A 144,179-nucleotide genomic window follows, 5' to 3' on the forward strand; every position below is an offset into this window, starting at 1 on the left:
GCTAGGCAGAGGGATCCACTCCTTGTCATCGAGTGGCTGTTCCTCCCACACCAGCCAGCAAAAACGATCTCGACTCCCGTAGAATTGATGGCAAAAATAATCATTAAGGCTAGGCAACGCCTCCGGACTCTCGCGGGCTGTGATCCGGCGTGCATTTACATGCCTTTAAATTTGGAACAATTGGAGTCACTATTGCAAACAAATGAAAATTTACAAATTGCAATTGACAGCTATCCCGGCCAGATTTCTATTCATTACCCAAAACACAAATTGTTCAAGGATACACTATATTTGGCCCCAAAGTCTTTCAAAAGTAAAATACCTATTAAAGGAGCTCTCACGGTGTTCACCGATGGGTCGGGAAAATCCCACAAGTCGGTGATCACTTGGAAGGACCCGGATAGTCAGAAGTGGGAGTCTGACATCCAGATAGTTGAAGGTTCCCCCCAGATTGCTGAACTTGCAGCAGTCGTGAGAGCGTTCAAAAAATTTCAACAACCACTTAATTTGGTAACAGATTCAGCATATGTAGCTGGGATAGTAGAAAGGGCGGAACATGCCCTACTCAAAGATATCTCAAATAAGAAATTATTCCGCTTGCTCTTGGATTTAATTTGGCTAATCTCCCACCGAGAGCAATTGTATCATATAATGCACGTCAGAGCCCACACAGACCTGCCAGGGCCTGTCGCTGAGGGTAACCGGAGAGCAGACCAACTTGCCATGCCTCTTACTTTGACTGCGCCGGCACTTTCCACAAACTTACCTGACACTTTTGCTCAAGCGAGGCTCAGCCACGCGTTTTTCCATCAGAACGCGCCGGCCCTCGCTCGCCAATTTAAAATATCACATGCACAGGCAAGGTCAATTGTCACCACATGCTCCAGTTGCCAGACATTTGCCCTGCCATCGATGGCAACGGGGGTCAATCCCCGAGGACTCGGGGCTCTGGAACTGTGGCAAACGGATATCACTCATTACAGCCCTTTTGGCAGGCTGAAATATATGCACGTGTCAGTAGACACCTTTTCAGGTGCTGTTTTTGCTTCTCTCCATACGGGAGAGAAGACAAAAGATTCAATCAAACATCTATATATGGCATTCGCGACTCTAGGGGTCCCAAAAGCTATTAAGACAGATAATGGGCCTGGGTTCACTTCTGCCCGTTTTGCACAATTCTTACAACAATGGGGAATTGCCCATACTACCGGCATTCCTCACAATCCCACGGGCCAAGCTATTATCGAGAGGACTCACAAAAATATAAAACAGTTGCTAGAACAGCAACAAGACTCAGCACTCGCAATGACCCCAATAGAGAGGGTCTGTAAAGCACTTTATGTTTTAAACTTCCTAAATTGCTCAGAAAAAGAACCAAATCCACCAGTCCTCCGACATTTCTATAATAATACGAGAGCCCAGCTGAAAGAACGCCCACCGGTACTCGTGAGAGATCCGGAGTCCAAGCAGGTGAGCGGCCCATACCCGCTCATCACTTGGGGGCGAGGGTATGCTTGTATTTCCACAGGACAGGGCCCGAAATGGATTCCAGCGAGATATGTAAAACCATTCCTAGAAAGCTCCAACGATCTGGACCCCACACCAATGCGCACTTCAACAGCACCCACTCCGGTGCCGCCAGACACCGCGGCCGCTTGGAAGAGGAGGAAACGAAAGACGGCGAAACACTACCCAAACATCGTTTGCAGAACACTCATCACCCGGCTTTATGCACCACCTTCAGCTGACGACCTCCCTAACACCCCGTCTCCCCCTATCCCTTTTCCTCTTCCCTCTTACCTCACCCGTCGCTCCTACCCCACTTAAATATCTAATTTTTTACTTAAAAATGAAAAGGGGGAGTTAGGGGAGTTGGGGAAGAATACCATATTTTTCCTGAATATTTTCTCTTTGCACTTTAGTTCGCTAGAGATGGCTGCCCAAAAAACATTCACCAACGACCTACGAGAGTGGACGCCCCAACGCATCTGGCTGGCCGCAAGCCTCACACTTCTGACCATCATGTGGCTGCAGGCGGCGGACAGCTGGATTGTGCCACAGCCGAAGGAGAATGTCTGGGTAACGCTGGCAAAGTCCCTCCAGCAAGAGAACTTTTGCTTGGCCATGGGCAATGTGGACAACCCGTTGTCCACATGCCTGGTGGGGGTCCCTCTGGTAGCCGACGATTGGCCGGTTTCCAACTCTGACCTGCTCCGAACCACGGGCAGGAGACCTAACCCGGTCGACACTTGGGATGCATGGACGAAAATACTACCAAATTCGAAAGAGGAGCCCCAAGAATTGGATCTGTTGGGGTCCTCTCCTGCCACCTATTGTGTAAAGTTTTATTTTAAGAGGCCAAGTCAGAATTGGCATGGGATTGACTTGGCCAAAAACACCTACAGGAAAGACGTTACACCATTGAACAAAAAATATAATTCGGCCAACTGGTGTAACTACACAAGTCCAATTATTTCTGTTTCCTCCATTCGTCCCAAGTCGTTGCCCCGGGGGATGTTTCTTGTCTGTGGGGACAGAGTGTGGTCAGGCATCCCATCTCGGCTCCAGGGAGGACCGTGTAGCCTTGGCAGGCTTACTACCCTCACTCCAAATAAAACCCAAATTATGGATTGGAAGAAAGAGAGACAATTGGCCAGACAAAAAAGATCCTATGACCAATTCGACCAAAATTGCGATGACAAAATTTATAATTGGGGAAAAACAAAGAGGGTTGCCGCTTCCATCTTTCTCCCATGGTATGCGGTTGCTAAAGCCCTCGGTGAGCTTTCTCACCTGGAGTGCTGGATAGCAAAGCATGCCAACGCATCGTCCGCCGCCCTCTCCGATCTTTTGGCGGACGAACAGACCACCAGGCAAGCCACCCTCCAAAATCGGGCGGCGATAGACTTTTTGCTGTTAGCCCATGGCCACAGCTGCGAGGACTTTGAAGGACTGTGCTGCTTCAACCTAACATCGAGAAGCAAATCCATCCAAGCCAGCATCCAGCGTATCCAGACACAAGTCCAACATCTACAAACTGAAACCTCGGCTGTGGACCCTGCCACCAAGTTGCTTTCTCAATGGGGCGTCCCGGGATGGGCAGCCTCTATCCTCAGAGGACTTTTATGGATTTTAGTTATTATTCTTATCATTTTCGTTGCCCTAGCAATTTTTAAGAGGATGTTAATTAAGACCTTAGGGAATGTTTATTTAATTAATAAAGAAGGGGGAGATGTGGTAGGGGACTTGGGGAAAGCCCCCCCGAATATGCCTTGGGAGGAGGCTGTTGTGTAGATCCCCGCCTCCGAGCTGCCCATCAAACCTACCACTCCCCTCTTGTTATGTAACCTTCAGTTATGCCCACCTTTATGTCAATCACTTTTGTACTTGCCCTCAGTTCTGGAATGTTCTTAAGTTCTTTGTCTACGATTGGTTCTTCCCCAGTTACCGCCCCCTTCCCTCAATCCCATTTGTTGTATCCCTATTATCTCATCCCAACTCCTCCTCCTAGCCCTGTTCCTATTGGACCCTTTGTACCATGTCCCTCCTACTTGCTCCCTAATATAAGCTCTACCCCGCCCCCTGTTCGGGGCTCTCGGAGCCAGCTCCCTTTCTGTGAGGCTGTCTACCTGTACCCCTTCGCTCAGTCCCTGACACTTAGCCCTCAGAGATTAAAGCTGCTTCGAAGCCAACCCGCCTTCGGCTGGAGATTTCTTTATTCCACCGTCCCTGCTCCCCGGGATCTCCACCACTGGAGAGCTGCCTGACAGGGGACCCCAGGGACAAGCTCTGCTGGTTACCTCCTACTGAAATAGCCAGCCTCCTCTGGCAGTGAAGGATTTCCAAATGAATGTGACAAGCAAAGTTCAGGCTTGGAAGCAGACCACATAATGCAAACACCACAAAGCTTTGCATTCTGAAAAGGAGATGATGCCTCAGCAGCTAAGCAGGGCACCCTGACTGCTCCAGTGTTAGGACATGGGTTGGACTCAGTGGTCTACCCAGTTTGTAACAGCACAGTGCTTCCCAGCTCCTCTCTCATGAGCGTATGCCAACCACAAATTCATTGGGAGGCTTGCTTGGACTTCTGCAGTTAAATACTGGTTTCATCCTTCTGAAAGCAGCTTGCAGACAGCAGCAAAAATTAACGTGGGAATTGTTGCCCCTGTTTATACCAGCAACTGATTGATGAAGTCCTCTTGCAGAATAATAAGCAATGGAAGTTGCCACACGCCAGGAAACTTGCCATGAGTCACTGGAATCAGGACTGGGAGAGGCTTAAAAGCACACAGGACTGGCACGGCTAAAACCAGTGGCTCAAGATGGCCTCAAAATGACAGTGCACGGTGCAGGTACAGCTGAGGAGCCCATAAGCATGGTTCCAAAATGGGCTTCATACACAAGATTAGGGCAACTGCCTGCACTACTGTATTTTTTAAAAGCAAGCTAATACCAAAGAGGTCAACTTCCAAAAAAGGCTTAATAACTACTGCAAATTATGACGACTAGCATTACATATTGTTACACAATTCAAGAGGATAGTCATTCTTCCAAGCTGTGTCCATTTTAAGCACAGGAAATTAAATGGAAAAATACTACAACAGTCCCAGTTACAGACAACTGTGCAATCTGGTAGATTAAATGACATGTCTAGAACTTAGGTTTTAATTTTATGAACTACCTTATGGACAACTAAACACCAATATACAGAAATATCAACAGCAGACATCTGAGAACCTAATGATGCAAATGGTTAAATCTTTACCTATGCATCAAATGTGAACTATTTTCAGAGAAATGCAAGTCTACAGCTTTGCTCTCTGGATGATAAAACTGCAGCTCTCCCTTACACAAAAATGATGATGAAACTTGGAGTACAGGCACCATACATATTTTATTGACACAGATTTCTTCAGTTTTGAATCTACTAATTCAGCTGACAACAGTGTAGTAATTTGAAAAAAGTTCTTCTCCTTGCTTGATGTCTCTGAGAGTGACAAGAACTACACACCTCAAGTGGCTGTAAAAGAAGAAGCAACACATGTGAAAGTGAACAGTTATATTTTCCTTCGAACTGTTTTCAGTTCTTCATTTCAGGAGGCTAAATCAGTGGCCTCATCCAGCTTAGTTTTGAGTAATATATGCAGGGCAGGGAACATGGGAAAACAACAATGGAATACAGAGAGCAAATATAAGCATAACTAATATAATTTAAAAACTCACAGCCTATGTGGGTATGCAAAAACTGTTTCCACTCAATTGTTCCACACAATCATTCAGAGATGAAAATAATTAGTCAAAACTGCAAGACACACTTACTCAGACAAGAGCAGAAGCTACACCAAAGTTCATGCAGCAGAAGCCACTCCTGTGGACACACCTGTCCACAGGTGCAAGCTGGCTAAAGCATCTCTCCTAAGGCCCACCACTATCCAGGAAGATGGCTCCTAACTGCACCAGAGACCTGCTGCCATCTGCAGAGATGGGCAAATTATCACAGAATCACCAGGTTGGAAAAGACCTTTAAGACCACTGAGTCCAACCCATGTCCTAACACCTCAACTAAACCATGGCACCAAGTGCCACATCCAGTCTTTTTATAAACACATCCAGGGATGGTGACTTCACCACCTTCCTGGGCAGACAATTCCAGTACTTTATCGCTCTTTCAGTGAAAAACTTTTTCCTAATATCCAACCTGTGTTTCCCTTGGTGCAGCTTAAAACTGTGTCTGATTCTGTCAGTGGCTGCCTGGTGAAAACCCCCACCCGACTACAACCACCTTTCAGGGAGTTGTGCAGAGTGATAAGGTCACCTCTGGGTCTCTTTTTCTCCAGGTAAAACACCCCCAGCTCCCTCAGTCAGCTGAGACCAAGGGCTGGCGGCAGTTTCTCACAGAGAGATATAGAAATCAACCCCTCTAAACTTCCTTTTAGTGAACGACCATGCCCTAAAACTGAAGTATGTGTTCTGGGAAGGAGAGCACATGCTTTGCATACTGATGAATCAGGAAGTGGGAAACAGTAGCAACTCAAGCCTCCACTATTCAAAATTTAGTGTGAGGCCATTTTGAAACATATGAAACAACAAGGTAAATAAGTACTGAGAACTGTTTTGTAAGACATAAAAAGATCTAGAAAATACATAATCTGCGTTGTCACCATGGTATACATCAGTATCAAAACAAGCACCTAGAAGCAGATGGTATCTTTTCCTGGTAGCAGCACACTGGGAGAAATGATGACCAGAAGACCATATTTTCTCAGACAGGTTTCAATCAAGAGCAAAATACCCCCTTCCTGAAGCAGTCCTATAGTTTATGTGCTTTCACACTTCAAGTACAGTATCCAGGTTTCCTGGGAATTTAGTTCTACTGCTTATTTTATTAGAACTTTTAAAATTATCTGCAGATTCCAAATGCATCTTTAACCTTCACTCAACCAATTCTAAGTAAAATCAGAAAAGCTGTTTTTCCAATATGCACCACAACTTTCTCCAATGAAATTTCAGAGTACTTAAATAACTCCAGAATTACACTACAAGTTGAGATACCTGTTGTTAAAATGCTTATACATCCTTGAAATGAAGAGGATCATCTGAGAAATACTTCCAAGTATATTCTAATTTCTGAAAAAAGGTGGACTTCCAAATCATAAACAGGATGTTGTAATTTTACTAATTGTACTGTAATTGTAAGCCCTTGTATAGGCACAGTATTTAACTTGTCTCAATACAATTTTAGGTTCCTTCTTGCAAATTCACCTGCTTATTTGTCATAGAAGCAGAAGGCATGGAGAGTAAGAAGCCTAAATCTTAATTATCTCAGAAGGGCTTTGGTCAAGGCTGAAGCATATTTGAGATACATGCTGAAAAACCTCAGTACTGCAATACAAAGTACAACTACACCTTTATGGGATTCAGAAATTGCACTATAGTGCAACACTGCTTGTAAAACTGTCTTCAGAAATATGCCGATTTCATGTGTGAAAATGTGGAAAAAAGAATGAGGCGTCTTGTAATTAAAATTAATGCATTCTGAGAGGTAAGTCTCCCATTGCACACTTTTGTGTAACTCATCTTTATGTGATTTGTTATTTTTCAACCATGTCTGTCTTTTCTTTACACATGCAGTATGCTTTGTATCACACAAATCTATGAGCTCTTTCATTTGCTGCCAACCTCTCTATGTCATGACTGTAGACGATGTTTGGAAGATATTGTTTCAATTCTACTGGAAAATGTCCTGGCACATCAAACTCTTGATAACACACGTTTGCTGTTCTTTCTAGGAATAATAAAAAAAAAAATTATTAGATAGGGCTTAGAGATGTGTAAAAACATCAAATGTACTGCTACAGAAGAACCAGATGCTTCATCAAGCCTGAAAACCATTCCTCTATTGGGAGGTACTGCACTCCTCTGCAGGCCTATTTTGAATTACACAAGAGGTACACACAATCAACTATAGGAGCTTTGCCCAGTTATCAACATGTCAGTGAAGAGGCACATCTTGTTTAGTGCCAGGGGTAGTTTACAGCACTGCTAAAGGTTACAAATACACAGTGTCTGCTTTTACAATTAAAATAAATTGGAAAATATTTTTGCCTGGTGGCAAAACATATCAGAAATATAGGCAGGGAGAAAATCACCACTCACACAGAACACAACCTGGAAGAAACAGTTTCATGGAACAACCCTGTATCTCTGTGCCAATCCTCATTTTGCTCTTCTAGCAACCTTTCTGAATGCTACTTGGAGGCAGAGAATGTTTAGTTTAATGCAGGCTATGAAAGCCACTTAGAAGCTAAATATTGTGTCAATTCAACTTTCTGTACAGTACAATTGTTCCCATAAGTTACTTAAGACCAACAGTGACACAGAATAAGTAGCTCCCTTCTTCATGTCCAACAAGTCAGATTACAACATCAGTTTCCTAGATTTTGTGCATAAACGTCAGGAAGTCTAAAAAAAGGTCTTACAGTTCAAAGTGAGCAGTGATAGAATCTTACTGTACATGTCACTGTGTAGTTTTCTCATGAAGCCTCCTAGAACAATACTGGGGAAGTTGATCTGCAGCTCTACTGTCTTAGTCTGGTGGTACTTTGCCACATATCCTTTCCCACCATCTCACTTTTGGGGTGTATGCCTTTTATTCTACATATTAGGAGGGAAACTGGAGCATCACTGAGAAAAGAAAAAGTATATTTGAAGTATTGCTGCATGGAAGGATTCTAACACTCAATGGTGACAAAAAACACCTATGAAAAGTTTTACTCCCAAAGTGCTTGTTTTAAACAGTACTACTTCCCCCCAAGATCAAATTCCTATTCTCTGTGTCACCTTCAAAATAATTTATATCCATAAAGCCAAACTCATACTTGGAAAATTTACCTGGCAACTTACCATGTGAGCAGTTGTTGACATACTGTCCCACTGCCAGTGGGTTTTGCAGGGTGTCTGTGAGCCAGCTCTCATCGCTCATTTGAAAAGGGCCAAGTTGATCTCTTCTGCTGCAAGACCTGAAATGCCCAACAGTATTAGTGTGGATCATGGATTCTCTGTCTAACAGGTGATCTTACTTCCTCTGGAGGAATGGCCACAGTCACTGCATAAACTTACAGCTGCCCAACCCACCTGGGGTAGAGGGCATGTGCATAGACCAGCAGCTCCCACTACTCTGTGGTGTCCTTCAGACTCTGGTGAAAGAATCTGCACAAAACTAGCACACACTCTTCCACAAATCATCATCTAATGTTCCCATTACAGAAGTGTCAATGCCTTTCACTCATCTCTTAAAATGCAAAGACTCATTAGCTTTCAACCCATTCCAGAAATTAAAATCTGGTATTAGTGGGTATTGCTATTCAAACTAGGTATTATTTTATATCAACCTCATAGTTATTTTCAAATCATATTTAAACACAAATTGCAACAAATTATATTTTGAGGTAAATTAGCCAGTTAGCTGTGCCAGGGGAAGTTCAGACTGGACATTATGAAAATATTCTTTACTGAAAGGGTGGCCAGTCACAGGGCTTCTCTGGGAAGTGGTCACAGCACCAAGTCTGTCACAGTTCAAGGAACCTGTGCGTGATGCTCTTAGTCACACAGTTCAGTTTTAGGTAGTCCTGCACAGAGCAGGGACTTGGACTTAAGGAAGCAAGTAAGTTAGAGTAACAGCTCAGAAACATTTCAATACTTTTACTGTACATCCTGCTCTAGTACAGCTATCTTTTGTACAGGTAAGTCTTCTACATCAAAATGCATCTCACTGTGTGTTACAGATGACTCAAGTACATAATGGATCACATCCAACATCTCTCAATCTTGTGCTGCTTGCATTATGCACAGGTGGCTGACAACCAGGGTAAGAAACAGGGAACTAAGATGTGGTGTACCCCTGTTTTAAATCAGATGAGTGACAATCCTCTATTTCTTCTGCTTACCTGTACACTGATCTTGACAGTCCTTTATCATTCCCATCAATAAGAACACCATCAATGCACCTAAAAATAAAGGGATTGCCAAGGGACTGGAAAAAGATGGGCTCATGCTTTCTGTATACTGTACCTGTTGCAAGACAGATATTATTTCAGAAGAAAGTAAGTTAACTGTCAGAATGGGCTTTCAATCCCCTCCAGACAGAAACTCAAAGGAAAGACAGGGGGCCTGAGAGGAGTCCTGTCTCAATGAGTGACACTGACATCTGTAAACCTACCAGCTTTCAGATACAACTTTTTTGGATGTAAAGAATCCCCTCTCAATTAAATGAGCTGGTATATTCCAAAGAGAGAAGCCTCACAGGAAATCATAGAAGGCCTGAATCAAATATCTTTAGGAGAGGTAGATAAAGCCTTACAGAGTGCTTCAGAGCTGAAAACATCAGGTGATATCTGTTCAGGAAAGCACAGCTTAAGATACTATGCTATTTTATTACTACTGTGTCAGGACTCTGAAAAACACACGCAGATTGAGCAAAGAATCTGAAACAACTACCTCCATTACCCCAGGGATTTAGTTTGGTCCAGGAGATGGAAAATGACAAATCAAGAACAAACTATTTCAGCAGACTGTTTCCCAAATCTGAGGAGAGGACTTAACCTGCCATGACTTCCAAGCACAGAAGTGCATCCAGGAAGTTGACTGCCTTGCCATTTTTCGTGAAATTGTTGCCCTGCATCCCCGACACCCACTATATCTTCAGCACCTCTCTGCAGAAATCCTGCATTGCAATCGCACAAGGAGCCAGGCAAAGGCCACAGGCAGGCTGCAGTCCCTGTACGCAGGTCTCATGCCCAGCCCCATAGGTCATTACCCTGAGAAGGCATTTCAAGAGCCCATCCTCTTGTTTTGCCAGAAGAGTTGTTACAGGAGACTCTGAATGAGCCTACGCTCACATCTAGCATGTATACCTGAAATTTGAAGTGAACTGCAGAAGTGGCAGGCTCTCTCGCTGTCACTCAACAACTAGGCAGTTCATGGGTAATCAGTGCATAAGCCAGAGACCACAGGGGATGATTCTGCTGGCAGATGAAACAGAAACAAACCCAAAGCAACTCAGCAGAGCTGCTGGCTTGGCCATACTGATACAATTACAAACCTTTTTAAGCACTGTATGAAAATACAGTTCCAAGAAATGAGGAAGACAGAAGTGCTCATTTTTCCAAACACACTTCATAGAATAAAGTTCTGCTAAATTAAGGTTTTATTTTCATTCTCCATTTTGTACTTCTGTACTTTGAAGAAACTCATGAAATTGTCTACTGACCTGTGTGGAGATCTCAAACCTCATTTTTCAAATCCTGAACCAAAATGAAAACCCCAAGAAATTAAACTGTTCTGTTCATCTACTTTAAATTTCTCCTGTGCATTTACATTTAAAGAATCTGGAACAAATTTTGCAGCTGCAGGAAAATCAGGCTTTAAGTAATAAATTTTTTTATAAACAAAATTTATCCTTCCCAATATTGTTTTTTGTATTTCAAAAATAACTCTAGACAGTTTATAAATATTCTCATGCAACCTAACTGATGATTTGAATGACAGAAAGAAAACGCATAGAATAAAAATGAGAGATCTTTGGCATTCCATGATCAGATGGTCGGAAGTCCCATGTAACTGAATAAAAAATAAGAACATTCCATTACCAGGATACATAGACACAACTGTCCCTTTCGGAACAAAACCTTTGGTAACAAAGACTCCAGTTCCAGCAGACACCAGTGAACTCCTGTCTTTGCTAACAGCGAACCCAAGCGTGTTAAACAAAACTTCCTCAGGACTAAACACGTGCTGACCCTGATGGTTACAAGAATCTACTTTCAACCGCTTCTGCTCCACGGTAAGTAATTCCAGATACTGACACTTGACTTCTGGAAGTAAGGCCAGAATATTTGCTTGTCTACTGAAGTCATTTATGAACAGAGCTTTAAATGTTTTCAGTAGTGTTTCAAAGACATCTTCATCAGCAATAATTTTGTCTTGAGAGCTTTCAGGAACATATCGAAGGGTCCTGTAAAGAAAAAAAAAAAATTAAATTAGAAACATATACTACCTTTTTTTCTAAATAGAGAAGAGCCATTTTGCAGCACCAGTAACTTTGATATGCTGTTGTTTTAGAAAACCCCAAGCTTTTTTCATGCTTGTTCAAGATAAAGCCACTGTTATTAAAACACTAAAAGACTGTTTAGTAAAAACCATTACCTGTTCTACTAACCATCATCTCTGAGTATTTAACACAAGTTAAGCCCTAATGAGCTCTCAGTGAAAAAGGCACCAAAAATAAAGCAGAATTATAATAACGTTTATTAAAAAAACCAAATAGTTCATTACATTTTAAATTAGGTAAAACAAATATTGCATGGGCAAGGAAGGTTTTAATTTAGGTACTTATTTTAATTTTGTTACTTATGTCATGATAATTTAAATGTAAACACTACTACTATGATTAAAATAGGGCATACACATCTTACCAACAATAAATTATCTATGTATCTATCTATCTATTTATCTGTGTATCTATCCTTTAACATTAAACACCATTTTAAGGTGTCTCACGAAGAATTTCACGACAGCCGAGGGGCGACCAATGCCGAAGCATTTCTGAGTGGCAAACCCGAGTGAGCTCCTGCGGCGGCCCAGAGCATCCCGGCGAGGGGCAGCGGGTCCGGGCGGTGTCCGGGCCGGTCCGTGCGCCTCACCTGCGCTGGCGGCGGAGGTTGAGGGCGAGCCAGGGCACGAAGCGGTAGCGGTAGGAGCGCCAGCGCCGCCGCAGCTCCCGCAGCATGGCGGCCGCCCCGCGAGCATGCGCGCCGCCCCGGCACACCGCGCCCGCGCCAGCTGCAACGGCCAATCCGCGCTCCGGACACACGCCGGCGCCTTTGTGTCCTGAGCTGCCATTGGCTGCGCGCGGCCGGCGGGCCGTGCCGAGGCTGAGGGGCCCGCGCTGCCCAGAGCGGGAGAGCCGCGGGCACCGGGAGCCACGGCGCGCAGCTCCTGCCTGCACACCCACGGGCCAAAATACACACGGTTCTCTCGGAACAATGTTAACACTGCACCTTCTGCGTTGTACTGAACGATCCAAAAAGACAAGATCAGAGGAAAAGGTGGTTTAAAAATTTTGTAGAAGCGAGCGCTAAAGACCACTCCTTACACTGTCAGATCCCCTCAAAAATCATCCAGCGCCTGCTTCTAGCGATGCTAAGGGCTGTTAGTGCTTCAGATGGTTACAGAACGAATTAGGTTGGAAAAGACCTCTCAGATCGAGTCCAACCCATGACCAAACACGTATCACTGTTCAATCTTCGCTTGAACATCTCCAGGAACAGTGACTCCATCACCTTCCTGGGCAGCCCATTCCAAAGTCTAACCATCCTCCCTGCCAAGAAATTCCTCCCGATATCCAACCTGAACCTCCCGCACGGCTGCGTCTGGCCAAATCCTCACACCGTTTCCTGGGAGGAGAGGCCAGCTCGCACCTGGCTCCAATCTCCTTTGAAGCAGGTTACATCCAAACTTTTTTCTCCAGGCTGAGCCCCCCACCCCAGCCGAGCTCCCTCAGCTGCTCCCCGTGAGACTCGTGCTCCAGAGCTGTGATCCACCTCATAGAAAGGGTGGCTCAGTTAGAGACCTGAGTCTTGCTACCCTTCCCTCCACGCTTTTAGCTAGTATGTGGCTGTGGTAACAAGCAGACATGTACTTTGTAGCATCATACGCTACAAATTAAGTAGATTTAAAGGCGCTTCCCACTGACTGATGTACATCAAGCAGCATCAATGTACACGGATTGAAGGGATATACTACAAATCACAAGCATTTTCAAACAGGGGCATAAGCCCTTTTGTTGCCACATTCTGCCATTCAGCCATCACTTACCTCTAAGGTAATTAAAAAACAAAAAAATTACTGAGGAAAACAATTGCTCAGTAATTGGTCTTCAGAAATTAGCAATGGCCCCCAAATCATTCTCTACATACCACCACAGGTGTAAAGATAAGGGTAATGTTATAATTTTTGGCCACTGTTGTCTTTTGGCTGCTCAGATACCCTAGTTTGACAAAATTTTTATCTTTGGATGCTGCTCCTTATCTTCAGTTCTAGTTTAACACTGCCAGTGAACTCTGAAAAGAAGAACACGTATGCATGTACTTTATTCGGAAAGCAGTTTAAAAAATATGGAGCATTTGAGAATTGGTTTTGGAGTAAACAGAGAAATCAGACCTCAAAACACTCTGAGGGGTTAGACTCCTTCCTCTGGACCTGAAATTTTGACAGGGATTTGGGAGTTTCAGACAGGCCCCTCAAAGCAATAGAACTATCAGAATTAACTTACCATTTCAGAGCTTTTACAAATACTTAAAGTTGTGCGTTGATTTATTCCACAATCACTTCAATTCTACCGTTGGCCTGCCTCATCTTTTCCAAGAACAGGAGCTGCATGAAGGGCTGTTGCGAACTGAAGGAATGGAGGGGAAATGCAGGAAAAGGCAGAGCGGCTGCCGCAGTGCTTCCCTGCCATCTCCTGGCCTTCCCCGGTAACTACAGGGAAGAAAGGTCTCACTTCAAGACCTGCAACTCTGGTTTCAGCAGCCGTGTGCTACAACCAGAAAATACCACACATGTTCACTACATCACATGGATACTGTGGCTCTGAAAAGTAAGGTGGTCACAGCGTGATTCGGGCCATTAAGGAAGACTAAGCAACGAGTGAAAAGTTAGGAAGGGAAATAGAGAGCTTTGGGAGGTGGGCTGTCAGGCCACAACAGCCATGCCCACTTTCATGTAATGAAAGGACATATGTGACATTCCAACATGTTCTGGAGGCAGTCCTTAGCCTTGAGTGAGAACTTGCAAAGGTGAAACACTGTCAGACTTCAACCTATGACCAACATGCTGAAATGTGATTTTATTCCCACCAGAGAGGTCACACCAGGCATAGAGCTTACCTGTGGGAGAATTGAATGTGCCCTGTGCACATACGGGATTCCCTAAGTAGGTGTCTGCTGGGCACCAGTGATCTCTGCCATCCTTTGTTCCTATAAAGGAGGCTGCAACATTACAAATAGGACACAGTACTGCAGGATTTGGAACTTCTCTAGTAAATCAGATAAAGATACGTTATAGTAAGTTTATCTCCTACTTAATCCTTGCCATGTATTTTCCTGTCTCACATTTCAGGTAATACATTTCTCTGATTTGAGAAATCAGGTATTAGAATTTATTTGAAGATCTCTGCTGCCAGTTTTTTCTGAATTGATACACTTGTATCTCTATCTGCAAAAAGTCTCATACCCAATAAAAATAACAAAATGCAGTTCTTCAAAATATAAAATTTATAGTCAAGAAAGCCTATAGTTGAATTTTATTTCCCTAAAAAAGATTAATTTATAATTTTTTTTTAAATCTGGAGAAAGACAAGAACTTAAATAAGCCCTAGCTTTGCAATATATGCATAACAAAAGGCTTATGTTTGCTATTAAAATCTCCACCAACAGAATCATTTCACCAGATACAAAAAACAACAGATTTACTTCCAACATACACTTCAATGGTTCCAGAACTTACCTAACCAGCACACTTGAATAGGTAATTGTTACATTTGCAGTAATTTAGACAACTCCTGGCTTAAAGGAATAATCAAGTGAGATTCTTAGATAACAGTGCTCTCGTAAGAGAAGTTTATTTATCCTTAATTAAAGTCTTTGTTTCTGCTCTTTATTAGAAACTAAGTCTTGATATGTCAAGTGTATGAAGTTGTGTATGAACCGTAAAGTGTACCAGAAATATGTTATTTCTATCAGTTAAAGGAATGTGTTTGTCTTACAGTAAGCAAAGGACAAAGTTTGTTCAAAAACTTTTATTTACTATAAAGACAAAAACCACCAAAATACGTACAAATTATACTATATAAAATTGGTTCAATGGGGTAAAAATTTTTAATTAAAATATCTTGATATATTTAAAATAACAAAGGATACAATGAAGCCAAATTTCTTAACCCAGAGATTTCTGTAAAATTTGCTTGCACAGTAAGGTGCTAATAGAAGTTAGCCCTTAAGCCCTGGAAATCTTAGGAATCAGTCACATAGCAAATATAATTTCATTGTGAAAGTGAACTTTGGTAGAAGAAACTCTATAGGACACCTGAGGTAGTAGAAACTGGAATAAACAGCAGTAGACGTTATTTACAACTTAAGTACCAAATAACATTAAGAACACAAAAAATAATTACACAATACAATTTTCAGTCCAGCTTTGATCCAAAGAAAATAAGAATATTACATCACATCTCCATTTTAAAAACACCACAATTACCAGCAAGCCGAGGGAAATGCAAACTCAAACAAATGCATTTGGACACCTAAGAGGCAGTTTGAGTTTGAAATGTGGTATGCATGGTGATCTACATAGTAATACTGATTAGCTGAGGTTCATCAGTTTATACAGTTTACATTTCTGCCAGAAACAGTATTAATCTGAAAACTGATCTTCCAGTACTTGAATTGGCAAGAGTGCATCCTTTAAAGCTTGCACATATGAAAGACTTGGAAACAATCTTATTAGAATGAGAAATTCTAAAGTGGTCAAAAAAAAGTCAAGTACAAAACAGAGCTACCAAACTTCACATTTCTGTATTATCTTTTTAACTCTTCAAAGTCTGCCAATCTTCAAAAAAAAAGGAATGTTAAATTTCCAAAAGAAACACATTCACAACTAATGACATGTTTTTTTTTTTTTTTATTAATATGAGCACTATCATTCATGTAAACTTATCTTTAAGATGTCTTGCTTCCAATTTGTATTATACACTTTAAAGGTACTATAGCTTATTTAGTTTGTCCTGAGTCTTTGAAAAGAACCAATTCTATTTGAGTCCAACAATCCAACTGGCTTCTGAAGAGTTATGACATGAACAGTATTTTTTTCAAAATGGATTAAACACAATCATTATTAGATTAAAAAAGATCCCCATTTTTAAAAAAGCAAAAGAAAAAGCTGCCATTTTCCTTCAGAATTACATGCATCATGATCTAAAAACCTGCCTTTAAAATAATTTTAAAAACCTGTTAAAAAAAAAACAAAACTCCACATCTCCTAAAAACCAACAAGTTTTGCACTACAGGTGAAGCTTTACTTCACATTTTACTTTATCTTGATCTTCAAGTCCAAGTTTGCTCCTTGTTAAAATAAATACCTTTCTTACGGTAATATTTTTAACATTTTCAAATTAAATTACCACTAATGGCTACAGTAAATAGATGATGTACGGCAGAAGGAAAACAGCAGGTAAAACTTGTTATCAGTAGAGAATGTAACCTCAGTTTCTTTACACAAAGAATGAGATTTGCTCATTTGGCACCTGCTCACACTGAAGTACATGCCAAAGTCTCCCATAAAAACTTTAATGGAAGCTGGGTTTGGGGGGCCCTTGACATGAACTTCTCTACACCATTTGCCAGAAGAAACTGCTATATGAAAAAAAGGCTCAACAACTTCTAGCATGGTTCAGACTAAGTTGCTTTATACAGAACAGTCTTGTTTATTAAATAACCTATACTATCAGAGCCTTCAACATATCCTTGTTGAAGGTGGCATTTTATCCCAGATTTCCAGCAAATCTGGTTTTAAAACTCTTGTGTCAGGAAAATATTCCATGACACAGCTTGCATCTTTTTTTCTAACGACTATTTTAAAATATCCCCTTTTCATGAAAGTTAAAAATACAAAGAAAACAAACTTTGATTTCAAAAGAAATTACATGGCCAGCAGCAAATGCACAGTGAACCATGAGTGCCTGCTCTTACTTTATAGGAAGGCAATGCTTTTTTTTAAGTTTTCATCAATATTTGGATTTGTTACTCAGAGAGCATCATATAATCTGTAAAAGGGACAGATACAGAATGTCCTTTTAACCAGTATTGAAAACTTACTAATTGCAGAGCATCTACATGTGAAATTGAACAGTGATTGCAATATTAAAACAGATCTTGAGCCTCTCAGCTTCTAATACTGCTGAAAAAGTGCTCTAAATAAAATAAAAATCACTTACCTGCTAAATAATCATGCAGATTTAAGGAAAAATGTTTTTATGTTAACACAGAGCCAGATGTTTGAAAAGGCACAATTTACAAATCTCTGCATGAATTGTCATATGTTGCATACTGAGCTTAGGTAAAGATCTTGATTTGTCAATCACATACTTAGGTAGGGTCCTCCACTGGCCTTATGTTCTTGATGTATCTATCATTAAGGCCAGCAGAATAATATAATTTGCTGCACGTAACTGCGCTGCAAGACAGTTACTGTATATTCAGTAGTGTTTTCTTCAGTATTTCAGCCTTACAAATAAGTAGCTACCATGTGGTACGGAAGACTGGGTGTTTCAGCAGCTCCCTTGAAGGTGGTCTGTCCTGAGGTTGAAGTTCTAAACATCGAAGAGTCACATCTTTCAAGCCTGGAGACAGATGTGTAGGGATTGATGGAGCAGTAGTTGCACTAGCAATCTGAACAAGGGGAAATAACTTTTTAGAAGTCAGTGATTATGCCCCCCTCTCCTAGCCCAAAAACATTCTACAAACTGATAATTTCAGCTGGTGAGTTAGATTTATGAACTTTTCTCCATTCAGCATGTTTCCTACCACAGTTTGAAGATTACGTTACTACTTTCAGTTTATTGTCCTTATGCCTATTGCTTTTTAGTTTGATTCTCTCCTGATACTTTTCTCTAAAAGTTCTTCTCACAGCAAGAGATGTCACAGCAAGATCTTGCAGTGACATCTCAGAGCAGGCCACAGGAGAAGCTCCTACAGCACACATATGGACATTCTTTAGTCTAGTAGCTGCCTTCACTGTTAAATGGAATAAGTCACCATGGAGAGAGATTAAGCTGTGCGATGTAACACTACAAGAAGTTAAACTGGGTGTGCTTTCTTGCACTGCCTTTTACTGTCTTTCTGCTACTACCCCAAAGGCAAATATTTCTCAGAAAGACAGATCCCTCCAAACCAAATTAATTTTGTCTAGCTGGATTAAAGCAGGATGACTGGGAACACTAGAGTGGCACCACCATATTCACAGCAGTGCAGAACCAAGACAATTACATCTCTTAGCACAAGTGATTTTACTTAGAACATATCTGAGTACTGCTGTGCAATGTCTGTTCTCTGCAACTTCCTTTACCTGCAGCAGTATTTTTTTCATTCATGCCTACAGTTCAACTAGACCTTTAGAATAACTAACTGATTTTAGCCTGAAACATGAATGCCAAGATGAATGATCTAGCAAGCAAAGGAAGGGGCAAAATTCATATATAATATGGCATAACGGAAAATATCTTCCAGAAAATCTGATCATGGAATATTAGGTTTTTATAAAAGGACTTTCCCCACTGTGAAATATGAATACTTACACAGACAGTTTACAGAAGAACAAGCTTCTGTATTTTACAGGATTGTAAGAAAAAGTTCACATCTCAATCTTCTGCCTAATTTAAGATTAACTCTATTTCTATTTTTTTTTTTTTTTAGGACGGTGCCCCAGCACATGGTGGGGAAGGTAGAACTAGATTACCTTTAAGGTCCTTTCCAATGCAAACCATTCTATAATGATTTTGAATAGCATATATTAACATATTTTTTTTTGTATCAGTCTCTTTGTTTTTTTTAGAGAAGCCAAGTATGATTATATTGGTACCAGTATTGCTTCTGTACTACCAGCTCCAACACAAAAAAAAGGTATTGCAACAAGCCCTGCTACATGCACACTTTTCTAAAATTCACATCACTGTATACAAGACTTACTTGTCATCTTTTGTAGTATGTTGGTAATAACAAAATACCTTACCTTAAATATTAGAGCAAGATGATTGGAGTGTTTTTCTGCATTCCAAGGAGGTTTAGCACAAGCCATTTCTATGACAACACAGCCAACACTCCACACATCACAGCTCCTTCCATATTGCTGACCTCTCAGGACCTGAACAGACAAACACCAAAAATCAGATAATATAATTCAAAGTATCTTAGCCCTAAGTAATTTAGAAGTAAACCTCAACACATCAAACAAGTGTATTCTGATTCACATTTCAGGTAAAGAGAGTGACCAGTGATGTAAATGCCACAACATTTATACAGGTTTAGAGACCTAGTAAATAAAATACTTGACCAAGTGGCAAGCAAAGTACCTTGCAATAGCTAGTTTTTGAGCAAATGGTCATTTCGGCATTAGTAACACCACTTGTGATAACTGTATCTTGTAGCATACTACTTTAAACAATGACAACAAGAAAGAAATGTTATCATCACCATGTTGGCATAATTCCTAACCTTTAGGACAAAGGCATTTAAAACACATTTGAAGCATAAACAGCAAATTTCTGTTATTTGGCTACATCAATTAGCTTAAAGAGTCCAAACAAACTTTTTGAAATCACTTTAAAAATTGTTTTCTTACCTCTGGTGCCATAAATGCAATAGTTCCCAACAACTGTCCCTGAAACTCCCCAGCACCAGTTCCTTTTGATGCCAACCTGGCTGCAGCTCCAAAATCAGCAATTCTTAATCTATGACCCGTGCTGTCAATTAGCAAATTGGCACCTGTCAACAGTACAATAAAAATACTACTAGTTGGTTTTCTATTAAAGGCAAAAGGATGAACAGACACTTGACAATTTTCCTCTCTGCACTTCAAAATTATAAAACAGTTTGACATTCCCCACCTCAGTATCAAGGAAATCTAAAAATCAAGGATACAGTCTAATAACCTCACTTTTCTCTTATGCCTGAATGATACTGCTTGAGGTTGTTTGAGAGATTTCAAGAGGCAATCAAATTTTCAAAGTACAACAAACACACAGGATTCTGGAACAATGCTTGGAGATGGTATAATGGAAGAAAATAGTGACCCAAAGGCCCGAAGGCTTTCATTGCCTGCAGCTCCTCATGAAATTTAAAGTGATTTCATTATCAAGAAACCCTGAGTTGCCTTAAAGATAATTGCAAGCAATTTAAAGTTTTACTGTTTCAAAAAGAATTAGTAAAGACATATTTGCCATCCATATGTTCTACTTATATAAATATACCACCAGTTCATGTAAGACTGGTATTTCCCAGTTAAGTTTACATGTTACTCAGGGTACAACTGTATTTATCTTCAATAAAGATGAAGGAAGAAAACTCACCACCACACATTACAAATCTGTCCTCGTTATCTTGGTTTGTTCACAGATTTTACTATCATTTCAGTGTAAACATTAACATTCATTTAAGTAGCAATAGTATTAAAACTGTATGGCAACTTTCTATCTTATTTTAACCAACTCAGAAAGACAATTTTCCTAAACTATTAGCACAGCTAGCAAATACCCACAAGCTTGCTACCAGCATTTTGATTATGTCAGTAGCATTTTGATTAATTTCAGCAATAGAGTTTCGTATAAATGATCAGACAAACCCAGTAGAAATACCAGTCCTGAGACAGCATCTGAGGGAATGAACATGTCTTAGGCCAAAACATATGCTGCTTTCTGAATACTCCTTCTAATAGAATTTATCAGGTTATTCTCACCTTTAACATCTCTATGGATTATCTGATTCTCATGGAGGTAAGAAAGGCCACGTAAAAGTTGTTCTGTGTAATTAATAATAACCGATTCTTTGAAGGCTCCATATTTGCTTAGCAAATGAGCAACTGAACCCCCTAAAAGACAAAACAATACATTCTATCAACACTTACACATTCTGTTACTAGAGTGCAACACTGCATCCTAAAATTGGAACTTGATATTACTATTTGTAATTAATATTTCTCCTTCTCCTACTCCCAAAAATTAAAATAATTTCATAGGCAAAGAGTGATGTAGTTCATCCCTCAATTACTTTCTAAATGGAATTGTACACATTAAAGACAAAAGTCTTCATGCTTCCTAATGATTTTATACTTCCTTAAAAACAATACTTTACCCACACTTAACATTAATGTGTAAACAGCAGAACATTAACTATTTTTAAGGCAATAGGTAAGTACAACCTCTATCAAGTATTTCCTCTTAATATCTTAATTTACGTTTGTTATCATTCAATACATAGAACTTCGCAGACAAGCAAGGAAAAGTAGTATCTTCCTCAATTTTCAAACTGCTAACAGAGTTTCAATATTTAGGATATCCAATTTTTCTCTTGAAGTATTGTAATATAGCTGGGCTTGAATGAGGAAAACACATTTCCTGACATTTAACTGTCTAAATAATAATATTTCAGAAAAAAATACATTTAAAAAGTTTGGCCCTCTAAATGTTAAGAAAATATTTTTTGCACTACTTCTTGTAATGACACATACTTGGGGCTTTGCATGTTAGCACTCTGACCACAATTTAGGGTGCAATGCTTTCATTTACAGCAAATAAGGATGTATAAAACACCACTTAATAACTGGACAGCAGCAACATATAATACATTCATTAAATTAATAAAACTACTTCTCAAAATAAATACAGATTTTCTTGTGCCTGCTCTATACAATTATGAAAAATATTTCAATTTTTTTACTAGATTACCAGTTAGAGTTCTAAGGTTTTAAATAATTTTTCCAAAAGCACTATTTACTACTTATTATTTGAAACTTACTTTAAATGTTCTTAAATGCCTTTGCATGTCATCTGACAAAATTTCTATGAAAAATCTCGGGACAAAAATAAATGACTGGTATTCCAAACTTTCTAGCAATTTTATTAAAAGTAATAACCTATAGCTACACAGATACACTGAAAATGCAAGAGTTTGAGACACAGTCACTTCAGTTGCAAATACATCAACATTTATAACTCCTCACTTGGAGTCAGAAATGGAAGGAAAAGTCAGGGTTTCCAACTGCTTTAACTGTATGACAGATTAGGTATGGAAGATTCCAAATCACAAAAGGATGCACCACTAAGAATATTGCTACGAGCACTTCAGCTGTTCTGTAAGTACACCTTTATACTGATTGCGAACACAGCAATGAAAATATAAATTCACAACCTCAAGTGATGCAACACCATGTATTTCAAGACTCAAACAGTATTTTCATCCGTTGTTTACCTGCCATCCATTCAATAAAGAGGTTATAGTTGCTCTTCTCACATGTAGCACCCAACATTCGAATAATGTTAGGATGGTTCAGATGACTCATCATCCTTATTTCTTCCCTCAGTGCTTCAACCACCTCTTCTTGCTCAGATGATGTGTTCCTGACATATGTCACCTGTTTTGAAATATGGTATTCAGACTTACTAATTTAAGTACAAGTCCTATAATCGCCTTTCAGTACAGCAACAAGAAAGGATGGTTTTCACCATCTGGAACTGCTTTTTTACCTCAGGCCCCATTAGCTGAGAACATACCTCCATATGAGACAGTCATAGAAAATTAAGAGTGATCTTCTATGTACAAACAAAAACTTCTCCAAGTAGACTGCAGAAACATCCCTCTTTTCACCTCTGTTTAAACTAGGAAAAAACCCTTCATTTCCAAATATTGAGGAAAAGGAAGAAAGAAAAGGCTTGAAATGGGATCCTCAGTGTCACTTATAAAATTTTACCAGTTAAATGATAAATATTTCATAACTAAAGCTCTTACAGAAATTCAGCTTGACAGAAGTAATGGTATTGGAGTCAATCTCAGATGTGATGCATCCTAAATATGATGTAACGGTAGGCTGCAGGGAATTTCCCTAGGCATCACCATCATCTCTCTGGGACCACTTGGACAGTCTCACTTTTTCACAAGCAAAAGTTTCAAAGGAGGAATGGTGGCACATACTCTTTCCTTGAGTAACTTCAAAAGGTTTTATCTATTTCACAGCTATAAGTTCATTGTAGAACTCCTAAGGGTGTTGGAATTAAAATTCTCTCTATTTTGTTACTACTGATTCAGCCCTAGGGCAGCTCTAGTGCGAACAATTTACCCACACCTGAAGCCTTCAAAAATCTTTACTGAAGCATGTGCCTTTTCTCAGCCATAGATACAACTTCTGTATCTATTAATTTAAATAGTTAGAATACTTGCCTACAAATTGCCCTTAGTTAGTTAGCAAAGTCGAATCAGAGGAAACAATTATTAAACTATATTTCCTCCATTTAAAGTTATAGGAAAAATATCCTTGACAAGTGAGCAGAAATAATCTTAAAGAGGAATCTTATAAATAGGGCATTAATTTGGAACCAAGTTATCTGGGTCCCATTCTTAACTCAGCCACCGTTTTATGAACTTGACTGAAGCAAAAACGCACTATGAAGAACCATGGAAGAAAATGGGCACAGAACAAAGGACTTTTCACTCTAAGAAGAATTGAGAAAGCTTGTATATATTTAGCTACTTAATGCACATAAAGGTTTTTTAAATTATGTATTATGTCAGAACACATCACAGGGAGTAGGAGAAGCAGGAACACAAGAGGTCTGAAAGAGAAAACACAAGAAAATGAGGTATTTTCCTGAAGTATTTACCTGTTTTACAGCCATTAGTGTCCCCGTTCCCACATCTTGAGCTTGGTAACAGGAAGAGAAAGCTCCAAGACCAATTTGCTGACCTTTAAGCCATTCTGCATCTTCTCTATAATGGTGTTTTGCTTTGGTATGTCCAGGCAGGGTTTCCGGTGTCTGCAAATTAAATTCAAAATCAATTCCAAGTTTACTAACATGCTTTATCTAAACTACGGACATTCTAAAGTGTTAGAAAATATCCATGCTTATATGCCTCTTCTCTCCCTCACACTTCCTTGAACTACTTGTTATACAGGTCTCAGCTGAGATGAGAGCACCAGAGTATTCTGTAACCCACATATTCTACTACATGAAACAGAGCTAGCTCTGTGTAAATACGTGAAGGTGAAAGGCAAGATTAGAGGACACAAGTAGGAGCACAACTTTTTTTTTCTATTCCTTTTCTCACAACTAGTTAAGTTTTTACCTTGCACCTACAGTAAACAGAACCAAAATCAGGTTTTTTTCTATTTAACTTATCTCCCCAATATTATGCTTTACATGTTGTTATTGCAAAGGATCACAAATACAACACCCCTTTTTTCTATTATTATTTCTTGTGCTCTTTGTCTATTTGCAAATATATATGTATTTTTTTTTCTGACTAATAAAGTATCTCTCATCTTCCCTCAAGATAGGAAGAGAAAATATTTTCCCATTCTTTCTTTCAAAAATTAGTTTGCAAATGTACAATTGCCTTCAACGTAAATCAGCATTAGGACTCAGTACAGTTCTACTCCTGCTTAAAATTTTTTGTTTATTTCCTGTTTTCCCCAGTTTTTATGCTTTCTTTTTTGTTGCTTTAAATGTTGATATATGATATGGTTCTCTTGCAAACACCTTCCCTAGATTGTTAATAATATGGAAGGATTCTGTTAGCACCCTCAAATTTATATTTGATTTTCTATGAAAGGGTACTGAGCACCTTCATGTTTTCTATAATTTTTGAAATATAACAGCACTGCTTTATAATTTCAGTGACCCTCAGCTGAGATTAACCTAGATTTTCATACGCATACTTACATCCTGCTGAATGATTATGATATCTTCACCATTTTCAACCTGTAGCTGGGGAATTACTGGCAAAGCATCTTGGGATGCTGACATTGCCATAGCAATAGCTAAAGCTTCCTCTTCTTCAGCTTCCATCTTTTCCTTGCATTTTTGATTATGACTGACATCATCTTTGTAAGTATCATCATTTTCTGCCCGCTCAGGAGAAAGAACTGCAACTTCAGACTTGAATGTAACTGTGCCATCACTTGTTGGCATGGAGGCCTCAAGTAGGTCCTCAATACTGGAATTGAGCTCTGCATTAACATCCAGCCGGGACTTCTCATCTACTGGTGTGAACACTGTCTCTTCACTTGGTATAACTGCACTGCTATTGCCATCACACTGTGAAATATCATTCAGGTCAAGTGTCATACTGCTTTTCAAGGTCTCTCCTTGCTTGTTCACATCACTTGGGGTGGGTCGTGATGGCTTTGGCCTATGTACGTGACTGGATGGCAATGGCCTGGCTTGGGTAAAAACCGGAGAAAGTTTCTCAGATTCTTTATTTTCAGAACAGTTTCGCTGAAACTGGAGAGAAAGTTTCCGCTGTGTTTGAGGAGAAGGTGAGGGGATTTTGCAGGGAACAAATCCCTGAGGTCTGAGTTTAGAGGCATCTGTTACAGTGCCAGCTGGTACAGACGGGTTTGTTGGAGACAGAAGTGTTGGGAATAGTGACTGGGAATGACTAGATGAGGGAGAAGAGTTCACACACTGACTGTGGGGTTTTCCTTTTGTTTGAATGGCTGGTTTTGGTTGCTCAGTAGTTACTGATGAAACAGTAAGTCCCATAGCAAGGCCAGCTAGCATCTCAGAAATGTCATCTGGACTGGCACTCAGTTTTCTGTCACTTAAACCTTTCCCACTCTTCCCTGATAACTGGACAGTATTATTAGGAGTATTATTTTCTGTAGTTTCTGGAGAGTTATCTGGCACAGGTAGGTGTAAAAATTCTTCATGTTGGCATTCCCCCGAGTGCATTTCTTCCATGCCTAGCTGAATGGCTTCTGCAATTTCCATTTCATCTGCTATTGCCATCAGACGTCGACGCATCCTTGCATAATGAGTTGAGCTTGTCACACTCAACATATCTAACAGCTTTACAAAAATATGGGGCACTCTTGCTACCATTCTTGCTGCACTCAAAAATATTCTCCGTGACAGCTTGCCAACCATTGAGTGGGAATTGTCAATTGACTGCAAGGCGAAAGTTAAGAGGGAGAGAAGTTTCTTATACCTAAAAAAAGAAAAGAGGTCTTTTATAAACTGACATACTCTAGTTAACTAGTATAAAAAAAGCCATTTCAAGATAATGCATTTAGTTGTCAGTTCTGAAGTATGAAGGAGATTTATTGTTGCACTGGTGCTTCAAAAATGCTTCACAGGTCAGAAGTTCTTAAAAAGACAACTACTTACTCTGTAAAGCAAGCACACTTTGCATACATGTTATTTTGTTTACAGGAATTATAACAACTACTTCTTTTATGAATAAATCACCAAAAAATTCAACTACAAAGAGTAACATTTGCATAGAGCACAAAAAAGTACCTGTCAACTACGGTATCAGCTTGCAAGATATCTCCACAGACAATGTGGGGATAAAATTCACTGGGAAATTCCAACAGAAGTCTGTCTATTAGACAAAGTCGCCCCAGCAGTGCTTGCCAGTTGCTAGATTCTATTTCATTTCCATGAATGCAGTTTAAGACATAATCAACACCTCCAATACCAATGGATCCTATAAAAAAGTTGATAAAATGAAAATTAGGTATTATATTCAGAGTCTACACAAAAATCAGAACTGTATCATACAGAATTACTCGTTGTTTGCCCAAATTAGCCCCCTTCCAAACTGTTGACAGGAATACTGTTCTGTTTGCTGTGCTTGTACTTGTTAAATTCCAGTATTATTTGCTTGTATAATTTAACTGTACATGAAGAGTTATTACCAGATTTAAGTATTTCTCTCCCAACTGCCAGCTCCCCTGCTTGACCTTTACACATCTCCAATAGCGTTGAGACTGAAAGTTGACTTGTTCGACTGTAAGAAAGTAAAACCAAAAAAAGAACTCCTTTAACAAAAGCTTTCAAGGAAAAACATCCTATTCAATATACTTAAAAAAACCATCACCTAGGAATTATGTGTGAAATTATTTCACACCACCTTATTCCAGTGAATTTCTACCCACTCTTTGTAAGCTTACCTGTGGTTGTAACATTTCTACAAAGATGCTTCCAGAAATGTAATATCTATCACTAATGTACAAAACAAAACACCAAATTGCCTTGTTCTCTTGCAAAATGTGGCCAAATGCATAAAAAACATTCTATTTCATTTACTACTTTACCTTTAGATATTCTCTTGCTAGACTGCTGCTGGGGGATCTCTAGCTGCAGTTTCAGAAAAAAATGCTACTTAGAAACTAAACCTTGAGAGACAAAACTCAAGCTGGTGGAGTTCTGCATCTAGTTTACAGTATGAAGAAATGGTTGGCCTGTAAGAACAAACAGGGTAGCCTAGGACAGGAAGACTCAAGCCAAGGGCAGTTCACCCTAAATAGCTATCTCCTACCATTACACTGTGAACTACCAATCAGAAGTGTTATGTTACTGCTACTACTTCATGGCAAAGACGTGTTACAACTTCTGCTGAAGTAGGAAGAATACTGAGGGAGTACTTGCTAATAGCTCTAAAGAGAGTCATGAGAAATAGGCCAAAGCAATAAAAACAGAGATAGAAGGGATGGGTTCATAACTGCACATAACATCTTCCTTTACTTTGGCAGAGGGGCAGGAGAAAGCTCTTACGAAACCAAAGTATACAATTACTTGCCTTCAAAACCTACATATTTCAAGCCAGAAGACTGCCAGCAGCAGTTAGGCTAGCAAAATATATTTACAATCCACACATTTATTTTAACATCAGCTAGTTACACATGAATAGCAACAAATGAAGCTTTAAGATATTTAAATAATAATCAAAAATTAAGTTCAAGAGACATCATACCTGTTAGCATCTGCACATTTAATTAATATTGTCTCCACAACTGGCTTGAGAAGTCGCTGTAGTTTAGTCCTCTCTGCCAAAGTATGACAGGGAGTGTACACTAGCATGGCTCTTAAAGTTTTCTAAGAGAAAGGAAAAAAAAAACAATACATATGAAATCCAACTAGCTACTATTTTTATTTTTTTAAAGAGATGTAAATAAGCATAAAAAAGTTGTAAATTCAGTTCTACATATATTGTCTGCAAAATGTCAGTGAAACTTTCAAAGGATAAATAGCTTACTACATATTCACTGCTAGAACTAGTCAACTCCTCTTTGAGAGTGAAAAGACATACAAATATTGTCAATATTTAGCACTGTGGCAAGTGCCAGTGAAATCATGTCCTTTCACTTATGATGAGTATTTTCATCACCTCATTTTCAAAGTGTAGTTAAAAGTCACCAGTGGTGCTCAACAAATGCTAGGATTCCTGATTTCATGTATCTTCTCCCATTCACTCCTTCTTACAAAATGAAGTAACTGTGAAATTAGTAGAATACAACAAATAAACAACTACTTACTAAAGCAGCAACATACACTTTGTAGACAGGGTCAGCACAGACCATGGACAGCACACTGCAGCAGGATTCTACCACCACATCTCCTGAGATACTGGTCTGAGATGACCCACTAGCTGCTCCCAGAGCTCCAGCACTTGTGTTGTTTCCATTGCTGCTTCCAGAGTTTCCAGTGCTTTCACCGTTAGCCAGTAATAGAGCACCACTAACATCATGGGAAAGACGTCTGAGTGCCATCTCTCGTATATTCCAGTTTCGAGAAAACAAGCAGCCAACTAGCTCCATCCCAAATACCTGCCAAGGAAGAAAGCAACATTACAGGAGTCAAAATGAATAATGCTGCAATTTAAGTAAGCAATCAAAAAGAGGAAAGATATTTATACTTAAAAATCATCAAGGCTGACAGCAAAGATATGTCTGAAGGTACAGGGTCCTAAAAAAGATTCTGTTATAGAAATAAAATATCAAATTATATGCTACAGCTTACTTTGGCTGTGTAAAAACTCTGTCAAGTGAATTTTAACTATTAAGTATGAAATTGGTTTCCAGATACTGATATTAACAGTCCTGAAATCAAGGTCTGACTATACCAGACAAAAATAATGGCAGAAATAAAGGAAATAAAAGTTCTCATTTTTAAGTGTGTGGCCCCATGTTCAGCTGAACCCACCTCTACACTCTAAAGGCTATTAGGTCTTTCACAAAAGAGAACTACCTGAATCCATGGCTCAGCTGAATCTTTATATGTAGAAGGGATCTGCTGGACTCCGTAATGAGTAAGGTTAAAATTGCTATCTTGAGTTCTTCTCTGTGATCCAACTGCAGACTGCTGCTGAGATTGTTGTTGAACCACACGGAGAACAGAAGAATCCACAGGGCTTGGCAATTCATGACTACAGATTAAGAACAACACAGATTAAAAAATTAAACATTTGAGGTAAATAATGCAGCATATTCAGAAATATCAATTAAAGATCCAGAAACAGATAGTTTATTGTGCACCAAAACTGAATCCTTACCTATAGAAATCATGAGATCTCCATTTAGATCTACAAAGTGGACAGATGAGTGGCTCTCTGTTTCTTCTGCATTCTTCTGCCCCTGGAATACAGCAACAGGATTATGTGCACTGAAGTTTTATAGTATACAAAACCAGAAGATGGCACAACTACTTCTAAGTTTTAATGAGGAACATTAGTTTCATAATTAATACTTCTGAACTGAGTCAGTTTCAACAGCCTGAGTATTAAAATATGTGTGCTTAAACATATTTTTTCTGCATGAAGAAATGCTTCACTTCAGTACTGCAATTAGTAGTTTAATTTATTAACTGAAATTCAGCTCCTTTTGTACTTCAAATATAGGAAAATTTTATTTGATAATGCAAACAGCAAAAATGCATATATTTTAATTGATTTATTATATAAACATCATAATTCATTATACCACCCTTGCTAGCTTTATATGACTTTCATGCATTCTAATGACAACGTACAGGGAGCTGAAAGTCTGTTCCTAACCTTGTTCTAATTAGACATAGTCCTTTCACTCAGGTAAGACAGGCTTAAACGTCTACACCTGCAGGTAACTTCTCTGTCAGAGCATCAAATTACAAACACCATTTGTGAATAACTGATAAAATAAGGTGTATCAATAGTACCCAAATGATACAAAATTTTCAGAGTTACCTAGTCATCATTTACTAGCAGATTTCTGGGGTTTTTTATTGAACATAAAACATACAACTCAAAACCATGCTAAGCTATAATACTTTTGCAGATTTAGTCACCAGAACTTGACAAAACAAAGATAACATACATATTGACATGCAGTGGTGGTGTAATTTGTTTCTGCAGCCATCTTCACACACAGTGAGACTCTCTTCATCCAGCATGCCTAACAAACAAATGGGGCACATCTGTTCTTCTTCATCCTTCATACTATAAAAAGAGACATTTGTGATTGTAGAATAGGCATATCAGAATTCAGAAGAGGCTTCAACAGTGAAAAAAGATTAACTTCGAGTTTGGAACAGTCACTTCTGGACAACTATAGGCTATTAATGAATCATTCTCCTAAACCTTGGTCTGAATAAGTAAGCAACCAGATTTTAGAAGCACTGAGTACAGACAACACTTTGTTAAAGTGAAAGGGAAAGTCACAAAACACATGACATCTTTACAAACTAGGTCAGATACCAATTAAGAGATTGAAAGGCCTAGCTTTGGGCAGTTAACATTTTTTTTCCTAAGACTTCTTGAAACAAACCAAGCTTCACTTTTTAGTTTATCATTTGGGTTTAGAAAATGAAGGAATTTTTATATTTTGAAAACTATCCACGTTCTTTTTCATCACATTCCTTTCAAAGTATGAAGTCACAAGGTAGTCTTAAGCCCTTTACAAGAAAATGCAAATACTCTTTGATGAGCATAGTAAAACTCAAAAAGTAAACAGCTACTCAAGAATTTTCTGTCACTAACAGAAACTGATGGAATAGAGTCACATACACACTAGCATACATGTCATACAGAGATATTTTTAAAAATTCCTATTTTCCCTTGTTGGCTATTTCTATTTTATTTTTCTCTACTTTAATTTTTAAATGGATAACCAGAGAATTACCCAAAAAATTATTCTAAATTTAAACATGCAATAAAAAACACAGGTTTATAATCTTCTGCAATACTGTTTAAATGTGCAAAACTCTAATTACTCATTGCAAAAAATTTAAATTATAGTTGGTGTGCATCTAAAACTTTGCAGACATCCTGCATTTGTTCAATGATATATTTTTAAAATAAAATTAACTTGTACATGCATTATATTTATACACATGTATTCTTTTCTATTTCTCCACAAATGTTTGCAAAGCTATTTATTCCTTGAAAAGATCCACAAAGGTAAGCTTACAATGAAAAATATTCTCCACACGTGTGTGTACATATACAAACTTATTTTTGACAAATTGCCAGTAAGCAAAACATAACTGCAAGTCATAGGAACTATCAGAACTGAGTAAACTTCTATCTCAAATGAATCTGATACTCAAGTGTTCTTCAATACCTATAGCATACTAATTTAGACTTGGACAGAACAGTAGCTTCTCTCATTGAATCAGTATTGCACCAAGTGTACTGGCAAACAACTGAAAATCTTTCATCCTGTAAGAAGTGATAACTAATGCAGCAAAGTTCACAATCCTGTGGAAAAAAAAAATTCCTACACAAAGTATCAACATAAAAGAAACTGGCTTGCCAGGTAAGTAGTTCCAGAGTAATTATGTATTTAACAACTTTGTTTATGCAACTTATTTACAGAGACACAGTTTGGAAAAATAAGTAAAAGATGAAGTGAGATTGAGGTCACAGTCTGTATATCAGAATTATAAACCTGTCTGAATCTATTCATCTTAATATATGCTCATTATCACAAAGTAACATATCAAGGTCCTCCTTAAGTTAGATTCCACTTCACACAAAACAAAGCCTCAATTAGGGTTTGCCCTCTGATCTCTTTAAACAAAGTACAGTTTACCCACTAAATAATGCAAGCACAAATTATTTGTTTAAAAAAATATTCAGTATCTTTTCAAAATCATGGAAAAGGATATACAAAAAAACTCAAGTAAAAGCAGCAGGGAAAAAAATATGAAAGAATAACACATCACTGGAAATTCATAGACAAGGCATCAATTCATAGATAAGGCATAACTATTATGTTAGTAGCTATCTCAAAATAATTTAATCAACCATTTTTAATTAAGTAGTTTTAAAAACATATGCTTGCTTCTGTTTTTTATGTATGTGTTTATATAGAGTGCATAAGCATTTTTCATTGTATTGTCAGAGGCACAAGCTTTTCTCCAAAGCAGGACAGGAGACAAAGAAAATCATGTTTATTCTTTTGCTAACATTTGCACAAGTGCTGTATTAAAAAACGATGCACACAATAGGCTTCCGAAGCTGATGTATGCTTTAGTCTTGCACTCAAGATCTCAAAAGTTTGTTGCACAAAATTCATATAAGGTAAAAAAAATTATTTTCACAATTCTACTAAACATTTTCCAAACAGAAGTTACAAAACAAATATGCCCACTTGGCACCACAGTGACTAATGGATGCTTGACTTGACTGCTTGCAAATGCAGAGACTTAACGTGGCTTGAAATGAAAGCAGCTTTGAACAAAAAGAATGTAGGTGATTCTGAAACTACAGAATAAAGCTTGTAATTCCTTTTAAAAATACTAACCTGTTTTCTGAACTAGATGTAGAAGTACTAGATGATGACAATGTATGAGAATTTGACATGCGTGAGACAAACTTCTGGATGGTGTTACGAGATGGAGCTTTGATCCTCGAGCTACGCCTACTGTGATATTTCTGGAACAAACTCTCAACCTAACATCAGAAAAAGATAGCAACAGTCTTATTTATGCTATGAATATTTTGTAATCAGAAGTCATATTACTGAAGTGTAAACTACCGCTAACAGGAAAAATCTATTCACCTTCACAATAATGCATTAGCAGTTGCAGCAACAATTTCAGAAGTCTTACTACTAAAAAGATCACAAGAAACATTTTACACCAAAAACTTATCTGCTTATTGAAAATAAATACCAGCTTCAAGTATATACATAATTACTTAAAAATACCCACATTTTTTCTTCCTTTTAGCAAATCAGTGAGACAGAGCTATAAATTTTAATAGAAAATCCCTTCATCAAACTACAGCTCTCTGTTATTTATGCAGTTATGTCTTATATTCACAGGTATTTTTTTTTCCACTTACAGAACTCCTGATACTGAATTAAAGATATAATTATAAACATATATTCTTGTTGCTTTTAAATCCAACAGTTTTCAGCAGGTTTAAGATAGTGACCTAAAGACATTATGGAGTGTATTCTAGACTATCATTACATCAATTAGAAGTTGATTACCTCAAAGTTCTTCAGTGTCTTCCTCCAGAGCATTGGGTCAGAGGGTTCAAGCTGAAAGACCCTCAGCATAACAAACAGCAGATGAATACAAAACGTCCCACGGCCACAGCTACAAGTCTGTAAAGAAAAGTATATCCTAAGGTTTTAGTGACCTGGAATTTTTTCCACATTTAAGTGTATCATAGAATATACCCAACCCTCAACAAAAATAAGTATTTCATAGAAAGGCATAAATGTTCTGTAGCATTGCCTTACAAAAAAAGAGAATTCCTAACATATTACTCAGAAATGCATACATGAATGCATAAAATTACAACACCAGTTTTCAATTTCTTTCCCCCCCCCCCCCCCCCCGCTTTTTTTTAATCAACTGAAGCTATTTTTATGCTTCATATGGGAAGTATGCTGTCACAACATGACATCAATCAAACTTAAATGAGAAACTTCTGTTCACCCAACCTGGATGTGTCCCAATACTACATTGCATTAGTACCAAGAAAGCCTATGAAAAGGATCTCATTATGGGTATGAATGAAATTATCACACTATGTGTTTGTCATTTATACACATTCCATGAATAGAGGAATTAAGTGACCAAATTTTAGCCAAGAATATGTAAGACATACAATTCAGAGCCACTTCTAGGAATGAGTCTTTTTTTCTTTTAAAAAAGAGAAACTGTAGATAAATGTAATTTCCAAATTGCAAACTGATTTTGGTATTACATGAGTACAGATTAGAACTTTTAAACATTACTTTATAGAACAGTGATCACCAATTGAACTAATCTGGCTTTGAACAGTTTTGCGAGATTAACTATGAATTGATAAAAGCTACAGACCAGACAAAAATGTTCCCTACCTGAGGCCCAATAAACACTCTGTATTTATTATCAGGGCTGTCGCCTCCAATTAGGAACGAGTTGGGTCCTATCTGCTGCAGCAAGTACAGCCTGGCTCGCATCACTTTGTTGACACGGCGATTTGTCTCCTCAGGGCTGTACGGAGAGAAGCCATCTGGAGATGGGGCTCGTCGAGGTGGTGTTATCCGTCCGCTCTGAAACTACAGAAGGGCCTCCATCATGAGCATTCAAAGGACAGAAAAATGTTTAAATAGGTTCAGCTTATTTATTTATTTATAATAAGATTTATATTATTATTCTAAATAAATATATAAACCATATTATAAATATGGTTTATATATTTATTTAGAATAAGAGTCCCCAAAACCTGGAACTGCTATAATCTCTTTGACTATATGATTTAAAAGGATTACTTTTCTCCCATGCCCAGTAGTCAAGGGCAGAAGAAAACTGAAATTCTGCAGCTGAAATTTGTCTGAAACTGGGACACAAAAGGAGTCTTTCAAATTGCTTCTTATTTTCATGTTGTCATTGGTTGCCTTACCATATTAGTACTGAATTATCAAGTATAATTCAATCAGAAGATAATCAGGGACTTATTACTGGATAAAGGAGATTATTCTATATAGCTGTAACACTAATATATTTCATGAATGAAAAAATGCTATGACTATAGTTTTAAAAAGGGAATATAAGTTCAACAAAGATCAAAAGTTTAAGAAAATTCCAAAGAAAAGAAAAAAATGTACAGTTTTTTCCCCTTTCCACCATGTAAGCAACTTTAGATGAAGATGCTTTGGGTTTTTTTTAATATTGTTTCCCCATAACCAGAATCAAAGGCCCAAACATTTTAGTAAGATTGTTTTCATTTAAATTCTTCTCATTTCTAAGATTATGAGATGCGCTAATGGTTCCATTCTGTTTCAGATCTTCTGCTTTTAGTTGTATGCACTAATTCCATGTTAGGATGAAAATAATAATGAATTCACAGTCCATCATATAAGTAAAATATAAACTGGACTTTTAAGGTTTTTAATGTGAAAAGTTAATATAAAACAAAAACCCCAACCAAATTTAAATATGGTTGTTTTCCTTTTTTTAACCTTTCAATTTCTCTTGTCATGAGGAAAGGACCAGTGCTGCTGAGCTGTAACTTCTGATACTTGTCTCTAGTTCAGAAGAATGGCAGTACATATTTTCAGTGATACTGCAGAAATTTGTTTAGAACAATGGGAAAATAAAACCAATTAGGTCTTATTTATCTTCTAATTGCACTGTGAATTGCACAGTGAATTTAACTGTTGATGAGCATTTTTACAAGCCAGAATGTTAGATATTATTGCTCAAAATATACTCCTTATCTTCTTTAGTTTGCCAGTTACTCTTGCTCAAAACATTATATTCTAGATGCTCTCTAGAATGTAGTGGTAATAACTTTAGACTTCTAACAATGGATGCCTCCCCTAATCTGTACCTAAAGGTAAGTTCTGAAATAGAGCATAAGACTTTTCTACAAGAATTTTCTTTCATCCACAGTCCTATCCTTAATGGAATATACCTGCCCAGAGAACTGAGAGGCAGGAGAAACTGACTACAGTTATTAAAAAAACTTTTAAAAAGAGAAGAAAAAAACCCCACCAACCAACCAAATAAATCCAAACCAAACAAACAAAAAAACCAAACCAAAAAAAAAAAACAAACCAAAAAATAAAAACAACAAAAAAATCTACCAGCACTTCTTCCTGCTAATCAAGCTAAGAGAACATACATGTATTCATGACTGAGTACCTATTTTTCTTCATTTATTTCCGAGCAATAACAAATGAAAGCAGGACTGAAGGAAAAAGAAAACACATGAGGAATACCACATGAGATGTGTATGTCACCTAAATGATATCCTGCAACAACCTCTTTATATCAGCATCTTGCTTTAAAGAGGGAGGACCAACTTGCCCTATAAGCAAAAGACTGAAGAATACAGCCAAATTGAAAATTACATCACAGCTTGCAACTTACAGGCACTGGAGACACCCTTTTTCTTCTAACACCTGGTGATTCAGATTTAACTGTCCTAGTAGATGATGAAGAGGAGCTGCTAGGAGAAGGACTTCGTCTTCCTTTTTGCGTAGGTGAAGAAGCAGTGTTATGTCCTTCAGCTTGAGGATCTAGACAGGTTTTATTCATTTCTGATCCATCTACTTTTCCAAGGATAGGTTTCACCACCTTGCAGGAATTAAATCACATGTTAAAATTATTAATTAGTAATTTCACATTAAAGCAAAGCAAATTAATCAATAATTCTTTTGTTGTAATTCAGCCATTATGCAGATATCTAAATACTTCTTAGGCCATATTACTAACATTTGAGAGGGATTAGCTTACTGATCTATATGCAATACAAAAGCAAGAACCTTTCTTCCGGTCTGTGCAGCTTACATTAGTTGTGGCAGCTATTGATTCTCAAAGTACTCCTGTAAATACCACTCATGATACCTCAAAAAATACTGTTTCCCCATCTGGACAGTAGAAGCCACAAGAATTTTCTTCTCTACAGGTACTGTGCTTATTAAGAGCTATAGTACTGGATCCATGCATTCCACATGGTACCAGCTGAAAAATACTAGGGCTACTCTTCCTTTAACACAACAATTTTCCAAAATAAAGACTTCAAACATGGAGGTAATCCAGGAAAATTAGGTGTGCCATTCTTTGTAAATACCACACCCAGGTTTTCTGTCTGCCATATGAGCAAAATAGCTACACCACATCTGGAATCTGAGCTAACCACTATGCATGGTGCTGCACAATGTAGATAGAGGGAGTGCTCAAGCAAAGGAAGTACATACACAATAGTACTTTGTTGCATCAACACTATATTTTGACTTTAAGAATTGGAATATTTCAAGACAACTTTCATCTTTCTGCCAGTCAGACCTACATAACACATAGAAGAATAACACCCCTGAGAATCGAATTAAAAATAGTCACATTGGGAAGATTTCGTTTTAGTTCTTAATTTCTCAAAGTCTCAGAGACTTGACTCAATACTGGAACGAAGTTCCAAACAACAACTCAGACAAACAGAGCAGGTCTCTCCTAGAAAGTTCCAGAGGTCTCTTTAAGACAAAAACTGAAAGGAGCTTTCCCTCCTCAGGGTAATAAAAGATATCTAGACTCAGTGTCCAGTTACAAAAGTGAACAGGATAAAAAAAGAGCAGTCAGTGAAAACCCTCTTCCCCCTCCTACCAATTAATTCAGTAATATCAAAGCAGTAATGCCTCTCCTTGCCTGGAAGATCAAAACGCAAATCATGTACCTATGGACAAACTACTTGTGCTTGAAAACATCAAAATGCCAAATAATAGTAACTGAGAATCTGGAGTACTAAATGTTGTATTGACACACCCACAAACCTCAAGGGAAGTTGGCTGCGCAAGGAAATAATTTCAAGCTACTCAGGAACTGAAAAGCATTTACATTTTTAAAGTTAAAACTGTGCTATTTAACCCTTTGAGGCAATGGGGTTTGGTGCACTTTTAAGTATTTTCAACATTATTTCTCACAACAGAACCAACAGAACCTTCTTATTTCTGTTCCAGAAAAGCTGTTCCCAAACACCGGCCTACAGCATCAGATGACCTTAACTTTACAACAGTGGTACATGGGAGTCACATCAACAATTGCAACTATGTTCATAGGTAAGAAATGGCTTGTAATTAACCAGCATTACACCTAATAGAATTGGAATAATCTTACAATATTTCAGGTTTGATCTACCTGCGTTTCTTTGATCTACCTGCTTTTTACAGCAGTTCCAAGGCACCTATGCGAAGGCAGTGCCCAAAGGGCTAATGGAACCTGCCGTGCAGACCTGATGGAGCTGAGCCGGCTGAGCGCCGCCGGGCTCGGGTTTGCCCGGCGGGCAGCGGTGCCGTGCCACTGGGGACAGAGCCGTGCCGCTGGGGGGCAGAGCCGTGCCGCTGGGGGGCAGAGCCGTGCCGCTGGGGGCAGCGCCGTGCCGCTGGGGGCAGCAGTGCCGCTGGGGGGCAGAGCCGTGCCGCTGGGGACAGAGCCGTGCCGCTGGGGGACAGAGCCGTGCCGCTGGGGGACAGCGGTGCTGTGCCGCTGGGGGACAGAGCCGTGCCGCTGGGGACAGAGCCGTGCCGCTGGGGGCAGAGCTGTGCCGCTGGGGGCAGAGCCGTGCCGCTGGGGGGCAGAGCCGTGCCGCTGGGGACAGCAGAGCCGTGCCGCTGGGGGGCAGAGCCGTGCCGCTGGGGACAGCAGAGCCGTGCCGCTGGGGACAGCAGAGCCGTGCCGCTGGGGACAGAGCCGTGCCGCTGGGGGGCAGCAGTGCCGCTGGGGGGCAGAGCCGTGCCGCTGGGGGGCAGAGCCGTGCCGCTGGGGGCAGCAGAGCCGTGCCGCTGGGGGACAGAGCCGTGCCGCTGGGGACAGCAGAGCCGTGCCGCTGGGGGGCAGAGCCGTGCCGCTGGGGGGCAGAGCCGTGCCGCTGGGGGGCAGCAGTGCCGCTGGGGGGCAGAGCCGTGCCGCTGGGGACAGAGCCGTGCCGCTGGGGGACAGAGCCGTGCCGCTGGGGGACAGCGGTGCTGTGCCGCTGGGGGACAGAGCCGTGCCGCTGGGGGCAGCGGTGCTGTGCCGCTGGGGACAGAGCCGTGCCGCTGGGGGCAGCGGTGCTGTGCCGCTGGGGACAGAGCCGTGCCGCTGGGGGCAGCGGTGCCGTGCCGCTGGGGGGCAGAGCCGTGCCGCTGGGGGCAGAGCCGTGCCGCTGGGGGGCAGAGCCGTGCCGCTGGGGACAGAGCCGTGCCGCTGGGGGACAGAGCCGTGCCGCTGGGGGCAGCGGTGCCGTGCCGCTGGGGGCAGCGGCGCCGCGGCGCTCACGGCGCCGAGCAGCAGCACGGCCGCGGGACGGAACAGCTGGCCACGCTGTCCTGGGAACACCGCGCGCCGACACACGGGAGCGGTGCAGTAACACCTGAGAAACTGGTACGGAAAAGAGCTTTCTAATAGAAAGAGATTTAACTGATTTTTATTTGTAGTAGCTGTCACAGGTACTGTCTTTCCATCAGTGCCACTTACCACAGGGCCTCTTCTGCTTCTTCTTTCCAGCCATTCATGCTTCCAGGCTGGCATACATGTTGCCTTGAGTTTCTCCCTGATCATGCGCTCTTCTGGGCGGTCATCCATCTTCTGCAACCCCCTAAGGGTTTCTTTATTCTCCATGTCACGACTACAGCAAAGAAAAAAAAAAATCATAAACACAATTAATTTCAGTTGAAATATACTGCACACAGCATTCTTAAACTTTGCGCTACCCTATTCTGCCTCTCTTTACAATGCAGCTGCTAAAATATTATTTCCACCACACTGCAAGAAGCCTTTTAAGAGTTACAGCTAATCTCTCATTCTGTAAATTGAAGCAGAATACCTGTTTAGAGAGATATTTCTTTAAAATGTGTGCATCTCTTGTAGCACTGAACACCCAGTAAAAATGAAGATCTTGGCAAATACAAAACCAATACAAAAATTACCTTATATGTAATGTCATGCCATTCATCAAAGGTTGCACAAATGTTGCAATGGTTCATGCATTCCTTTCTCAATTTAAAAATAATTTACAAATTAATATAAAGATGAAAATTCCCATAATCATAGGATGCACAAGCATGAAACTCTGTATCTAGTGCCTCTTCATATAGTAACTCTACTCAAAAACAGACAACTCATAATCTAATACACAGTAAGTATCAGAGAATAATAAAATTGCCTGGGTTGGAAGAACACTTAAAGATTATCTAGTTCCAAGCGTCTCACTGTGGGCAGGGACACCTCCCACTAGACCAGGCTGCCCCATCCAACCTGGCCTAAACTGCATTTAAAACAGACACAGAAGTCACGAAATTAAGGCTAGTGGCCTTGTGAGTTATTTCCAAGTGACTAATTACTCAAGAGCTCTTAATATCAGCTATAGTAACAGTAAAATTCACAGCAAGTTCATATCTGTAAAATGAAAATTTAATCCATTTGGGCTTGTACTTTTTCACCTACAGTAAAGCAGTTCCTTGTGATCGCTGGCAACAACAAAAAGGCAAGAACTGCTGTCAGACACTGAAAAACAAATATGAACAGTCTGGAAGATTTCCTGATTCTGTTGAACTATCTGCTAAATCACCAAGAAAACCACATCCTTAAGCAGCAGCACATGATCCCCACCCATCTTGAAGCCATTGCTCTTTCAAAATAAGCAAGCTTAATTAAACCAACTGTCAGAATTTTATTTTTGGAATAAAATCACAACTTAAAAGAGGGAGAGTACATAATAATTTAGCTACAAACACTGCTTTCTTCCATGCAATCTCAGCTTCTAAAACATTTAACCACACATTCACAACTGCATTTACGTATTGTATGATGACGTAGAAATATATTCCCTGCAATATTCATTGCAATAAAATGTTGTTAATATTACAATTACTATCTTCAGCAGCATTGTATTACTGAGGTCATTTATCACAAATAAATGTGCTTTAAAAAAAATGAGAAGTTTTTGCAGGTCAAAAGGAGAGTACTGTTATTTTTTCTCCTCTCATTGTAGAGACAAAGGAAACAAAGGTTTCTGAGGCAGGAAATATTACTTCCTGTTCAGTGCTGAAACGTAATAAGCAGATGGACACTGTAAAGAAGATACATTTTCTTGCAAGCCAACTTCTAAATCTACTGCTAATAACTGATTTTAGATATGCAGAACTGTGTGATTCTAGTGATTAAGGACTTAAAAATGTTTATTAGTAGAAACACAATCCACCTGAGAATTAATATTGTTTTAGAGGTTAAGCATTCATGCTTGCCTAATTTTAAAAGTAATGGAAGTGAATTCCATAACTTTGACTTCCAGATACAGAGACAAAATGAGTGATAATTAATGAAAACCAAAGACATTCAAGCAGTAGGTAGAATCCAAATGAAAAAATGTGCCTGAAAATTACAAATGTGGAATAAATCATTGTGTAAAAAGAGTAAACTTTAATTTTTTTTCTCCAGTCAAAAAAAAAAATCTGTTCAAGGACAAAAAATATATGATAAGAACACAGCTCTTAAGTAATACAGGTGCAAATTAAAACATTGTTTTTTATATTAGTTATTTCATGGCAAGAACCATCTCAGTTGCATGAATAGTTCATATACTAGAGAGAGAACACCACACCAGCAGTGTAAGAATGACACAGTATTTCATTTGTTCATATAACCATGATTAACTTCCCAACTGATACAAAAAAAGTCTTTTAGAGGCCCTTGGACTTGAATTCATGAACAATGTAATACAACAGTAGAGGCTTTACAATCTCTGCTTGTTCTCTAAAAAGCAGAAGCAGCTATCTTCCTCTCATGTGACAGCTAAACCGATCTACTCTTTTCTGCACAAAGAACTCTTGTGCTTTCTCTACATGCAGGTGGGAAAGACCAACTGTGTCTGAAAGCTTTTGCTTAGTAAATCAGTTCTCATGCAGAATTTAAGTTGTATGTGTATCCATATATATTTCTTTTTACTTACAGAGCACAACTTCTTAAGTGGTAGAAACAACTTCATATTTTATATTTTAACTCAAGCCTTGGCTAATCATTAGAGTATTCGTACCTGCTGTATCTGTGAAAAAAATATTTTTCCTGTGACTGCACCAAACTCCTACATACTGCAAGATACCCTCACCATGTGATCCTGAACCTGCATGGTTCAGGGTTTGGTTTTTTGTTTATTACATCTTAAGCAAACTCCTTCATCTATTCCAGACAAGCTGATGTTTTTCTACAAAGCAATGTCTAGATTGCCAGTATCTAGATCACTGCACCTCAGCACAAAGTAAAATCAAGAAATCCAGAGCACATTCCACCTCCACTTCATCCTGCAATGTACCAAGTATTTTGATCTTCGCAGAGCAGCATCTATTTCTGATAGCCACACACTTAAGTGACTCTCAGCTAGTGTTTTATTTGAATAAGAGTGCAAAGCTAATGAGCAAGCTAAAAACAAACCCCAGAGAACATGCTTGAACCAGTAAAACCTTACATTTCTCAACAACCCACCCCTTTCCTTCATTAGGAAGCAAGGATTTTGCTCTTAAATATTTCAGCTTCTCATGAGTCAAATAAGAAAAGATAACATACACTTTTTTTCTGATAAATTTTAACTTAGGTTTGCCTCCCTCCTCCTTAGGGCCACTCCAGTATCTTTGGAATTATTTCTATTGGTATTTTCAAGCCAACAGACACCAGCTGCTGTATTAATAGTCACAAAGTTCCAAAGAAATGGGTCTAAACTGAGTTCTAGAGTACTGAGCAAGATCAACAGTTTAATGGAGTTTAATGCATAACATCACTGATCTACACTTTAATAATTCCATTACTAACTTTGAATTATTTGTTTCATGACCTACAAAACTCAATACGGTAAGATTAAGATTACATTGCATGGAAACAATCACTGCAACATCTTATGCACCAGAGAAAGCAAAATGTCCTTCATTTATGTATCTTAATTTTGATGACCTGCAAACAGCAATTGAGTAGCTAGATGATTAATAACTTTTTTCCTATGGATCAAGGACTCAGTATTTTATACTGAGGTATGCATTACACATGCTATTTTAGTCAACTGTGATGAAGTACATAAGCAAATTTTACTTCTAAGAGCTTAGTGAATTCTGTACTAATTCTCTGCAAGTGTTTTTCTTACAAAACTATATGTCATATGAGAGCTCAATTGTAGCTCCAGTTCATTTACCAATTGTACATCGTGTTGTACTCCTCAACAATTAGATGTCTTGGCTTCTCTGCTATTTTATATGGGTAAAAAAAGCTTTATCCAGTAGCCGGACTGGACCACATTTAATTACCAGCAGGAAGACAGGAAAAATGCAAGCTCTGAAATAGGAGTCAATTCACCAAGAAAGGGAAAGGAAGATCTATTTGCTATAAACACAAGTACCCAGTCATAGCAAGGAGAAATTTATTAGCTGCTGAGTTGTTTGGGTTTTTTTTTCTTTTAAACATTTGTCTGAAGCTATTTAGCAAAAGCATATGAGCAGTAGTCAAACATGGGGAACCAGAGGAAACATTATGAATAGAAGTGGTCGCAAAACAGCTGTGTCAGAACAATCAATGGAGTTAGTAACAGGTGTGATGGAAGAGCATCAGATGAGAAAGAACAAATACATTTTATAATCCGTCCGATAAAAATGCTCTCTATTGTAACAAAAACAACTGGAAGTGACCTTAGATGGGATATCAAGAACTCATTTTGAGGATCTTAAGCAAGAATTAAAATATGGCCACCCAGCTAAATGCAATCCAAGCCTCAACAGGTCCCAAGAACACTAGGCTCGCTGGCCAGCCAGCCAGGAGGCATGGCACATAGGAGCAGTGCTCAATGTGAAGATCAGGGACAAAAGGTTAGTCATTCCCTGAACTGAGGTCATCTACTAGTATGTCAGGTAAATTTTTGCCACAGTTCCAGCACTGCTCACAGTTTATCTTTTGCCATTAAGTGCTTCTAATAAAATCAAGCTTAGTAAATAAAACACAGAACAAGATGGACAAGCCATGGTCTGACCTCCTGTCAAGTCTCTTGTTCCTTCTTCTGATGTGCTGCTGCTGACATCCATCATCTAACCATATGTATCCATTCTAACAAAGCAAAAGGTATGGCACATACTGTGAAAAACTTCACAAGGAACTTTCTCAGCCTGGTAATAAACGGCAGTAACTGCCACTTAACAGAATTGAATGTGCTACTTCCTAGAGACAAAGGTGCTTGGCTTCCTAAAATAGTTACAGAGACTTCAGCTGGATGTTATAGAAGTGTGACATTTACTTGTATTATTCTGTTAAGAGTTCTCCCTTGAAGGCTGGTATGTCAAAGGGTGTGATTGTCAAAGGGAGTATTTCACTGCTAACAGTACAATATTGGCAATCAAAGTTCTAACTACACAGATTGAGCCATTCCCTTCAGTGGAACCTCACAGGCCTTGGTCAGGAAGGATCATCCTTCCTCTGCGCCTCAGTGTTGAAGGCTCAAAACTCCAAACAGGGATGCCCAAACATATAGGGGTATATTTCCTGCACAGATCTTCTAGCTCCTAGGAAGTAAAATTCACCTATGTAAAATATTTGTTTTACTTCTTGCTCTGAAACCACCAAGCTAATCCTGTGAGATACATTACTCAGTAGCCAAGGAAAATGAGTCCTCCTACATAATGAGAAACAACAGCCCCCGTTTGCAATAGATACTTGCAACAAAGCTAATGAAATGGGCTTCTCTCCTGTGTATTCCTTAAAAAAGCTATCAAACATTGCTCATCAGTATTACAGAAAGTTCCTAGGGCTAATTCTTTCAATCATTACTTAGTCAGCCAGTCACAGTCCAGATTGATCAGCATGTACACACAGGTGTTTTTAAAACAGCAGTAGTGTTACATGATCTCTCGGGCTCTACATTTTCATACTAAATCCTTTATGAAGAGAAGCTGGTACTTTATCTCTAAAACCAGTAAAGTTTATACCATTTTTGAAATTAATTTCTAGGACTTCCAGGAGGTAGATAATTTATATTGACACAAGAGACGCAAAAGAAATAATAATTGTGTAGTTTATTTTAATTATGAATTTTGCTTAATATACCCAAAATGAGATTATAAAGGTTCATATATTTATTACTGTATGACAAACTTCAGCATCCCAGCAGAAAGCAGAACCCAGTATGCCCAGTTCATGTTATGCCAGGTGAAGAGAATACTCAAGTCCTGTCCCCATCATGGTGCAACATAGCACTGGGCCTTACTTCAAAAACAGCAGACAAAGACTGAAGGAGTGCTCACTGGCAGCTATATGATTAGTTCATCTGCACCAAGTTATAGGATCTCACACATAGGTGCTAGAGATTGTTTCCCCCATGTTAGCCCACCAGGAGCCATCCTCCAGCTCTTACTTATGTGTAAGAACAAGTTTTTACCCGTTATATATCATGTAAGTCAACTCTCCTTTTAACATAATCAAATTCTGCACTTCTTGAATGAAGTGCAATCTCTTAGGCACCAAACTGATCTTTCATCCTAGATTCATCAAGGCTGTCCTAGCTCAAATTAGGAGTACTAGTGGGCCAACACATAGAGAGGATCAGGTGAGAGAAGATACGGCCCTTGCTGATGCAGAAGTCAGAAGCCATTAACAGAAAGATAAGAATTAAAGGTAGGGTTAAACTGAAAATACAAGTCTTTAAACAAAGTTCTTCATGGAAATTATTTTTATGTGTCAATATGTCAGGTACATATCCAATATTATTTCTAGAAAACAAACAAAACATCCTCTATAAATTTTAGGTCTTAATGACTGGTTAGTCTAGCCTCACAAAAGGAGACCAGGCATGCAGAAAGAAATTTAATAGGACTCCTCCTGCTCTCTTCTGAAGAATTATCTGACTGACATGCTTCCATGATAACCATTATTTCTCACCAGGGTTATATTTTTTTTTTAGCATACACTGCTGACAATTACAACCAATTATCATTGTTATCAATTAGTTACACTTAAGTGGCCATCAGAAATCCTGAAGCAGGTCCCTAGTATTCTAAGCATCCCAATTTGGTTTTTTAATTTATGTTCTGTTATTTGTTACTAATTTTTTAAAGTTTAAGCTTTATTTTTTTTCCTCTTTTCATATTTCTTGTCTATATATTTATCAATCCAAGTCACACTGGGAATTTATATCATTAGTATGATATCATGATATAAAATGTAAGCTATACAAAACAGGCACTGAACTCACTAAAGAGAGATATGTCTTGCTCACTTGACAGTCAGACCCATTCAAAAAGGCCTAGTGCTCTGAAGAGTCATGCAATACTGGATTTTGCTCAAAGGTCAAAGTGGACTAAATGTTTCCACAGAGATTTCTGACTGTCACTAGAAGTTTTCCTACAATGAAGAAATAACAAATTCCTTGCAAGCCTATTCTGAGTAACTGCTGGGTGACAAAAATACAACCCTAGCAACCCCATACCACTTATGGTAGATACATATTGAAGAGCATTATCTTCTATCAGCTGAGAGCTACAGGGGACCTGGCTCTCACCATGAAGATCCAGATTTAGGTTCTGCAGATCCTTAATGCTCACAGACACAGTGGCTTTGCAGGTATAGAATGTTCTCTGCTGAACAGGGTAGTCTCCTTTGGAACAACGAGACCTTTTGGTGGTATCTGACAGCTAACCTAACCACAGGCCAACCATAAAGTAACTACAGCCACTTTAATGACAGCAGTTACTATATTGCAAATGTTTATTTTTTAAGACAACAAAAACAAACAAACAAACAAAAAACCACAAAAAATCCCACAAAACAACCAGAGGAAAACATTCAAAACTTCTGTGGGCATATGGCTAAAAATTATACAGCCTCAGAAACTCCTGTTTTGTCTTCTTTAAAATCTACACAATAAAGAGAAAATATGTACAGGAATCTTAGCAGATAAGGAAAAGAGTGTTTAGTGAGACCTTTTTTTTTAAATTAAAAAAAAAAATCTGTGCAGTTAGCAAGCAATGAAAATATTTTTCTATAATAACTAATCGGGGCTCTGTAACAAAACAAAGTCAATATATGACAGCAAGTATACTCCTTAAAAATATATCATTGCTTCTTATAATCTTCAGTGGGTTCCTGAGACTTTATTTTAAAACTTTGCTGCTTTCCCATCTTACTGATAACTATATATTTAAGTTTTTAATTAATAGCAATGCATACTCCTTATGAAATGCAAATCTTGATACTAACTAGAAATTATGTATTATTGGAGTAAAAATGTAATGAGCTCATTTCCGTATGATATGGTTCTGGGTAAAGGAAATGGGTATTTTCAGTATTTCTTAAAAATTGACTTACAAATTGCAGACTCATTCACACTACAGTGTGAAAGCATAACACAAGAGAAGCATTACTTTATGAGATTTCCAGCTTGTCATCAGTGACTTGAGGAAAGACACTGTTCCATGCAAGTCACACTTGATCAGAAAGAAAGCCTTTGAATTCAAGTTTTCAGATTAACCATTTAGTTCCAGGCCCCTAGGCACAATACATTCTAATGTGCACAAGTTACTGCTAATAATAGCATCATAAAACATGGGCACCCCTCCATAAAAAGAGAAAAGTAACATTAATCTAGAAAGATATATCAGAATCTAAACCTAATAAGATAAATACTGCACTTAATGCAAAACATGCTAGTGTATGAAAAAGAACAGTCTGATTTCATCAAGGCATACCATACAAGAGGAATTAGAAGCTTTATACAGTACGTGAGGGATGATGTAAGAATAAGAGCTATTAGGTCAGCTGGCATCAGTTTTCCTATCTGTGAAACACTCTTAAAAAATAAAACCAGCAAACAGATTAATTTTTCTCTAGTGACATAGATGTGGTCCTTCTAAGATCAGGTTCATGAAGTATTTGACATGAAGTGCTAAGTCTTAAAGAGACCCTAGTGGTGAATAAAGATGCCTTAATTATGTTCAGATTTCATTTAGCACACTGACTGCCAGCAGACTATTCCCAACCTGAAGGTTTTGTGGGCCACCAAGAACTGTTATCCCTCTGCTTATAAAAACCAATGTTCAGAATGTACAGCTCTACATACTGACTTTCTGCATTCCACTCTGACCATCATCCTGAGTTCTCTAAATCTGTGGCTTCTTTAATTACAGAAAAAGAAGAAAGTGGAGACTGGGGGCAGGGGGGTGGGGGAAGGTAAATTGCACTTCATGCAGAATATTATCAGATAGCATTCACTTAATGTTGTGGAGGAAGCTGTGGGTGGCAACTTCAATTTTGCCTTTCAGCAGTCCACCAGAAAATGCTCTGGCTACTTGTAATTTCTTGCATTTATTTTGACAATTTTTGACTCAAGCACTTTTTAGTATTCCCATGCTTGCCAGCTTTAAGGAATACTATATTTCCTCCAGGATTATGTGGAGTGGTTGTTTAGCAAAAAATCTTAAAATACCATCACTTTTACTGATTACACCACAACTCTGCACACTGAAAACCACTCAATACATAAGGCAGTACAAAAATATTAAAATGACCTATTGGAAAAAATAAACCACACTGTGGAACAATCCCAGATATACACTGACATTTACTCATCTCCCACTACTGACTGCTTTATTCAATCATTCTGGTTTGAACTTACAGAGTAGCTGGAACTACAGTGTAGCCGTAGTTGGAACTACAATGTAGTTACAAGACAGTTAGAAGAAATCTGTCTCTGACCTCATATAGGACTTTGAGACTGCAAAATATATTGAATATAAATAGTAACATTTTAAAAAAAGTAATGAACACTAAGTAACATGAGTAACTTGTATGTCACCTGTATGTACAGTTGGCAAAATGCTGAACAATTTCCTACTGCTGTTAAAGACACTTTTGAAGAGGAATGGAGGAAGGCTTTCCAGAACCAGATAGTTAATATCTTACTGTCCTCTCTAATCAGCACCACAATTGAGCAAGAGTAATTACTGTTCATTACTACATTCTGAGATCTCCTCCCAAAGGTAACTTGGGAGCATGGGGTTTGGCTGGGAAGGAGTTACAATAACAACTTAAACTTTCATACATTGTTGATGAATCAGAATAGTTAAATTTACATTTTCTTTTTATTCATTCAGAAGAATCAGAGAAGGAGGAAAAAAAGTTGTGAAAAATGTTAAACATATAAGCCAGAATAAACATAGGCAATTATGGAACACAAGTCTCATGGGCATACAAAGAGTTCAAACAACTATAAAAAGTTAAACAATTGAACGGAAAAAATCTCTAAAATACTTATTTCAAAAATACTAACAGCAGCACTCACTGCTTTCTTTATTATCATGGATAGGTATTACATTAAAGTAACTTTACAAAAGCTTCTTTATTTATCCTAACCCACAGGCACATAATGAAGAAATAATCTTTCTCTCTGAAGGAGAAGCCTCACATTGCTGAAGCTACAAAAAAGTACAATTACAAAAGGGCTCATTTACTTTCTCCTTGAGAAAACTACTGTACTGTTTATAAGACAAGCACCAAAGTGTGTTTCCTGGAGCACAGGAATACACCAATATATATGTATATATATATATATACTTCAGGCAGAGGGAGCATGTTTTTTCAATTATAAATATCTTTCTCTCACCTATTTACCCTTAAAAAAAGAACCTAAGAAGCAGAATTAAAATTTTACACTTTAAGTTTAGCTTTACCTGGGATTTGATGTAAATATTTAATACTGGCAGTCATCATAAATGCAGTAATTAGTACTTCACAAAGTGCATGATGACTGATTCTTCTTTATAACTATCTGCCCATTTACTTCTTGCTTCATCAGAATTTGACTGCCAACATTCAAGACAAAAGGTTATGATTTTCTTTACCTTATTGGGAACTTAAGATAACAGTTACCATTTAAGATGTATTTTTCTTTTGTCACTTAAAAACAACAACTACGCAGATCATCTTTCAGGTAGTTGTCAGCAACTCTGTTCTCATCCAGACTTCTCAACAATAAAGTCTAAGTACAACTGCAAGAAAAGACTTCAAGCCATGAACCAGCAACCAAGAAAAATTTGATTAAGAATTGCCATGAAATTCATCCATGGTAAAGGACCCTGAAAGGTTGTAGACAAGAAGCAGTTAGTAACCATTTGTGAAATACCCTCAAGCACTGCTTTAGCTGAGACAGCAGCACTCTTGTGAAGTTCATGGCTTTAAAGAAAAAAAAAATTAACACACAAGTGTATTTTCAGATTTTTAAACTGCTCTCCCACATGGCCCAAAAGACAAACATTGTGCTTGTTTTGCAATATTATGCACTAGGGCTTTTGTAGACTACTCACATAAGCTCAGTGCAACCTTCAAACATCCATCTGTTCACAGTTGTGTTTGACCTCTACCCCATCTAAATGAATTGAACTGATGGAGCAGTTCTTTGAAACTTATACATTATTATTAAGCTTCCATTTTGAATACTAAAATTATAAAAGCAAAATCCTTTCATGATAATTCTGAATATATGACGAATGCTGGAATGCTCCCACATGAGGTTCACATGTATAAATATTCATGCACTGTAATGACAACATTCCCTTGCTTCACTACTGCCTCCACACCCAACAGAATTAACTTAAAATTTTGGTATAAAACATGTGGTTAGCTCATGAAACACTAAGGCTTACCTGAACTTTAAAGTGACATGAAGGCAGTGTAATGCTTCTGTGACACCAGAAAAGCTGAATGTACTAAATCTTTTATAACATTAACTCTATTAATAAAAAATAAGGTATGTATAAAAAGCAAACTTTCTCCAATATGAGAATATTAAAATAATTACAAACATTTCTGATTGGTTGAAATAGCACTTAACCTCACATACAAACAAAAAAGTTCCAGAGTTTTCTCAAACTTCATGAAATGTATTTGAGAAACTTGTGTAAACAAACATCTGTCTGGAAAATGACATTTCACTATTACACATAAGTAAAGTCATGCTGAAATTAGAATTTCAAGTAAGTATATTTGAGCTTGTTAAGAAAGCCTTCTAAAGTAATTTTACAGCATGATTTTCAAACCTCTTTATTTGCATTTTATTTCAAAACTGTACCTTTATACAGAGAAGTCCTGCCTTGCTTATTTTAGCTCCATTTGTTAACTAAGCTGTTATCCTGGAGAAATATGCAGGTTCCTGGTTCAGAAGTACCTGTTCTACAACAGAAACTAATTAAGTCGTATGTCAACTTTCAACTTTTTTCCTTTTTTTTAAAAGATGTCTTCCCCCACTGTGCAGATTTGGAGACTATAGTGTAATTCATGTTGCTGCACTGTATTCACTTATATTTGGCCCTTCACACCTTTAGCTCAGAACTCAACTCTCAAAAACATCCTCAACTGAAAGTACTTCATTATCTCAACTATGATTTTTCCACAGTTCTCAAGCAAGCAAGCCTCATTAAAAAACCAGTATGTCTAGTCTACCAGTCATTTGAAATAAGCAATCTAAAATAAGGAAAAGCCAAATTACAAATACTTTGGTTTTATTCCACCAACTGATTAACAACTGAATTAGTAAGTATGCTACAGGCAGCAGGGAAATGAAAATATTTCTGTAATTCACTTAAAATAGTTCAAAAGAAACTTCAGTCCTGAATAGCACATGCTTTATTCAAATTGTCCCAGCATGCTTTTGTTTTTGTAAAGAAGTATCATAACTTTGATTTTCAATTTCACATGTACCGTACTTGGACTACTTTGGGGGTTTTGTGTTTTTTTTTTTATTGGAGGTGGTGGTGGTTGTTAAGGAAGAAAATAACTTTCAGGACAAGTTAAAGCTGTACGGGAAAAGCATCTGTGCTTTGTTAATCCGTGGTATAAGAGTCTCATTTATGAAAGGATCATAAAAGTATTTCATATTCTGCTTTGTTGCTGCCAACATATAAAACATTTTAAAAATCAACATGTTAAGCAGAAATCCTGCTACACAAAGCTCTATGTACAGGACAGTATCTTCATAGTTCTTTTAAGTTATAAAGCAAGATGAAAGAACTTTGTATGCTGCTGCAAGTGTATCATATCCTCCCCTACAAGGAAACTTTAACTGAGAACTGCTTTAATGCACAGATATGTTTTACCCATTACCTGGATCTTCCTGTGTACTAACCTTTAATGCTGTCCCCCAGCAATGTTGGATTTCAGACAGTTTCCATTCAATTAACTCACAATTAACACTTTAATGACAAAAGATAAGAAAATGTGGTCTTGTTTATGGACACATCTACCTGCTGTAGGAGGGATATAGCACAATTGCAGCCCTCACCTCCTAAAGCATCTCCTGGTCTTTTTTTTACCACCTAACACTGTCACTGCAACCAGTGCGACACAAAATTCATCACTGGATGGAACACACAAACCACAGACTGGAGGCCGTGCCGCTGCCTAGTGCCACACTTAAACGCAGTCCGGGTGTTTGTGAGAAAATGCCATTACAGCAGTGTGATGTGCATCTCGACTCATGAAGACTGCTGTGCTCCCCTTCTCAGGGCGGGCACACTTAGACTTAACATGTAAAGCTAGCATAAGATTTCAAACTGAAGCTGTGATTGAAAGCTTTGTTTTCTATGCAGTTCACTTCAGAGTAACTCCTTCCTGAGGTCAATTTTTAAAATTCATTTTCCTAAAATTAAATATACTATGAATTATTGAAAGGCTATTAAGAAAAAAAACCTGTGTGATTAGTTTTTTAAAAATCTGTCATGCATTAAAAAATCCAACATTTTCCCTACTTAGCTCACTTGAAAACACAAAATCAACTAAGTAGGAATGCTGAATTTTGTCTCAAAAACTCAAGTACAGTTGACAATTTTCTTCTGAATATTTCAACTCAATCATGTACTCAACACAATAAAGGGGAAATTCGACACGAAGTCTGCCTATAGACCAGAATTGAACTAGATCACAAAACAAAAATCAGAACTACAGTTTTTCTGCCAGCTAAAGTAGCTTCCGGCAGGCTGCAACAAAGTTCTAAGACTTTCCTATCTATTTACAAGCAGAATGTGACAGAGATATTAAGGTATTTTTAGCATTACAATGTAGCCTTTAAAAAAAAGCTGAAATGAGTCTCGGGATGTTATCAAACTGAATATCACATGGAATGTGTAAATTGGAGGTTCTAAGAAGTTACTGAGAGTTTCTTCCAGCTGACAACACAGAAAAAGTAAAAATTGCAAGTTTTTTATTTCTTTACCAAGCAGCCTTCAAAAATTTGAGGAATGAAAAGCAAAAAAGTTAAAATGTTTTTTCAGAGTATTCATTTTAAAGCAAATCTACTTAAGGATCATACTCAAATTTCATTTCTTCTTACATCCCTCTCTGCGAGTCTGTATCAATTAAAGAAAAGCCAAGGTGCTGGGTGCACTTTGTCAATTTGGTCATGGATCTCAACCTCAGACACAAACATTTAAGATTTACAGATTAAGATGATTTAAAGCATTAAAAACATACAAAGCTTTTAAAAAATAATAATCAAATGGAGTACCTAAAGTATTTATATGCAAGTAGAATCTTGAATTTGCTAGTAGAGTACTCTTAGATCAAGTACTAACATTAGAACTAGAGTGGTAACAAGCCTAGAAACCTTAGGTAATACCCAGTCTCCGAAAAACCCCTATTTATGCCAATCCAAAGGAAGAAGGGGCCAGAAGCTATCCTAACTTGGGTAGGTAACTTGTTGAAACAGTTCCATATACCATCTCTGCAGACACAAGGTCAGTTTAAGGAGTTCCTATTCCCTACCTAAGTTATTTATTTATATTTTTCCCTACTGACATTGATCTGCTTCAGAACCAAACCCCAAAATACCACCACACATTTTGAAACTTCAAGCTGGAGATGAGAAAACAGAAAATTGTTGATCTGGATTTGATCTCCAACCTAATTCATGTGGTTCTCCAACAATTTCCGAGGAAAACAAAACAGGATGACACTTCTGACAAACAAGTATCTTTTACAGTACACATGCACTGTAAGACCGATATATTCCAGTGGTGAAGATCCCCCACATGCGAAAATAGGATCTACCATGCTAAAGACTACATTTTTGTAGGATGAAGAAAGTCTTTTTACTAAAATAAAGCTGCCAGAGCAGAAACAACAGTCCTCAAAAGCAGAAATTTGTTCTCCTCAACCCAGTAAGACAGCACAAGACAAGTTATGACCTTCAGCCATGAGATTAAATGTATTACAAAGCCTAACACTGAAAGCAAGTAATACTAACTTTTTTCCCGTTTTCTATTCCAAAAGTAACAACTTCCTTTGTTTCTTATTTATTGTAGGAAGAAAATACTACATTTCCAGGACAGAAAGGAAATATGTCAGTATGAGCAGGCATAAGAATAGAGCTTACAGAGAACTGCAGACCTTGTGCATTCACAAGGCTCCCAGCTGCACCGTCTGTCACTCCATGGGATCTCCCCACAGAAGCATATTTGTTAGTCCAAGCTGCAAGTCCATCCAGCCCAGCATCCTACGTCAAACTGCAACTATCTGTGTGTGCTGTGATAAAACCACAGCACAAACTCTGAGCAACTCCTCCCACTAGACTTTTCCCCACTTTCACCAGCCAATACGTGGTTTCAGCAATGAATGAGAGGAGGATACCTCCACGTGAATTTGTCTGATTTTTATCTGCTCTTTCATCTGTTGGTTTATATGTAGACTGCACTCTAGAAAATGAAGGCATGCCATGTGAAATGACCCAAGAGATTTAAAAGATACTGAGCTGAGCTCAGAAAAAAAGTAAAAATTGTGTTCACTTACCACACCACAAAACTAAAAAAAAATCCTGATTGAAAATAACTGCAGTATAGAAAATTGTTAAGACACATGCTAGAGGTAAATGCCCATTATTTATTTGAATATATATGCCACCTTTGTTTACAAATGTAGGTCAGGGAACAAACCCCCACTGTTATAAATCAGAAAGACTGTAGGCTGGGGAATACAGTAACTTAAGAAAATTACCATAAAGACACACATGCCTTGAGCTTCCTGCTTCTTCTAAAACCTTCAAGCAAAGATTAAAAGAGCTGTAACCATCAAAACTGCTCCTGCAGGCAAGTCAAAAGAGAGGAGAGTGCTCCGGTATCCTCCTGAGGTATTGCAAAAATGCACTCATCAACAGGTACAGGCTTTGCTTTCCTTATTTTTGCTTTGACTAAGTTTCTCTTGAAAAGGTGTTTGACTTCTCTAGGCAGAAGGTATCCTATGTCTTTGATTTTATGCCATACTATCAGCATTATTACACAAGAAACATGCAAGAAATTCCACTGTTTCAATGTTCAGAAAATGTTAAACCAGAAATGCCATTATATGCTACTAAATTTAAACTACACTAAGAATTATCCAATGAATTATTCAATGAGTAAGTCCCACTCAAATCAAACTGGCAGAGAGAAAAACCCGAGTGACCTATTTGACCTTTTGGGGATGGAAAAAGGAGAAACTGTAGAACTACAGTTTATGTTAAAATTCTAAAGAAAGCTGTCTGTACCAGCAGACATTCAACACACACATCTGTCAGTGTTATCATGTATATACAACTCAGAAAAGAAGAAAGGCAAGTTCCACTTTATGAAGGCTTTCCCTTGGGCAACTATACTAGCAAAAAAATCTTAAAAATAAGGTCAATTTACAGCATGGCATGTTAAAAAATTATTTCTAAGTTATACAAGAAGAAATCAGAAGATGATTATACTTACTAAAAACTATAAAAACAACAAAAACCCCAAACAAAACAAAGCCATCAAAAAACAAAACCTAAATGAAAACCCCACCAAAAAACCAAAGCAAGTGTCCAGTTAGCTTCCTCCCAAACAGTAAAGTTAAAACAAACATTTTGTGTCCTGGAGCATGTTCCTTGGAATCTCAGTAGCTCTTGTTGCTGTAGGCATTGAAGTTTCTGACAAAGAGTAAAACATTTGTAATTTCCTGCTTCACAAATTGCCAAAATGACTGTCACTTTTTCAGCATTTAACAAGCAGACAGGAACAGATTACTGTACTCAGATGATGCTAGTGTTTATTATCACACTGGAAATGGAACTGAGCTATGAAGGGAAGCTGGCAGCAGAATTTAAGATTAAAAAAACACCTCAGATTTCTGAAGGAATCTACAATAAAAAGGCAGTCTCTTCTGAAAGCCTAGAGAGAACATGACCAGACACAGATCAAGAAAGATGCATGATCATAATCTCTCAGACAGAAAATGCACACATTTAAGTGGTAGTTGTCATAACAGAGACAGAATTAAGACAAAGAAAATTACTAATTAAAGTTTAAGAAAGCTTCATGAGGACTCCTCTTGCAAAGCAAGGGAACAAAAAAGCATTTTGACAAAGTCAGCTGCATGCTTTCGGTTTCTCTTATCTAAGAAAAAGCACGTCTCTCTTCTTGCATTGCAGCTTGCAAAAAATTCTATGAATAACAGTTATTGACAGGCATATATCTGAAAAACAGAAGTTAATTTCAAGCACTATTAAAATATCTGAGCTTGTTTTACAGAGCAATTTGATTATTACATTAAAAAAACTAAAATAGCCAAAGTAAAACTACAGCAGTTTGTTTCAAAAGCTAGAAGAGGGAAATGTGTGTGTGTGACTTTGTCTTACATGACTTTTGCACTGAATTGTTCCAAATAGCACAGTATAGCAGTTGACTTGAAGCACATCATAATTAAATAAACTCAAATGGTTATGATCGGCACAGAACTGAATTTTAGTATACGATATCACAGTTCAGCTTCTCCTTACATGGCTTAACTAATAAACAATTTACTGTAACAGAGCTGTTAAGAACACAACAGGAAGTGTTTTGCTGGAGATGAGGACTTTGCTTTCTTGCACTGCAGAACACAATCACTGGGACTGTTCTCTGTGTTATTTCTTGACTTTGCATCAAGTAGAAAGCAAACTCACCATCTGCTAAAGATTCAGCTGCATGAGGTAAGTTAAAAATAGCGCAACATACTTGCTACCTGTAATTCATCTCAAAAAACTTTTACACCAGTAATTTTAAAGATTCATCTAGGAGAAAAAACATTCCTTAGATCTGCCTTCTTTTTTTTGGGAAAGTTGTTTTCCAGTTCAGAAAATGCAAATACCAATCCTATACCATTGTTATCTTTACAGCAAAAGAAAACTTGTGTCATTCACATGTAATACATTCAGTTGAAAGTGGTATAGTAAAGAAAACATAGTCTAATTTAGGAGATGTTACTATGTAATTAGCAGCTGGATGTTCAATTTACAACTTATTTCTAGTTTCATGATGCATTAGAAAGTAAGCTACTTATCCATATCTGATGGATATCTTTCATCCATAGCACAGCATACTTTCTTCTCAGTCCAGGACCCAATAAGCAAAGAGAGGTGTTCACATTTATGTAACAGCATCAATTTAAAAGCAATGTTCTCACTAAGAAGAAAAAAGATCATGAAATCTAGCCCATGAATGGAAGTGCTGTCAAAAAAATTATGATCAATGTAGGAAGCAAGTTATCTGAACTTTTAAACATAATTTTATTTAAAATACAAATGCACAAGTGCTACTAGTGTGTCTAGGAAATGAGGCAGGGGATGGGGCAGAGAAGAAAATGTTATCTTTGTCTGAATTTTTTTCTCATTCCATATATTCATCAATTATTTATTAAAATTTTAATTAAATTGTGATATTCTAATGTATGCTCCCTCATTGCTTGATTTGATTATTAAAATCACAATTTTGAGTGTGAAACATTGTTAAGTTGTCATAAAATCAAAACATATTAGAGGTATTCTGGCATTAATGTTGGGATTTAAGTATGTGTGTACTTCCCAGGACCTCCTTGGTAATAGACATTATTAAAGAGAATTCAATAAATTTAATTAAGTTTTAAACTGAAACACTGGTGTAATTAGGAAAGATTATGCACTTAATTTTACATCTTATGTTTGAAAGTTACCTATACAATTTTGCACATACAAGAACAACTTTATTTAAACAAGCATAGCACAATTGTCTGAGCTTTCAGATAAGAAGCCAGAATCATAAGCCCACCTCCCAAAATCTAGTACAGAACTTAACTATAGAAATATTTTGTCCCTCCTTTTCTCCCTACTGTTTAGTGCAGTGGAGAAAAACAAATGGAAAACACCTGAAACATCAACAAAGGCAAACACAGAAGAAGAGGCCATAAATGATAATGCTGAAGGGGTCCAGAGTTTCAGTAAAGCCAAGCCCCAACTCTTTCCTTTCCACATCCTGCTGGCAGATACAAATCCTTACCAACACAGACTACAATTTTCAAGGCTGTCTGAGAAACCATCTGGTCTTACAAAAGGTCCAGCAGACTGATGGTTAGCAAGTGTTGTCATTTCACTCACAACTAACCTAAAAGTTCCAAGCCTAGTAACTTCACAGCACTGAGATACTCTTTCTGCATTATAGTTTTAACCGGAATTTCTGAAACTAATGCATATCAGTGAGGTTTTACTTCAATTCATTATTGGTTTCTCATTAAATCTCAGCTACATTTGACCACCACAAAACTCTAAAATTAGAGAGTCAGTAAGTGAATTCTGTGCTTTCAAGGGTCTTTTAATTTGGTTTCCATAACTTTTCCACTTCATTTCATTTCAGGGTTCTAAGGTTAAACTAAAATTGACTGAATTTTCTACTTCGATTTAAAGAATATCTCAAATTCTTCACAGAACAACAAATTCTGATCCATTAAAAAAAAAAAAAAAAAAAAAGAAGAAAGCAAAACACCAAAATGTATTGGATCAAATTGCTGGATGAAAGCCAGCTCTCATCACAGATTTTTAACCAAAAGCACCTTAAGCAAGATACATATTTTGAGAAAAGCAAATTTTCTTCATTATTCTTGGAAGATTCTTAACTACTTCCAACTTCAAAGTAATTATGTAAATAACATTTAATAAGGTGTACTCATTCCTTAACAACTCCAAATAAACCACATCACTTGGAGAAACTGGCTGATAAAAGTCACTCTTCCGGTGCTTTGTTCCCACTGTCAGCTTTGAAAAAAAAGGGCACTACCTTTCTGAAAAAGATGCAAGACTACTAGTGATTATTTTCCTGTATTGTTTCCCTTCCCTGCAATTACACTAAAATAGCTTTCCAATTCATATCAAAGTATCCAAGGAGCAATTTCATTTTATAAAAAATGTAAAGCCTCCCAAAGCCATTTCCAAATTTAGGCTTCACAATTAAATAACTAAATCTGTACTTCAGTTGTATTCAAAACCAACCTTCACTTTCATAAGCAATTCTACTTAAAGACAGCAGAGTAACGAAAATAGAACAGAAGAGGCATTTCTTTCCAGAGAACACATAAATCAAATACCCACATGAGAAATTCAAAACTATTAAAAATATAAATTAAAAAAAACTTTTTTAAAAAATAATTGAGTAACTAAAATGAGGTTGCTTTCCTGTATGAACATTTAGACAGAAATGTATCAACCTAGAAAGCAGCAATAGAAGACAATAGCATGTTTTAAAACTCCATTATTAAAAAAAAAAAAAAAAACCAAAACACTGAATAAGGGATATGACAGTTATTTTCGAAAAACATTCACAGTAAAAATGAGACTACAATGAATGAGAATCCAACTGGATATAACAAACAAACAAACAAACCAAACAAAAAAACCAAAGCAAGAAGAATAAGAAGAATTTGCTAGTTTGAAGTTTTGGTATGGTTTCTGAGCCTTTTTCAAGTGCCAGCAAGTACTTAAACCACAGGTAAGGCCCAGCTCATTTAATCCATTTATGATTTGATGAAGCCAAATTCATCCAGAACAGATTTCTGTAATTCTCTAGATCCACAATTATGTTAAAGTATATTCAGAAAGTAAAAATCTAAACTGGACAGTTCAAAACAGTATTTATCCTTGTATTTTATTATTTAATTCCTTCTTAAGCAAATTCCTCACTCTTTTGTATTAGATTAATTTGACCAATCTACAGATTTTAAAGTGATTTCATGCATTTGCCAGCAGCCATGACTGCCTTTATTCAAAATTAAGTGAAAGGAAAATTGAGAGCTAATTGTGTTCAAGAACATTAAGTTTTATTTGGAAAGATGAGATTGTCCCATCTCCCATAATAAACTTTTCCTTCAAGTTTCATGGGTGTTTTTGCACAATCATAGGTGAAATCTCAGTTTTCTGTCGTCCACATTTCCATAATCTGTTGGATGATGTAATATCAGAATCCATACAAAAAATCAGTACAGCCTAAGACACAGTGTTGTTTTTTAAAGCAACATGCTTAAACATAAGAAGCACAAACTAGGACTTGAAGTGATAGTAACAGAAATCATGAAAATATGGGAAATAAAACCCCAAGATTTCACTGAACCAAATTCAGAAAGGGTAAATTATGCCACTTGTTGTACAGGAAGTATCTTTCACACAAAGGAAATCGGTAACAACAACTGAATTTGAATTCTCTGAGGGGCTACCAAGAAACTCACCAGCACTGATTCAGCACATGAAATGGTAAACAGCAACAAATTAAACAAGATTACCAAGAAGTCTGAGCATCATGGCAGCTTTATGAGTAAAGAGTTTCACTTGTGACCACCCCACTGTGCTATGACTTCTCTAAAAGGACTTTCAACTTCAGTTGAAACAACTTGACATAGTAATACTTCTATCCCAGAATTTGTCTGATTCTTACAATTTCATAATCCCATTACATTTTATTTACTTTTCAACACCATGTAAGTTTTTTTTCCTTTAAAGGAAAAAAAGTGGGGGAAAGCTGTCCGTAGCTCTTGCAACTAGAAGGTGCTCCACTTTAATGACATTTCCACATATTCAGAGTTTACAAACAACTCATGTAAAATCAACACATGATCAGACATCTTAAAAGTTTAATTATGACCACTGAAACACATTTGCAATATGCTCATTTTACAGCCAAAATAACACTATTCTGAAAGACCTTTACACGACAAATGCCTAAAAAAGAGAGAACAGAAAAACATTTTCTATAGCACACAGATAACTTATTAAATTTTAATAAAATTTCAAAGATTAGGCAAACATTTGTGATCACTAAAGATTTCACACTAATTTTATTTCTTACTATGAAAACTTGTATGGCAGCAGCAGCGACTCAAGTATAGCACAGTTACTAGCTTTCCCAGTCTCACTTCTTTAAGGAGGTGTGCATGTGCTTTTAAAATCATTATGAAACCACAATAATACATAGAAGTACAGAAATAAAAACTAGTTTCCAGAACACACTGGCATAACTATAGCAGGGGGAAAGTCTGCATGTGAAACGAGTTGTGACCTTGTGACTTACTAATGGACTGTTTATGGAAATACTTTTCTCAACAAGTTAATCTTTTACTAGGTACTGGAGTGACCTGACTGTGAACTAAAAGCTGAAGACTCATGTCACCCATTGAATTGATTGCTACATTAAAATGTCAGGCAACCTGGGACAAGCATAGGGTGACAGTCCCAAGCCCATGCAGACATCAGAAGGAAAACATGCCTTTGAAACATTTTGAACAAGGCTCACTGCAGCCCCGAAGCAGTGAAAAACACACTGTCAAGTAATCCTGTCCTGGAAAACCAAAAGGCATTTGCATACACAGCCTGTATCACTCTGAATACTCTCCACAGGGAAGGTCACCACTTTTAGAAAACATACTTCCCATACTTGCTTAGTATGTCTGTGTTAAGCATTAGCCAGCCAGTCATGCACCTATACAAAATTATAAACAAGCTACTATATGAATATGGAAGAGCAGACTTCTCAGTTCTTACGGCTTGGCTGCCCACTCACAACTACTTAAGGACCAATGCAGCTACACAGAAAGGGTTAAGAATTTTAAATCTTGTCATTATAGATTATTTTAGCAAGTGCAAATAATTATAACAACAAACCCTTATCAAAAATCACCATGGTAAGAACTAACCACTTCCCTTGTGAGAGCCAGCTTCATCCCCTCCCAGTTATAAAAACATGCCATTTATTTGAACATGGAAAGGGAGGAACAGTGCTAGACCCATATTGTCTCATTTCCTATTTCCTTTAAGTATCAAAATGCAGGTCTTTTCACAATGAGATTCAGAAATGCAATGAAGCATACATTGGACCTTCGGGAGATAAAGTGAAATGCTGGTTCTCTAAAATGAACTTAATGGTGGAAAAAGAACAAGTTCTAGAGCGTGTTTTTTCCTCCCCCAAAGTGGTTATAAAGAAACATGAAGAAATACTGGACAGACTGACAGTTAAAAAAATGCCAAAACTTTGCCCAATAATAGCTACACTGAAAAACTTTGTTTGCATAATTATTTGTGATTTCAAGCAAAATCCAGTAGTTTAAAAAATGTTAATAGCACAAAATCCATATGCCTATTCCGTACCTCCTCCAAATCAGAAATTTGTCATCATGTCTGATGCACAAATATTTTGATATCTGGAGGCAATGGTTTCTTCTCAACCAGAGATTAACTGACGATATTTAATGAAAACAAGGGCCTGCCCTTCCTAAAGCATCCGCTCCCATAACACAAGCTGTGTTCTCCCCACAGAGGGGAGACAGAACACAGTTGGTCCTAAGTAGTATAACCAGTTGAGCTCTTTTGCACAGATGACATCACGCCTCTGAAAATGCTGCTATAGTATAAATCAGTCCTGCATCTGGTTTTGGCGTTGTTTCAATCCAGTTTGCCTACTTACTAGTTGTGCAAATCAGAGCTTTAGCACTTTTGCCTCTATGATCAGAGAAACTTAATATAGGTTTTGTACCAATGTTAACCAGAGAAGGTAAATTTGTTCAGTAGTCTTTCCCTCACATTAATGGTACAGATCTGAATTATTTCCCAATAAGCTGGATGAAACAAACTGAGTATTTTTTCAAAATCTTACAGCTCTGTAAGTATAACTATAGCTACAGGTCCTAGGTACATTAAAGAAACAGTCACCGTCTTACTTTTGACCACTTGCACATTGTACCCTTTCAATCCAGGTTTTAATCATGACAAACCCATGAGTTTTAGATATTTAACAAATCAGTATGCACCAAAAACTATCAGCATAGCCTAGGCAAAAGCAACGTGAGCATGCTAATTGAAACACACATTTCTATGTAGAGATAGTTACAGCCCGGAGGTCTTGCAGTTTGTAGCACATACTACATAACCAGATGTTGCATCCTTCTTTTTCCCCACCAAAGTTCTACCAGAGGTACATAGTCCCTGAGGCATCAGAGGCAATCCAGCTTGCTAGGACTTTACAAGTCCTAGAAAAAGCTTTATGTAGCTGTGTGCCACAAGGTGCAGAGAACTTACCTAGCCACTGTGAGCACAACAGATACGGTAACTTCATCCTGCTGCCAGCTGCTACACAGAGCTGATAAGAAGAGAAAGTTTACTCAGAACCCTGACAGAATCATGTGTAACTCCAAGGTGGGCATAATGGTAAATTCAGATGCTGATTTTCCTCTGAAGTGGAATTTATGTTTTGAACAAAATCCACACTAGTGAGTCATGTACTTAGGGATAAATGTCTTGCTTTATTTCAGGCTAAGGTACCAATATTGCAAATATGGTAGATACACATAAAGTGAACACTTGCTTGCAAAGAATACCAATAAAGCCTATAAGGCTCCACCACTGTTTAAGGTTTATCCTAGAGGCTCATTTGCAAGATTAAAATATGAGTTTTTTCTAAGTCCTAGCTATTTATGGCTTTTTAGGTCTCAACTACTAATGCACATACAAATACATTAAATACAGTTGAAATACTAATGCATACAGCCAAGCTGCTTCCTGGGAAGAAATACTTTCAAAATATTATTTGTCAAATAAGAAAAAGTGAAAGACATATTTTGATGAAGCTCCTATGGAACTCTGTCTACATGCTAAAAACTGGCAGATTTCCTACTAGTTCCCTTTGCTGGTTCCTCAACAGTCTACCCAGTAGGCTGAAAGGAAGCCAAAAATCTAAAAGTTCTGGCTGTGCTCTCCCCTGCAGTCTTGATTCCCAGGGTCTTCAAGTGGTTTGCCCTGGCACTGGACCTCTATTCTCATTTGCAGTCAATTTTAAAATAAAGGAATGCAATTTATATGTAGCCGATTTCAAAGTGTCAGAGCAATTCTCCTTCTCCACTTGGCTTTGCTGGGCACCCTCACTAGCAGCAGCAGAACTGTAAAATGCTGCTACAAACATGCAACTCAGAGCAGGTCAGAACAAGCAAACAGAAGAGCATACTAATTTACTGCTGAGACACCAGGGAGAATTAAACACTTCAGCACATTTATCAGAAGAAGACGGTTTACCGTTGTACCTGAACGTGCTGGAACTTAACCACACACTTAAAAAACAAATCAAACAATACAGTAGCACTGTTCTGCTTACTATACGTACACTTAGCTTTTCATAAAAGAGCTAATCTATACTTCAAAGTTTTCAATATAAATAAGAATTACAAGATCAAGTATAACTGTACTTCAAGTGAGTTCAGAAAGACAAACAGTAAGCAGTTTCATTAGTTTACTACCATAGTTTACCATAGTTCATAGTTTAATTTACTACCATACTCAGCTTAGTTAAAGATACTGTTTTCCTAAGAAATGCCACGTTTCACAAAGGTTTGCAACATTATTAGTAAACTGTATCCCAAAGAGCAGCAGCCAAAGAAACTTACTGTTGCTGTTTTATCTGGAATAGACAATAAACATTTGAATGAGATGTCATCAAGACCTTTTTCATGGACGTGTCAAAGGGAAACGTTCAGATCAAACCTTTCCAACAGTTTTTTTTTTTCTTCAGAAAGGGAAGTCCATCTTCTACTGCAGAAAAGAGACAGGATTTGCAGGACAGTCTAGGAGTCTGCAAATCCTGACTTCTCTTTTGTGGAATTAAAAAAACGCTCAGACTGAGAAATTCTTTTTGGCTAAAATAATGAGCATTTCTCAGGTACAGGGAACACTTGACTTTTTTTTATATTATACTCTGGTACTTTCTAAGCACTTTTCTTATATATTCCATTCCTAAGAGAGTTAACTTGGACCCATTGGACTTCGAAGTATCCATACAAGAAAAAAGCATTCTTTTTCAGAATTGAATCCTTTGCTACCAGCAGTATAGCAGAAATGAGTGACAACAGTAACCACACTGAACGGAAGATGCTGGCATGCAGCATAAGCCAAATGCAATGACCAGGCAGAAATCTCCTAAGTCAACCACTTTGCCAACCCACACCTTTCCTCACTCAGCTTGCTGAGTGTGTCAGTATATGTTGGTTTACAATGCTGAACACATCCTTACATGAAAACACCTTACAACTTTGAAAAAATGGAAGACATCTTAGTTTAATCACAAATACTTATTATTTTATTATGTGCCCTCTCACCACAATAAAGGGCACTCAGTGTGCATGGCAATCTTCACACTAAGAGCAACCAAGCAGATCAAACTTTTCCTCATTGGTTTGGTATAACACATTTCTAAAATGACAGTCCTGAAGACCACCTACATTGCTCTCTGTCAGAGCTCTGCATGGCTTAAAGTATCTCATTTTATGCTTTCTTGTCAACAAGGCTGGAGGGGAGGTGAAGCAGGAAACTTCCTTCTCTCTCTTCTTGTACTACTGGCTTAAAGCAAATGTAGAACAATCTGCATGTTGTTAAGATCTCTCTTCCATGTATCCCTGCTCTTCCTCCCAAGGGCTTCTGGGAAGGGCAAGAAACATGCAGTTGCCACTCAAGAGTAAATCCTTCTCCAGGGAACAAACTCCAACTTTTAGTTAATTTTAGGAAGATATTTGAGGAAGTGTGTAAACAAGGCTGTGTGAAGCAGAACGTACCAGGCCACGAGTCCTAGCCCTAACCTTGGAGCTTCAAAGAGAAGGCAAGTGATCCTGGTTACTGTGACCTGCCAGAAACCAGGACCAGCCCCTGGCAGCCAGACACTGAAAAGCTTGGCTGCATTTATTGGGCATTATAGAAATAGTTTCCACACCATGGAAGACCTAATAGAAACCCCAAAGCCCTCGCACTTTCTACAGGCTGGGACATTCAATTTGCCTGCAGAGATCAGGAGACCTACTGTAATAAGCTGTTCATTACAAATCAATGCAGAATTTACAGTTAAAAACTCCAAAAATCAATGTTAATTCTATCTTTACAGGAGAAGCCATTTTCTGTATCTATATGGAGTCATTACTGAATTATCTTTTTAAAAATAAAATTTATGCATATTAGTACAGTTTTAAGAATAACTCCATCCAGCTTCACACAATTAAAAACTAACTCTTCACTCTTCCATTTCAAGTATGAACTCAACTACAGAAGCCACTGCCTATGTTTTATTTATAGGAATAATCTAACAAAATAGTATGCAAAACATGTCAAAGCAATAACAATATTGTCTTAGCCATGGTGGTAAACAAACACTAGCCTGTTAGAGTGTCTTAGTCTGACAAGCTCAATAAACTGTACACCAACTGCAAACTGGATGTCACTGCAAGCTTCACCACACCTTTGACATACTTAAATTTCTGCATACATCTCCAAATGCACAGCACTAACGCATCTGAAGGCAAAATTATCATCCACTGAGCTTAGAAGCCTCCATTTTAAAGAATACTAAGAATTACTAAAATAATATTATGCAGACATTTTATTTGCAGTAGAATGGGAGGCACACAAATGATTTGTACAAAAACCCCCAAAACTGTTTCTCAAAAGGTTAGAGGTTTTTTTTTTTCCCTTCAGCATTTAAAATATTTAGACCAAGCTCTTTCAGCATCCAAAAGGAATAGTCCTGGAGATAGAAATGCAGTGTTTCTACAGGACTTAAAAAATCATCAGGCTATAAGATGTATTTCAGAGAAATAACTACCAAAATGAAACACATATATGCATGCCTTTGAGGGTGAACTGCCAGCTCCCAAAAGTACCTGATCATCACTGCTGACAGCTGAGTAAGAACTCATTTCAGTTTGCTTAAAAGCAAGATGATTGGAGGCTCAAGAATAGGATGGGGAAGAGCTTAAAAAACAAGATGTCAGATGTGGCCAGATGTCAGTGAGGTCAAGCAGATGCAAATCACTTCTCAGCACTATTTCCACTTTCCACAGTGACCCTGGACAAGTTACAAGGAGCTGCAGTACCAAGAGTGGGATTGGAAATACTCGGAAAGAACTGAAGTCGTCCAGCATAATAATCACATTAGCAGTCAAATAACTACTAATTAGAATACTAGGACAAGAGAGATAAGAACAGACAGTATTATGCTATATTTCTATGAACAATTTGAATAGTTTACACTTCAGGGATGCCAATGAAATATATGGAGACAGTGTGAAACAAAGGTAGACTGTCTTGAATTACAGTTTAATCTCACAAACAGGAATACTCTATGACATTTTAAGTTTAAAGAAAAAAAAACCACTTTCTGAAAACATCTTAAAAAATCTTCAATCATCACATGCTGAACACTATCAAAACAACTGGACATTAATAAGCCAAAAAAGAGAGGGAGTGATGAGTGATGCCTCTAGCACCTTTTATTAAGACAATTTGAAAACTGTTTCATCCATTTCCAGACAGAAGGTAAGTAATTTCCAATTTCAAATTGCTCTTAGGTAGCAAGTAAATAGAGCTGCTGTGTTTTCAGGACATTTTACAGCCATGATTCAACAAAACTGATCTTCTAAAAGCACATCAACAAACAAACAACTGCAACAAAATAAAGCAAACAAACCCCACAAAACTCAAAAAAACCAAAAAACCCAAAACTTACAATCCAAGAAACAGACCTAAAAAAAAAAAAAAACAACCACAAAACCCATAACCCCTCCCCCCACAGAAAACAAACCAAACCAAAACCCCCTCAAAACCCCAAATATACAGGAAAAAATTAGTCAAGACACTTCAGCACCAATCAGAACACTCCAGTTCTACTTGTGCAGTGTGAGACTGGAAAGCGGAAGCAACCCTGCAGGCAATACACTCAGCCTTTGGGTAAAGATAAAAAGGGAGGGTAGCAACAGAAAGCAGCTCTCCACTTAACCATGTTCTCCTAGTCATACAGAGACAAGTAATGAAGACCTTTAAAAGGCTTTCTGTCCACTATGTCTTAAGAAAAAGAATGAACTGTAATTCTAGAGCTTTAAGTGACCGCACAGCAGATAAAAAGTAAATTAAGATGACCCTCAGGTCTCTGCAGAGAAGCCTCTGAGAACACTCAGATTAGCCTTAGAAACTCAGAACTCAAACCAGATCCGTCCTCTTATCACCACTTTTGCTGAAAACTAGCTTTACAAGTTTGTTTAAAAAACAGCTACATGGCAATGTATTATTTGTATTTTAAACACGCTTAAGCCAAGTTTCATCAGTACTAGAAGCCAGTGAAAGCCAACAGAAGCATTCCCACAGTCATTCCACCCTCAGATGCTTGTTTCTACTCCTGCCTCATGCTTCCCTGCAGCAGCATAAATCTCTGCACAGCTGCACCATTACTTTTTACAGTGTTAGTGCACTAAAAGGTCTTGTGAAGGTCAAATCCATCATATAGAAGGAAAAACCGGTCTTCAAATCTTGTGCTCTACATGTTTGACCTCTGGGTAAGATATGACTGCACACGTCTACACACAGGTATTGCACAGAGCAGTACTCAAACTCCACTGAGTGACAGCAGAGACTGAACCTTTAGTATCAGTAAATCCAATGAGACAGAAAGCTCCAGATTAGTTAGTTACAATCTATTTACTTTGCACAGGAACAAAGAAACTGCCATACCAGATCAGACCATTTAAGCAGAACCCTACCACTTGCAATAACTAAGAGTGATAAAAATCAGACATAGTAGAGGGTGACCCTCTTCCAAAAGTGCTCCCAAGCCACAGAGCACAGAACAGGTAGAAAGGCAATCTTCTCTCACCACAGCATCTGCTCAAACTGGAAGCAGAAAATCTGGTAGCTTATTTACACAAATGGTTATAAACATCAAGCATTAGAGACTTGGATAAAATATAAAATTATTTTTTACCTTGGCTGGGATTAGCCAAGATCAATAATAAGCTATATTTTTTTTACCTGAGCTACATTCTGACAGGAATAGAGAAAGTTGCCATTTCAGTGCCAAAAGAAATCCTTGGCCATGCTGTGCGGTCACTGTAGATGGTCTCCTTCTGTGCCCACTACAACAGTGCCCTGTTAAAAGCATTCACATCCTCCTTTGAAAGTCATCAAAGATGCTACAAATTGATAAACGGAACTGAAACTGATGAGCTTTTACTAGCACACTTGTACATATAGACAAAACTTCAGTTTTACAGTATGGCTTGGGTGTCTCTAGCATGAGTCAAACAGCAACTGCAGCAAAACACAGTATAAACATCTATAAGGGTTACCTTGCAGCTGAACTATATGCCTTTTCAAACACCTAATTTTCATGGAAGTCAAAGTATGTGGTTACAGCACACAAATGAACTCCACCATTTATTTCCTTTCACTTTTATAAAAACATGATTACAGCAATATAAACTAATTCTGTACTTGAGCAAGTAATAAAGCATCTACACGAATTTCAGACACAAACATTACTTTAAGGTCTGGAAGTTTTCAAAGCATATTGTTAAGCTTACAGAGAAGGAAGTGCGCTTTACCTCCATGGATTTCCCTCATGCTACAAGAAATCACACTAGTTATCAATGAATTTGCTATTTGGATCCTGTTATAAACAAAAACAATATACTGACAGTAAACAATACATATGGGATAAGAGATCTAAAGTGCTTTATCATGTTGAAGCTGCAATTCCTAGGAAAACAGCTCCCTTCATCTCTTAGTGATGTAAGATAGCTTACACCCTTCATTGCTTTTAGTGAAAATATTCACTTTACTGCGCGACATGCAGAATGCTTGAGAGCTTGAAGGAAAAAAGTAATATTTACATCTATAATTCAACAGCAGTCAGTTTCCCTTCTCAGGTTCGTTTTGAGGATCAAGAAGGTCTTCCAGCATAAAGAGAAACAGAGAATCTATTTAAAAGGAAGTAACTGTAATACCAAAGAGACTGATAGGGGGACTTTGGAGCAAATATATCTTCTAACTAATAGTAGATCCTTACAGGTAAAGTACAACTAACTGCATTCAAAACCTCCCCATAAAACATTCATTAAATTATACCTTTAAGTTTGCCTCTTAATAAATATCTCGGCAACAGCTGGCCAGACAAATTTAATGAGTATTATTATTACTCGCATATCAATTAGCCTCTCTCCTCCAGCTGAAACAAGTCAATATTAAAATGAGGCCATATAGATGTTTTAAATTTTTTAAACAACTTGATCTAAACTTGATTTAAACTACTTGGTCTAATATGTATTTATTGGTAATACAGCACACTGAGCTACATGAGCATGCATGGGTATTTCTGAAGGACAATCATTGTTAAAGTTGTCATGTATTTTCAAGTGCTCTTACAAGAAACTCAAAGTAGACTCACTGAAATACTGAAGAGAAAAGCTTTTGGCATTCGGTATTTTCTAAGATTTGTTAACATTCCTAGTAAAATAGCACAAAACACTTCCAAGTATTTTAAATTGCATACACACTCAATACACTCACTTGGCCAAATGCAGGTACCTAAAAGTAAGCAAAATTGTCCATGTGAAAAGGCAAAAAAATATATCCACAGCTGCTTTGTCATTGCTGCTGTGGGACCAACTACCAATGATGGATGCAGCATTTCAGCACTGATGCGACACACATTGACCTTCCTGCACCTCCAACACTGAGCCTGACTTCCACTTGCTACCACCTTGAGACTCGACCTCTTTAAACATATTCTGATGCTATTTTTTTTTCTTGAAAGCCATGAAACTTGATATAACTGTATTATCATATACAGTACATTATAATACCATGACTTTATAAAAACAAAGATGGTGCTAATAGTTTTTAAAAAGACAAGGCACTCACTAGAACTTCTACATCATTACCCTTCCCTAAAACATCTACAATTTCCTGCTAATCCTTGTGTAAGTACAGAGCCATTTCTTATCTGGACAATCACACTATAAGAAGTATTTTTACACTGCCCTAGGAACAGGCCAAAATCCATCTGAATTGCTGAGAATAAATATAAACAAGTCATCAGTCTAGGAAACAGTTCTTATTACAGTATTCCTATGGTAATTCAACCTTTAAAAAATATTCCTGAGGTTTGACTGACATAAGATGCGACTAAAAAGAAAACACAAGTCACGTCCAAACAGGAATTATATTTTTATGAGGTTTAAATGATTAGCCAAACTGTAAGGCATCACTAAAATAGGTCCCTGGATGTTTAAACTAAGTTCTTAAACTAGAGTCCGCACCAGATAAAACCTTACAAGAGATCCAGGTGAAATTGTCATCTTCACACCAAAATTAAATGGTCATACTGCAGTGCCTACACACACATACACCAGTAAAACCCAGCGAGTACATGCTAAAGCTGAAATGTGTTTTAAAGTACTTAAACTCCTTCACCACGGGCATAAGTTCGCTTTCAACCTGAGTACTTGCAAACATAAATAGGCAAATAGGCAAAATACTGGTAGTTCAGAAGAAAATGGACTTATCAATTAATACACACAGAAGGCAAAGACAGACTGCAAACACCAGGGCGCTGAGTACAACCACTGAAATTTATCACCTAGACGAAGCCACGACAAAATTACTTTCCCCTATTAAAAGAGTGCGGATATTTATGCTTCAAAGTCTTTCCTCTTGTTACTAAAAGAAATCAGTTCTGCATTATCGCGAGGCAGCAAATTAAAATCTGACTTCGGAGAATTCAGGGGGTGGGGTGGAGGGGGAAGGGGAAAATGAAAACATAATAAAGTCGATTACTCAGTTTTGCAGCAAAGCACTCGGCAGCGCCTGGGGAGCCCGCAAGGCAGGCGCTCAGCCGCCGCCCGCAGCCCGGCCCCGGCCCCGCACCGCGCTCGCTCGCCCCGAGCCCCAATGGCTGCTGACACATCCGGCCCCGGCCGCGCCGCCGCCCCGAGCTCACACTTCAAAGCCTTTCGGGACTCCGGCAGAAGTCGAACACAAACGCACCCCGCAGCCACACGGGCCGCCCCCCGCGGCTCCGCTCCGCGGCTCGGCTCCCGCGCAGCCCCGCACCGCTGACAGCTGCGGGCAGCCCGGCCCGGCCGTGCCCCTCCCTCAGCCCCGGGCCAGGTGTCCCGGGGGAAGGCGGGCGGCGGGCGAGCTCTGCTCGCCGCGCCCCAGCGCTGCGCTCCGCGGCCGCTCCTGCCGCCCCCGCATCCGCCACTTCCCACGGCCGGGGGGAACGGGGCGGCGGAGCCCGCCCCGAGCCCCGTCCGCGAGAACAGCCCCGACGCCGCCGCTGTCACACAGCGCCCTCCAGGACCGACCCTCGCCGCCCCTCCAGCCGCCGGCGCCCCTCACCTCGCGGCGGGGGACGGCTCCATCCTCCGCTCCGCGGCGGCGCCCGTCCCCGCCGGCAGCGGCTCCAGGAGCTCGGCGCAGCGGCTGGGGGAGGCAGCCGGACTGGCGGGGCTGGAGCGCGGCGGCCCGGGCAGGTAGTGGAGCAGCAGCAGCGTCTCAGGGGGCTCCGGCGAGGAGGAGGAGGAAGAGGACGAGGCGGCCGGGGCGGCGGCGAGGAAGAGGGGCGCCTCCGGCAGCCGGTCCAGCTCCACGCTCCGCACTTTGCGCAGCTGCTTCCGTCTCCAGTCAGAGCGCTGTTCTCGGCTGCCGCCGCCCGCCTCCCGCAAGAGTCCCCCGCCGCTCCCGGCGACGCTCCCGGCCACCGCGCCGCCTTTCAGGCTCCCGCAGGCGGCGGCGGCGGCCGCCTCCACGCCGCCGCCCGAGGATAATCCCGATGACGAGGCGCGATCCCCCGCCGCCGCCGCCATTTTCTCTGTCGGGTCACATCGGGCTCCCGAGCACCGGGGGCCGCCGGCGGACGGCGCGCTGCGCAAACGGCGCCGCCTGCGCAAACGGCGTAGGGCGGGGGCGGACGGCGGGCGCGGATTGGCGGCGGCGGGCGCCGGGGGCGGGGCCGCGCCCGTAGGTGCCGCGGGGCCGCGCCCCGTCCGCCCCCGCGCAGGTGTCGGGGCGGGACCCGGGCGGGAGCCGCGCCTGCCGCCGCCGCTGCTCCGCGGGGCTGGGGCCGGGCCTGCGGCCGGGTCTGGAGCCGGACGGAGTCCGTCCGTGCGGCCGAGCCAAGCCAGGGAGCCGGTGGAGGCGCCAAGAGGGGAGCGCGGCCCCGCCCCACGCGGCCCTCCCCACGTGCGGGAGCGGCGGAGGCTCCGGCAGCCCCGGGGCGCGCACGGCCGGCCGGGCGGGCTGAGCTCCGTGCGAGGCCGGAGAAGCCTTTCCCGGATCTCGGAGCCCTCCCATCTCGCACCCCCGTAATCTGAGCCTCTCCTCTCGCCAGCATTTCCCCAGCAGCTGGCGAGGGGCCGGGAGGAGCGGAGCGCCCGCGGTGCCTCGCTGCGTACAGCCGATGAATCGCCTCACAAGTGTGCCCCAGCTCACCTGGGCGTCCCTCTCTGCAGTCAGGAGGGAATCAAATGCACATCCTCGCTCGTAGCCACCGCGCGTCCTTCTCCGGGCTGCCCTCAGTTGGCCGGCGCCGCTCCCCCCGTCCTCAGGTACTTCTCCATGTCTGCAAACTTCGGAGAAGCGTTAATGTCTCCTTGTGTGCGCAGGCATGCACATGTAGGAAAGGTTATACCCTGCCACGCACACCTACCGCTGCGGCTGTTTCCTGAGAGACTGCGAGAGAGAAGAAAGGCAGGAGACATCACATGACCAGAAACTTGGGGAGGTTCAAGTAAATTTTCTACTTGTCGGGATTTTCGCTCAACCACATTGGGGTGGTTTTGCTTTTAGATCTGAGATGAGAAAAGGAAAACTGAATATTGCTATGCATACAAGCTTGGTTTTGGGACGGTGTGGTTTTTAGATAAAGTAGAAGTCACATTTTAAAGCACTTTAGCTGAATATTTCAAGCGTATTTTTCAGAATTTGGTGGGTATGCAAGTGTAACATTAACTACGCGTATCAGTAATGATTATTAGTATGGTCAGTTTCCTGGGATCAGTGATTTGATCTGAAGCACTAGTTGAGTGAGAATTACCTTCTAGCAGAAGCAGATTCTTTCTTGCGTTACCTATATGATCAGAAGCTGACCTAAATGTAGGGTCTTTGCTGGAGGATGTGATGAGCAGATAGGAAGAGGTTTTTCCCGTTAGACAAAAGCCTGAGGACACTTTTTGTACTCTGTATACTTAGAGAATAATATCAGTAGGTAAGGCCTTGAGGTCACACTGAGTGAATCATTTAGGTGATCTGTCAAGATGCCACACTACAACCATCCTTGTGCAAGGTTTTCAGTGAAGAGTGCTGTGAGAAGGTCAGTTGTATTCCTTGTCATCTTGCAGGTATAGTTTCTTTGGGATAAGCAGACCATCATCTAATATTCTCTTGCAATTTACAACTAATGGTTGTACAGCTAATGTACAACTTGTAATGTAAATTAATTCATAAAGGTAGCATTTGACACTTAAAGCCTCTGCTGTAAATTAGAGAGAGTATTCTGGAAGATTCCTAGACCAAGACACATTGAAAAAGTGAGGAGGTTACTCATGGGAACAAGATAACAAAGTATCCACTTTGTAGACACAGCATGAAATTAGTTACATGCAAATCAGTGCATTATTATAGTTTTTCAAATATTCCTCTCTGCCATAAAATCACATTTACAGAAAAAAGAAAGAAAATAACCACACAAACCCCTATGCTTTTAAAGACATCTAAACAGAACAAAATGACTAGGTATTTTATAAATGCTCTTAAAATGGAAGAGGAATATTCCTTTGAATAGCAATTGGTCAGAATATAATACAGAGGAGAAGCAGCATATCTTCAATAAAATTAAATCTAGGAGGTAAGGGTATATACACAATGTGTATGACAGTTCTAGGGGACATCTCTCTCAGGGTGTCAAGACTCCAACAAGGGAGAAGGAAACAGAAAATTCAAGGAAAATGTCAGAGTGGCAGTGGGGTACTGAGGAATTCTACACTGTGGTGTATCTGCATGTACACTGAGGTGAAATGTTTTATGGAAAGCAGCTAAGAACAGGGCAAAATATAAAATTCAGGGACAGTGAGAGGCACCACTGTAAGAAACAGCTAAAAGGAGACAGGTGCTGTCACCATTCCTTTTAAGGCATTACTTTGCCTTTTGAGTAAGGCCAGTGCTGTCAAGGTTTTGCATTACTTCTGGATAAGATGCAAAGTGGAAAACTTACTATTCTTCATTAAAAAGTGCATTGTTGTTTATCCTTTGACTAGTGGCTGAATTTCAATTCAAATAAATTACATTCTGCCTATAGTGCCTATAGTCACTTTATTTATTTTCAAAAGTGTGTTTCTCCACAGTGCTGTGACCAGAGAAGGAAACATAATGGATAACAAGACCCGTCTTCCATTCCTCACTCTAGAACACTCTGTAGTGCAGTGCTGACATGAAACACAGATTTATGCACAATATAAAGGCTCTACCACTTTGAAATCAGAAATTGAACATGCTGGTTGACATCTGTGTTTTCTCATTTGCTCTTAAAATTTTTTTTGCACTTAAATAAACAAGCTGACCTGATTGAAAAAAAGTACAAAACTTGCTTAAGAGCTCTGAAAGATACTCAGTTACCTCTTGCACAGATTATTTCTCATTCTATCTAAAACACAGCTCTAGAAGGTAACCTGAGACTTTTAGCAGTTTTTAGTCACAAGTAACAGCACTCAGGGTTTGTTATGAAACAGAGGCCTTTGGCCTCAAATTAGCATCGTGCAATATTTGGAACATCTACCGTTGTACACAAAGAAACTTCTGTTTGGGAACACACTAAGATTTTGCAAGCCAAGGAGTTTCCTTGTTGCACAAAACTTGTAACAGTGTAATGAATAGTCAACAATTTTCAACATGCTAGAGATAGGAATCTGCTGTGCCCCTGAATATATAACCTAGGCATCATCATGCACAAACAGAATAAATATGAGAGATAATACAGTCCATAGCTTCTGGTCTTGACTAAACATGCAAAAAGTGCTTTAATACTGTATACAAACTGGATTCTCCCTGTCTTGTTAGTCTGTGTAGAAAGACTTATCCCCACCTTGATCTTCTATTCATTCTTTCCGTTGTGAGAAAGGGAAAACAAACCTGCTCTTAAGCCAAAATCCTTTCCTGTTTACTCCTCTGTGTAATGGAAAAGTCAAGCAACTAAATGAGAACCAATCTGAGGATCTTTTCATACTACTTTCCTAGGTACTACTGAAATCTGCCGGCATTGCTGTTTTCTGTAGTAATGCTTTGCCATCTTTCTGATGCCATTCTTACTTTATAACATAACAGGTGTACCTTATAACATAACAGGTATCCTTCAGAAAAGCAGGATCCTGTACCACTTCTCAGGAGAGAGAATGTCAAGTAAAACTGGAATCTGTTACAGAAAATTATAGGGGCTTTTGCTCACACACTGGGAATGTCTAGTCTGCTGCTATTTATAAATTTATTTCCTTAATGTTTTACTTATGCTTTTCATTATTATTTTAATGGAAAACACCTTTAAAGATTTTTTTTTCCCCTCACAATTCAGTCCATATGGAACAGAACTTTTGTTAAAAAATTTTTTTGGATCCATGAAACTGAGGGTGATGTTTTGACCTAAGTTTCAGACACATAGTATAAGGAAAGAGCTGTACTTAAATCTTCTTGTTCTCCCAAAGCATGTAATAACAGTTCCCAGATTATTTTTAAGAAACAGTGGTGATGATGCTACTTACAACACTCCTGCATTGTCTAGTTACATTCCTTACACTTAACAATTTTTTTTGCTGTAGCATTTACACATGAACTGGTGAACTTTTTGGTCTATCTACCATATGATCCAAAACAAAAAGGTTATCTCTTCCCAAAGAGTTTGTAATTTAAGTTTGTCTTTTAAGAAAGACAAACAGGCAACAGAGCAATCAGCAAACTAGAGTGTAGTCCTTGTACAGTATATCTGCTGCCTTGATTTTTTTTTATCACTAGTTTGTACATATTGCACTAACTACTGAAATCAGTTCCATTTTTGATGTCAGATAGTCTTTAGAATATTGATAGCTTGACGTCTAACTTAGATATTCTTCTTGGCTGTACTACAGAGGATTTTTCTGGCCTTGAATAAGTCATGATCCTTTCATGGTTCAATTTTTCCCAGCTGTAACTGTGTAACAAATATATTTACCTACCTAAGGCATGACACAAGGCTGAGGGATATAATATTATTGAGTTTCAGGATGAATCCTTGCTCAAAATAAATGTATTAATGAATGAACAAAACCTGTTAAACCTCTTCTCATGCATCATTTACAAAGAACTACTGAAATTATTGCAGCCATAAGCTATTTTTCTTATACTCTTCCAGACTAGTAAAATGACAGCACCTGGGTGATAGTTCTCACCTGGATCAACAATTCCATCTATTGAAAACACCACTATCTGTTCTCTCTTTGGGGGAAAGCAACTCTATGATTTCAGACTCAGAAAAACAGTGATAGCTCAATTTTCCTTCACCCTGCTGCTACCAGTGTTAAATCTCTTTCAGCCTAGGTGTTTGTTATTCCTTCTGTTCTATGAGTCAAAGACACAAATAGAACCACAGCTTTTATAAATTGTGGCATTCGTGGAAGCTACAGATTTCCAGATTACTGAGAAACAGATTTTTTCACTTTTATTTTTCTCTCAACAGGATGGAAGGACCACTTCCTCACTCCCACTGAAGAGGACCCTACAGTTATTCTTTTCCTCTGCCTGATACTCATCACCCTTGCTCTGCCAGCAGCAGAATCACACAGTGCTAGCTGCATTTATGAGTGGACAGTAACTTGATAACAGCATAAACATTCAACCACCAGCAAACATTAAAAACCTTTTTGGTATATCTCAGCATGGCTGTGGGCTGTAAAACAACAGTGTTGTGTGATTGATATATCCAGCACATACCACACAATCCTTTTGAGCATCCTGTAAAAGAAGAGCAGACAAGAGTGACACAATTTGACAGAGACCTCTGGATAAGCGCCTCCCGGAATAATTGCCACACGTACAAGAAACTGGCAGGAACACTCTTCACAAAGAACCCTGCTTGCTTTCTCCAGAGCCAGTGCATATCTGAATAATCATTTCTGGATGCAGTAATGGCATCCAGCCTGACACATTCTCTCTCTCCTTTTCATTTCTGTTCATTCCATCCTGGCCTACTAGTCATAATGTCTGTATGCTTCCATTCATGATGGCTAGCAGTGATGACATTGCTGTTCCTCTTCCTAAATCCAGCAGGTAGACCTGCCAAGGACCTCACAGCTGTAGGAAATAAAACTCATCAGCAACATCAATGCCTAGCTCATGTGTAACCCTTTTATGCCAAGCCTGCCAATTTTCTGGCACCATGGTAGAAGTAAATCAAACAGCTATTAGCTGTAACAATGGCAGGGAATACACAGATCTTAAAAAAGTTCTGAGATCCTTTATGTCCAAACAGTCAGATCTTTACCATCACCACCTCATTACAAAAGGCTGCATGGCTTTTTACTTTTAAATCGCTGTTATTCCCTCCAGCAATGTAGTTGGCACAACACTACTTTACTGCTTGTGTGCCAGTCACAGTGCCTGAGAACACTGTTTCAAAAGCCATTTAATCATAGGTGCCCAAAGCTATCATCTAAACTAAACATCTTTAAAAACCATATGATTTAGACATCAGTAGTAGGCATTTGCCTACCTAACGACAAAGTGTTTTGAACATGGTGTTCCTTCAACCTCTTCTGTGCATAAATACCTAGGAGTCCAGGAGTCATAAAAAAGTTTCCCATGTGGTTTCTGGAAGGAGAAAATTACACTGGAGATTTCTGAGGAAAGTAGCATTTCAGTCCTAGTATTTGATTAATATTAAAATCAATCATCTTATCTTTGTAATTAATGAAAAGCTGTCTCCAAAGGAAATATAAAGAAATAAAAAAAATTGCAAAACAAATTTCTGATCTTTCTTGGGTTCTACTTTACTGATAAGATATTTTTAAAAAGTATTTTGTCTATTCCACAACAAAAGTGTACCTGTTGAATTTGATTGCTGTTCCTGAGGTCTGTAATTTAGAGAGCTCTAGCTGTTATACATCATAGCTTCCTTTGCTGCACCAAATTAATTTGTAATTTTTATGATGTCTGGATACTAATCATATCAATAAATCTTGAATAGAAAAATCCTTTATTTTCTGCTTACCATCCTTTTTTTAGGCACTAAAATCATAGAAAATTGCTGTCGCATTAGTTGGTGGTCTTTGACATTTGCAAAGTTATTTTTCATATACTATAAATACATGTAAATACATATAAATATATGTGTTACATATATATGCTGCTGCTTTAGTGGATTTGGATTAGATTTTGTGGTTTTGCAATTTTCATTTTGATCATCTCATCTCTCTGATGTAACCTGAAAATATTATCAGTGTACAAAGCGGAGCTGATTTCAAATGCTCTACATGTTTGCACTATGAAAGGCTTTGAGAAGCAAGGAATGACCTTGACAGAATATTTTGTGTGGATCTGGGAGGGGTCATTATTCTAATGCTTGCCAAGGTAGGATACACAATTTATTTTGACTGGTTGCCTATCTTCCTTGTTCTTTGTCATTCAAGCCAAAACTTTTCAGATTTTGAATAAAGGTTTGCAAGTCTCCAGGGCATAGCTGCTGACTTACAGTTGAAGGAATTATCCATGCAAACCACTTCCAGTTACTTGTGGAACTGCTTTTCAAAGATGATGCCTTAACCAAGTTTTCTGTTAACGACACTAACAGTTTAAGCTAGATCAGTTAAAAAACAAATGTCACAGTTTTCTCTTGAACTTCATTAACAAAGGAACAGTACTGAGATGCTGCATTTAGTTTCATTCCTCTATGCACAAGATTTGGAAGGTGATTTTGTTTACAAATACTCACTGATTTCATTATATTCATTTCTTTAGGTGGTTTCTAACATCTTAATTATAAGTTGCATGAACAGTCTCCCCTTTAATTTCTATCCAAGATAAGAATGTGTATTAACACATTTCCCTATTAGTCATGGAAGTCTTGAGATTATAACTATTTGTTTGCTCTGTTTAACCAGAACAAAGGATCCTCCACAGGGTGGTAACATACCTTTCAGTCTATAGAAAGAACTACTGCAGTCACTTTAACTTCTTTCAGCCTCTAGTGAAATATGCTCATGTATATATGAAGTATGGAGAGATAAAGTCAAATGCAGACTGATGATACTAAATAAAGAAAATTATACTCCCTCTTATTTTTGAATTCTTAAATCCAGAACTTTCTGAGTTTTTCTCAAATTTCCTTCTATATTCTAACTCCTCATATTTACTATGAATTGTGACAATTCATATATTCCTTCTTTTTCACAAAGAACTCAGATTTATTTGGATTTACTTCAGTAGAAACACTTGCACATTATTTCAGCAACAAAATAGCATTTTAAGTATGAGGAAAGCCTAGCTTTCGATATCCATTAATCTATAGGTGTAAACTTATTAAACCTTAAGAAAAGGTATCTTTTTCTTCATACATGAAAGCACCCTTCTAGTTCAGGTCGATCCCTTATTCTCTTATCCTGCCAACTAAATTTTTGTAGAGGAGATTGTCATTTGCTTAATCTTTAAGTATTGTCTTTGGTTCTTATTTTTCATTCTAATATGATCACTAACAGTATGTTAAAGAGGTATGTATGATAAACTCCTGACTTCTCCATCCTTCCCCCTTTTTAAAAGTATTAAAAGTAGATAAGTTAAATTCAAATGCATTTTGATGATGTCAAGAAAGCCAAAGTCATAAAGAGAAAATGTTTCTATTTCCTCTGCTCTCAAGAAAGCATGAGATAAAATGTTCCTTTTTGGAATAACTATGATTCATATCTGAAACTTAGACTAGCTTTATAAACATGTCAAACAATTTGTTTAAAATCACAACCATAGTATATTTTGGTACAGATGCATGTTACAGAACCATGTGAAGGTGTTTGTTTTGGTATATGGAAAGGCATTCCAACCATCTTATTTTAGTAATTGTACCACACCAAAGACAAGAAAAGCTGTCCTGAGATTGAAATGTATAATGCTTTCAAAGCATGTTCATTGTGAATATTCAGAAGGTCAGAGGTCTGAATTCCACTGATGTCTTGCATTCTAGTCTTGTTGCAGAAGATGGGAAAGTATAAATGAAAATGTTGCTACTAAGCCTAAGCTTACCATATGATTTTGTGAGTACTTTGGCATTCATTGGTCTAGAAGAGGATATATAGAAGCTCAAGAATTAGAGAGGCAAAATCTGTCTGCTTCCCTTTTGCAATCTTAGCTAAGCTTTTGCAGAGCACCAGCCATGGCCCTGATAGTTAAACTCCAGGGATAGGGGAAAGATTCTGCTGCCATTCCTGCTCCCTTTACTCCTGGTTGCTAGGCCTAGTGAAGACAACATCTGTGTCCTCACTTTTCCAAAGTCCAGCTTTGATGATTCTGATAATTATGTTATCCCTATGAGAAATTCAGTTTCAGAAGAACCTCTTAAAAATGACAGGCACTTCTGATAAATCAAAATTCTGTGTGATTGTCTTTGAAAGGTGTGTGGTATGTTAATAGTGATATGAAGATCACCTTATACAGAGTATTCCTTTAGGTATTAAGTAAAAGTATTAGGTGAATCTCTTTAGCTGGCTCTACACTTTTAACAGTGTAATTCTCTGAATATCCATGCTGTATTTGTATAACAACTCCTAAAGCACAGACAAATGAAATCACTCAGAAAAGTGCTATCACTCAGAAAAAGCATGGCCTAAGCTGGAAATTTTATCAGATGAGACCATCTGCTCTGGACACCATGTATAGGCCCATTTCCTTATGAAATGTAAAACGGCTTCCAAGTCATATCTTAGCCTTTCTCTTTCCCCCAGCAAGTAATGTTTTGAAGAGAGATTTTGTGTTCAGTGTTTTTTAGTGTAAATGTCATTGACTACAGTTAAGACAGTGTTTCTTTTAGATTCAAGTATCAAAGTGCTCTTACAGGAATCCTTATGAACTAATCTTAAAAATAATGTTTAATTCTCTTAGCTGCAAACACATGTACTTACCCCACAAATTAATAGAAAGTAATCTAGGACTGAACTAATTCATCTAGGTCATTACATTCAACACTACTTATTCTGTCTTCCAGTTACAGCAAAAGAACCCACATGAATATTTTTAAGCTCTAATAATTTTGTGGATAATATGAGTCAGACATGGGGGTTGTGATGGCATTATAGCAAATAACACAGTTCCTCTGCACTTCAGGAACATGCACAAAAGCTACAGCTTCTATCACAGGACACCTTGGGCAATGAATACAGGTCAATTTGAACTGTCATAGAAGAAACTATGACAAGGGGCTCAGAATTCTGTAGAATAAAGAGGCTGCACTGGTCACACCCTCCTCTTTGCCTGCACTGGGCTCAGCAAAAAGCAAACTGAGCTGGCCAAGAATAAGTTGATTCAGCACACTTTGCTGAAAAGGCTCTTAAGCTGTTCCAGACAAAACTATGAGGAAGGATGACAGCGACAACACAATCTATCCTTCAGGCTAAGTCTCCCCCTCTACCCAGTGCCAGGTTTTGAACTGCTGCCAAAATGAATCATCTTTACTTTTAAATACACTAGGAAGTTCATGTTTGGCACAGGTTGTTCTTTAGTTCTTTTTAATTGTCTTCCATGCCTGCACAATCTACTAAAAGTTTCAAATATAGTTTATATTGCACACACAACAATGTGTGATTAACTTCATGTAAAAAGGCTGGACCTTGTTTGCTGTTATTTGCACCGTCATTTGTACAGTGTAATCGGAAACTAAAACAGGAAGAGGTGAAAGCTAATGAGAGCTGATTGAGACTGAAGTGCTTGCTTCAGAAAATTTTACCCTGCACTGCTTGACCTACAAAGGCATTCCCTTTCCTCTGTACTTATTGCTTCAGGCTTTTTCTTTGGTCTTGTTTGTGCCACAGAACTTGCAATGATTTAACTGAATCAGTTTCTTAAGGAACATATTTCAATCAGAGTAATCTGCTTGTATGAAGATTTGAAGTCCTCTTGAGTAATTTCCAGAGATAAGACCTTTTATTTAGTATCAGCAGATCTTTCAATTAGTTTTTTTCATCAATAGATCTCAAAGCACTTTATAAAGTAGGTTACTGCCTTTTGCTCTGTTTTGCAGGTCAAGAACATATGAAATTATTTGCTTACTGTGGGCAAGTAGAAAGCTGGGAATAAAAACCTCTGTCCAATTCAGTGTTTCAGCCACAAAACCACATGGGGTTTCCAAGTTTTTCTGAATGTGCTTTGAGGATCCAATTTCTGTTAACATTTTAACGATATACCAGTGATTTCATGGTAGTCACATTAAATGTAAAAAAACCCCTGAAATAATAGGTCTTATTTGGTGTACTGTAAAATGATGAGGTATTGTTTTAGTTTTTTAATACATTACCAGCTCATCTTTTTGGGTTTGCCATGTGAAAAATATTTGAAACACCTCTAAAATATCTAGATCCTCCCTTCCTCCATCAAAGTCAGGCCACGGATAATTCATTCCCAAGTTATATTCAGATAAAAGTAAACCATCTAAGAGTCAAAATACAGTGCTATAGCAGGATATAAATCAACCAAAGTGTGAAGATACAACTGCTTTAACATGGAGAAAAAAGGAATAAACAAGTTTGTACTGAAACACCTCCTCACTTTCCATCTATCTTCAGAATGTGGAGATAAGCAGAGTTTATATTATCAGTAAGGCTGTCCTAACACTGGGCTATCATGTGCTGGTCTGCTGGTGGATATTCTTCTATTAAATGTTCTTCTTCTACCACTGGACCTTTGGAGTGTAGTCATGCCTTCATCTTTGGAGGTTTCCAAGGCTGAGTTAAACAGCTTCACTACTGACCTGATTTAGGCTGGCAAAAGGCTTCCTTTAGTGGGAGGTTGAACTGCATATTTTATAGAAGAATCCTTCTAAACAATACTTCAATAGTCCTGATGTAAATGCAACAGACCTTGCATTTAAATTGGCTATAGTACCTGAAAAAAAACCCCAACCCCCCATCATGAGAATGGATAAAGTCTTGCAGAATTACTGAGTTGGGAAAGTTCTTCATTTCAGAAAAATGGAAACACTCAATTTTCCATGGTGTGGTCTTTCTTTTAGGGTAGAAGAGGGATTAATTGTGTTTTTATATTAGCCAGGTCTTGTGTGCAGAAGCATTTTATTAATTGGTCACTGTCATTAACCCAGTCTTACAGATGAATAAGAAACTGAATTCCTGTTACAAATGATATTTAGCTCTTTTTTAGATCTTGGTATTCTTCTTTTCCTTTGTAACAAAAGAGAGAAAATTGCAGATCACCATAGTCATTGTAATTTGTAACCTTTTTCTTTGTCTAACTTTTTTGGCCAGAGTTTCTAAAGGCTACTAACTTGCAAGAAGGATGTGATCATGGGAAAGGTACCATAGTTTCATTTTATAATAAATGCCTAATTAGAATTAAGACAGATACATATTTTGTTCAGGGAAAAAGGCAAACCAAGAGAAATACAAGCATCCATGTCTCATGCTGTGTAGGGAATAGCTAATCTGAAACTATCATTTTCATATATTAAATAGTTTAATTAACATTACTACTAATTCGAACAAGGAAGAAGAAATTAAGGGAACAATTTGTACCTAAAAATGTAATCACATCTCAAACAGTGTTTGCTATATATAGTTTTTGCTCTAACCAAATGGTAAACTTTGGGTAAAAGTATTATATTTTTAAAACAATCAAGTGTTTATGTTGAAGGCCTTTCTTTGGGGATATCTAAAATATGTTGGGTTTCACACATCTCTATCCATTGCTGTATAATTATAAATAATCTTTTATACTGCTGGGTTTTCCCAGAGCAGTTGATGATGAATAGTGCTGAATTAATACTAAAGTAGAATTATGGTCGACATTTATTGAAGTTTTATTGAAGCAAAGTTGTTTTGCTTAGAGTGGAAGTTAATAGTATTTATTCAGTGTCTCCTTCTAAACTTATTCACAGAACAGTATTTTGCTATGAGAAATATGTGTACATCAAGAGAAAATTAGAAGCAGACCATATAAACATGAGTACATTAGAGTTCTTCTTGAACACAAATTCACTGTGGTCATTTTACAACTCTAGAAATCATCACTTCAGATACAGAAAAGTAACAAAATTATGAGAAGTCATATTTAAAATCCTAGGGGATTTTTCACTAGTTTTTTACTTGTGCTGCAAAATGAAATTATATACAGGACAACAGATACATACATATTAGGCATAGTCTAAGAGGCTAAGTCAGTACTACCACTGAATTTTGTGGGAGTAAATATCAAATGTTATCCTTTTGTGTAACTGCTTACATTACCATCAAATGAAGAACAGCTGTCAAACCATAAGCTCATGCATCTGACATGACTTGATAAAGAAGGAAAACTATATGAAATAAATTAAATGAAGTTTCAAGTTCAATAATCTTATTTTTGTTGGAAATTCTGAAATATATATTAAAATACTTTCAGAAGGGTAAAATGATGTGCATGCTTTGTGACAATGTATATTTAAAGAAGAATACAGTACAGGAAATTAAGATACATGTGTGGATAAACTTGCTGCAAATAAAAATGTGCAGGAATAGGCCATGGATTTCTACCTGTTCACATTTAACATTTCCTATGGTGTTGCTTTATGAAGAAAACTCTTTCCTTGACTCATTTTAAATTGAATAAACAAGTTTCTTATTAATTTCTTTTACTTTAGTTTGCAGTTTTTATAAACAGGGATTTTTTTTTCACCACCTGAAATTTAGAACATTTTGAGAGCATAAACCTCCAAACACTGGAGCTGGAGAACACATATCTTCTCTGTTTATAGCCTTCTGGATCACAAGTGGTGTCACACTCAAACCCTGCACTCTGCTCTGGGTTGTCTCTTTGTCCATAGTGGACCATTAAACATGACTCTCCATTGTAAACAGATCTGTTTGAGGCATTACCAAATTTCTGGGCTCGTAGCTTGATCTCAGAATGCCCTGTTGTCCCTGCCCTGGCCATGTCACCTCCTGTCAGAGCCTACAGCCGTCTTCATCCTCTGTAGTGACTCTTCCCAATGCAAACCTTGGTACAAGTACGTGAAGGATGGCAGCTGTGGGGGGTCCTGGCATGGCCAAGTCCCATCATGGCTCAGTAGAAAAGCTGGTGGGATGAGGCTTGGAGGACCTGAGATTTTCCTACAGCTCTGCATACTTTTATTCACTCCACTGCGATGTGTGCTCTAGGGAGGGACTGTCTTCCACGGCTGGCTGTAGCTGCCACAGTAGGTAAATTCTGATGGGCAGGTTTTGAAAACACCTGAGAGCAGGATGTGCTGGCATGGAACATGTTAATAAAACAGGTCCCTTCCCTCTGAGCATAGACTGACATGAGGGATGGACACAGCCCAGTCTGCCCTATAACACAGCCGTGGGACACAGAGACATGACCGTCATTTCTGTCCCAATACTGCTTAGCCTCCTTCTACCCTACCACAATAATCAGGAAATAAAGGTAAGAAACAGAGGGTCTGCTTGCATTTTATAAGGTGGTTACATAACCATATGTGCAGAATTTTAAAAGACTGGTGGTACGGTGGTACAGCCTTTATGATCAGAAGTATCATCCCCTAATATCTGAACTATGTAAATAAAGGCCATGACTACGTGCATTTAAATGTAGATCAAAGTGTTCCTGATTTCAAGACACAATGCACAAAACAACTAAATTTTCTGAGACTGCAACATCAAAGACCCTGAAAAAGGCAATATAGATGACTGTCAGCCCATTCATACTTGAGACTTCTAATATTTCCTTCTGTAAATAAGAATGAGGAAATGATCCAGTTTCTTGTCTTCAGACAAGAAATCACCATATCTGTGTGCTTTGGAGTAACAGCAAATTGTCTGCCTGTAGGAACAGAAGGATTCTAAGGGCCAGAACAGCTCACTGCAGAAGATGGACTGGTCCTTGTTATATTACATTGTTATAAATGTAAAGATAAATTACAAACGTGTCCCACTGCAGGCCTATGACACCCACAGAGCAGCAAAGCACGACATGCTTTCCTTTGCACTGGGAAGCCAAGAGATAAAGGCAGCAATTTGGCAATCCAGTAACAGCAGCCAGAGAATATATGCTTTCCACCAGGGCTTTAACTTAATGACATGGTCCCAGGGACCCAAACCCAGGTTCATCACCTCAGCTATTCCATCTGCCTCCCACAGGCAACCCCATGTACTTCCTGAGGAGAAGCTTGAGAAGTTTGAAATTTGATTAAGATGTATAAATTACACCTCATATAAAGTTCTTGCAATTATAAGCAGAGATAAGCATTATCTCATTTCAAACTTAAGGCGACAATATTAAAATTTCTTTTTGCAGCAAGCCTTCCTTCCCAATTTTATAGCGATATTTAAAAAGAAATATAAATGGATAGCAATGCCTGTTGCCAAGGCAGACTACTTTGTTGCCTCAGCATTGTGAAACATATGTTGTGAAACACCAACTGAAAGCAGCCTAGCCCAAGACCCAAAAGGGGTGATTTATGCTACTAACTTGAAAAAGAAAACTGTCCAGGACTTTAAAAATAAATAATGCATTGGGCTCTTTTAACTTATTTCTCAAATTGTTGCCAACTTCATACTGATTTCAAATCTTTATACACTACAAAGCACCCAGCAGTGAAACTTGGCAAGGAATTAGCAGCTGAGAAAGACAGGGATGAATCATGATCATACAAATACAGAGCTGCACGCACACAGCACAGAAAACTGTGTATTTTGTAAATGTACAATAGTAATGCAAAACTTCAGTATTCTTTCAGATGCAATGCATTCATACATCTTAACAAGCTGTAACATATGAAAAGTTCTACCAAAGCCATTCTGGAGATCAAAGTTCCAAGATCTGAAAGGAAATAAGCATCCCTTAGATTAATCTTCATCTTGCAAATAATGTAAAAAGCATCTTGCATTTAGACAAACTGAACTGATTTCAAAAAGAAAAAATTGTTCAAAATTATGCATGACCTGAGTCTACACTATGCAAAATAAGGACTATTGAAATCTGTGTGACCTGTACAAGCACTCATCAGCTGGGTGATGAGTGTTAAATGGAGGGAAAACATGCTTTCAACAACACCCAAGAATGAAGTTTTCTATGTATGATACTTTCTTCACTGCAAAGAGATGGTCAAGTGCATTGATATTGTATCCTTTGCTCGTGCAAATCACTCAATACTACTTAGAAGAACTTAGTTCAAAATAGGTATGTAGCATCCTTATACTCTAAAGAAAATGGAATGTTATTGACAACAGAGCACAAGTTTATTTTTGGTTACACTTATTTTTATAATTTAAAGCTAGTCAAATTTAATTTAAAGATAGTCAAATACATAAACTATTAGACTAAAGCCAGTGATGACTGCCATGTCTGAAAATAAAAGGTATTGATCATTTTGCAGGCTGGATTGGGTTAGAATAATTAGATCAGTAAGAATAAGTTCTAGTTCAGCTCTTGGGTAGATTGTGGTAGTAAGTAAAAAAAACTACAGAGTGATTTCTAAATGCCAATACTCTTACATTTCTTCAGGGTTACATATCCTCAGCTCATACATATCCTCCCCTGTCTGAGACTAAGGAGTAATCATGAGAATAGTTCATGTTTCTAAATGGGAGACCAAGAGACTTCCAGGGTAGGAAAGTATTGCAGCAGTAGCACTGTATGAAATTAGTCTACTACTGTCATACATAACCTGTGGTATTCTGCTTGGATGAGGGAGCCTCATAGTTGCTTCCATCACAATAATATAGAACTTTTATGAAATTTGAAATGTCTTTATCAAAAAGTGATTTATAGCCTAAATTAAGTAGTTTATTTTCTGCAAAACCATGTATGGCCTTTGGCATGATGGAAAATTTCACGTGTGATGCATATAGTCTCAACTTATTTCTCATTGCACAAATTGGGGGAATAATTATCTTCATGCCTAGAAAAAAACAAAATAATCAAAGAAAGGTTTGCCCCTTTTCTTCCCTCCAAGAAATCTCATGAAAAACACTTTTTTTAGGCAGCTTGATACACAAGAAAGCCTTATATCCAGGAAAAGTACTTCACAGTTCATAAAAGATCAGACTGTTTTACTGCTATACAGCATGGGGTGCCTTGTCTGAACTCTATTGTTAGAGCTTTGGCTCTGCTTCTCTGTAATATACCAGATGATTAACAAGGGCAGAGGGACAGATTAGGGAATATCTGCCTTCACAATGGAGTCTGGAATAAAATTTGCATTGGAATAAATAGGGAAACATATTCCTGTGACACTTATATTAAAGGCAAATGAAGATTAATTTTCCTCTTGAAAATATGAAGTAACACATTAATATAGACATTGGAGGAGGCAGTGGTGTCTAACATAAATAGAAGGTTTTTTATAGTAAAGTGATCTTTCAGGGTTAAACATACTTTCCTGGACTCAAAAAGAGAATAGAAAGGTCAAGATTTTTCTGTTTGGCCAAGATGTATTTTCCAAAATACAGCTTATAAAAAGTTTTTTCACTGCCTAATGGTGATGAAATAAACTAAATGTGCTGGCACTCATGGTGATAAGATGGTGGTATCTGTGCTGTAATGCCTCTTTATGTCCCATTGTCTGGGGAATGCTGGATAGATTACTTAACTGGCCATGAAACTTATCATGTTGCAGATATTTATGAAGTGCTTACTACATAAGCATATAGAGTTCAACATGACCCTGATAACTCTTTACAGGTGACTAGGAATCTGTTACGGGACATCAGGTTCTGAGGGATTAAAGAACCTGTTATATATGTATTTCTTTCATGCTATTTAGGCCTCTCAGGTTAGCTGGAATTTCAGTGCAAGAGACTATTTTACTCTTCAAGAAAATCACTACCCTTATCAGGTTGAACCTGCTCTGCTGAAAGAGGTGCTGAGGACTTCAGATGCACCCATGCACAGCACTCTCCATAGCTGTGAGCCAAGGGACAGAATCACTTTCAAAGGAACAGAGGCACTTTCCTGGATTTTAAGTTACCTGATGTACATGCATGGTTAAGTATCATTAATCTTTCAGCATAAGTAAAACCCTCTCATTTGCATTTCAAAATGTACAATGAAAAAATATCTGGAATATATATTTTAGTATATTTATTACAGAGCTGCACTTCAGATTCTATTCCTGCAGGCTTGTGGATGTGAACACTGGAAAATTTAATACAAAATATGCATGACTATATATCCATGTGCTGCTCTAGAGGCAAAGCTGTAGCCAGGGCAGAATGCAGACATAGTAGGGTGCTATGCCCTGATCACAGAGAAAATGGGACAGCCTTACAAAGCAGAGGCTGGGCTGAGCTGTAGGATTGCGTGCCTGGGCTGTGCTCTGCAGTTCATCTTATTCTGCTCTTAGACAAGCAGTTACCTCAGGGCCTTCAGTGCCCTCAGCCACTCAGAATATTGTCAATACTTAAGGGAAAAAGAAGAGAAAGAGGAATTGCAGCACAGATAAAAGCAACTTTGAGGCAATAAAATGGTGTGACAGAAAAGCAAAAACACACGACTGGATACTGAAAGCAGGCAGACAAAAGTTCTGAGCCTTATCTTTTATGAGTGTACACATATTATTTTGAACCCTTGTGCTATAACTACAATCATATGTTTACAAAATTCGGGGTGTTGTTTGCCCATATTTTGGGGAGATACTTCAAAGGATGAGAGTTTTTCCTATATCTCCCACACAAAAATAATCAAATCACAAGTTTAAAGCTATTAGTAAGAAGTTAAATAGGAAACATTCTTTTCTATTGAAAATGTCAATAAACAATCAAATTTTATTTCCAAACCATGTCTAATGACTGCTTTAGTAGATGCAGATTTTTGACAATCAGAAAGTATGCACTCATCTCTCATTTACACTAGGTGTTTATACATTTTTTTGATCAGTGTATTTTTATACAACAAAGTACCTGTACACTATAAGCCTTCCTTCTTGTTTCCTTTCAGTTTCTTTAAGCCTTGTTGATACAACCAATAATTAATATGGTAAGAACATGGAGATACAGAAAAAGAGAAAAAATTGTGTTGAAATGTACAGTCAAAACTTTTCATTAACCAAAAATAACCAAATACTTTTGTAACCAAGGTTGAATACTTATGCTGAAGGCTACAGGCTCTTACTGTTGAAATTCAATCTAGCAATATTTTTTTTTTATGATTCATCCTGAGAAGGGATCACAATTTCCCAAAGCTCAGAGGAGAAGGGCATCTGTATGCAAGAAATAGACCTTTGCTGAGTATTTATGAAATAAAGAATGTCTACAATGTAGATGCTTCCTGTACTTGAACAATAAATAATACTGAGGCCTAAAATCTTAAAAAATATAAGAAAATTATTCTGGAATTCCATTCCTCTAAAGACAAAGAAGCTAATATGTGAACAGATCAAGGCTCTTCTTTGCTTATGAAATGGTTGTACATAGGTGATACTTTGGAAATCATGTATGTTGCATATTTCTGAGAGAATTTATAGCTTTGTTTTCAGATATGCAGAGGAATGAACTGTAAATATAACATTTACTAGACAAAGTTGGAGTAAAGAAAGGAGACATAATCTGACATTATTTCCCCTTATATTTTAAAAATGGATAAATAAGTGTTCTAAGATACAAATTGATCAGTAAATATGGTCAAATTATACAATACTATTCAGCATAGCTTTGTAACCATTAAACATCATATCCATGCTAGCTAATACTGAGAATTAAGAAAGATTATGTTGGAAATAGGCTATCCATTATGACAGGAGGTTTCAAATTAAGTATTATTAAAGCTGTATAGAAATCAAGAAAAATCCAAACAACTTTCAGAAGACACTAGTTTGACTTCTCTTTGCAACAGCTGAAACAGAAAGGCTATTTGAGCATGCTGTTGGTGAATGAAATAAATTTTCTGTGGTTAAAATCCTAGTAACTGAGGTTTCACCACAGGACATCATGAAGAACCTGTGGCACATCTCAATTTCTGAAGAAGGAATCTCTACACCAGTGTTGTAGCTCAGAAGCTACTCCTCTGAAGTATGAGAGAAAACTCAAACACAAATACATTAGCAAGTAAATTTCTTTTTCTGATAAGTGGTTTGCATACACTTGGAGATTTTTGGGGCCTTCTAAACAGCATAAAGTTGAAAAGCATTGTTTCAGGAAATTTTCCACTAAATAATTAACATTCTTCTGACTTTAACCATCTCCAATTTTCACAGCACCTCCTGTTCCCTTTCACAATGACAGTGCTGTTTTGCAGGGAAATACTTTTAAGGATGAGAGTTTCTTGTGTATCTTGCACACAAAATGAACCTAATCACAATTGAAACAGTATTGATTCTGTCCTATTTCAAAGGCAGGCACAGATCAGTGCCTCACACAAAGCTCATAAAAGATACAGAAATTGAATGCTAATAGCACAGACTATCATACAAAATTCTACAGTTGACAGAGGTGAACATACAAGCTTAGCCACAAGTACTCAATTTTAAAGCAGTTCTTAAGAGCCACCTGGGTTCATCCAGAGTACCCCAAAGATTACTTTTACTGAAATTAAACTGGAAAAAGCTGCTCGCATTTAGTGTCCCATAAATGTAGACTGAAGGCCTGGATCAGTTAAGAGCACCAAAGAAAATATGTTTTATTTGGTTTTTTTGGTTTTTTTTTCTTTCTGATGAAATTTTAAAGAGAATTAATATGTCTTTTTGATCTGATATTGTAAGTTATTAAATTATTATTCTATTCAAGTCACCAAGGCTGGTTACAGACACTAAAAAATGCCTCATTCTCTGAGCAAAATGAGACATCTGATGAGACTTGGCTCTCAGACTCCCCAGACTTCTATACATACTTCTGTTAACCTTATTTAGTCTTAACATAAAGACATTGACAAATATTTCTTTTTTTTTAGGAAAAATGTATTTTCTATCTGATCCATCTAATGTCCCTAACTATGCAATGTTGTCTCAAATACCTTGTTATTATAAGCATTCTTCTTTCAATATATACAAAAAGAAAGATTGCACGACACAGTCTTCTTTTTGTGGATGATGGTAGTGGCTCCTGGACTTGAAGTGAGGTACATGGCATTAATTGGTGAGTAATTATACAAAGTAAAAAGCACACATTGATTCTCTCCATGGGAATTTGGACTGTGTTGATTTTTTGGCAGAGGACTGAGACTATTTTTGGTAGCTTTATTGAAAAGAATCCAGGAAATCAGTTTCATTTTAGTAACAGTATCTGTTAATGAAATACAGGGGATTTCACTTTGGTTAGCTATCTTGTATGTGAATACTAAAAGGGAAAGCTCTTCAGGAGGTGCCCAGTTTACTCCATGCTTAGCTAGCAGAGCTAGCTTTCCACAGTCAGGCTGTCTGTCTGTCTCCATGTAATTAGGGCCTTTCTCCTTCAAAAACTGCCAGGCTCTATTTACATCTTCTGTTTTCTTTGTGACCTTGAACAAGAATATCTTCTTGGCCCCAGAGGTGGGGACACAGGAATATCTGTTTATATAAAACACAGAGAGATTGCCCTACAGGCTCTGCTTTCTCTCCTGTTTGTCCTCAGTAAACCTACAGGTCTATCACAACCCTGCTTACTGTTAGACAATTTGCAAGTGGGCGTCTCTTCACGCCTCCATTTTGTCTGGTCTTTTATGGCAGATTTTTTTTTTTTGTAAGAGAGTTTGCTATCCCCTGTGCTTGCACATTGGAAATCTGTCTGCAAGGATGGGCATAAATCCAAATGGTAATATGGAGAATATTCACAACTGTAGTCACAGTAACATTACCTTGGGTCTTCCTTTCACTATTAGACAGATGATTTCTCTTTATGTCATGGGTTTTTTTGTCATTTCTTCTAGTGAAAAAAGCCAAATTAGTCTGCTTATATCCCTTCATATTGTTGGAAACTCTGCCCTGTAATTTACAGTGAGCTGTGTTTAGCTTTGCCTGAGTGTTAGTCCTTATGGCATTAAAATAGTTTGCTTGTGGTTATGTTTCCTTCTGGGAGAGCTTCTACCAAACTTTTAATTGAAATTAAAGACTAGAAGGTATCTTGCACATCAGTGGGTTTATTTCAGAGTATAGTTACAATTGTTAATACTGATATGTTTAAACTATTGCCAAATGAAGAATGAAATGTTGTATGAGAAAGAAAATGTTGATTACTTACTGTAAGAAGAAACAATGCAACCAAGTGCCAGTCATGTATCTAGCCAGATTAAATAAATAAATAAACCTAATTTTAAATTCCATCTGCATCCCAAAGACTTACTCCCATGAAGGCATCCTGGGAAACAAGTGTCCTCTATATATATATAAAAGGAAGAAAAACACCACCATTTTCATTTAAAAAAATAAGATAAAAAATGTTTTGGTGAATACCTTGAGGTTTTCATATAGCAATTTTTAGTATTTGCTTTTATAGTAGTCTACTCCAAAATGAAATATGTTTTGCTTACTGTGCTGTGGGACATAGCACTATTTTCCTTTTCCCACAAGTCAGTAGCTATCGCAAAAAGCAATATTATAATGACAGCATTTTCTCCGTGAAGATCTGTGGAAGACTTCTAGAAGATGACCTGTTGATCATTTGTGAGTAGCCAGAAAGCTGAATGGGGAGGAATAAAAGAGGCGCAGGGGGGAAGTTCTATTTAACTCTTCCCTATTCACAGACAAGCTGTGGTGCTTAGGTGCACCAGGAAATCTGTGTACTACATAAGATTATGGTCAAGTGTACCCAAGCTAACAGGAAGCTAGATTTGCAAGAAGCTCTTGAGTACTGCAGGAGGTACTTTGAGTGTATGGGTAGTTTTAGTGCACTTACCAATCCAGAGTTGGCCCAGGCTCTTCCCAAGGAGCAACCAGTCACCCAAAACAAAACCTATGATGGTCACCATGCTGCATACTTGTCTGCAGGGAAAGAGCTGACGAGCATTGTTTCTAGAATATGTTGTCTGCTTGGAAGTTATACCTTCCATCTGAAATCCTGATCTGAAGGCAGCTAAATCAGTTGCTTTCACTTTGTCTTTCTCCATTTTTCAAATTTCACTCCACTGCCAAGATGTAATAGCCAGCTGTAGGCTGCTTACATGGGAGATTTCACTTCTCCTCTCTCTGGCTGATTCAGATGGCTTACCTGACCTCCCATTTTACATGTGCTTCTGTGGCACACTTACCATGGCTGATGATTCCCCCTGAACTCATAATTTTGAATAGCCAAACATTCTTTTGAGTGGAACACTAATGCCTGTGCTTGCCGCCTTATTCTGTGGCTATAATGATCCAGACCTTGATCAAGTCAGCTGTGAAGCAATGTGACTTTTTAGCAAGAGGAAATACCACACAGCATGGAACTGGATTGTAGGAAGGGAGAAGGATGTCAAAGTGTATTAGTTATTGCAGATAAAATGTCAGATGAAACCCAGAAGCTTCTCTGCTGAGTGGAGGTGCCTAGTAGGGACATATTGATCAGCAAATTCCTTGCAAATGGAACTGAAAAATAGTAGAGATCAGGGAAGCCATTGCAAGGCAGCATTCACAGGTGACCTGCTGTTGCATGCATAATGCCATCCCCTGAGGTGCACATATGAAAATATGGAATATGAAAAACGAAATGTGCACTTAGCAATACTGATATGTTTATGAGAAAAACTGGTGTTATCAAATACAGGAAAATATCCTCTGTGCAATATCCACTTGGTGACCCAAAGGCTGGGCTCTCAGCCAAGATCATAAACAAAAGTAATGTGTTAAGATGCACGTACTGTTGATGGAAGCCAAAAGCTGAAGCTTCTTTGGAAGTTCTTTGGAGGACTGCATGCCTGTACAAGCTATGTGGCATGAGTGCAGGTATCTCTTACATCAGAAAAATGTGACAAAGTAATGCTGTGTCCTCTCAAATATCTAAACATACTGTAAGAATTTGATCTTGAAAATGTGCAAGTCTGCAACAGTTATTTGTCCCTTCACTGGATGCCTGCTGCACATAATTCACCAACACCCAGGTTTCTAAGCTCTGGTAAAGATTTTTACCTGTACCAGTACACCTCACTGAGCATTTTCCAAAGAAGGGAAGGGAAGGGAAGGGAAGGGAAGGGAAGGGAAGGGAAGGGAAGGGAAGGGAAGGGAAGGGAAGGGAAGGGAAGGGAAGGGAAGGGAAGGGAAGGGAAGGGAAGGGAAGGGAAGGGAAGGGAAGGGAAGGGAAGGGAAGGGAAGGGAAGGGAAGGGAAGGGAAGGGAAGGGAAGGGAAGGGAAGGGAAGGGAAGGGAAGGGAAGGGAAGGGAAGGGAAGGGAAGGGAAGGGAAGGGAAGGGAAGGGAAGGTTCATCTGAAATTATTCACTGATATAGTAGTGTAAGTAGAGCAGTGAACCCAAGCATTGCCGATGAAGTAAAAAGCTCACTAGGAAGTTTATGTCTTCCTGTTTCAATCTGATAGTTGCCTAAAAATTCAATGTGAATATTGTTTCCTATCTGTGTGATTCCATTTCTTTACTGACAATTATTCTAAGCTGTTCTTAGGCTTCAGATGTTTTCTTTTCCTATACTTGGTGGCAAAAGGTGAATTTAGATGTGCATAATCTCTTTTTAATACCAATCTATATTCAGAGAAAGTAATACAATTTCAGGCTACTCTAAGTGCTTAGAAATTATTTTTGAAATCTGAAAAGTAGATTTGTGGTGTGAAAGAACTGTATGCCAGTAAGTTCATACTTTTATAGTATTTTTAAAAACCTTGAAAACATAACCACAAAAATGAGTAACATTAAAACTGGATACAAAGTGCTCAGTAAGTAAAGCTTTTTGTCAGATTGAGTGAAATAAAATTAGACATCAATGCATTTAGAGCATCAAAGGTCTAAAGTCTTTTTCAATTATCTGAATTTATTTTTAGATTTCTTCTGCATAATAAATAGAGGAAAGAAACATACTTCCAAACTGTGTGTTAATGTCTGGATTGGATCATATGCTTAAAACTATATAATTTCATTGTTTTACATAATACCCAGGAAATCTGATAAATATTGGCTTTTTATGCATATTGTCCCATAACATATACAGCTCCATTTGATTTTAGAGGGAAAAAACCAATAACACAGTCTTCTCCAATGTATTTCAAATAATTTTACCAGTATTTTGAAATAAATTGAAGGCTTTCTCTGAGGCATGTGCCTGAGCCTGGTGCTGCAACAAGGTAGACATGCCCCGAGTCAGGGGGCAGCTCCTGGCTCCCTGCCTTCCCTTGTCATGGTCCCAGGACACTGCCACCACCCCCAGGAAATGCAAGTGCTTGTGGTTGCCATGGCTGGGCATGCCAGTCTCTTGCATTCACACTGCACTAATCCTTGACCCACTAACACTCTGCTTGCACACTTTGCTGATAGTTTGCACAGTCATCACCTCCTGGGCCAGCCAAGCAGTGATGAGGACTCACTGCTGGCTGCAGTGGTGCTCCCTGCCCCTGTGCTTAGCCCTCGGAAAGTCAGGCAGCACTTGGGAGGCATCTGGGAGGGGTCATACTGCAGTGGTCTCTCTCTGATAAGCAGTTTCTCTTTTTCTGAACCTTGTCAGATGCCCCTGAGAAATTGTTTGGACAATTTTTTTTTGTCCTTTTTTATTTAACAACAAGAAGGACTGGATAATGCCTTGCCATGTAAAGGTTTCTATTCTGTCATCTGGGAACGTCAAGTACAATTAGAAGCTTGCAGAAGCAGTACAAAAGCTAATCCATTTGGAGTCCTCTTGACCTGTTTTTATCTTGGGGCATTGAGCTTCACAGATCAATGAAATGTAGACTGTTGGTCTTCAGCATCCCTGGGTGTCAGCTTCCCTGAATACAGATCAACAGAAACACCTTGTTCATGGTGCAAAGACCCTTCCTGAGTGAGCATGGTCCAGCTGCAAGGCATCACTGCAGGGCTTGTAGGCCAAGGTCACTATGAGTTGTGGAATCAGCCTGACCTAGATGAAAAACTACTATTGTTCAAGTATTTCTATTCAATGGCATTTTGGGCCAATTTTGCACTGGAACAAATAAGATGAACAGACCAGAGATAATCAGAAATCTATACATTCAAGACATTCAAGGCCATATTTCACTTACTTTTACAAGAATTCTGACTTTTTTACATAAGGAAAGTCCATGTCAAACAGTGAAAATCTCAAGTTATACGATTTATATCCCATAAAAGGAAAGAAATGCAGAAACAAACCACTAACCCCAGTGGAAAACAACCACCCCTCAAAAATCTCTGACCCTAATCACTCCTTGAACATCTGAAGCCTCCCCAACTAATCTATTTATCCCCAACTAAACTAATTTATTAGTCCCCAACCAGACTAATAAATGGGCTGATTGTACCATGCCTGAAGGTCACAAATTTGGAGCCATTTTTGGCTGCAGGGGAGGAGGAAAAAATTCCAAAACCCAGAACACCTTGCATTGTGCAGACTTCCAAAAGTCCTTCAGCTGAAGATATGTCAATTCTATCCCTTCTCCTTTCCTCTTAGCTGGTTATTAGCAACTCTGGAATCTCTGTCTCGGCAGACTGGCAGCTGAGGTTTTCATTGGGGCTGCTTTGCTTTTGCAGCAGTAGTTGGGTTGTTATTAGACCCAGCTTTATTTTGGGCTATGCTTGGGCCAGCCCAGAAATGAGTTTGGCACAGGACTTTCAAATTTTCTGTTGTGTGTAATCAGGTGTTAACTTTTTGCTGTTTGAGCACCTTTAGGCTGAGGGAGGCTGGTTACAGGAAGTGGTGATCAAGTTTGAACAAATCAAGCATCTGATATTTTCCACCTGGGAGTTTTTAATGAATAACAACCATATTCCAGTAATATCAAAATTGCAAATCAGTTGAACAAAACAGTAAAATATTCAATTTAAAAATTACTATTATTTTGTTGTTGTTTTTTTTTTTTAATCAGTCTAAATTCATCTTTAAGTGCTGTAAAGGATAAACATAGTGTGCTTATAGAGGATAGTGTGTTCAAGACCAAGTGGATCTGCTATTTTGTTCTGAAAGGGAATACTGTACATCTTAGGTCTATCCAAAATCAGTTCCAGAGATTTGTTCAAAACAACATGCCCTCAGAAATTCTGGGAAGCTGCTTTAACCAAAGAGTTGAGCATAACAGACTAAAGCACAGAATGGCATCTTTTGAGATACATTCAAGCACTTGGCAGCTTGAGGTGTCCATAGCAGGTGCTGGATTTGCTATAAGTGGGCAATTTATAAACAGAGCTGACAACTGGGAAAACAGAGTGTCAGGAGCACAGCATTCCTGAGCTGGCGGTGCCCTGCCCATGGATGCTCCCCAGCGCATGGTTTGGAAGAGCAGCCCGCCTGAGCGGGGCAGTTGCTTGGGGCAGAGCACGGCTGCAACAGGGTGTGCTGCAATACTGCTAGATACCTCCTCACACCAGCACAAATCAGTTTCTGCTCTTCTGTCCTTCCCTAATCAACAGTACACGTTGGTCATTCTCAGTTAAATGGTCATCACTGTCCACATTTTGTAAAGAGAAAAACACCAATGAGGTTTTACTCAGGCTTGCTTTTAAATGTTATTTAAGATTTTGCTATTTTCTGCATAAGCAGCTTGGCTCATCATATGCTAGCACTCACTTGTTTTTAGAGATTATTATTTGCCTCCACTGAACATTTTTCAAGTTAGGCTGAAGTCTTGAGTGATTTAGAAATGTAGAGCATCCTCCAAAGATACAGTGGTTGTAGGGATTATTATAGCAAATCTGGCTGTAGAGAAGGCACTGGTGCGGCATGTCAACCAGCTGGGAGGCTGACCCTAGCCTCCCATTCCACCAAGCTTCGCACCTCATGGAATGGATGGTCCGTGCTTTCATTATGCTTTCTTAGGTCAGACAGATCCAGTAGGAACAGAACTGTGATAGGATCCCTTCACAGGCTTTTATTTGATTCCGTCAAGCTAGAACAAGCCAAGGAACAGAAGAGAAAAGGGAAAAGATCCTTCCTCTCCTACTTATTTTGAGTAAGCATCCAATTTCTCAGAAGAAGGAGCTCTGGTGTTTCAGGCCTTCAACTCCTTCCCTCAAAGCAGTGGTAGCATTGCACATGCTCTCACTTCTCGTGGTGTGGTTGCAAACTCACCATTTCATTGCTCTGCCCAGGAGAACATCTGCTTCTGCTTTGCAAGCAATTCTTCTCCATTCTTCCTTTTACTTCCACATTCTTCAAGAGGTCAGATACATAGAGGTATTATCCTTTTAATTTCTTTTTTCACACTCCTTCCCTATCATTCTGCAAAAAAAGGGGCTGCATGTATTAATCTTAACACTCTTATTTTTACTTTCTTAGCCAGAAATGGGAGGCAAACCTATCTCTGACCCCTATACCGGTATAGTAACTTGCTCAGCAAGGCATTCTTCCAGGGCATTGGAGATGGGTTTGAATCCTTGCTCTATTGGATTTCTACGGAGAATTCATTCAAGAGACACTTTCTCCTGCTACCATTGATTCATACTGTATAGGTAATTAAATGTTCACTGGCCTAGAAAGATGTGCTTTTTGCTCTGGGCAGTAAACCTCTCTGAGTGGGAGGTTTCTTTTTCTACAGGTGAAGTGAACTCTCAGCATCAGCCTATCCATGATTCTGTGGCAGGGCTTATGTCTGTGCTCTCTCTGACATTCTTCTTTAGAAACTCGTCCCAGGAGCCAAGGAACATTGATTGAAACAGCCTGTACTGCATCAGATCTGCTGCTATTTTTGATTTCAGCAAAGGCACATTTTCAGCAAGTAACTGTTTGAGTACAAGGCTGCTAAGCAGTTAGAGATGTGCTAGCCAGGATAGTGATGAGCTCTGACAGACCCTGTTTCAAAAAGAGCGATGGCAGCTTTTAAAGTTGGAAATACGGATGGCTAGTACTCACATTGTTACTGCTATTTATAGCCCTAAACTAGAAAGGCCTTTAAACACAGCAATGACCTTTGATTGGGTAGGATTATTTACTGGCTTTAATTTCTGAATGTCTTCAAAGACTTTGGTAGATGAAGGCTGTGGGGAGCAAGAAGTGAAGATTTTATCTGCAGGCCTGCAAATGTGAACATTGTAAGAGACAGAAATATCTGTCTTCCTTATCATCCATTGTATAAAAAGTTATGATCTGAATACACCTAGTGCAATTTAGCAGTGATATGCTAAGCATTTTCTCAATTTTAAACATTTGGATAATATTTGCTAACAGGTGATGTTAAGCATACACCTAATTTACAATAGTTAGGTAACACTTGCTAACAGCAATTGATCTTTCTCTATTTTTGTGATTTATTTTTTTTTATAGCTGCTAGAAGTACCTGGAGATAGTTTAAAAATGTGCTTAAATTCAGCCTTATTTTGTAGAGCTCTTCAGCATGGGTTAAATATATGCCAAATAGTTTTTCCAGGTAGGGTATTTTCCAAAAGTGACAAATTTCACTAAACAAGCAAAATACCAACATATGTCATAGGGATTGGTGAACTTTTGCTGACTTTTCAGTGGTCTGATGCTGTCTAAGTTTCCCTGGAATTTTAAGAAGGTCTCAAAACAGTTATATCCAGCCTATGGAGTTCTGCATCTCATATTATCAGATAAAGAAAAACAGTCTGTAAAATTACAATTTAATGTTTGTTTAGGAAAAAAGTAATCAGGAGACTTGTCATTTTATGTGTAAAGAACTATTTTGTATGTTTTCTGTATAAAATAAATACAAATAGATATTGGACCTTTTCAAGGAACTATTTGTTAAATATGGAAGTAATTGTAAGTCAATCAGTCAGAGAAAACTGAGATTAAAAACAGATATTTATTTATAAATAAGTGTAGCTTAAAAACAATAGTTGATAATCAGAACCAATGTTTACACTGATTAAAAACCAGCTTTACCAAAGTAAAGTGCAAGACATTAAAAAAACATAAAGCAAAATGAAAAGAAGCATGGAAACTCAATAAACATTTATATAAAGAGGAATTCAGATGAAGTAAAAGACTAATGAAGTAAAGAAAATAATACAGCAGATAACCTAATGCATGTATCAGCAGATACTCAAGAGAAAAATTAACTCATAAGATTGTGGACTGAAACAGACAACAACAATGGAATATTTCAGCTGGTCAGTATTCATATTTTTTAAATTATTCATAACAATGAAACTATTATTTGCTAAAATATTAAAGGATAATATAAAGCTGAAGTTATTACAAAGTCATTAATAACTCAGTAAGTCAAGATAACTTGCATCTAAAATCTCAAAAAATCTTGTGGGTTACACGGTTTATATGGAAAACTCTCTAGAGTCCTAGAAAACTTCCAGAGAACTGGGAGGCATCTATTTCAGAACTAATACTTCTAAGGAGAAACCAATTAAAGAAGCCTAGGATTCATCCTGATCTTTATGTCAGAAAAATAATGTTGATATAGGTCTCAATCAGCAAAAAGTCAGAGAGTTGGCTCAAAGAAACCCCAAGAAAATAACAGTACACATGCTTTCCCTCTCTCTTATTTGGTACTTTGACAATAGTATCTGAACTCCTCTCTTCTCTCCTGGTCTTCCCAATGCAGAAATGAAACCAGTGTGGGGTGTTCAGGCCCTGAGCCTCTGGGATGGTGAGGAATCCTCTGGTTTTTACTCTGGCTGGGGTAGGAATTGCTGCTGGCCAAAAGGGTGGTGAGACACTGCAGCAGGTTGCCCAGTGAGACTGTGGGTGTTCCATCCCTGGCAGTGTCAAGGTAAGGCTGGACACCTGGTCTAGTGGGAGGTGTCTCGGTTCATGATAGATGGTTTGGACTAGCTTAATCTCTAATGTCTCCTTCAACCCAAATCACTTTATGAGTCTATGAGTATTCTTAGTAGAAATGTGCACATAAAAAAGACACTTAATTTGGTTTTAGACTGTATTTGTATTTAAACATTGATAGCTCATTAATGCATTAAATAGTTTAAATACTCTACTTAATATACTACAAATATAATTCCATATGAGTGTGTACAAGCTGAATATACTTACACTTCAGCCTGTGCCATTTTATGAGTTGATCAATGGCTTGACAAAAAAATTAATACTATTGTAAACATAATTTGCAATTTACATAAGGACTTAAAAGTGGAAGAAGGATGGGCTGTAGATACACAGTGCTCTGGAGGTCTCTGTGGGATTGGCAGTGGAGAAGCAACGTGCGCTGCAGAAATGCCAACTAAAATTATGCTCTGGGCACAAACACAAACTAGACTTATGGACAGGAAAGCAAACACTAGGAAAAAAGAGCTAAAACATGTGGCAGATAATCAGGTACAACATAAGAGGCCATGTGACTGCTTTAGTAAAGGCTAAAGGTCTTGGGGCTACAGCAAAATCTGCCTCCTCCCTGGGGCATGAGGCCTCCCTGTCCTCACCCAGCACATGGTAACCAGTATGCTGTGTGGAGAGGAAGACACTGCCTACAGCCACTCGCAAGGGCTTGAAACAGTCACAGGAAGAGGCACCACACTGCTGTCTGCTATCGCTGGGCAGGCTGCCTCAGTCCTTATTTGGAACACAAACAATTCTTTTTGGTGTGCTTGGGTAGCCCATACAGACTAAGTGAGACTGAAGCAATGGAGCTGGTGCAGAGAGAAAGCCCACATGGCTCCAAATCAACAACTTGAAGCCATAAGGTTTCTTGGTTTAGCAGATGTGTCTGAGCATGTCCAATCCCTGCTGTGGATGGGACAGCTCAGAACATGTCTCCATTAGCGTATTCCTACACTGGGAAGGGAACAGGGATCCATGTCTTAGAAAGACTCTGGAAGAAGCTGAGGTGAAAGCTGAAGAAAAATGGGGTATATAATAGTTTGGTAGCCCAGACTTTACAAAGGTGGATTCATACAGCTGCATGGTTGGTGATCACTATATGAATGCACTGCTGTTTGTAAAATGATCATTGGAAATAATATTGGAAATAATGATATATTTGTGAACTGATGTCTCCTATCACAGGTCTGAACAAGCCCAGGGAATATAACCACCTAAGAGTTTCAAACTCCCATGCATTGTGTCAGAAATAATGCTGTGCCTGATATGTGTAAGTACATATTGTCCCCCTACTTTTCAAACCAACATTCACACCCTTTCTCTCTATGGGTTGATAAAGTGGCAGTACTGGCACTTACTGTTTATTGGCAGTACTCAAGCTGTGTCCACTGAATTCTGCTGATAATTCAGCTCTGCACATGCAAATGGCCAACAGGCTCTTGGCGACATGCCTCTGAGGTTCTCCGGTTATGCAGATGATACCCCAGCATCCCAAACCATGCTGAATCCTACTGGGCCACCAAAACTTGAAGGGCAGGCTTTGTTTCAGGGTTTTGCCTCATGAATAGTAATTTGTTCTGTGGTGAAGAACAAGGGGCTGGCATGTGACAACACCCACGTCTCCAGTCAGTCTGAAGTCTCCCAAACCTCCAGCCATGACAAGGATGTATTTATATCTCACATGAACAGTATGCCAACATTTTCTTTCTTGGCCCTTTTTCACACTCAAAAGTGCTCTGTATCCACTAATCCTTTCCAGGGGGAGGGCAATAGGAACTGACATGAAGTCAGTCGGATGTCCTTTCATGTCAAGCATCCTGCCTCTCAGAGAGGCTAGGGGTAAGTACTCCAAAGCAGGAAGAAAGAAACCTTGCAAATATAAAACCTTGCAAATATAAAGCACATTCACTACTTCTTATACTTGTATTCTTAGGTGATGATTTGTACCATGAAGCTCAGTAGTTTGCCTCTCTTCTTCATGTGTTTGTTCCCAGATAAGTAAGAAATACTAAATTCCTGCTAGCTCTGGAGTGCAATAATTCTGTGTGTTTCACAGGATAACACTAAGGAAAAGGACAATTTCCTACATTTAAAATTGGTTGCCCTTCCATGTCTTAGGTTTGACTTCCATTGTAAAAGGTGTCAATGGACAGCTATTTTTATATATTTGCAGATTCTTCCCTTTAAATTAACTCTCTGTAGTCTTTCAGACATGTTTTACATGACTTAAACTCTTACTTGTCTTTGAGATTTCTTTTAATTTCAATATAGTGTCCCTTCTTGCTAACCAATATTTCTGATTAATTACATATTAATTAGAATGCTATTTTAATGTATCCATTATGGCATTATATATATTGTCCTCATGATCATACTACCTACTATATAACCAAAATTTAATGCAATATGAGACTATCCAAGATCAAGTACTCCCTCCTGCTAACATTTATTAAAATAATTTTTGTATTCCAAATATATGTTTCAAAATAATAGTTAATAAATAAAATAATTTTTAATAAGATTTCCATGTGCAGACATGGAAGTGTCATCACAGGAAATATTTCAGTAAATTTTCCCAGTGTGCACAGCAACATAAAAATGTGCTTTATTTTTCCCCCATTCACAAAATTCACCACTGGAACTGATCTTAACCAAAGCCTTAGTTCACTGAATGAAGAATAGGACATTTCTGTATGGATTCACAAGGCAGTTTCTGTGGAGGGAAACAACACCCTTCCTCCAAGTGGTACTATTAAAGCTCATTAAACTTTGTGTAGTACAATGGTACTTATTATGAAAAAAACATAGAATGATGGAATGGGTTTAATTGGAAGGGACCAATTAAGATCATGTAGTTCCACCCCTCTGCCATGGGCAGGGACACTTTCCACTAGACCAGGTTGCTCCAGAAGCTAAAGCAAATATTTGAATTCCTCCTCCTTGGACTTCTCAGACAATGTGTTCTGGACTGTTTTTAGTAATGTGCTGCTACTGCTACTTAGCTGCTTCTGCAGCATGGTCAGAAATGACCATGAATTAATCATGTTGTATTCCAGTACTTCATTGGGAGTATACCAGTGTACCTCTCACAAAGGGTGCAAAAGGATGAAGGATAAGACTTTTAATGCGTTTTTAATGTGACACATGAGAAATTACCTGTTAGAATGGGAAACTTTCCCCTACTCCACTACTGGACTCAAACCTTAGCAATTAGTTTTGGTTATCAAATAATGGGCCAAGTTACCTTCTCTTTGTTTTCAGTAATGTTATTGGCACAACAATTTGCACCAGATATGCCAAAGATAAAAAGGTTTCTAAATACCTCAATACAGAGGGAACTTCACAGTAGTAATAGGATTTCACACAACAGGTCCATCTCCTATACAGGCTGCTCCTAAGGAAATCAAACTCACTCATTAGACTGACCTGTATTAGGACTTTCAGCCTTGATGATCACACCGATGAACAGAGAGGAACAGTAAAGCAGGTCAAACTGAAATGAAAATTTTCAGTTTTCCTGAAAAAAAAAAAATAGCAAAAAAATTATTTTGTTTCTTTTTGTCTGATATGTTTTCTTTTGCTTCAAGACGCATATTTATTTAGTGATCTTTTCTTTTGTATTTAGATCTATTTTAAAAGCTGATACTAGATTAAAAACTGGAAATGCAAAACTTCTGTGATTTCAAAAATTAGCGCTTGACTTTTTCAGAATGAATTATGGCAATTCAAAATCTTTGGAACCCTTTAACTTTTTATATAATTGCTTTCTGTTTTCTAAACAAAGGTGATTGCTGAACCCAGTCAAAATTCACATATTGTTTCTTCCTGCTGCTAACACTTTCAGTGAATTTGCTGTTAACAGGAACAATTTCACTCTCATTCTCCAATGTTTGAAGGAATTTTTGGAGGCTTTCATCTTTCACCCAATTACACGCTTGTATATTCTTTCTCTCCTAGCCTCCTAAGTTCCTGAATTCTTCCTTACGTAGCCTGCAAAGTATTCATTTCCTTTTGAGAACATGGAAGCCTTAATCACTGTGGGTTGCGCAACAAAGACCTCCAGGAAAAGCCTTATTTCACCAGAAGGACCCACAGCTCTTAGGCAACACTGTCAGATCTCCATGCTTGGCAAATCTCCTGGCGTGCCCCACAAAATGCACCCCCGGAGCTGTGCCGTGCCGAGCCACCGGCACCTCGGCTGACCTGCACCCGCACCGGAGCCATGTGAGCAAAGGCTGCCGCTGCGGCCAAGGCAGGGGAAATGAGGGCCAGCAGCACACAGAACAGAGGACTTGGTGGCTGGCAAACAGGGATGACCTGATTCTGTTGGTGAAATCTCCAGAAGCATGGATAAAAAAGATCACCCCCATTAACCCTCTTAACTACATTTCAACACATAGTGTGACACATCAATAAAGTGCACAGCTAGCTGACAAAGGGGATCATTTCTAGGGTAGCTCCAATTGTATGTCTGGTGACTATATGCTTCAAGAGTGACTTCAGAGGAGAACCTATATTGCTGTCTATACATCTGGGAGTATTCATTTGAGGGTATATAAGTCCTCAGGGACTAAGGTACTCTGTATGCAACAAATTGAGACACTATTCTAGAAATGTCAAAGCGCTTCATGGCCTAATTAATCTAAAATTTTTGGGCTCTTTGATAGCTAAATAGTGACTCGTGAATACTCTTAATGAGACTCCACATCACTCACTGGCCACATAACCTCAGCTCTTGGGAGAACGTGGTTCATCCCTTGAAACACATGGCTGTAGCCCTGGTGAGGAAGGTCCCCAGCAGCATTCTCATTCTGTGGGGGACCAGGTACCTACTACACATGCCAACCACAGGATGAGAGGGATTTCTGTCTTTCAGGTTCAGACCCATGTAGCACACATCTTCCTGAACCTCTGAAAGGGAAATATATGATCAAATGCAACATACACTCATGCTCACTGCAATGCAGTCCAGGCAGCATTGTGTTTATGAAAGATATTTGTTTAAGAACTGCTGACATTTTTTTTTCTCTAGCAACTCCACTGCTTGGTTTGGCAACCAACCCAATTTTCAGTTCTGGCCTCAGACTCAATAGTCTTTGCCACATTAGCAGCTAGGCCCAGGGAGAAGGGGCAGGCACCCCTGTGCTGTGCCCACTGCCAGCAGCACCTGTGCCATGGCAGCCCTACAGCCACGGCTGCCAGCATGGACTCGTTCCCAGGCCTTATATGGAGATAGCACACACTAACCTTGCGCAACCCTCTTTTTCTTGAAACAAGGAATAAATGGTGCTGGCACAGAGAGGTGGCTGCTGGAGTTCGAGCCTAATGCACAGGCACACACCCAGGAGCACATTTTGTTTCTGCACCCGTTGGTGCAGATTCTGCTGTGTAGGAGAGCACTGGCGTCTTCTCTCTCCCCAGAGCTCCAGGTTCACCCATTTGGCTGTGCTCACCACTCACTGATTTTCTCCCTGCCTTTTCAGCCCCATCTTGTCTTGCTAAGGGCCTGGCAGGAGTGCTGTGAATTTCTCAGATGTGTCACTCATGCTTGTTCCCTCTCCTGCACCTAGCTCTTCTCTCCACTTCTGCCTCTTCTGCTTTAAATCCTTTCCCACCTCAACCTTCCTCAAATACCTTTCCTTTCTGTCTGCCTTTAGACTAATTTCCTAGCCAGGATCTTAAACCTCAGACATGTAAGATTTGTGTCATGTTTGTTGGTGCTTTTGCACCTCAACTCAAATGGCTGAGAGCAAAGCTCACAAGAGTGTATTTCTATATATCTGCCCATAATGAAGTTATTCATTAATCCAAGCTGTTGTTTGAAAGCCTGGCAAATTTTCTTTGTCATAACTACTTTTCAGAACAGTAAGAAACACAGCAGCACTGAAATCGATTAATATTAATAACTCCAAATCCCTCAGGTTGGATCTTTGAGCAGTTTGTTCTTCAAGTAGTCAAGGAGAAGCTAATCGCTGCAGGATTTCACAGTGCTTACAGGTCTTCCCAGCCACAAGGTGAAGGTCAGAGACCTCCACACAAGTTCTTCATCCTCAGATCAGTAAATCAAAGTCCTTCTAGACAGGATCCTATTTCACCCTTCTCTTTTATGAGTTTAGGGAACAGAGATTCATTCTGAAGTCTTGCATTATCTTTGAGAAGAACTCTTGCTCTATCATGTGGGGAATGAGCATGGCCCATTTCAGCATCCTCTTGTGGATCTAATCTGTCTGTGAATGGAGGAAAAACCCCAATATTTCAAAACTATATTTACAGATCAAATTATCTCCAAGCAGCAGTGGCAGCCTTAGGCAAACTGGGGAGGGAATTAGGGTACATTCATCTGTCATAAGTGCTGTCCTCTGTGCACTTGCATCTGCATTCAAAAGTAAAAATGTTAATATCCAGTTTCTCTCTGAAATCTGACAATTTATTTGTTTTGCTTATATTTGAGAGCAATGAAACAGGATATGAAATTAAATTATACCTCACCACACTGCTACAGGGTACTTCCAGACAAATGCCCTAACCCACAGTCTGGAGAGGAGCCAGAAATATCCCAGCATCTACATTGTTCAGGACAGGGGATGTGTACTAATAGACCTAGCAGAGCCAGACAGAGATCTGAGCAGCAGCTTGCATAATGCTTATCAATTAGCAGAGCCCTGGCAAAGTGTTGGCCCCTGAGAGCCCAGACTGCTGCAGGTGAGGTGGAAAAGCTCAGAGCTAGCCCACAGCCAGCCACTTTCCCAGGGAGCAGTTGAGGAAAGCAGGGTGAAGCTGTGAATGCATGCACGATCAGTGTGCCATGCTACCTGCCTTGAGGGCTAGAGAAACCATTTTCTTCACTAGAATAGATGTAGCCTTTCAGTTTGTCTTAGGTGTGTCCCAGTATGCATGAAAAATAATGATCTCCAGGGGATTTAGGCATAGGGGCTCTTAATAGCTGCATCCTAAAGTGCCACAGGCAAGGAGATGGGTACCTAGATAGTGACACCAGCCAAGATAGAGGTGCTATTGGGCATGCAAGATAGCACAGCTACTGTTGCCTAAGGATATTTTTGCCAGAAACTGTAAGTGCTTTTGGTATTTCAAGTGCCTCAACAGGTTAGACAGGTTTTTTTTAAAACTGTTTTCTTGTAAAATAGTCACCTGAAACCAGCAGCATGCAGCACTGGAGCCCTTGGCACTGTTTTAAGTCTAGTTTGAGATTTTTGTTTAATGGATTGATCAACTTAGATGTAGACAGAACTTCTGCTTGCAGCAGGGTTCCCATGCAGTGTCAGTCTGGCACGTAGGCAGCTTGTCTTTCATGGTGGCGTTGTCCTGGTCGCTCTTTGGTTTTGCAAGGTGTGAGGGAATCAGCAGAGTGGGTCTGCATGCTGCAGAAACAGACAGTAAGAGGGATTTCCCAAAGTGTTCGTGGCAAGTCTTGCAGCAGCTGTGGGTCCCTGGGTCTGGTCCATCCCCTCTCTGCATCAATGTGACTCTTTATAGGACAGAACCTACCTGGCAGATTCAAAAAGCAATTGCTGCTGTTAAGGTTTACACCATTCTGTTCCATTCTGTTCTGTTGCTATAACTGGATTGGGCTCATCACTTTCTAAATAAATCTCAGAAAACTTTGATCTGTTATAATGACTTAGTCTTACCTATAAGCAGATTTCTTCACTGCAGCTGACTGTTGACTTACATGTTTATTATGATTCCTGGAGTCTATTGAAAATTGCCTGATAGGTTTGAACATTGTCAACATGTGTGTCTAACTTTATGACGTGTAGTTGTTTTAAATCCACTATTATATGCCATTAACTATTTTGTTTAGGTAATTTTCCCCCACAGTCTTCTTCAAGAAACTTGAAACTAATAGTCATGTTTCAGTTAGGAGGAATGTTTAAAAGCTCATGGAGTGAAACTCAGAGGAATCCCTCATTATCCTAAGAAGAAATCAGCAGAAAAAGGAAATCCTGTTTTACAGACAGAAACAGAGATGGAGAAAAGCCTCCACTTGTACTAACAGAAGTTCTTCAACTTCCTGAGGGGAAATTGGGATCAGCTACTAGATGAGAGATAATATGGTTTTTAGTTTTAGGTTTTCTAATATCACTTTTTAAATAACAGCACGCATATGAATTTAAAACATTCTCTATCTTCATGTTGAACCCACACTTGTAAAAAACAAACAGGAGAACTTTGTTGATAATGGTGTTACTGCAGAGAACACAGATGTTCTCTGTATTCAGGCTGCAGCCAATTAGTCATGGGGAAAAGGAGGAGATACACTGGATTATCCAAGCCAAAAGAATTGAAATTTATATTTGTAAACAGCTCATAAATTAAATATTTAAATAATTTAAATATTTCAGCCCTAAGTCTGTCATGGGCAGCATCTCTCACATATGCAAAATTGGTTTATGGAAAAGGCTTTGATATAATATGACACCATGTCAGAGCATATCAGAGGTTTCAAGGAAACTCCACTTTCAGAGAAGCAAATTACTGGGTTCCTACTCCAGACATGTGTCTGTCCTACTCATGTCAGAGAAGTACTGTAAGGTTAGAGTTGCCACTGAGCTTTACATATGACATATTATTCCCAGATATCCAAATCCAAATGAGACTGCACAGCATGGGCCAAATTATTCACTGAATACACTTCATATACCTTTGCCTTACTGACCTCAAACTGAAAAAGTCTATGCAGGGTTAAAACCTGTTCGATGTCCTTAAACACTGCTAATTTTCTTGTGGGATAGAGGAAACTGCAGTGAATTAATGCAAAGTAAGAGATGCATTTCAGGAAGGACACGCACAAGTAATCAGGACTGTGATTAATGATCTGTAGAGATGTGTTGCCTGAGTTCAGCCTTCCATTTAGATATTGGATAATATATCAGGTGCAATATAAATGTTATTCCTTCAGAAAAAGGAGGGTTATAACAGCCAAAATAAATTATATTTTTTTTTGTGTAGCAGGTATGGGGAGATAAGTAATCCTCTCTAAACAAACCACAACAATAAGATAGCAGATGAAAGATGATGAACAGAAATGGTTAAATGAAATCTTATTTAGTTGAATAATATTATAGAAGTAAGATTTATATATTATTTATTAAAGAAAGCAGAATCCTGCACCACACAGATCTCTGGAGAGTTGTTGGTAATAAGTACAATATTCTCTCCATAGCGATGCTCTGATTCATTATTAATGAGCAGTCTCATGAATTAACCACCTCTGTAAGTGCATGCAGCATAACTGTCTTTAGGAAGCTACTGTTTTATTCACAGAATCCAAGAAACATGAGGCTGGAAGGAGCCTGGGAAATCACCTCTCTCTGCCTGCTAGAGACCTTTCAACATTGTCAAGCTTTCAAGTGTCTTCAGCAATGGCAGAAATATTGGCTTAAATGTCTGTGCTACACCATATATGATTGACTGCAAAGTGGTTTTATTTGCCACTACCTTGGTTAGACAGCTATAACAACCGAAACATCTGAAAAGGAGATCAGGTTTGCAGGGAGTACAGGTAGCCAACCCCTGTCAGCTGTCTCACTTGCATGTGGTATGTGCTTGTACTAAAGGCAAATTTTGCACATCCACAACTAGCAAACCACTCGAAAACACTGTTTTGCTGCTCCCCCAGTCCTTCTTAGATCTTTGATCTGCAGCAGCATCCAAGGAAAAGCTCTTGCAGAGCAGAGGTGGTCCTTGAGGGCAGCCTTCTCATTCATGTGCTGCTTCCACATAGAACGCCCCTGCGGTGCGGGGAGGTTCAGGCTCCAGCTCACATGGAGCTCAGCAGTTCCACATGACAGCAGTGAAAAGCACCAGCTCCTCTGTCCCAGAGCTATCCTTACAAGGGCAGTCTCTAGTGTGTCCTCTGCAGGGTGCTCTCTTGTTCTGCACAGCTCCAGCTACAGGTTACCTTGTGGCTAAGAGAGAACAGCTTGTAGAAAACTGGTTCCATAGGCTGGGATTGATTACTTCAGGCCTTGGCTTGGGCAGCTGCCTGCTAAAGAATAAGCTGATTTGAAAAGACATTATTGACTTAGCTGCAACATTCAGAAGGTCTTCAGCACAGGCAGGGCAGCATTTAGTCTTAGTATGGTATCCAAAACCAGCTTGCTCCATTGTTTTCTCTAGGTGTGTCTTTCTTCCTTCTTACCAGGGAAGGGTTGGGGTAGGTGAATATACACTTGTCTAGCACTAGCTGCTCAGCATGGAAATGTGATGATTTCACTTTGGATGTTATATGCTGCTCTGTACCTGCCACATTAAGGTTGCAATGTCAGCACTGCTGTCAGACTGTATATTTTTGGAAAAGACCCTGCTTCTCCAGTGCCTCACCAGTTGCTAAATCAGTGCAAAACAGGAGTCAGATTCTGCCATTTAGATGTTTCATGCAATGTCTAAAGGGGAAAGACAAGCAGATTATTTTAGATGCAGCAAGCTGGAACCACAGTAGCACTACAAGGGGGAAAGGACTGTACTAACAGACTTTACTTCTGATGCCTCCAACTCCAACATTGCCATGCTGCATCACCATGGCTCTATAAAGCAAAGTGCACCCAGTGAGAGCAATAAGGCACCCACAGCTTATGGAAATTAAACAGGACTGGGAAGTTTATATTGGACTCCCATTTTTTGTAATGTCAGGCATCACCTGGTGCTGCTGAAGATGCAGGGGTTTCACTTTGCACTCAGGGCCAGATAAGCATGAGTCCTGCTGAAGGCAGGCCAGAAGTGGAAGTAATTTTGCTCCCTGCACAGATCTAACATGCAGCCTTGAGGCAAATAGGGCACCTGACAACCCCCTATCAGCCCCACTCAGATACTGAACTAGAGGAACCTTTCTCCCTTCAGGAATGTGAGCTTCTTGCTACAGAACCACTGTAGAAATGGATGATGCTGTTATGAAAAGACTGTTTTGGGATGAATGCTGTCATAGCTCCCAAATGAAATTTTTGCAAGACAGACACACCAAGCTGAGTTCATGAGGCAAATGTATAAGCAGGGGAGGGGCTGCTGCTGTGAGAGTAAGGGATGAGCTACAAGGTTTTCTGTCACCTAAATGCCCAAGGAGAGATTAATAAAAGTTAAAGACATAGGTGGCTCTAAATGGAAGCCCAGCCTAAATCCATGGACATGTTACATTTAAAATTTATTTAAACAATTACATTCATGAAAATTAGCTTCAATATTCAGTGGTTGTGGAAGCACTGGCCAGTTATGGTAGGAGAGATTTGTGATTAAGTGAACCAACAATAATAGATTACATTAACTCTGTTTACATCTGTGTTTCTTTGAGATTAAAATATTATAATATTGAATTAAAATAGTCCTTATTTTTAATATGACAATAAGCTTCAAATGAAAGAACTTTCATTCTGAGGAGCAAATTAAGGATATATTAATTGCAAAATGTTTGATCCATGATCAGCCATAAAACTGTATTCAGAGAAGTGCCATCAATAATTTGGCATTCTGTTAAGGCCTACAGTGATCTGTACATGAATACTCTGTATACATTATTTTCAACCATAATTTTGATGAGGGAATAAGGGGTGCACCTACAAAATTGGCTGAAAAATATTGCCTGGCTTTTGGAGGACAGGATAAAAATAATAAAAAAAGAAGGAAGAGCTTTCTAGACTGAAAATGGGACTAAAATGAAACAAATGGCATTGAATAAAGACAGCTGTGATATATTCTGAAGTAGGGATCAGTATGTTGATGCAAAGTGAGTAGGCAGTGGTCCTGCTGTAGGACATCATGCTTGTGGTGGAGGCAAGAACAAAGGGCTGTGACAAAAATGGCAACAGTTATACTGTTAAGTATTATCAGGGCTACCATGTGAAAATCGTGGGAGGCAATTCTTCTGTATTTGCTTGGGTAAGACTTTTCAGCTAAAGGGAATTCTCTACACTTGGACTCAGTGCTTAAACAAATACAGCAAAGTCCAAAGAAGTTCAGAGAGCAAAGAGAAAATTCAGCTTGTGAGGAGCTGGGCTTTTTTCTGATTCAAAAAGAGAGTACTGGAAAGAAACATACTACCTGTAACTGGCACAAAATCCAAGAACAGACTGTTTGACAAATTCAGTGTGAGTGGGATAAGGTGTAATTAAGTTAACTAAAGGTCTGCATGGTTAGATGGAAAGAAAAGTTTTCTAACTCCAGGAGTAGTTGCTACAGGTGCTTAGGATCATTGTGGCAACCATGTCTCCCCTATGGCTATGTTCCTGTCGATGTAAAAATGTTGTCTGGGATACTGTGGTTATGTTTGATATGGCTTTATGTCCCTACAATTATATGGGAATATAGAGCCTTCTAGCTCTACTTTTCTAACTGTTACTGTGTGAAATCTCCTTTGCTCTTGTGATCTAAATCCTACTACATCTTTTAATTATAAAGTTTCCTTCCTGCATATATTGCAACCATTTAAAATAAAATTTTAGTAGTATCAATGTTCACTTTTAGGATAAGCATAACATCTTTTACCAATTGTTCTTAATACTCCTCAAAAATGGAAGTTATCATCATCCTTATTCATAAAGCAGAGGCACAGGAAGGTTATGGGATTGCTAAGTGTTTGTGAATTACTCTGGTAGTAAAACTAGGCACATAACCTGGGAGACATGACTCCCAGGCCCTTCTGTGCCTGCCAGTCCACATTATTTATCCAATAAATTATGCTGGTGAGGATGGAGTACCTAATTCACAGCTCAGACACAGATTATTTTTTCTAGTAGCATGGAGAAACCATAGTTCTCTGAATGCAGAGGAAGTCCTAGCTGGTGACAGTCCAAGGTAAAATCCGTTCCACAAATCTCTCACAGAACGCAGGTTAATACAACCTGAGAATTGAAGTCACGATGTTAAAGTATAATTACCTTCTTTATTCTCTGATGACAAACATGTTGTTCTGATTGTGAAACTGCCTATGATTTGATTTGGAAAAGTAAGAATACTTGATGTCAACAGAAACTAATATTGTCTAATTAATTAATTTACCTCATGATGCAATATGTAATATCGTATGTTTTCTCACAGTACTGTGCTTTCACAGAGCTGCCATTCACTGTAAAGGTTACTATCTTTCTTTTTATTCCAGTACAAAAGCTAATTGTAAAACTGGAAATCTTTCTGGGAAATTTCTTGGATACATAAAGAACAGACAGGCCTGTTTTTAGATTTTCAGTGCTTTCTGAGATTTAATAAAGGATTTTTTGTCAGCTTCCCATAGTTAGATGTGCAGAACCAGGTCCTCCAGGGTTATGGTTTATTTTGCAACTTTCCCACAACTTTTATAATTGCAGATGTACATTAAGATAAAGTGTGAGTTCTTTCGCAAGAGTCTGTTACAATTTGCAGATTCCTGTGCTGCTCAGTTTGCTGCTTTAAAAAAAATGCTGCCTGTTCAAGAACAAAATCAGTGAATGCCACAAAAGCACTGCTTTTTCAATATTCTTGCTTTCTGTTTTTAACAGGCTGTTGTGTGAACAGCTATGTCACACTTTACATATGAGTAAGGAGGAAATAGCTTGACCCTGTTGCTTAATTATTGTTTTGACATTCAGTGTTTGCTTTGGAAAAATTTCTGAAAATCTTATGAAGAGATGAATGCTTTATCTTGCTGGATCTTCTTCACGTATTCAAAAGCTTTGTTTCTGTCACCATACCATGGCATTTTCCATTTCTTTTCTATTCTTCTCCTTCTTTCTTTCTTTCTGTATCAATTACAAGTGGCCTGTGCTTGACAAGACCAAAAAATAGCCCTACAATATAGTCCAGACCAAGTAATTGCAGTGACTTCAAAGAAGATTTCTTCAGTCTTCTAGCCACAATTAGATGCCCAGTGCTCCAGGAAAAGTTTGTTAGAGAAGATGGCTATCTAGCATGCTATTCAACAACTCAATAGTACCTGCCTGCACCCAGGACCCAGCCTTCCCAGAAGTGTCAGAGCAGGCAGTAACAGCTAAACACAAATGCTTTATTTAGGATAAACTGATTCTGGAATGACTGCACAGCTGTGTTCACACCTCTTACTGGTGTCAACTGGCTAAGATTAAGATTGGCATAAACTTTTACCAGTATAATAGGGAGGGAAAGAGGAGAAACATCACTGTTGATCCTGATCCAACAAATGTCAGAGTGTCTATGGCAGCAGGAGATGGTGACCCATGCAGTGATGGCATGTATACATACTGGGGTGTGCAAGGGTGGCATGTGTGTTTGATGCTCAGGAACATGCCCACAGGAGACGAACTTAGCCACTGGACATAAATATAACTTAGAAAGAAGCAATACATCTGTGTTCTGTTTAACTTGGTCAAATAATATCCATAATTTGTCATTCAAGTTGTTTGAATATTAATTTTTCACATTACAGATCCAAATTAGTCAAACAACATTTGTTCAATAATTGAAATCCCCTAGTGTTTCAGGAAGTAGCTGGTTAAATTACTGATTCCTATTTCCCCATTATTTACTCAGTCTTAATAAACCACTGAAGTGCTGGTCTGAATAAGTTTGCCCTCACTGGTATTGTAGCAGTGTCCATATATATGCTCCAGTCCCTGATGCACCTTCCTGATGGTTTTTGGTTCACACCATGGTCACTGGTGGCCCTGATGCCAAGTGCACTGACTTCTTAGCTTCCTTGGTTTGCAAGTAGTGCCTTATAAGCAATGCTGTCAGTTCTGTGCTCATTTATGGAAATTTACTCATGATACAAATATTAGCAAGAAACAAATACAAGTGATATCAGTGCAAAATCACCCACAGTTTACACCGAGCCTGAACGTGATGGGGCATCCTCATCTCATGACAATCTAAAGTGTGAAACTGCCTGCGAGTGCTAAATCATCTTGCTTTATTTATTTAGGTGAAGTAAAATATCCCTGTGCTTTCAGCAGTGTTCTGTCTGCATCTACCCAGACGCCTTCCTTCTGCAGGACACCCCGCTGCTTCCTGCAGCCCTTGCCTGGGACGGAGCTGGGTTTGCACAGGGGCAGCCAGGAAGGGGAGGAGGGCGCGGCGCCAGGGCCGGGCGCTGTGTCGCGGGTCAGGATGGCCCCGGGGAGGGTGTCCTGCCCCAGGGAGGGTGCTATAGGTCAGGGCACGGCGAGGGGACATTCCGGGCCAAAGCGCTGGGGGACATGGCACACAGATCCTGGCAGATGCACTCCCGCTGGTCCTGCTGCTGGGCGCGGGCTGGGGGAGTCTGCTCACAGAGGTGGTGCGGGTGAGTGATCCTGGGGACAGGAGAGATGGTTCTGTCAGTCTCACAGAGACTGGTCTCACTCCCTCCTCCATGGAAGGTCTTGTGGAGCTTGCTCTCAGCAGAGGAGCCGGGCAGGCACTGCTTTCACCATGCGCGCCGCCTCTCAGCTGCGTCTGCTTTTCTGCCGCTGAGCAGCTGCAGCGGGACGTGGTCACAAGGTTCTATCGCTGTCTGATCTCTTGCAGTTTCTGTAAGCCACTTGGCCAGGGACCTGAACAGGAAATATTTTCTAGAGTGTAAGGTGCATTTTAGTAGCAAAACTGAAACCATCAATGTCAAGTCTGAAAAACAGATGACTGATAAAAGTAAAATGCAGTTCATTCAGGAAGCACATAAATTGATGCAGGATGTTAACAACTCAGTGGATCGGGTAGTTGCACTGCTTCTGGTACAGCAAGACCACCCCACTCCTACAGAGCAAAATTCAGCTTTCTGTAAGGACCCTCTTGGCAGAGGGTAACACTGTTCTTCTTGCCTTCTTTATCTGTAGTCTGCCTGTACCTTAGGATCAGCCTTCAGGGAAAGGAAGCTCTGAATATTGTAAAGAAAACTGGTTTTGTTACAGGGATCTTTATACAGCCATCTATAAGAATGAGAGTTCTCTGTCCTGACCACATCACTTGTGGGCAACTGCATAAAAATCAGGGATGCTGCCTGGTAAGGGTGGCCCTGGGTTGCCCTGGAGCAGAATGCCCTCATGGGCCTCTCACTGGTGTGCAGAGGGTCTCTCAGCTCCTCTGGCAAGCCAGCCCTGGTGTCAGGAGTTTGGGTGGGACTGCATTGTAAAATGTTTTCCAAACCCTTGGATCCTAGAGATTATGGTTCAGCTTTACCAACAGGCTCACAGCACCAAAAACTGAGATGCCCTGAAGCTGCCCTTACTACAGAACACCTATCATACAATGCAACTCCCTCATCTCTAAGCTCTTACACAGAGACTTACTTTTTTGCTTTATCCAGAAAAAAACATTATCAAATGTTTTTGACAAAGCAGTTCTTAAAAGAAGTGGTTTGTTTTTCGGCTGAAGAAAAAAAATATCTTAAGGGAAATATCACTTCCCAATTTGTTCTGCTAGGCAGCAGAGATGTGCAGAGCAAAGCTGAGATCTGCAAGTGAGGAGCTTGGTCAGCAGCTTCTCCCAGCAAACTCAAAGCACCAGTAGTTTGTATATGGGAAGAATGCCAGGAAGCTGTAAGTATATTCCCATGCCTGTGTGAAAAATCCTCATATCATAATAACAGTACTCATTAAAAAGCCTTCACTGGGTATCACAAACTTGACGCTCCTTATGTAATTAGGAGCTGCACAGGTGTAAAAATGTCTCACATTTAAAGAATGAGTAATTATCTAAATTTCTGCAAGTAACTGCAAGTCTAAATTCCTCGGCAATCTCTGAGCAGTTGCAGCCTGTTTTGAACATGCCCTGATCAGGATGATGAAATCAAGGAGGCTTACAGCAACTTTGATTAAAAAAAAACCAACCCCAACCCCCCCAAACAAACAAACAAACAACCCAAACGAAAACCAAAATCCAAACCAAAGAAACCCCCAAACATTTCTTCAGAGCAGCAGATGTGAGAAAATACCACAGCTGTTCAGATCTGCTTTTAGACACAAGTTTTCCTGGGCTGGGAAGGAACCTTTGGGCCCATTGGTGTTCACTGCTGACACGGGTCACCCGAGGACTGCGCTGAGGTTCGGCTCCCGGGTGAACAGAGCAGAGACAGGGACTAGTGCTCTGGGCTTCACCTTTCTGCTGGGCAACAGCTCCAGGCCCTCCTCCTGCTTCTCGGGCTTGTTTGGTTTGGTTTTGCTAAGCACTGCTGCTTTCAGTCCTCTACAATAACGGAGCTTGTGTACAGAAAGGTCATCCTCAGGTCAAGCCAGGATCTTTTATCTTTTTTTTTTTTTTCAAACCTGGTATGCAGACAAGCCTTATCCTGTAGAGATAAAGTGAATTTAGGCATTTTGAAAAAGATACTGGAAAATGTTAAAAATATTCATTGGACCATAGCTTTTGAATCCCTTCTTTTTCTGCAAGCATCATTAATTTGTTGTAAATGTGGAATAAATGCTCAGTGTCCCTGAAAAGAGCACAATAACATAGCACATCTGGATCAGAATGGGTTTATAGAAAAACATTATTAAAATGAACTGACAGGATTAAGTGCTGTAACTGAAGAAAATAAAATCCACATTTTCCCACTGAATGTGAGCTGCATTTTTACCATATAGGGAAGTATGTGTCTCTTTTCAGTTGCTCAAAAGAATTGATCCAAACAATTCTTTTCCTGATTTTAACTTCAAGGCTAATCAGTGTAATCATTTTCTGTGACAACCCAGAGAGCTCTGTGGTGGTGATGGTTGTTGTTTTGCTAAACATCTCCCTGCGAAATAGATTTTGGCCAAAGGCAATATCATGTGTTGTCCCCCCTCCTGTGTCTCATTGTTGTGCATCTAAAGTCTGTGCCCAAGGGCGGCTTTTTCTCCCTGGGTATCTGGATATTTCTCTGGGCAAAGGTATTAGACAAGTCTGCTGCTATGCCCTGATTAGGCAGTTAAAAATTGGGTTAGTAATAGCATGGAGCATTTTTTTCAGGTGCTGTGTGCTCAGCAAGGGGTTCCCTTGGTCAGTGTGCTCAAGTGTGTTAAGCAAACATCTGTAGACTCAGTCCTGTTTTGATGGACACTGTGCAGGCATGCTTGTCCCACAAAAAGTGTGCTTGTCCTGCAGGTCTTTGGTTCTGCAGAGGAAGAACAGTCTGGAGCTGAAGTGTGCTCAGATGCTGATGTAAGTTAAATTTGTCCCAAAAGAGTGAGTATCAGAGCAGAAGTCCCAGTGAGTGTCAAGTTTGCTGGGCCATATTGCACTACTGTAAGGTCACTGCCCTGGAAGGGTGTGGGATTTACTCAGAGAGACCCAGAATACAGTAACATCGATTACCAGCACCCAGTCTGGTGTCCAGCTTACCATGGCCAAGCTCATCAGCTGAAAGGAAGTTCTCACTGAACAAGAGAGATGTATGAGACGTGACTTGTGACACCAACCCAAGACCACAAACCCCTCTCCTTGATTCCACTGGCACTGTGATGCCTCTCTTTCCTGGCAATTCAGAAGGGCAAATCTTCTAGGGAGCCCACTGCCTGTCCCATTCCTTCCAGCAGCAAAGCAACTGTGCTACAGCCCAGGTCCACCATGGTAAACCAAGGGAACACCCTGCACAGGCATGAACACTGTGTTGCTCCAGGAAAGACACAACCAAGGAAACAGAAGAAAGGTAAATAATTTCACTCATGGACCACCATGCTTTAATTTTTATCTGTTATTATTGATTTTAATAATGCCCTGGCTTGCTAAAGTTACAGTTTTGTGGAAGATATCTTCTGTTATGAAAACTGCAATCAGTGTTAACTTCTGTGGGAGCAGAACCTCATGGCCACAGCCCATCCATGCATTTTATCATCACTTCATCAAACCTGGGAGTAGTACAACCAGTCCTGGGATATCCTCTACAATGCAAAGGCATATTGAGGGCTGTAAAGGGCCCCAGATACTATAGAATCAGACCCTACAGATGCAGTTGTAATAGATTATCAAGTATGAAGAAGTTTGCATGGCTAAAGCTGGTGAGAGAGCATGCTGGTAAGAGGGACTCTTGTCAGCATGATGCCAGTAGTCATGCAGTTTGGGTGAAGGTAGGCAACTTGCCTCTTTGGCCGTGGTGACTGACTCTTCTGTTTCTGCAGCTGGATTCATGGGGGAGAAGGCACCCAGAGATAATTTTCTTTTGAAGACAACAGAAGAACAGCAGAAGTTTTTTGGCTGTCCAGCCAAAACTACAAGAGTGTCAGACCAGGGCTTAACTGCAGAAGAAGGTCAATGGAATACTGTCAGAGTAATGAGGTAAGAGATGTTTGTAAATATTATACAGCCATTCCAGCTGTGCCATTTCTCTGGACAGCCACGGCACAGTGGGCAAGTTCTGACTCATGGACAGGTCCAGCTGGCCCCAGGCAGAACCTGTCAGAGACCCTGGTATCTAACTGGAAAGTAGAGAAGGCATCTATCTGCACTGCCAAGCAGGACAAGGTACCTTTGAATCCAAGCCATGACCCCCTCTGCCTCAAAATATGGAGGGTTTTCTGGGGAAAGCAAATGGCAGGATTAAACATATTTACCACTTCCTTTCCCTTTGGTCCCACCCAGTCCTCCACACTGTTTCATTAGGACAGTATTTGGCTCTTGCAATGTACATGAACACATTCACAAAATGCAGTGAGTCAAACCAACTATCCATCTTCTTCTGCAAGTATCTTGATTTTCTGGATATCCAGCATATCTGAGCACCTGCTTAGACATTGCCAGAATTTGGCATGGGAGTGTAAAATGATGGATCTTTTCTATATCACTGTGATTCTTTACAAAGTGAAAGGAATCTGTGCAAAATGAGATCATCCAGCCAAAGAGAGTGTGAGAGACAGCTGAAATGAAGAATACACACCTGTACCAGGCAATTCAGCAGCAAGTTATGAACAATTACCTCTCTGCTTGCTGACTATCTGTGGTTGGCATAATGCCCAAGAGAAAAGGGGAGTATTCTCTTCTGGAGATTGTTGGTAGCCCCTACAGTCTGCAAACAAGGCAAAAAGCAAAAAAAAATTTTGCTGTCCCAGACATCAGAAAGGTTTCCCTTGGGCCATCTGTCTTTGTAAAAGCACCAGGATAGCTTTGGTTTGCTAAATTTCAGGCACTAGCAAACCTGTATAGTAGGTTTGCAATGTAAAACATTGAAAAATATTCAGTGAGCCAGAAGTCCAGTTGTCTCTGGTGTAACCAGCTGAATTAAGTAGAGCTACATGGGGAGAGGGTGGAGGCTGTGAATTTCATCAGCCTGAGAGATGTCTTTGAAACTCTTGCATTTTCATCACAGAAGAAAGAAACATCTGGACATATTGTGCAAGGCCCACATTCTGCTTTCAGTCGTGTTGAGGCAAATCCAGAGCTGTCCCGATGGGACAATTCAAGATTTACCCTGGGATAAACAAGCACAGGATCTATCACCATATTTTTGATTTTGTTCTCTAAGCTTAACCTGTTTGTGTCCTGTGTGCACTAATTTTCTGAATTGTTTTCTTCTTAAATGAGACACAGGAACAGGAGGGAAAATCTAAGAAGTTTCCGGTTTTTCATTCAATTGAGATTTTCATACTTCTTAGCATTTTCCAAAAACCTTTGTCTTGTATCACCTTTCCTGAACTTCTTTTGTCCCCTTGGCAACCTGTAAATTATAATTTCTACCTTCCTCTCCCTCTACCTTGCTTACTCTTCTTTATTTTCCACTTCCAGTAAACAAGAGTGAACAACTGAGAGTTTTGTTCTTGTTTTTATTTTCCCACTGGCTCCAAAGACCTCAGCTAAGAAAACAAAACAAGACAGTTAACTCAGGGCCATGCTGGGAATTGTTCTTTTCAACTGTCTCCACTGTATGCCTCTGACACTCCACAAACTATGAAGAGCAGGGAACAGGAAGAGGCTGTCAAATGCAGCAATCTTGTGCTTGTTTGATTTATTTCTAATTTGTCTTAATTCCACTTCTTACTCTCTGACTAAACCTTCAATTCTGCCATCTTTTGGACAGGGCCAAATTTGAAGTTGCAATTTTTTGAGTGAAAAGTAATCTCAGGAGTAAGACTCACAAGCAGGGCATGATTTTTGGAGATCTGCTCTTGACACGTGAGGAGGTTAAAATTCTTTCAGTAGGGTAGCTCAAACACTTTGTGAAACCAGGGTCTCCGTGAAAGTATTCTAAAGAGAAAGGACCCAAAAAGACCTAGGCACAGCTTTGCATCCTGAGATGCAGGAGACAGTTCAGCTCCATCCTGGGTTCTGCATGTGGGTGTTGCCTTCTGTGTTTTGTTGTGACATACAGGGGCTAAGGTTTTGCCCACTCTTCTTTTCCTTCTTGCATGGCTAGTACATTAGTCACACAATAATTTTTTCCTAATGTTTGTATTCATAATGGGAAAAAAGGGGTATTTGCTACAGAAGTCCCTGGAAAAGTGTCTGCAAAGATTATGGGCAGCAGCCTTTCCTCTCTGTCCTTGCCTTTCCTCCCACTCTCGGCACTGCTTTACCATGAGGCACCTGGGAACTTGTAACATATTGTGCTTGAAATCATGGCAATTCTAAGAGAGCTGCCTTTTTTCCAGAGAAAGTAATGTTCTTACCCTGTTAGACATGAAAAAGCATCTTCATGCAGACATTTCCTGATGCTTCTCTTTGCCAAAACTAGAACAGTGGAGCAGAAGTCGATGTTCAAATAGCCTTAGTGTAAGGACAGTCTGATGCATATAATGCATATAATTTTAAAAAGTTAGCACAAAGAAACAGTTGTTATTTTGCTTAAACTGAGCTCAATCAGTAGCTAATTAAGTACAGACTTTTTCCATGGTTATATGCAGTTTTCAAATTCCTATAACACAAACTGGTTTCAGAGGATAAGTTAAATACAGAATGCATTGAGTTTGGTAGAGAAAGTTTAAAGGTCTGCATTTTCCCACCAAAGCTATGTCGTATCAGCTACAGAGTGGGGGTGTGTGTGTGGAGGGGTTATGACCTCTTTTATTTTTACAACCATTGCCATGATTTCATAATACTGGCAGCAGTCACTTCAAGCGAGGGACTAGACTTTATTACTATAATTATATGCTAGTGTGTGGGCATAAAACAGAAAAACTTTTCTATAGATAAATGCCAGTAGCAAAATCCTTTTGTTCAACAAGCAGTCCCTTAGCAGTGTTATGAATATTATATTAACCTCAAGAAAAGCTATGCCAGAAATGTCTACTGTACATGGTGCAAGTCCTGTGTTCTTAAGGCAGCTTTGTTCTGAGAAATGAACAGCATTGAGGGCATGCAGCACCTTTTCTTTGCAAAGCATGCCTGAGATGTTCACTCATGAATCATACTGGTCCATTGTGAGAGGTACCAACACCATATGAAATGGGGGAAAGAGGCAGGGAGGGTTCAGTTGCTGTGGGTTTGTGCACACAGTGTGGTGCAGAGCCAGGACAATACAGGGTGAGCCACAGGGCTCAGCCAGCCCAGCACCCATGAGCATACTGAATTTTTGGGAGGCACAAAAAGGAAAGATGTGTCCTGTAAGGAAGATGAGCCCCATCCCCACTGTTCCCAGACAAGCCCTCTGTGCTGCCAAGTCAGTTCTCACCCATGTGGGAGCTCCATCAGCAAAGATGAAGGGGTTGAGGAATCAAAGACAAGAGCTTTGCTGAGGTCCATCACTCTTCCTCAGCAGCTTCTAAGGCCTTTCAGCCCAGCTATGAGAGTTGCAGAGCCATGGTCCTACCAGCCACCTAAGCCTGACCTGCATGAAGCCGGGGCTTCTGGTGATACATGAAATTAGAGTGCAGCCTGGGTAGTTCACAGCCTGGGCTGGGAGATGAGGGCCCATGCAGGATGGTCCCTGCAGCACAGAGAGCTGGGAGAGGTGGCAGCAGCTCCAAATGTGAGAATACTAAAGAGAAAAAAATTTTAGCCTGAGCAAAAGCTGACTTTACCATGTGAAGTGATTTTAGACTTGATGACTCTTGTCTCATGAATCTGCACCACTCTTGGGCAGAGTGGTTCTGATGGCTGGTGAGGCAAAGGCCTCAGCAAGGGACTAGTTCCTTTAGCAAAGGCTAAGCAGGAGTCGCTAGCAATTTAGCAAATAGACTCACATGACTAAAAAAAGGGATATAAACCACAACAAATCATTGATTTTGATTTTTTTTCACATTTCCAATAATCCTGTCCCTGTTTTCAATAAGGTGATAGAGGAATACAGAGTATTATCTCAATCTTTGAGAAATTTTATTGGTTTTCTGCATTGCCTCTTTCCAGCTAGATTAAATTTCCCATCAATGAATTATATAAATAACAGGTTTGCCTCATGTTAGCTGGAGCTAATAAAATTACTTTTTTGAATATTTTGCAACAACATTTTTAGTACTTTAGTTGTTAGTTATGGTATTTGCCATTTTTAGCATGTGGAAGCAGTATTGATGTATGGCTAAATAGCAAGCTGTTATTATGAACCATTTGTTATCAGTCTTAAAACCATTCAGTTTGTGTTTCTGCTTGACTGAGACATTTCCATTGCACAAATAGAGTGAAGAATTTACATCTGAAGGCCTCATTTTTCTGTACTGATTTTCAAAACCATACTTACTCCCTTTTCAGTATGGTGCATCTGGTATTGACAGGTACTGACAATCCTGTAACTAGGTTGAAACTTGGATCAAAAAGTACCACATGGAAAAGTCACGCTGCTGTTCAAGTGTGTGAGGGTGACCGAAGCTGATCTAGCTTGCTTCTGACACCAGGTACATTTAGGAGTAGTTTTAGTGTGTGGCATGTTCATGATTGAAAATAAAAATGCAGTCACTAAAGACTAACAAAAGTGATGGCAAATCACAATATAGGTCAGACCAGTGCTCATGCAAGAGTACTGACTTCCCCATCTACTCATCCCACAGATATTTTTGGCATTGTTTCTCTTCAGCTGGCACAGTCTCTTGCAGGTGCAGTGTTCATCCTCACAAGGATCAATGGTAGGCCTTATTCTGACTGTAATAGATCTTTGCTTCCCATTCAGCAAGATTAATGAGCAAAGACTGCCAGTGGTGTGTGAGAGCACAGCTTGGTTGCTGGTTTCAACTACTCAACATGAAACTTCAGCAATGACTAAAGAGAAAAGGCACAAGATAATTTTATTGTACTGATGTTCAGATAATTATTATTCTCAAACTCCCACCCAACTACTCTTTCTCATGTCTCACAGACAAAAATAAACAGAAACTCTTTTCATACATGGAGCAGGACACTACCAGGGCAGCATAGGGTTGATCTGAAGGTCTGTATAGCCATCCCACACTGCCTAGACCCTGGCTAGAAAATTGAAATATATTTGGGAGAAGCCAACACATCAAAGCATGTTCCCCAGATAAGCAATCATTAGGCATGGGCTTAAAATAAGAGCCTACATTGCTCATTTTTTTTTCTCTTGAAAGAATAGGAAGGAATAACTCAAGTCAGTGACCTTGTTCAACATCTAAAACACCTGAGTTTGGCTAAGCATAAAAAATATCCACATCTGAATTACTTTCACAGTGCACACAGAAGGCCAAAGGAGGGAAGGACCAGTCTGCTATGTCAGCAAAGGGAATAAAATGGTTTTTACCCTTGCAGTGGAAATACAGTGACTGAAAAACAGACACACGTTCTTGTCTTAATGTTCTGGGCTTGGTTTTGGTGAAGCACTCCACCAGTGTGTGTGAACCCTTGGCAGATCATGAGCCTTGTCCTGGCAGGAGCCAAATGCACACTGGTCCTCACATGTGGGGTGAGCATTGGGGCTGGGCAGGGAGGCAGGTGCTGGGTGCAGCCACAGGCAGGGGAGAAGAAGAGCCAGCAGCAAAAACAAACCATATATCTCAAGATGTATCAAAAATATATCAAAATCCTAGCAACATATCAATTCCCCCAGACAGTTCAGGAGATTTCCTAATAGCTGTCTTGAACCTGAAAGACTGAAAAAACTTAGTATTAAGCATTAATAGTTATAATTTATTAATATATTTTATTTATCAATATTCTATTTGTTACTACCTGAATTTTTCTTTGATCATCCCTTTTTCCTCATGGATGGTTCATTTCCTTTCCTAAGAAGTAAACACACCATTACATGAAAATATCACTCAATTCCAGAAGTATGCTTTTCTGTTTCTTTTTCTGATTCAGTTTCCAGCTCCATTGTGGCAGTTCAGGGGGTCCTTGGTTTCCCAGTTCTAAAATGAAATATTTGTGTGTGAACTTCACAATATGTGCTCACAATTTATCAGAAAAAAACTAAACCCTACACAATTGTTCAATTCAGTTTGTAATAACATCATACTTTGCAGATACTGTTTATTACTTGTCTATTTTTAAAGTTATGTGGAGCGGGGGAAACCAACATACCTCACACGGGCCACTTCTCTAATTGGGCGTGCTGGATACCAAAGGGGACCATTTACATTTGCAGCTGCTGGTAGATATGCTAAAATAAGACTAAATAAAAAATAGCAGCTGCATGGGTAGAAACAAATGAAAGCTGATTCACAGATGAGAGGCAGCTTGGGGGACTCAAGCATTGCAGCTAGATTTGACACAAAGGCTGGTCCAGTGTAAAATCCTCATGCCTACAAAGACACAATAGACCATAATGGTAAGCCAAAATTATGTTCAGCTCAACTCCATTGCTGGGGAAATCCTTTCACTGCCCTGGACTTATTTTTCCTCCTTTTTCTTTTTTTCTTCTTAAACATGTGGTACAATGTCTCATTATGTGGAACACGCTTTCCTTTAACATGTCTGTCTTCTTCTATCCCCTCAGCCTCCCCCTCAGACGTTCCTTGGACAACCACACTCATTGTGGCCAATGCCAAAAAAAGCCCACTCTCTGCTTGTGTCCAGTCCTATACTTGCTGCTAACTACATGCCAAGACATTGACAGAGTGCAGGATCTTTCTCAGCAGCCATGTCAAGCTGTTTTTTTTATGGGATTCCCTTTCAAAATGCTAGTCCAGAGGAACTTCCTGACCTCTTATACCAGCAGCTCCATCTTGCGTTGCCCCATGCATTATATTCAGATAAAAGGATATATTGTGGGAATTAAGGCTCTGTCTGTGTTATAGGGAGGAGGACACAGAATGGGAAGACTGCACAGGCTGTGCTTTCTGAACAGCCAAAGTGGATTTTCCCTGGACAGAAAATACAAAAATTCTAACTGGTTTTCAAATGAAATCTCAGCAAAATTCCAGCCGCATTTTATTAAAAAGACTCTCTCTTGTCAGGAAGAGTGGGACTGTGCTGTTCATGTCAATAAAATATATTATAGGGGATGTACAGGATTCCAGTGTGGTGTGTTGGAGAAATTAATTTGACAGCACAGTCAGTGAAGACCTTCATGTCAGGCTGTTCACTCCCTGCTACTCTGGTTTCCAGGAAGGCTTTTTTGGCTTGGACTCCTCACAAGCACAGTGTCCTGGGAGCAGTCCCACATGCCCTCAGCACTTCTGCAGTGCGACACAGAACTTTTATCCCCAGGTAATAGAGAACATGTGCACAAAAGCAGTCTGATGTCAAACTCTCAGGCAACTTCACCTCCATGCTTGTGCAAAGCAGAAGAGACCCTTCAGTGCCTTGTGAGGGCTCAGCTCCCTCTTCTCTTCACCTCCTCTCTGCTTCCCTCCCAGGTCCTCCTGGGACATTGCCTCATCACCTTTACTAGACTGCTCCAGAAACAGCTCTTCCCATTTGGCCTGTGCAGGACTGTGCTGACTACAGACAAGCACTTAATTCCTGCTTGAACCAAAAGGATCCAAAAGCAAGGCAGAGGTTACCAACAAGTTGCATTCACCTTCAAACAGCATTTCTGAGCAGATCCTTCCCTCACACTGCTCTGCACATCCACTCCTTGCCCCAGGGTAATTTCCAGCAGAGCCTTGCAGCTGCCTGGCAGTCACTCTGCCTCTGCAGTGCAGCTGGGTTCCCAGATTAAATTCAGAGTCTTGTAGGACAAATTGAGTACTCCTACTGGTGAAAGGCCCACCTCCATAGCTGCAGTAGCAGGACTTGGATTTCTGACTTCCTCCTTCACTGTGAAAAGTTTTGTTTGAAAGTCATCTCCTAAACTCTACAGACTCACCCTCACTCTTTAATAAAATTCTTGGATTTAATATTATTCGCAGATTTTGGGTCTAGCTTCAGCCAGAAGGTCAGACAAGGCCAGAAGGTCCCTGCTTTGGTGCTCATGCCACTCCCTGAGAAAACAGGAAATATACAATAAACCTCCTTGTACTGAAGATACAGATGAGTCCATATCTCCCATCTGAGGAACTGTTATATTAGAGAAGGAACTGGCTGCATTCAGAAGGGACTGCCCAATGTGCATCAGATCTGGACATATAATGGGTAGAGTTTGATGTAACTTGGGAGAGTGTTCTGCCAAAAACCAGAGGCAACTGTATTTATGAAGAGGAACTTTTGAAACTGTATTTATGAAGAGGAACTTTTGAAACTGCAATTTTGTTATGAGGCATCACAATTCCACTTAAGCCTTCCTTTAGACAAGTCCTTTCCTTGCTGAGTCTTAAGTGTCCTGTTTAATGGTCAATGATCTTGGATGCCAAAGCACCAGACAGAGTGGGGGCCCTGAGAGCTCTCCCACTTGGCTAGTTGTAAACCATGCTGAAAACCTGTTTGGTAGCCCTTGTGTGAATGGGGCCTTTGTTAGCAACTGATGAGTAGGATGTTCAGAGAACTTGGGAAAGTATGCTTGGCAAGTAAATACACCTAATAATAAAAATACTCTTCAAATTTGCCAGGCTTCTTTGCCTCAGGCGAGAACAATAAAGTCAATGAATTGTTTAATGTGAGGAAATAAGAAAGGGAAGAAAACAGGCATACTGTTCCCTGATGCAGTTTTGGAATTTCTCTTGTGTTGATTCTGTTCTGGATTGACAATAAAAGCCTTTGGCATGTATACTGCAGAGAAATCAAGGATAACAGATATGTGATTCTGTTGAGAGTTATAGCACAACTAAGCATAGGGATGGACTCTGATCTAAGGCATTTTTCATTTGCAGCTGGGGTGATCCTCTGTCTGGCAGGTACATATTTGATTTTGAATGTCTTAACAAGCCAGAGTACTTTCATGGGAACACTCACAATGATATGAAGAGCTGTTTTAAACTGCAGTCCTCCTCCACATGAGGCCCAGAGCAGGCACTAATTAATGGGATGGGTGTAGTACATACCTGCCTCTGGTGGGAAAGAGCTGAGCCTGAGAACTGCATTTCTGCATATCCAACCAATACATTCTCCTCCCTGTAAAGCCAGAAGACAAAAAATAATTTTAACACCTAAGAAGAGGCATAATACCTGTACATAAGGCAGGAACTTGATTTAGAAATTGTCCTTCTTGCAACCTGGACAAAAGTTCCACTATTTTCCCATCACTTTTCACAGTGACAACCTCTCAATTTAAGACACAGCAGTACTGAGCATTTTTAGGAGGCGGACATATACTAAGAGTTTGCAGATTAAAGCAAACACTAAACTTGTTAGGTACTAATCTTGTACTTTGGGAAGGCTTTTAATTCTTGCATTCTGCATCTTAAATGACTCCTTACATAACTTGCTGTGTAATTTGTGTCTTTTCCTAGATAGTATATTGGTAATCTTGGCTCGAATGAGACAGATTTCTAGGAAGTAGTTTCTGTTATTCTGCAATTCCTAATTAAATACCAATGGATTTTTCTCTTCTAATAGCAAAGAAATAGACAAAGGAGAGATATTATTAGCTAGACCTACTTTTGATTGTGGTAGATGAATCACAAATATGATCTTTGCTTATTCTTATTCTATAAGCATTTCATTAGGATGTGGGAGGAATGGCATTTTCTGAATGGCATTTTCTGCAATGCCTAGTGGTACACTGTCATGACAGATTGTTACAATATAGAGTAAGAGCACACTGCTCCATGCTGGAAAGTGCCAGGCACTTGTTTCTGCGTTGCTGATCATTTCTGAGATTAAAGATCTCATCAACACTTAAGTCTGAGCAGTGCTACAGGTAGAAGAGCAGAAGATGCAATGGGACATTGCAGTGGCCAGAGTTTCATGCTACGGCAGTCACACTGCTAAGCATCCAAAAGCTAACACATGTTTCCAGTCTCTAGGGTTAACTTTATCAGAATACCACATTTTAAACCACAGAAATATGGTCTTTAAATGGGAAAACACAGACTTGCTTAACAATGTGTCCCCTTGTGCTGTCACTGGTTGTCTAGAAGAGGCTGACCTCCACTTGGCTGCAGCCTCTCTTCTGGCAGTCGTAGACTGTGACAGCCTCCCCCGAGCCTCTTTTCCAGGCTAAACAACCCCATCTCCCTCAGCCATTCTTCATAGAGCTTGTGTTCCAGGCTTTCCATGAGCCTTGTTGCCCTCCTCTTTTTTTTCAGTGGCTTCCTGGTTTGCAGCAAAGTTCACATTGTCTTCTCTTGATCCCTATGAGAGCCATGTTTTCTCCATCATATTGAAGTTTCAGGTGTGGGTCACAGTTTCTCTTATCCCATTGTGTCTCCCAAGGCTGTATACATGCCCAGCAGCTGGACATGATGTCAACACCCCACATGACACTCACGATCAGACCCTCCTTCCTTGCAGGCACAGTGAAGAAGACAGTATACCATGTAGGATAAAATTGCACACTGCAGGTGGGAGCTCTGCTGTGGAGTGGACAAGAGGGAACACTGAAGGCTGGGTGCTGGAGCCCTAAAAAACATGGGGCTGTAGTTTGTAATCCCAAGGGAAAATTCTGTCGTAAGTACAATGCAGTGGAAAGGCTGGTCTGAAAGTGTCTATCCTCCCCACCTCTCCCTTCTGCTAGGATGGGAGGATGTCCGGTGCCAGCAGTGACATTCCAGTAAAGCCGCAGCTGGTGTCTCCATGCGCAAGGCAAGCTGCAAGTTCCTCAGCCCTGTGATCACCATCAATAATGCATTCACAGTAGAGGACAGGATGGAAGAGTCAGTCAGCTAACAGTGCTCTCAGGCTGCTCAATGCACCACTGTCTCTCTGCTCACTGGCTGCGCTGTGCATGTGCAGAGGGCTGCATGCTCCCTGTGAGGATACACCAGCAGGGCTGGCAGGTTGTGTTCTAATCTCAAGACAGGCTCAGCCCAGGCTGTCAAATTTGCTTAGAATGAAGGAAATCATGTTTTTTCCTGCCTTTCCCTCCTGCCCCTTACTTAAATAACCTCTTCTGTTAAGGAAGAGGCCCAGATGGCAAACAACCTGCAGCTGTGCTGCCCGGGGAATAGTGCAAGGAAACAAAATTCATTCAGCAGGAATAGCTCATGGACTTGTTGAAGCTTGTGCAGTGCAGGACTCCTTTAATCTTCATTTCTCAAGGTAAACTGCATACTTTCATTCAGCTGCATTTTTTGTATTCCCCATTTTCCCCTCCCATTTGATGCAATTAATTTAGGTCTGGTCATAGGTGCTTGTGCAAGGCTTTTCACACTCAGGGCTTCCATTCACACACAGGGAATAACATCAGGCATTTTTCTTTCCTCACCATGCCTTCACACACTCTTTCTACACCATGTACTCCCTGATGATCAGTTCAAGTCTAGACACTTACCCCTCAAAATCTGCTAACCTCTAAGGCATATTCATGTGGATATGCCTTAACTCCAATATTGACTTCACCTCATAACAGGGGGACTATTCACAAAAGTCAAGGTGCAGGGGATACACCTTCATCCTTCTCTATCTCTTTTCTACTTCTGGCACAGGTATACACTGTGTTCAGTTCATAGTCTAAAGCTTGTCTCTCTTTTGTTTCTCTGTTCTCAGATGTCTAAAATTTTTATTTGTTAGAAACAGAGAAGGGAGGACATAAAAGGCTTGCAGTGCTTGTTGATGTGTGTTGAGGGTGCTCTGAACAGCAGCCACAGCTGCAGAGTAGCTAGGCAAATGTGAGTGAGGGAATCAAATCTAGGCTGCTAACATAAGTGTGATCAGATGGAAAGTATTAAAGGATAAGGACATAGTTTTATGACATTGTGATCCACAAAGGTCTTCTTGCCAGGGGACAGCAAGGAGCAAGATGGGATTTATCAGAAATTTGCCAGTTAAAGACATGTAATTCACAGTATTGTTTTGGACACATTTTTTTTGCTTGTTTCCTTAAGGAAAAATGGGTTGTAAAATGTAATGTGTTTGATGTTGTTTCAGGGAAGCTGGTTCAGTACATGAGGATGGGACAGGTGAGATCACCACTGACTGAGAAGCAGCTCTCCTCTCTTTGCTTTCTGTGGTCATGGGCCACGAGCTCAGCAATGGTACAAAGGCAGTACATGTACAATGGGCAAGCTGGGGCATTGCTCAAAGGGGACAGAGCTAATGTGCTTAACATGTGTCCTGGTTTTCAGAAGTTTAAGGTGTTTCTGAGGTGAGTACTCTAAAGTGCATAATCTTGGCATCACATTAATACAGCTCTTTGCCAAAAAATTCCATAGCATTTAAAATAAGCAATTTTCTCCTTAATATGCATTTAAGAAAATCTGTCATTACTCCCTGGTTGTGCAGGTGGCATGATTTTCTGCCGGCAGCATGGTTTTGTGCCTAGCTGTAGGTAAAGTACCTGCTGAAATTTTGTCTTATACTTTACAGGACTGAAACAAGTTATATTTACAGGGCACAAGTGCTGACAGAACTGAATAAGCCATATGAGGGTTATAAACAAAACCCCCCTTATAACCGCATTCTTTCTGGTCACAGTATCTCTCATATAATATGACAGTTCTTTCCTTCTCTTTAGTTCTTCCCCTAACACATATTGCAACAAATATCCATGCCATAATTTTCATTTTAACTCCTCTGTAAGACATTAACTCTCTAGAGACCACAGTATGCTTCCTTGTTTTTACTTATATATATAAATGGCAGCTGGAGAGAAACAGTTCTTTTTTTCTTCAGCTAAGCTGAACTCTGAGCCAAATACTCTTCTTCTGCATCTCCAGGCAAGTTTTCCCATGGTCCATCTACTGCCCCTTCACTGCAGGACAGCTTGTCTTACTCCCTGTACTAGTGCTGCCATTTCCTGGTTTCCCACTACCTGGAGATACTGCCTTACTTTCATATTTCCTTCTTGTCCAGACTTGAAATTTGTGTTACTGTAATTCATCATGTAGTTCCAGTGATTTTAAGATTAAAGTCTGTATGCCTAACATCCTTCTTCCAAGATTCTGCCTCTAATGATTAAGACAAGGAAGAGGGACTTTGACTCCAACCAGTCATGGCTCTTCTGATCTCTGTCTGAGAGACATGCAGAAGGGTAAAGGTTTCAGCCTGTTTGCGTTTCCCCTGCTTGAGTGCAGAATTCTGGTGGGTTTAGGAGGGAACATGTGTGGCTGGCTTCTTGTTATGAGACAGAGTTCCCACCAGTGATCTATAGATGTTGATAACTTGGTAATTCTGTGAGTTATAAAACCGGCTGGTCCTGTTTGACTCTAAAACTTTGATCTAGAAACTCCTCTTGGGACCCATGAAGGCATAGCAAACTCTACGTTTAAATGGCAGTTTTGCTGCCAAAAATATGGATAATCCAAGGATCATCAAATTAACAAACACTGTGATGCAGTTCAGTTTTGTAAACACAGTGGCTGCAGCTAAGCTCCCACGAAAAGCCACAAGGCTGTGAAAACTGAAATGTTTATTCTTACATTGTATTCAAGGACACTAATAAAAATAAAATAAAATAAATAGATACTGAGACCAGAGGATTCCCAAAGATTAAGAAGGGAGAAAGTCTGAAATGGGAAAGAGAAAGAAATAAGGGTCAGTTATTGAAGCTGTTTTCATTTATTATATTTTCCTACTGCTGCTTGTCAGGACATCCAAATCATCCGTTTCAATAAAGATTTTTATACTGGAAAAACTCAAATGGAATGCTTAAAGGAAAGACCTGTTGTCCAGCACACTTTTCTTAGTCATGCTGGCTGCAAAAGAGATGGGTCATGTGCTGGTAATGGATTTTTCCCATTGCAAGGTGCTCTATCGACTTCTTGCAATGTATTTACTGGATGAATCACACACAAAAGTGCTAAGGGAACCATGGAGTTTCCCTTGCAGACATGCCATGTAAGGATTACATATAGCCACTTCTGTATGTAATCCTTAATTAGGTAAACATGTCCAGGTATTGGGCAATACACAGGCAGCCAATATATATAAATAGACAAAGACAGCTGGAAGGTGGCCAGTGTGTCGCCTACTGTCCTGGGTTGTAAGATAAGCTTGTATTCTATTTGCCATCTGTTGGAGGTTGGGCAGGTTTGTTATCTCTTCCAAGAACAATGGTTTGCTCCGAAGAGGTAATGGTTTGTTAATGGGCCATTGACTGATTCAATGCAGGGCTGGTAACATAACACCATCCCATTGTGAGATGCTCCACCCAGAGGGGGAAGCCAAGCACTCTTTTATTGTATAAAGGGGTACCTTTTGGGAGACAGAGCAGCTCTCTCTCTCTTTGCGGGATTCCCAGAGAAGCAGCTCCTTCGGCGGTATTCCCAGAGAAGCGGCCGGAGCGCGGTGAGGCGGCGGCGGCGGAGCTTGGAGACGGCCCCGGCGCAGAGGAAGACGGCCCCACTGCCACCAGATCTTCAGAGAAAACTATACCTTTCTAAAGATCACCACTGCAGCTGCAATTCATCAGCCACTGCAAGAAGAGCAGCTATCATTTCAACCGGACTGCTACCAACACCCTAAATCCTCAGGTTGTGGACTTTATCACTAGTTTTGTTTGTACTGATTGCATTTGCCTTTTTAAAAATTGTTATCTAGTTTTCTCCTAGTAAAGAATTGTTACTCCCATTCCCATATCTTTGCCTGAGAGCCTTTTAATTTAAAAATCCTGGTAATTCGGAGGGAGGGGGTTTACCTTCTCCATTGCACAGGAGGCTCTTGCCCTCCTTCACACTCCTGTCTTGTCAAACCAAGACACCTACCCACAAGGGGCCAGAAGGAGTATCCCTGGAACCACTGGCCTGTCAGCTTGACCTAACTGCTTGGAAAGATAATGGAACACATAATCTTAAATGTAATCACACAGCATGCACAAGACAACCAAGGGATCAGACACTCAGGCAGTACAGGTTTAGGAAAGGTATGTCCTACCTGACCAACTTCATCTCCTTTAATGCCAAATGATGTCCTAGTGGATGAAGGAACAACTGTGGATACAGCCTTCTGGATTTCAGCAAAGCCTTTAATACTGTCTCCAGTGGTATTCATCTGGAAAATGTGACAGGCTATGGCTTGGACAGGTGCACCCTTTGCTGGGTGAAAAACTGCCTGGATGGCTTGGCACAGAGAATGGTGGTGAGTGGTGCCACATCCAGTTGGCAGTGTCAAATGCTGTTCCCCAGGGCTCAGTATTGGGCCCTGTACTGTTCCATCTCTTTTTTAATGACCTGGATGAAGGCATTGAGTACAGCTTCAGTAATTTTGAGTATACCACCAAGTTATGCGTGGTGTTGATCTGCTAGAGAGTAGGAAGTCTCTGCAAAGGGATCTGTACAGGCTGGAATGATGGGCTAAAGCCAATGGTGTGAGGTTGAAAACCATGTGCTAGGCCCTGCCATTAGATCACAACACCCCCAAACAGTGCTACAGGCTAGACAGGATGCTGGAAAGCTACCCTATGGAAAAGGACCTGGGGGTGCTGGTGACAGTGGCTGGACATGAGCCAGGGTGTGCCCAGGTGGCCAAGAAGGCCAATGGCATCCTGGCCTGGATCAGCAATGGTGTGGCAGCAGGACCAGGGCAGGGATTGTCCCCCTGTGCTGGGCACTGGTGAGGCCACACCTCGAGTGCTGTGTCCAGCTCTGGCCCTCACTGCAGGAAAGACACTGAGGAGCTGGAGTGAGCCCAGAGAAGGACAATGGAGCTGGGAAAGGGTCTGGAGCACAAGTCCTGTGAGGAGCAGCTGATAGAGCTGGGGGTGTTTAGCCTGGAGAATAGGAGGCTCAGAAGAGACCTGTCACCCTCTACTACTGCCTGAAAGAGGTTGTAGCCAGATGGGGGTCAATCTTTTCTTCCAGACTGGACAAGTAACAAGTGAAAGTGACAGAACAAGACTAGAAAGCCTCAAGCTGTGCTAATTGTACATCAGGAATCATGGAAAAGATTGTCAAACATTGGGATGAGCTTCCCAGGGAGGTGACTATCCCTGGAGGTATTCAGCAAATGACTGGATGTGGCACTTGGTACTATGGCCTAATTGACAAGGTGGTGATCAGTCCAAGGTTGGACCCTGTGATTCCTTTTCCTACCTAAATGATTTTGTGATTCTGTGATGTTCAGGTATCCCTTCAGGCCATAGAGGACACAGTAGTACCCAGCACTTTCACATCCTCTTTTGAGGAAAAAGGGCAAGGAGGAGTACAGAGACAAGACTTCTGAGCAGCCTGAGGCAGTGGTTCCACAAACTCTCTTGCTTTTAATCTGCTTGCATAGACTTATGCTCTCAAATTTATAGGCATCTTGCAAATCCAGTGCACACTTTCTCTGACCAAATATTTTGTCTTCCTTACAGTTTTTCTCAAAAGCTTCCCACTTTCTTTCTTGACTCTCATTCTGCCTTTCTTGTTTTTAAAATTCAGCACTTTAGGCTTTCCATACAGTGTCGGAGAACCTGCTCCTTCAGGTGTTCCTTCAGGCCACCTTCAGAAAGCTCCATTCTCCTGGCAAACCCTCCTGCCTTCTCATTCTTTATAATCCCTGGTTTTCTCATGACCTGAATTATTATCCCTGTAATTTGTCTTGTCTTTGTTTGACTTGTCTACCTGCTGTGGGAAGCAGTGTAGAGTGGAGAATGGGGCTTGCTCTGTCTCGAAGTTTGCTACTATCTGAGTCCTCTTCAAACAGCAATAAATCTTATATCTGCCTCATTATGCCTCTGCTTAACAGTCTGTTCAGTCTGGATCTGATGGAAAAGCCCCCTGGCACATTGGGATTACAGAACAGCTCTCCCAGAAGTTCTGAGGGATCCACACTGGATTTTTCCTGTGAGCAGTTCTTTCAGTCTACCCTGAGGCCCAAGAACACAGCAGGTGTTCAGAGTGCCTAAGGTATGGTCTTTTTCTTTACTTAAAAATTGAGTGGAAGAAAGGACAAAAATTGGGGAAAATATTACTATAAATGGAGAGAATAATATTCCCTGCTGGCAGGAGTATTTTGTGAGTCATGGTTATTTTCTTTTGAATGCAGAGCTTCTCTGAGCTGATTAAATGGAATTAACAACACACTCAGGAATCCTCACAGTTCCCTGTTTCTCTGATCCCTGTGGCTCTTGTTTTACCTCTCTTGCCTTTGGGAACACTTGAGGAATTTATTAATGAGGTCCAATTACTGAAAATTGTGGATTTATAGTCAACATTCTGGCTAATGCTGGAAAGGAGCTTTTAACTCCTTGGGAATTTAAAATAAGCATCAGAACCCACCTTCCCAGGCATTGTTGCTCCCCCAAACACCCAGAATGAGAGCTAGCCAGCTATCCCTACTAGGGCACTGCACCAGTTGAGGCTCCCAGAAGCAGCAGGTCACAGGCTCAAGATGCTTCTCAACACACTCTATCCACTGGAGAGACCATGGGCAGGAAAGGGTTTCAATTAACTGCCCAGTTATTGCCCAACATTGCATTTATTTGATCAAATTACTTGTACTATGTGCAAAGCTCATGGGAATACTTGATGCTAACTCTGAATGAGGGGTTGAGCTGAAAGGCACTCAGCAGGTCCTGGTGCATCTTGAGTTCAGAGGAGCTCCTGCAGCATTGGCTAAATTTTGACCTTTGGCATCTTCTAGCTCTTTCCACAGAAAATAAACCTTAAAAATGGACAGCTGCTGATAGCAGTGCTGAGAGTCCAAGACTGGCAAGGGGTTTCTCCACAAGCAGAGTGATGTTGTTAGTGTATAATGAAGGTCTTCTGTAAAACCAAAACCGATAAAACAAGGGATAAGTTTAGATATATAGTTTTATATTGCTGAATAAAAAGAGCTGATAATTGATTCCTGGTCCTGAGGACAGGTAAAGCAAATTTAATCACCCTATAGCACCATCTATTTCTGGATGGGGTCCCTAAGGAACAATTGTTATTTTTGGTGTGTTGTAGGGTTTTTTGAAACATACTTGAAAATAAAGACTGTAGACTTTTCTGCAATTTATATAAACAGTGGGTTTACAGCATAAAACTTAGTATATGCATTCCATGACCTTGGGTAGAGCATGTAGACAGTGATGGTTCAATGCCTTTGGGAAAGAGTTGAAGGAATGAGGAACTAAGTCTAATGAGAAGAACTTATTCATGGTGCTTCCTGGGAACAGCCCCGGACCAAGCTATTTCCCAAGTCAAGGCTGGGTGTTGTATTGTAAAAAGCTAGCTGTGGTCTTGTAAAGCAAAGCTGAGAGGTGAGCAAAGAAATGAACTCTGCAGACCAGTGGCTATCCAGAGGCTAAGCTCTTCCATGGACCTCTTTTAGCAGTATGGATGAGCATGTCTCTCTCATGGATCATTTATGAGACCTCAGATATCTCATAAAAGCTTGCAGGTGAGGCAGTAATAAGCCTCTTTTTCCCTCTCTACCCAAAGACTTAATTTCACAGAACCTGCAGGACTTCCTGGATACATTCACTGTTTTGTCAAGATTGGTTCAAAGGTAGCTGAGATAGGACTGGAAGGCAGCTCCAGAGAAGTGTACTTTTAGTTCGGTATGAACACATAAGCCTTGCTTTGCTGAAAAATGGGGCTGAAATCAGATCACATCAACTCCATAGTGTATTATGGGAGCATTGTAATTTCTGACTGCCTCTGGCCCAGAAGAAAATTACGTCACTGTGTTCTATAGCTCAGGGAGAATACAAAGCTCTACACTTGAAGATTTTCTTCATTCTTGTCCGTCAGCTGAGGCTGCACACTAACTTTTAGTATTCTACTAGCCCAGAACTGGGGCTATAGTTATTCCATATTTCAAAAGGGAAAATATTCCCTTTCATTGCCTGCCTTATTAGGTATGCCAAAAGTTGTCCTATTCCCAAGCACTCGGCCAAATTCTAGGTAGCGCCATCAGTAATTTGCAGAAATTTGGTGCTCCTTAGTAGTTATTTATAATTTTGCTTTCCTCAGTGAGAAGCTTCAGTCAAAAGCATAGCACCAACAAAGTCTGAAGGGGCCAATGTAGCCTCAGAATGTCTGTCCTTATTATCCAGCACCACCTCCAATGACAGTGACAAATACATGATTCCTTCCCAAGTATGGCAAGGAGCTCAAAGTCCTCCACACCAAGCAGATAGATTTCTTAAGCAAACAGATCATTTTCAATCTGGCTTTATAGTCAAGATTCCAGTTATTGTCAGAACTCAAGGAAATTGTGGAGTTGGAGTACAGAAACCAGTGGCGTCAGGCCTCATGTCACATCTTACTAGGGAAGTTCTACCTCAGGCTCTGCAGCTGCTTGACAGTGAACCACTGTTCTAGAACAAAGGGGAGTAGCGTGGTGATGAGGAGCTGACATCTGTGGCCCTGTGCAGTCTGCAAAGCTCATAAGGCTGCACACACTTTCAGCTAGATAAGGCCCTTTGGTATTTATGGGATTATTAGTTATTGAGAATTATGTCTGTTCTCAGGGTAGAACATGCCATTTAGACTACATTACTCATTATATGAGTCACTATGTTGAATAACTTATGCTTCCTATATTTGGTGGGATGAGCCAATACATCGCACTTTCATCCAGAATGGCATTCTATTTAAACACCACCAGCCTTCTTTTTCAACTGTAAAAGCCCCGAAACATAAATTTCATTGTCATACAAATTTATTTTGTTTGGATTTTTTTTTTTTTTGCATAATCAGTTGCAGGACCTGCAATATTAAGCCAAATATGCTGGCTAACAGCATCTAGATTATACCAAGTTTGTATGTGTCCTAATGAAAGATGTGCTAATTGACAGCAGTCAGCTAGATTAAAACAAAGAGCATTTAACTTTAAGGATTTATGACTTTCCACTGAAACCAGTGAGACTATTCAGGTGCTTACAGCTGAAGACATGCATATTTGTTGACATGGTTGCTACACCATTGTTCTTGCAAGGAAGGAGTAGTGATCCATCATCATCAAGTGTAACAGGGTGCTAGGGGCTACTTTCATTAGAGGAAACTGCAAAATTCCCATTGATTTCAATGGAAGCGGGGCAGGCTCTGACATAGAAGTAGTAAGCTTGTGTAAACAAAAGTTACAGAAAACGTTCCTCATGACAAGTATTTATGATGGCTCTGGAGCCTGAGAGTCTTTTGGGTGTGGAGCCTCTGAAATAAAGCGGTTATTACTTCACTTTTCTTCAGTGCAATTAAGATTAAGGCACATCAACAACACACTAATTTTGAGTTTGTGGTGCTGACTTCTAAAAGTGATATTACCACAAGTCAGAGGTTTCTGAGAAAGAACAAGTTACATTAAAACACATTTCCACCTCTATACATTTATTTATTGACTTTCTCCTTCAGCAAAATTACTTTTAGTTTTGCTACTCTGGTGTTTCTAGAGCAGTGGTTATCGCTCCCCTAGGGTGGGGAACCTCAAGTTTATTCCAGTATAGAACCCCATTACAAATGTCATGTAGATGCCCATGCAATTAGGTGAATTTGCCTTTCCTATCCCATTTCTTACACCTTAATGTAGCTAGCAGACACTTACTACAGACAGGCTTCCAGTTGAAAATAACTGTTATAGTCAGTTCTGGGGGTTTATGCCATGAAGAAATACCATTTCACAATGTTTAGGTAAAGGTTTAGATAAAAACTAACTCCACTACTTTCATTGAAAAGTAAGTAGCTGATTCCTCTATGACTCAAGTCAAGTGGCAAAAAGCAGTGTGACAAATAAGGGATAAATAAACCAAGAAGCATTTCAGACTACAGATTCCAGAGACTTCAGCTCAGTATCCAAAACTGAGAGTATCATGGTTGCAGAGATTAATTCATAAAGCTAATTCATAAATACAGAAGTATTTTCTATTTATAAATTTCTACATCATATTTCCCAATTAGATTCCTCAAATTCAAAATCTGTGTAAGACTTCCTTTTCATATTTGGAATGTACAAATTATTGTCTTGGAGCCCAGCTATGTATTTAATGCAGATCTAGAAGAGAAACCTGATGAAGGTACAATAAAAAATAGATTAAAATCATCTAGCAATCTGCTACAGTTACACTTCTATTCCAAGTATCTTCTCATTCTCCTTTAACTGAAAGTATGAATGCTTGTAATAGTAATGCATTTACTCATTAAACTTTATGATATATAATGGAATTGAGGGTATTGCCACTAGCCAGGAGAGTGCTTTTAATGTTTTTTAATCCTTTTGAGCTTTTGACTTTGGGATATTACGTTGAGACACTTCTGTTATGTAAACAAATCCATTGTTTGGTTCTTCACTTGAACTAAATTTTTCATTTTTTCCAGCATCACTTTTTTTTATTATAGTACTTGGTATGCTTTTTCCTTATTGTGATGGAAGGACCAGAATAACAGCAATTTGGAAGATTTTTTAAAGTCTAATTGCTATTATGTTTTATAAAATACATTGAGATGCTGATGACTGCATTCTGAATAGATGCACTATTACACTCAAGTGGTACAAGTGTGACAGAAAAAACATCTCACTAAAATCTTTATTTAGTGCTTTTCAAGGATCAGACTAGTTCATCACTATGGTATCTGGTTTTAAAATCCTTACATCAATTAATTCTAATTAAAATTACCTCTTTTTTTACCAGCCAATCAATTTATTACTATACCTCTTCAGTATAGCTGAGAGACTGACTACTAGTTGTTCTTGACCATCTGGTTTTCAATGACATCCTAATTTATTACACCTCCTCTTATAGCAGTGCCTGTAAGGTTTTAGAGTAGCTCTCAATCTTTAAACCTGAGATGGAAGTGTAGGAGAAATAATAATTCTACCAGCCAAGGATTAAAGATTTTAATTCTCCAAGAGTTGATATGAACATTTTTAAATCTAATTTTCTTACTGTTCTGAGGTG

At 39.5% G+C, this 144,179-nt stretch overlaps 2 protein-coding genes across 6 annotated transcripts; both read right to left on the reverse strand.

The window, feature by feature from the left end:
* Positions 1-4,875: 4,875 nt before the first annotated feature.
* On the reverse strand, positions 4,876-12,306 carry SETD9 (SET domain containing 9). Of its 3 annotated transcripts, none has more exons than XM_021534327.2 (6): positions 12,201-12,306; positions 11,148-11,512; positions 9,447-9,570; positions 8,404-8,519; positions 7,180-7,285; positions 4,876-5,020 (listed from the first exon to the last, which is right to left on the reverse strand). In XM_021534327.2, exons 1-6 carry the CDS (start codon positions 12,284-12,286, stop codon positions 4,933-4,935), a joined length of 885 nt encoding a protein of 294 aa, XP_021390002.2. In that variant the 5' UTR covers positions 12,287-12,306; the 3' UTR covers positions 4,876-4,932. The 3 variants fall into 3 exon arrangements, with proteins under 3 accessions (XP_021390002.2, XP_077646360.1, XP_021390003.2); XM_077790234.1 differs by having other exon boundaries at positions 11,148-11,515; positions 12,194-12,306; XM_021534328.3 differs by lacking the exon at positions 7,180-7,285.
* Positions 12,307-15,340: 3,034 nt separating this feature from the next.
* On the reverse strand, positions 15,341-73,658 carry MAP3K1 (mitogen-activated protein kinase kinase kinase 1). 3 transcript variants are annotated; one of them, XM_021534326.3, is made up of 20 exons: positions 73,623-73,658; positions 39,533-39,683; positions 36,455-36,661; positions 34,438-34,638; positions 33,577-33,693; positions 32,884-33,032; positions 30,454-30,575; positions 29,655-29,736; positions 29,351-29,528; positions 28,639-28,929; positions 28,077-28,198; positions 27,019-27,110; positions 26,618-26,807; positions 25,040-26,306; positions 23,981-24,133; positions 22,575-22,737; positions 21,064-21,195; positions 19,951-20,093; positions 19,342-19,473; positions 15,341-18,002 (listed from the first exon to the last, which is right to left on the reverse strand). In XM_021534326.3, the coding sequence occupies exons 2-20, from the start codon at positions 39,674-39,676 to the stop codon at positions 17,853-17,855; spliced, it is 4,035 nt and encodes a 1,344-aa protein (XP_021390001.2). In that variant the 5' UTR covers positions 39,677-39,683; positions 73,623-73,658; the 3' UTR covers positions 15,341-17,852. The 3 variants fall into 3 exon arrangements, with proteins under 3 accessions (XP_021390001.2, XP_021390000.2, XP_077646252.1); XM_021534325.3 differs by lacking the exon at positions 73,623-73,658 and adding an exon at positions 72,531-73,012; XM_077790126.1 differs by lacking the exon at positions 73,623-73,658 and adding an exon at positions 72,130-72,157.
* Positions 73,659-144,179: the final 70,521 nt, after the last annotated feature.

Source organism: Lonchura striata, chromosome Z (genome assembly GCF_046129695.1).
Source record: "Lonchura striata isolate bLonStr1 chromosome Z, bLonStr1.mat, whole genome shotgun sequence".
Classification (NCBI taxonomy): domain Eukaryota; kingdom Metazoa; phylum Chordata; class Aves; order Passeriformes; family Estrildidae; genus Lonchura; species Lonchura striata.

What these genes read in the sequence shown, in the direction of transcription:
- SETD9 (XM_077790234.1), bottom strand. Translation starts at nt 12,306, where the DNA reads ATGCTCGCGGGGCGGCCGCCATGCTGCGGGAGCTGCGGCGGCGCTGGC. An exon ending in GCCGCCAGCGCAGGTGAGGC is followed by an intron (nt 11,516 to 12,193) that starts GCACGGACCGGC and finishes TTTTTTTCTTTA; the next exon opens with CAGGACCCTTCGATATGTTC. An exon ending in TACAGTCATGACATAGAGAG is followed by an intron (nt 5,021 to 7,179) that starts GTTGGCAGCAAA and finishes CTTCTTTTACAG; the next exon opens with CCACTTGAGGTGTGTAGTTC.
- MAP3K1 (XM_021534325.3), bottom strand. Translation starts at nt 72,997, where the DNA reads ATGGCGGCGGCGGCGGGGGATCGCGCCTCGTCATCGGGATTATCCTCG. An exon ending in GCTGATACCGTAGTTGACAG is followed by an intron (nt 26,307 to 26,617) that starts GTACTTTTTTGT and finishes TTCTTTTTTTAG; the next exon opens with GTATAAGAAACTTCTCTCCC. An exon ending in TTGCATTTATGGCACCAGAG is followed by an intron (nt 19,474 to 19,950) that starts GTAAGAAAACAA and finishes TTGTCTGTTCAG; the next exon opens with GTCCTGAGAGGTCAGCAATA.